This window comes from Myxocyprinus asiaticus, chromosome 6 (assembly GCF_019703515.2).
Source record: "Myxocyprinus asiaticus isolate MX2 ecotype Aquarium Trade chromosome 6, UBuf_Myxa_2, whole genome shotgun sequence".
NCBI lineage: Eukaryota > Metazoa > Chordata > Actinopteri > Cypriniformes > Catostomidae > Myxocyprinus > Myxocyprinus asiaticus.
The window spans coordinates 32292238-32408139 of record NC_059349.1 but is presented as its reverse complement, the minus strand read 5'-3'; the positions used below and the strand labels follow the sequence as shown (position 1 = coordinate 32408139).

Below are 115902 nucleotides of genomic sequence, written 5' to 3'. Positions count from 1 at the left end.
GGAATATGCTTACAAGTGGCTGGCAAAAATGATGCACCTTATTTACTTATTTTTAAGTAAATCCAGCCCATCATTTTTAAAGTGATACCGTTTTAATGACCTCATATTAATTAAGGGACTGCATGGTATATTTGTACTTTTAAGAAATTATTTGTCACACTGTAGAGCCATTTAAAATGAAGTACTTAAGGCAAAAAGGTGAAAAACTCTGTGCCCAGTTACAGGACTTGACATATGTGTTTCTACTCCAAACAAATAACGGTTTGGATTAGAAACATAATAATTATATCACTACAAAGCTGACACTTTACTTTTTGCTTTAGTGTATAAAACTCACAATGTGTTTCGGGTCAAAGTGACTCAAAATGAGCAGGTCACATATACACTTTCCCTTATACAATCACATAAAATTCAATCTAAAATCGAAAGGTCAATGGACACATTATGAATCCACTAGCCATAAACACCAGTTAATTATTAAGCAGAAGTGAGGACATGTTAATCATGTGTACTGTAATGAAGCCACTGTGGGTAGGAAAAACAAATACATTACAATGTAGCAAAGAACTGTCCATCACATGCTTAAACTATCAGGTCCCACATCAACAAATAATACAGTATATACTTGATGTCCATGAACATTTATTTTACCATTGTTTGTCTGAGTGCTCCCAAGCACCATTGCAGGGATCCCAGCAGCTGAAGACAGCACCCAGATGAGGATGTTGATGATCTTGGCTTTCATTGGTGTGCGGAAGTCCAGGGCCTTCACAGGGTGACAGACCGCCACATAGCGGTCCACACTCATCATGGTTAGGGTAAAGATACTAATGAACATATTATAATAGTCAATGGAGATGAAAACCTTGCACACCACCTCTCCAAATGGCCATGTGTTGAGTAGGTAATCTGTACTCTGAAAGGGCATGGTGGTGGTTACCAAGGCATCGGCAACAGCCAGGTTAAAGATGTAGATGTTGGTGGCAGTTTTCATTTTAGTGTATCTAAAGAAAAGTGGACTGAGTCAGAGCATGTTCAAATAAATGTTGTTAAAGGTATAGTTCAACCAAAAAGGAAAATTCTGTCATCATTTATTCACCCTCATGTTGTTCCAAACTTGTATGACTTTCTTTTTTTCTGTGGAATGCAAAAGTAGATGTAAGGCAGAATGGCAATCTCAGTCACCATTAGGGATGTCATTATTATGTGGTTTTACTATTAACCGTGATTAAAAATGTCACGGTTAATTTAACCATAAGAATTTAGAATCTACACTTAAAACTGTGATTTTTTATTTATTTACACGTGGCAAAAATATTATAATATATAATATAAAATAGTTTTTCGTTGTAAGCCTAAATGTGAAAATCTCTTGTGCTTGCACCTGGCTGGTTACTGGCTGTTACTATGGTTACTGGCCAGGTATCGCAGACTGAACGTGAACTTTTCATTCCATGTGAAACTGGGGCTACACACGAACTCAAACACGACAAGGGATGTGAAACATGCAGACAGTCATCATATATTCTGTAGGGCTTTACTGGTTGTTTAGATCAGTGTTACTATCAGAAATAATTAATAATTATTTCTGTAGTTATTAATCAATATTTAAATTAATTAATTGGATCTAACTCATTAAAACCTCATATGGGACTCCAGTAAATGTAGTGTGCTACGTTTAGGAGCAAGTTTGGTTATTAGCAATAATTAATAATTATCAAAGATAATTATTAATTATTAAAATCAATAGAACATTGATGAGAATCAATGTTAGCTTTTTTAATCCTTTAAATCAACAGTTATCAAAGATAATCGTTAATTGTTAAGGTCGATGAAACATTAATTAAAATTAACACTAGCTTATTGATCATTCAAATTCAATCAAAGATAATTACCAATTATCAAAAATCTATAGAATATTAATAAGGATTAACATTGACGGGGCACCACCCTGAAATCAGGGACTAATAACCGAATATTAAAACAGTCTCAATATTAGATTGTTTTCTTAGGAAAATCGACATCCGAAGAATATCGATTTTCGGGAAAAAAAAAACAATGAATGAAGGCTTGAATCCGAGCACTGACATCCCGTCAGCATGACACAGGCGTATGCAAAACAAACCAAAACACTTCTCTTTGTGATATAAACAAAGTTTATTTATGCAGTAATATCAATTAATAATTAATACAATGCAGTCAATAAACTTCCGACTTACAACTACAAACTAAACAGTGATATGATTAGATATGGAAATAAAATAATCCTATAACACAAGGTGTGTGTGTATCAGTGTGTGTGTGTGTGTCAGTGTGGTTAGTGAGAGAGAGAGAGAGAGAGAGAGAGAGAGAGATTATTAAGTGACAGCCCGAAAGCTGATTTCGCGATAGCTGGAGATAAAGCAGCCGTGTTCATCACTCAGAGATGCGGTTTTACGAGCGGGGCTCGTAAAAGTCCTGTGTTATTTGACTCTAATGGATGAACTCAGTTGCTGTCTCACCCGCGATGGTGAAAATGCACAACAATCCAATTTGGTTGGACCACAATACAGCAAAACAAATTTGTGATAATTAATACCCTGAGTATTAATAATGAGCGGACATGGCGGTCCGTAAACTGTACAAGCAAAAACCTTGAAACACAAGAATAACACGCTATAATATTCTATCTCTGCCCAGACATAAACCTCTCACTTGAATCGCATGAGGACACAGGTAGAATGTGTTTTCCTCCGTCCTTTAACCTTGACCCGGTTCCTTGAGGCTCGTGTGATGACGAGAGCCGTTTCCTCGCGCTGTCGGCGGCCGGTACGGCTGTTGGTTCTCGGCGGGCTGGCGGAGAACTCAGAAATGTCGACTTGATTGAAGATGGAAGATAAATCTTTAATCTCTTCACTTCTGTAGGCCAACGGATGAAGATGCGAATTGCTCGGCGGTCTCCTTCGGATCCGTTAGAGTGTTCGGTTGAACACAGAGTAATCTCAACTCGTCCAGCGAGATGGAGATTGTATGGCTACAGTTTCAAGTCGGACATTACTTCCTTAAGCCACGAGGTTGCACCGGAGAGCAGCAAAAAGCTACGTCCGTATTCGGTGAATGAAGTCGCGGGAAGCCACTTTGGAAGCATTTCAGAATTATTTGAAGTCCTGATGATGTCATGTTTGAGGGATGTTCTGTTGTGTGCCTCATCCAATAGGAGTTGAGTGCTCGATCCTTTAGTGGGCAAGGCTTCATGGATCTGTAGTCTGTTTTGGACTCCCTTTGTTTGATTTTGGCGCGATTTTTGTCAGTAAAATTTACGACTTAGAAGGAGGGGGCTTGAGGAATGTTTTTGACTGTTAGGCCTGCCTTTGTCTTCTATCTGAATACATGAGGCCCAACAATACAAATGGGACAGGATGTTCCACTATTCGTCCAACAACAAACTAGTAAGTTGAATATTTTTAAATGTGGTGCTTAAAGGAATTAATTGAGAGATGCAACTTTTCAGAATGTTTAAGTTCGCTTTGTGCTATTTTGTGTAGTTACTATCAGCGTGGTAAACTTTGAGAAATGGCATCTTAAGTCATCCTCATTATTTAAACAATTGCTTGTGTACAAATTCACAGCATTCAACAATAAATTTCAATGTAACTTTAAATTGCCTGCAATGTTCCCATTATTATGCATAGTCCACAGGTTTATTTGTGAGGTGTTGTGGACAGATTAAGAACAGTATTTTTATGGAGTCTGTTGCCAATTCTTTATGGTGGGGTGTCTGACAGACAACAGATTGCTTTATTAAAATGTTTGCAGAGGTAAAAACGTTTGGATGCCGTGAACTAAATGTTGCGCACCCACAATAATCTTACAGCTTTGCACGTTAAAAGCAACTCAAAACACTCCATATACATTTAATTAAGGCTGGGTAAAAATATTGATTTTATAATGCATCATGATCTTTATTTGATTTTTCGAATTTTCGATTTATTCTTCGAAAAATTCTTTATTTCATTATCTCGATATCGATTCTTAAATACCAAGATTGATCTTTTACTACATGCGCAACCCTCTAATACTATGAAAGGAAATCACTCGCATTTGCAACCAAATTCCGTGCTGTGTGACTAAAATGTATATATTTGGCATCTGGCAATTAAATGTTTGGATTTCACTCACCAGTGATTGTGTAGTATAGTGGTGAAATATACAGCAGCGAGATCCTTTCACTGCGTGTTGAGAGTAAAAGTTCCGTGTAATGTGCATCCAAAGACGAGATCCACGCAACCCATTTGTCATTGAATAATGTCTCTTTTAATACCCTTTCTGTTCTATACAGTCAGTTGTTGATCAAAAACAACAAAAAATAAACATTTAATTCTAATCATGCATGGCACAGATAAGATAAAGCCATTTGAGTCCTGTTTCGTTAACATTCAAGACACTCTTTTACAGAAATTCCGGTTTTGTTAAAGAGACAGTTCCAGATTTTGCTCTTATGGAAAGAAATGGGTACTTTTATTCACCAAAGTGGTATTCAGCTGATCACAATGTATAGTCAGGACATTAATAACCTGAAAAATAACTATTACAATTTGAAAAACAATTTCTCATCAGAAAATCCTCCACATGCAGCAAAGACAGCTTTGCAGATCCTTGACATTCTAGCTGTTAGTTTGTCCAGATATTCATGTGACATTTCACCCCACGCTTCCTGTAGCACTTGCCATAGATGTGGCTGTCTTGTCGGGCACTTCTCACGCACCTTACAGTCTAGCTGATACCACAAAATCTCAGTGGGGTTAAGATCCATAACACTCTTTTCCAATTATCTGTTGTCCAATGTCTGTGTTTCTTTGCCCACTTTAACCTTTTCTTTTTGTTTTTCTGTTTCAAAAGTGGCTTTTTCTTTGCAATTCTTCCCATAAGGTGTGCACCCGAGTCTTCTCTTTACTGTTGTACGTGAAACTGGTGTTGAGCGGGTAGAATTCAGTGAAGCTGTCAGCTGAGAACATGTGAGGCATCTATTTCTCAAACTAGAGACTCTGATGTACTTATCCTCTTGTTTAGTTGTACATCTGGCCTTCCACATCTCTTTCTGTCCTTGTTAGTGCCAGTTGTACTTTGTCTTTGAAGACTGTAGTGTACACCTTTGTATGAAATCTTCAGTTTTTTGGCAATTTCAAGCATTGTATAGCATGTATTCCTCAAAACAATGATAGACTGATGAGTTTCTAGGAAAAGCTGTTTCTTTTTTTGCCATTTTTGACCTAATATTGACCTTAAGACATGCCAGTCTATTGCATACTGTGGCAACTCAAAAACAAACACAAAGACAATGTTAAGCTTCATTTAATGAACCAAATAGCTTTCAGCTGTGTTTGATATAATGGCAAGTGATTTTCTAGTACCAAATTGGCAATTTAGCATGATTACTCAAGGATAAGGTGTTTGAGTGATGGCTCCTGGAAATGGGGCCTGTCTAGATTTGATCAAAAATCACTATTTGAAAAAAAGTAATGGTGCTGTTTTTTACATCAGTAATGTCCTGACTATACTTTGTGATCAGTTGAATGACACTTTGGTGAATTAAAGTACCAATTTCCTTCCGAAACAGCAAAATCTGTACATTATTCCAAACTTTTGGCCGCCAGTGTATACTTATATGAATCGATATCAAATTGAAATTGGAATCAAAAAGAATTTAGAGCTTGTGAACCAGAATCGAATTGAATCGGGAAATCTGTATTAATATACCCAGCCCTACACTGAAGTGCATCATTTTGCGCCTGGGATGCGCATAAGTGGTGTTATGCTCTATATTGGAGCGTATCTAATTATATACCTCCTATTTATTCGTTGTGTATTTATCAGTTTTCCTATTGTAGGGCTATGCTTAGCATCTAAATATCCCCTAAGAAACACATCCTCTAAAACCTTTAATTGTGATATGATATTACTTTTTTGCCTTAGTGCTTTTGCATGATAAGAAGATTTTTAAATAACCGTAAAACCGGTTGGGTTTTTTCTCAAAAACCCACACTGTAGCATCCCTAGTCAGCATTCACTTTCATTGCATGAAAAATAATATGCAATGAAAATGAATGCCGACTGAGGCTAACATTTTTTGTTCCACAGAAAAAAAGAAAGTCCAACAGGTTTGTAACAACATGAAGGTGATTAAATTAGATGAACTATCCCTTTAAACATAACACATCAATATGATGAATTTTTGTACATTCATTTTCGTTCAGGCAATCTGTATGATGTGCTGAACAACTAATTTCACTGACGTTTAAACAGAAATTTTTAAGTCGACTAGTCTAAAAAGAAAGCAACCTTCAGAAAACAGTCAAAAAAATGTGTTTATGCGACCCATTTAAAATACTTAATCTATTCCAAATCCTAAGCTAAATTCCACTGAAAAGGGGCATTTATCTGTGATGTGCTTGCCTTGCATTATGATCATTGTACATTAAATATAAACTCAGCAAAAAAGAAACATCCTCTCACTTTCAACTGCTTTTATTTTCAGCAAACTTAATATGTGTAAATATTTGTATGAACATAAAAAGATTCAACAACTAAGACACAAACTGAACAAGTTTCACAGACATGTGACTAACAGAAATGTAATAATGTGTCCCTGAACAAAGGGGGGTCAAAATCAAAAGTAACAGTCAGTATCTGGTGTGGCCACCAGCTGTATTACGTACTGCAGTGCATCTCTTCCTCATGGACTGCACCAGATTTGCCAGTTCTTGCTGTGAGATGTTACCCCACTCTTCCACCAAGACACTTGCAAGTTCCCAGACATTTCTGGGGGGAATGGCCCTAGCCCTCACCCTCCGATCCAACAGGTCCCAGATGTGCTCAATGGGATTGAGATCTGGGCTCTTCGCTGGCCATGGGAGAACATTGACATTCCTGTCTTTCAGGAAATCATGCACAGGATGAGCAATATGGCTGGTGGCATTGTCATGCTGGAGGGTCATATCAAGATTAGCCTGCAGGAAGGGTACCACATGAGGGAGGAGGATGTCTTCCCTGTAACGCACAGCATTGAGTTTGCCTGCAATGACAACAAGCTCAGTCCGATGATGCTGTGAGACACCGCCCCAGACCATGACGGTCCCTCCACCTCCAAAAAGATCCTGCTCCAGAGTACAGGCCTCGGTGAAATGCTCATTCCTTCGACAATAAACGCGAGTCCAACCATCACCCCTGGTGAGACAAAACTGCGACTCGTTAGTGAAGAGCACTTTTTGCCAGTCCTGTCTGGTCCAGCGAAGGTGGGTTTGTGCCCATAGGCGACATTGTTGCCGGTGATGTCTGGTAAGGACCTGCTTTTCAACAGGCCTACAAGCCCTCAGTCCAGCCTCTCTCAGCCTATTGCGGACAGTCTGAGCACTAATGGAGGGATTGTGCGTTCCTTGTGTAACTTGGGCAGTTGTTGTTGCCATCCTGTACCTGTCCAGCAGGTGTGATATTCGGATGTACCAATCCTGTGCAGGTGTTGTTACACGTGGTCTGCCACTGCGAGGATGATCAGCTGTCCTTTCTGTCTCCCTGTAGCGCTGTCTTAGGCGTCTCACAGCACAGACATTGCAATTTATTGCCCTGGCCTAAAGCATGTTCTCGCAGATGAGCATGGACCCTGGGCATCATTTTCAGAGTCAGAAGAAAGGTCTCTTTTGTGTCCTAAGTTTTTATAACTGTGACCTTAATTGCTGTCTGTAAGCTGTTAGTGTCTTAACGACCGTTCCAAAAGTGCATGTTCATTTATTGGTTCATTATGGTTCATTGAACAAGCATGGAAAACATTGTTTAAACCCTTTACAATAAAGATCTGTAAAGTTATTTGGATTTTTACAAATTATCTTTAAAATGCAGTGTCCTGAAAAAGGGACGTTTCTTTTTTTGCTGAGTTTAGAACATGACACACATTCCCTGAATCAACGTTAGCAAATATTTAACAGACATATTTATTGAGAACAATTGAATGAATAGTGCAGGACCAATAGAGCAAACCTAATAGCCTGTTCTAAATGGAATTCACCATGTAAAAGATACTTAACATATTAAAACAGTCAGGAAATTGCTGAAAATAATTAAAAAGGAGACTAAGCCAAATCTACGAGAGAAAACAAATGCGCTGAAAAGTTGCGTGTATTTCACGATGCGCAGTCGTGAATTAGCCATTGATCTAATATGACAGCTGTTCGGAAAGAGCATTAACCAATAAGTTATGATGTAAAAAAATTAATAAAATAGTAGCCATTTAGGATAAAAAAAATAGGCCTGTGATGTAGCCTACAATAAACCTAATGTACACAGAATAAAAGACACTCTCATGGCAAAATCGTCAGGATTCGTACGACTTTTCTAAATTTGCCTAATTCGTATGATATCGTGCGACAGCACTTGTTTGAATTCCTATGACTTTCACTACAGCCAGTGACGTCACTGGACATCGTTTCCATCTAATAAGTGACAATTACTTGCTTCTGTCACACACAACAGCTTCCTATCATGTTTACACACTCTACTGATTGGTTAAGTTTAGATAAGGGGTTTGGGTAAGGGCATAATATTAATAAGAACGTCCTTAACGCCTCATGCACGAAACTCGCGATGAAGTCGTACGAGTTTATGCGAACAACATCGTGTGAGACCATACGAAATAGCCAACTCGTAAATCACGTACGAATTTTCATGAGATCGGGTTGTTTAACCCATTAAGCAGTCGGCATCTCGTTGAAAATAAACAGTCATTTTCTAGGCTACTTACTCAAAAGCATACATTTTTTGATAAGCAAAATTAACACGTCGACATGGCCTGGTGAAAGACGGGTCTTGACTCGCCTGAGGCTGCTTGAAAAAGCCTTCACAGCGGAAAAATAACGTACAAGCATGCACAGATGTAAAGAAGTTTCAAATGTGAAAACATCCATAGGGACTTTCAAACGTTTAGAAATCCGATTCCCGCACCACCACCGAAGTGTTTTCATTACTACTTTGCTGAGTTTGCTTGTCTAGCGAGAGGACATTTTCCTGCGCACGCCGCGAGTGAGAAAGGGAAGAAATGCGCAGCCTGAGGTGAAATGAAACTTTGTATCTGCTCCAGATATCCTCTTTTTAAAATAATATTTGTATGATTAATTCTATTTAAAATATGTAACCTTAATATTACAGTAATTTAAGCACAGCCTCAGTGTTGACTAGCAACATCAGAACCATTTAGTCGACTAGTCTCGCACATCCCTAGTATGAACAGAATACTAAACAAACTGACTGTGGACTGTCAAATGTTATTGAATCTTTTCCCCTCAATAATTCAAAAATCCACGTTTTTTTGATGGTTGTAAAAAAGCTAATACATGTCACTCATGTCATCACATTTGTAGTGTGAGATTAAGCCATGACCTAACAGTCAAAAACAACATTTTATTTTGACAATATATCCCCAAAATATATATTATTCAACGAGCCTGAACGGTTCTGCAGTTTTGAGCCTCAATATTATAATTTTGACTGCAATATGCTTTCATATTTCAGTCCACCGGAGGGCGCCAAAGTGCTTGCTGATTTGCGCTCGGACCCCTCACCATATGAAATCCATTAAAACACAGCTATTTCAAACAAACCATCGAACTTTAAGTCTTGCAAAATGTCCGTAAGTAATAATCCATCATGCGTTATTAAAAAGTGAGTCAAATATTATTCATAATCATAACTTTAACACACCATTACTGTTGTAAATGGGTAAATGCACCCTGGAACATTGATGATTCTTACCTGATTATGACATACATTACAAGGCAGTTCCCCACTAATCCAACAACAAACACCACAGAGTACACAGCAGTGATGATCGGAATGATAGGGGACATAGTTTCCTGCTCGTTCGTCCAGCTTTCATTCAGCGAATAGTTATATACGTCCGAAGCAGCAGACTGCCATGTGAAGTTGGGTAAACACTTTTCGGGGTGAGCAGCGGGGCATTTGTCCTCCTTCAAAATTTGCACCACGTTGCTGTCCATTGCCTATTCAATTGTAAAATAAAAGCAGATATCTAATTGAGTCACTAGACAAGTTGCCTCCGAAAAAACATTAAATCAAAGTGTTAATAAAAATCGGTTATTACTTTAATAAATTACAGCTTTTTACAATCTAATGTTTTAGAATAAAGTTATAAGAAATTTGCTGATAAAACTGATTGTACTTTACCCAACAGATTTTCACAGTTGCCAAAGCAGCACATTTAGGCAAATAAGAGGCTTACCTTGTTGCAAGCTAACAATTTATTATGAAAATTCAGATGTTTAAAAACAGCAACAAATGATGTCTGTGCGCAATGCGTTGATTTCTCTGACCCGCTCCTATTCAATTGATGACTGCCACCCTACGAGAGCTGCTGCCTCTGCCGCGCGCTCGTCCCGTATGACATCAGACTTCATGTGACAATGTCCATCTGAAACAGTGCGGAGCAATCCGCTAATATACTGTAGGCCTATTATTTTAACATAAACTCTGCGCAAATTTGTCTCCAACATTCTTCTCAGAAGTGATAAATGTCATATTCTGAAAAGCTATGGGGCCACTGAAGTTCTTTTAAACCTTACATGGCGAAAAAGGCGAAACGTTGAGAATTAAAGAATGTCTAGCGCATGTTTACATAGGAAAACAATTAAAATAACGCAGACAGATGCAAAAAGGCGTTCGGTGTGAACGCACCCTTTTAAAGCAATGTTCCATGTTCAATTCAAGTTAAAGGAATACAACAGTTCACCCAAAAATGAAAATTCTCTCATTTACTCAACCTCATGCCATCCCAGATGTGTATGACTTTCTTCGCTCTACTGAACACAAAGATTTTTAGAAAAATATCTCAGCTCTGTTGGTCCTCACAACGCAAGGGAACTGTGACCAGACCTTTGAAAGTCCAAAAAGCACATAAAAGCAGTATAAAAGTAATCCATAAGACTCCAGTGGTTTAATCCATGTCTTCAGTAGCGATATGATAGGTGTGGATGAAAAAAAAATCAATATTTAAGTCCTTTTTTTTATTTTTTTTTACTATAAATCTCCACTTTCACATTATTTTTCTTTTGTTTTTGGCGATTCGCATACTTTGTGCATATCTCCACCTACTGGGCAGGGAGAAGATTTTATACGTAAAAAGGTACTTAAATATTGAACCTTTTCTCACCCACACCTATTATATAGCTTTTGAAGATATGGATTTAACCACTGGAGACATATGGATTACTTTTATACTGCTTTTATGTGCTTTTTGGAGTGTCAACATTTTGGTACCCATCCACTTGCATTGTGAGGACCAACAGAGGTGAGATATTTTTCTAAAAATCTTTGTTTGTGTTCAGCAGAAGAAAGAAAGTCACACATCTGGGATGGCATGAGGGTGAGTAAATGATGAGAAAATTGTCATTTGTGGGTGAACAATCCCTTTAAGCCCAATCAACAGCATTTGTGGTGTAATATTGATTACCACAAATCGTCCCTGGGTTACAGTGAGGCACTTACAATGGAAGTGAATGGAGCCAATCTATAAATGTTTAAATACTATTTCAAAAGTATAGCCACAAGACAAACGTTATGTGTGTTAACATTATTTCAGTGTGATAGCCAACAACGTAATGTCAACAAACCCTTAAATGAGTGTAAAAGAGACAATTTATACAACTTTACAGCTAAAATAATGAATGACTTTTAACAGAGGAATTAATTTGAGTGGTTTTATAATATTATAAGCTTCACATTTCTGCCTTTAAACCCTCCAGAAATTGGCTCCATTCACTGTAAGTGCCTCACTGTAACCCAGATTTTTGCTTTTTTTTTTTAAAGAAAAGGAGGGAAGAGTCGAAATTATTTTTTGTGGTAATCAACATTATGCCACAAATGCTGTTGATTGAGCTTAACTTGTATTGAACCTGGAATATTCTTTTAAAGTGTTTCATGAGATGGTAATCTAACTTCATATGGAGACTGTCTCACTGTGGCACACACATGTATCACAGTCGCAAGAGAACTCAACAGGCACTAGAGTGCCGTTTCAATGCAGAGAACAAAGCAAAAGCATTGAAGTTTTGAAAGGTGTGTGGAGATTTGCTTTCTTAAATGTGAACTATAAGATGGGAAAACCCAGATAGGTTTAGTCAAAAGGGATGTGCATAATTGTGTGGGCGCGACACGCAATTATATAATCATAGGATATATGTGTATGCAATATGGAGGGCTATATGATGATAATCAGTTTTACATTTTGCTATAATAGCTCACATTATGAACTACTCTAAAATTGCTTTTGAATTAAGGTTGAATGGTTGACAAGAAGAGACAATGTAAGCTTATGATGCAATATAATTTTATTATTCTGTTGCTAATAATTTCTCTTTTCTAGGCAAAAATGGAATGAAAAAAAAATGGCTCAGCAAAACCCAAATGGTGTCCTTTATGAACGTACAGATTTTTGCATTTCCACCCCTTCAAAAAATTCAGAACAAAGTTGTCAGGAGTACGGAGGACCCAGATACAGGAAGGCAATTTAATGAAAAAAAAAAAGCAAACAGAACACTCACGAGGGAGAAAATGGATATACAAGAACATGATCAACTTTGAACGAGAACTGAAACAAAACACTCAAGGGAGATAACTGACATAAAACAAAACAAACAGAATAACAGACTTGACTAAACAGGGCAACAGACTAGAATAATCCAACTAACTAGAACCATGGAGAACAACGAACTGACAACCACATGGAGAAGGAAGCACAATATAAAGGGAACAACCGCATGATGAAGAGGTGAGACTAATTAACCTAACAAGGACTAAACAATGAGGAGGGGTGAGGGAACAAGGAGGTGGAGAAGGAATGCACATGGATAACATGCACAAGGCCATGTGCATAAAATGTCAAAAAACAATCACAAGACATAACATGAGAATGCACATGGATACACACACACACACACACACACACACACACACACACACACACACACACACACAGGTGCAGCTATTATTATTATGAGGACTCTTCATAGAAATAATGATTTTATACTATACAAACTACTGATTCTAGCCCCTAACCCTACCCCTAAACCTAACCCACACAAAAAATGCTCTGCATTTTTACATTTTCAATAAAACATTGTTTAGTATGTTTAAGCGATTTGAATTATGGGGACACTAGAAATGTCCTCAAACCACATTTATAGCATAATACCCTTGTAACTACCAGTTTGTAACCTAAAAAAAAAAAAAAAAAGTCCTCGTAAACCACTTAAACCTGCCCACACACACAAACACACCAAAGGAGACTGTCAGAATCCTGCCAAATACTACAACAAACCAAGTCGAGATCAGCGGAACAGTCCAAGGTGGAGCGGGTGGGACAGACCAGGGAAGTGGCTCCAGGGAAGGAGAGGTGTCTGGTGGCCAGGAAGAAGAATCCATGAGAGGACCGGTGTCCGGCGGCCAGGGAGGAGGACCAAGATAGGGAGTGGGGTCCGGAGGCCAGGGAGAAGGCCTGAGGAAGGAGACAGGTTCAGACGGCTAGGGTGGAGGCCTCAGGAATGGGACAGGGTCTGGTGGCCAGGGCGGAGGACCGAGGTCAGGTAGCCTGAGGGCAGGGACGAGGTCAGTGTCTTCCACAGGGGGCAGAACAAGCTGGTCTTGGCAGCCGCAGGAAGCTGGGCAAAATGTATGGTGGCCGCTGCAGCTAGCTGGACAGACTGGTGGGTGGCCATGGCAGGCTGGGCAGACTGAGAGCCAGTGGCTGGGCAGACTGAGAGTCAGATGCTGGGAACTGTAGGAGATCAGGCAGGGTGGCAGCCACTTGGGACTGGATGGCGACCGCTGGGAACTGGACAGACTGGGCAACAGATTGGTAACTAGTGTCTGATGAGTGCTGATTACTGGGCTGAGCAACAGACTGTTGGCTGACAGGTGCTGACCATCGGACTGAACAAAAGACTGGTAGCTGGTGTCTGACAGGTGCTGGCCATTGGACTGAGCAAAGGGCTGGTTGACGGCCACTAGGGACTGGACAGGCTCGAAGGTCACCGGGGACTGGACAGGATCATCGACGAGCCTGTCCTATTCTCTGTGGTCGTCGACGGTTGCCGTGGTCAGGAGCACTGGCAGCAACTGAGGAATGGCCTCCGTGGCCATGAACACTGACAGGGGCAGGTGAATGGCCTCCATGGCTGTGAATCCCGGCAGCAGTATGGGAATGGCCTCCGTGGCCGTGGACGCTAACAGCGGCAAGGGAACAGCCTCTGTGGCCATGAATGCTGGCAGCGTCAGGGGAGCAGGGGCCCTTCTCTTCCTCCTCTTCCGGATGCTCAGAAGCACTGCTGCAGGAAGTGCCTCCTGGCGGTCAGCAGCAGTAACGGCCGCCACCTCTTGGCGGTCAGCAGAAGACTCAGTGGATGTCACTTGGAGAGCAGCTGGGCAAACAGTGGAAGAGCCTTTCTTCCTCCTCTGCGTCAGGGGACGGCTGGGGACTCGGCAGTCTAAGGGTGGGATGGTGGGATGCCCAGTGTGGGAGAGTTGCTTGTATTGAGGTGTTATCCACTCCTTCCGATTACGGATGTATCCCACAAATTCCCAGAAGGAGAGGATCCTCAGCCCTTCCATCTTCCATGCACCAAGAGGATCTTTAAGGCATTTGTTGAACAGGTCCTTAAGTTCAGCTTCGGTGTAACCCAACTCGTCCAGCATAAGCAAGAACTCGCCCTCTCCTTCCCGGAGAGACTCGAGATTGGCGGTTTGGACTGACCGTCGGCTGCAGGTGTCTTCGTAAGAGGAAAGAAGGAAAAAGATAAATGCCTATAATTGCCTCTGCTGGGTCCTAAAATTGTCAGTTCGTACTGTGTTTGTAGTAGGACCCAGATGCAGGAAGGCAATTTAATGAGCTTTAATCAAAATAACCAAAAATGCAAACAGAAAACTCACGAGGGAGAAAAACAGATACAAGAGCATGCCCAACTTAGAACGAGAACTGAAACAAAACACTCTCACTAGGGAGATAACTGACATAAAACAAAATAAACAGAATAACAGACTTGACTAAATAGGGCAACAGACTAGAATAAACCAACTAACTAGAACCATGAACAATGACGAACTGACAACCACATGAGGGGAAGGAAGCACAGTATAAAGGGAACAACCACATGAGGAACAGGTGAGACTAATTAACCTAACGAGGACTAAACAAGGAGGAGGGGTGAGGGAACAAGGAGGTGCAGAAAGAACGCACATGGATAATACACACAAGGCCATATGCAGAAAATGTCAAAACCAAAATTATCACAAGACATAACATGACAATGCACATGGCCATGAACTAAAACACAAAGTACAGAAACACAATAAACAAAGGAGACTGTCAGAATCCTGCCAAAAACTACAACAAACCAGATCCAAAAATGACAGGATCCTGACACAAAGTACATGACCATGAGGGTCGACCAGACCAAGATCTCTAATGGGCCCATTAATGTTCCTGTTTACTCTTCAGTATTGATTTTACACAATCTAAACATAGTCCCATCACATTAATGGAGGCAATAAACATCTAGTTCATCAGCATGATATTCTATGAACTCAGATATTATTTCTCTCTGTACATTGGCAGAAGTAGGACTACTTTGCATGTTGCTAGGAGACATACATACTGTATGTGCAAAAGTTTAGGCGCTTGTGAAAAACTTTAAACGTGAGGATTTCTTAAAAAAATAATGACATAAATAGTTTTCATTAATCAATTAACATCATACAAAGTCCAGTAAACAGAAAAAGAGCTAAATCAATATTTGGTGTGAACACTTTTGCCTTCAAAACAGCACCAATTCTCCTACTTAACCTGGACACAGTTTTTCTTGGTTGTTGGCAGTTAGGATGTTCCAAGCTTCTTGGAGAATTCACCACAGTTCTTCTATCTATTTAGGCTGTCTCAATTGCTTCTGTCTCTTTATGTAATCAGATTGACACGATGTTCAGTGGGGGGCTCTTTGAGGGCCATGCCATCTGTTGCAGGGCTCCCTGTTCTTCTATTCTGTTCTATTCTATTTGCAAAAGGAATGTTTGGGAGTATAAAATGTATATTTCCTATTGACACACTAAAGTAGCAGATATAAATAACCATCTTAAAACAAATGTTTTTGTGAAACATCTTATGTGCCTAAGACTTTTGCACAGTAATGTAGATTATGCATAGCTTATCAGGTAAGGTCTTATAGGGGTCAACAACTGCAGCTTCATCAGACAACGCAAAATTCAACTGAAGGAAGCAGCTGTGTGGAGGAAAAAAGTTATTTAATGTCTTTTCTTTCAACCTATACACACAGATCATGCATAAAACAGACTGTCGAGTGGAAGTCGATTGGAAATATTTTGCATAGGAGTGTCAAATTCTGCATATATTAGTTGTAATATTATTTTTGCAAGTATAACTTTAATAAATAATCACTTAATAGCAACAGAAGTTCCATTTAGACACATTTCGAACAATAAAGAAACACATTTTTGAACAGAATTTAAAAGGATAGGGATTTATAAACATACCAAGTTCCTTTGATATGAATGTCTATTTAAATTTGTGATTTATCTAATTAAAAACAGTGTCACTAAATTATTTTGAAATTAGTACATCTTGTCAAGTAGTTGCAAACTGATGAATTCAGTGGAAATAAAGAGATAGCTAGTATGTAATTAGGCAGGGAGAGATAAAAGGTAAAGTCTAACTAGATGTCAAGGAACTGTCAAAACCTCCATCATATGAGTCGCTTTCTGATATAGTCTTTTAAACTCAAGCTCTGTGTTCAACAGTTAAACATACAATGTTGAAAAAGATGTCTCTGCTCTAATTGTGACTTTGTGTGTGTGTGGAATATAGCAATTTGTATGATTTTGCTTTTAGCTCTATGAGCAATAAAAAAGAAATATTCTGATGTTTTATTCCTAAATTTTTTTTTACATTTGTTGTAAACAATATGCTAACAAATGTGTTGTGAATTGCTCTTATTAATTATTATTAGTCAAATGTAAAGCTTAACTTAAAGAAAAATCATGCAGAGGGCACTTGGCATGTTTTTGCATTTGTAAAAGAGAGAGAGAGAAAGAGAGAGAGCGATGGTGGGATTGTTCTTGGTATTTTACAGTGACCTTGAAGAATGAAAGGAGTGTACTGTGTAAAGGCATCAGTTTGTTTAGAAACAGTTTCCATGGCAACCAAGCTTCTTTTTATATATGTAATCACAAAGCTGCTTCAGTTCAGGGTATATGTGATTTCATGCCAACCTTCAGACCTCTGATCCATGAAATACATTATTTGTTGCTTGACAAATACAAATTAAATGTAATGACAGCTTAAGAATGTTGCCTGTAAAGGAATCAGGGCCACAATCCTAGCCCATTCTCCATACTGTCATATAACGGAGTAAAATATTAAGCAATAAAACCTAACATTGAGGATTCCAATAGCTGTAGTATAGAAAGCTTCTGAGAATAAAGGGGAGGTTATAAACACATTCTCTGTCATTGGGGGCTGTTTCTACAAAGAACAATAGATTTACTGGAGGAATAGGCTACTAATAGCGTCTGTCAGGTACCATAAATCAAACGACAGGTTAAAATATTTGAGAAAAAAATTGCCAGACATGCAGCCTGTACTGCACTACAAAGCCAAAACACAGTAACTACGTCAACATTGCAATAGAAAAACATCTTCAAAGCTTTTGATTGCCCAGCCAAATCTGAAATATAAAAATTTCAACATCCATTTGAACATAGTTGAGCCAACCTCATCTGTCACAGGACAGATCATATTGTAAGAGACCTAATTCTGATCAAAACTCAATTTTGATAAATGTGTAGTTAGTGTATTTAGCCTTTGTAGGGCAGTGTCCATTCATGAACTTTAAAAACACAATTGGCAGGAGTATAGCAAATTTAAAGGGATAGTTTACCCAAAAGTGAAAATTCTGTCATCATGTACTTGACCTAATGTTGTTTGCAAACCCATGAGACATTCTTCTGTGAAACACAAAAGGAGATGTTAGGCAAAATGTTAAATATTTACAGCCTCAGTCACCATTCATTTTCTTTATATGGAAACAAGATGCAATGTCTTTCTGCCTTAAATCTCATTTTGTTTTCAACTGAAGATATAAAATTACATGGATTTGGAACAAAATGAGGGTGAGTCAATGATGGCAAAATTAAAGGATAGTTTACCCAAAAAGGAATAATTTTCATAATTTTCTTAACCCTCATGCCATCCCAGATGTATATGAATTTCTTTCTTATGCAGAACACAAACTAAGAATTATATCGCAGCTCTGTAGGTCCTCACAATGCAAGTGAATGGGTACCAACATTTTTGAAGCTCCACAAAGCACATAAAGGCAGCAGAAAGGTAATCCATATGACTCCAGTGGTAAGGTTTTATTTTCAAAAGCAGTATGATAGATGTGGGTGAAGAAACAGATCAATATTTAAGTCCATTTTGCTATAAATTCTCCTCTCTGCCCAGTAGGTGGCGATATGCGCAAAAAAATGTGAATGACCAAAAACAAAAGAAGAAGAATGTGAAAGTGGAGATTTATAGTAAAAAAGGACTTAAATATTGATCTGTTTCTCACCCACACCTATCATATCACTTCTGAAGATATGGATTTAACCACTGGAGTCTCATGGATTACTTTTATGCTGCCTTTATGTGTTTTCGGAGCTTTAACATTTTGGTATCCATTTACTTTGAATTGTATGGACCAACAGAGCTGAAATATTCTTCTAAAAATCTTCGTGTGTGTTCAGCTGAAGAAAGTAAGTCATACTCATCTGGTATGAGGGTGTGTAAATGATTAGAGGATTTTCATTTTTGGTTGAACTAACACTATTAAAATTTTATATATGTCATTTACCAGATGTTAATAAGTTGATATCATAAGATAAGAATGCCAAAAATGAAGATATCCGAGTTAAATACTATTTTTCCTTTCTGTATCTCTCCAGGGGAAGATTCATTGTTGACACATAGTATACGCTAATATTATATCTGTTGACATTAACGCCTAGAAGTAATGTATTTCTACGTTTTGACTGAACACTAGGGATGAAAACACCTCTGGAATTATTTCCACCTTATTTGCACTCTTATGTCTTCCTTCTGAATTACTGTTGTTACTCACAAATACAGTGAACACTACTCTTTGCTAATATTGGCACACATTTGTCATGTGCACAAGGCTAAAAAGGAACACAAACTTCAAACTTTCCATTCAAGCCCACCTGTACACAGCAAAGAGCCTCTCCAAACGATGGGTAGCCACAGATGTCTCAACTCATGGTGCCTAAGCTTGATCAAAGTCCCCCTTGACATGTTCTAGCACAAGGCAGAAGACTGAGCACTCTTAAACAGCCATTAGCGCTGATGGTGCAATATTGGAGGACAAATTTATGGTCCTAGAGATGAGCTCTATTCTGAGTGGCTCTGCATTTTACGATATCACCCAGTAATAAATGGCTACATGCCTAAACTGGGAAAGTAAAAATAAGTTTCAAAAGATTGCTGGCTTTATTCATGAATTAACAATTAACCACATAATTTAAAACATGATGTCCATTTTAAAGGTGCACTCAATCATTTTTTCCTCATTAAAAAAAGTGCAAATATCCCTGGGGCATATAAATAAGACAGATGCTATTTACACATAGTGCAAAGTCCCAAAGAGTCCCTAAGACACACTTCACCAACCCCTACCCGTAAATCTAACTCTTACCTTATCTTACAAAAATTAACCATGGTTTTACTACAGTAACCATTGTATCACCATGGTATTTTGTAGTAAAGTCATCATAACCACAAAATTAAACCTGATTATTATATAAACAACACCATATTACTGTAGTAACACCATGGTTAATTGCATCAAATCTATGGTTTCTGACAAAAAAAACAAAAACAAAAAAAACATGGTTACTACAATATTACTACAGTAAACCTACCTTTATATTTATTTTTATGTATTATTATAAATAGTATTAAAGAAAACAGAAAACAGAATGGGAAAAAGAGTGCGACAAAAACACGGAATCAAACCCGGGCAGTGGCGTATCCAGGACATTTTTACTGGGGTGGCCAAGATGGGGCACAGACATAGTGTGGGGCGGCGATACCGGGAGAACCTTTATGAATGGCACATGATCAAAATGTGTAAATATCGCATTGCTTTGCTTCAACATCTACACATGTAGAATAAATGAATTCTTAAACTCATGTTAGCATTCACTGAATTGTTTGTATTCAATATCAGACTGTTGTTTTGACATTTGACAGTTTTCTATTCCTGTTCTATTTCAACCTATTACAGTTTCTGGGAATCTCTGGTTATTTTACCATAACATCCATTTTTAAATCAGTAATTGTTTAGGAAAAGTCAGTTCCACATTTTTAAGAGCTATTCTCATTGTAGAGAATTAATCTGCGTATAACATCAGGTATAGTGTATAATCATAAAAGATACAAGTACAGGTGATTGAGGCGCAATTCAATCAATCATTCAATCAATTATTCATTCATTTATTAGCTATAACTGCACTGTCCAGCAGAAATATTGTTAAACTGGGTACAAACCAGTGTGTGAAATTGGCTACAAGGGCTTATAGGTGTCTGTCTGGAAACCCCAAAATTGCAGATTGAGCTCTGAATACAGTAAAAAACAAAACTCTATTTACAGTGTCTACTCAGGTTTATTTTCCACATGTTCTGATAGCTTCAATTACTTTGAATATTACCAAATAAAATAGTTAGTCAAATCATTTGCAGCATTTAAGTGCAATTTGTCCTGCCTCTGCATATTTAAAATGTAAAATAAAGTATAAAAACTTTGAAGATTTATTGGTCTGACTGACCATTAATACACATAAAGAGCTCATAAATAACTCATGTAAAGATTTAAAGTACAGTTACAGCACAAACTCTTCCATTTCACACACAGGTTAGCCATATATATAACTTTAGCTATTGAACATATACATCTGTAAAACGCTTTACACACCTCCGTCATTAAATCAGAAAACATGGCATTTCATATTTCATGTCAATATAAAGATAAAATGCTGAATGTGGTGTAGGGTCTAGCTTACTCTTTAACCTAGCTACTGTAACAATGAAAAAATGTTTTCACATTCACATGGAAATTCGGGATAAATTAAACGTTAGATTAGATGAACATACCTCTCAAATAACAGCTTTCTTTTTGACCACAAATCGACGTCGTCAACTCATTGGAAGTTGGAGGTAGACGCTAGCTCGTGTCAGCTTCGTGCTTCTGACCGACCATTATACTCCAGACCTGGCTCCCGCTGCTGTGACCTGCGGCACCTGCCTGGCCACCCGCGGCCTGCCCCTCCCCCCACTGATCAAAGATCAGCTCACACAGCTTCAGTCCCACCACTACTATAATGGTCAGAAATATAAAACTGACCCTGGGTCAGTGTGGCTCTAAATCAACAAATGACCTGAGATGTCATCTTTGATTGACAGGTGTTTCTATTGGTTCTTCGTTCTTGTGTTGATGAACATGATGAACTACCAGTCAGTTCTGGGGTGGCCACAGGGTGGCCAATGAGATTTCAGGGGTGGCCCAGGCCACCACAGGCCACCCCCTAAAATCGCCACTGAACCCGGGTCGAAAAAGCCACAGCCTCACCGGCGTTAAACCCCACGTCACTGATCCGACGCTCATAGTGCAGTTTGTCGTAAATTTCTATGGTCCAATTGACTATTGGGATGCAAATAGCAGCACTGTGTGGCAGGTGTTATTTACACCTGGATGCAAATAGTCACTCCGTTAAAGTTATCATGGCTGACTGTGAATGTCTACGATGGCACAATGCTGCATATATGCCCCCAGGTGTCAGCGTCAGTCCAGGACGACTGACATAATGACCAGAACAACATAAACAAAAATCCTGTGTGCGCCTTTTTTGATTTTAGAAGCTCCTACAAAAAGTAAATTCTAGAGACTGTTGTGTGTGGAAAATCACAGGAGAACAGCAGTTATCGCCATCAGGCAGGCAGTATCGCAGCATGAGGACCCGCACCAGCCGACTTCATGACATCTTCATCCCCCAAGCAATCAGACTTTTGAACTCTTGATCTCTCACAATCAATATACATCAGCACTGCACTTTATTAATCTTATTATCTCACACTGGACTGTCATAAATTATATTCTCTCTTAACAACACACTGGCAACTGGCTCTAAACCGACAGCCTGAATGTCAATACAGCACATACAACCTACTTTATATTTTATATATACTATTTTTTATTGCATACTGTGTATTCTATTTGTGTGTATTGTATACTGTACATTGTATACTATTATTGTATATTGTGTTCCATGTGATTATCTAATCAGCCAATTGTGTGGCAGCAGTGCATAAAATCATGCAGATACGGGTCAGGAGCTTCAGTTAATGTTCACATCAACCATCAGAATGGGGAAAAAATGTGATCTCAGTGATTTGGACCATGGCATGGTTGTTGGTGCCAGATGGGCTGGTTTGAGTGCTGATCTCCTGGGATTTTCACACACAGCAGTCTCTAGAATTTACTCAGAATGGTGCCAAAAACAAAAACATCCAGTGAGCGGCAGTTCTGTGGACAGAAATGCCTAGTTAATTAGAGGTCAACAGAGAATGGCCAGACTGGTTCGAACTGACAAAGTCTACAGTAACTCAGATAACCTTTCTGTACAATTGTGGTGAGTTCTGAGATGTGGGTTGACACTGTTTTGGCGGCACGAGGTGGACCTACACAATATTAGGCAGGTGGTTTTTTAGGCAAGTGCTGTCGAAGTTAACGCAAAATTAGTTTAATGCCACTAATTCTTTTTAACACCGTTAATGCGTAATATGACCCTTTGAATAAACCATAGTTCAGGAGAAGCGAGTTAATTCGCACAAACGCTTCTAATGTCACATGCATTGCAGTCGGGAAAACAGATGGTGGGAGACATTATGCTGAGACCTGCGCCAAGCATTTTGTCAGTGTAGCATAGCAGTAGAACATGCCCGCAAAGCACAGAGCTCCTAACATTGTAACATCATTGCAGTGGCAAGACAGCTGCCATCTGAACACCAGCCTTGCACTGCGAGGCGTGGGGCGAGCGCGAGTCTAAAGTTGTGTGACACAGTGCGAGCACGAAGAGAAAGTGCGAGGCGATCGTCTGTGTTCCGCGACTGCTACCGGGTTCTTGAATAATATATAATGTGAGAGTAAGGGCAGCCAGTGGAGTTCTGGTGCCCCCCTAGGGAGTTGGTGCCTGTCTGCGTATATGCGTATAGGGAGTGGCGGTACTGATTACTGGCTAATGAAAACCCTGCTTCTGTCTCCAAGGTTCTGTCACAGCATCTCTGTTTGATAGTGCACTAGCCGATGCAGAAATTAGAGACATTGCTGGAACCCTGCAGATAATCTACCCATTTAACAATTGTAAATGACAGTGCAGACTTTTTTTGCATGTGCGTCAAAACTCCATAAAAAGAAGCAAATAAATCCTGTCATAATACACTTACAACTTATTTTGTACATAATTTGATTTGTGCGGTGTTCATTTTCTGTTTTTCAACTCTGTTGGTGGAGTAGTTTTTGTGTGGATGACTGAAAAATACATTTGGATGAAGCATATTTTGTCCACACGTTTATTAAGATATTGCGATTTATCACGATGAAATATTTTAATGGTTTGACAGCCCTATATATATATACATACACACACACACACAGTATGTATATACACTAATGAACCAAAACATTATGACCACCTGACTAATTTCATGTTGGTCCACCGCATGCCACCAAAACAGCGCTGACTCGCCGAGGCATGGACTCTACAAGACATCTGAAAGTGTCCTGTGGTATCTGGCACCAAGACATTAGCAGCAGATCCTTCAAGTCCTGTAAGTTGTGAGGTGAAGCCACTGTGGATCGGACTTGTTGGCCCAGCACATCTCACAGATGGTCAATCAGATTGAGATCTGGGGAATTTGGAGGCCAGGGCAACACCTTGAACTCTTCATCATGTTCCTCAAACCATTCCCGAACAATGTGTGCAGTGTGGCAGGGCGCATTATCCTGCTGAAAGAGGCCACTGCCATCAGGGAATACCATTGCCATGAATGGGTGTACCTGGTCTGCAATGATGTTTAGGTAGGTGGCACATGTCTAATTGATGTGCACATGTATGGCTGGACCCAGGTTTCCCAGAAGAACATTGCCCAGAGCATTACACTCCCTCAACCTGCTTGTCGTCTTCCCACAGTGCATCCTGGTGCCATCACTTCCCCAGGTAATCGGCGCACATGTACACAGCTGTCCACATGATGTAAAAGAAAACAGGACTGTGGTAGTGGGGGCGTGGTCAAGCGCCGGCTTGTGAATGGAGAGTGAGATCAGGAGATGAGAATGGTAAGAATCATCACCTGTCAATGATTGTCTCTAACAGCTGTTTGTAATTGCAGTGAGAGTGGTGACGGAGTTAAGAGCAAGCCAGACGCCAGTGGAGGGGAGAGAGATCTGCACACACACCCGCTGAGCCTGTGTGGCATAAGAGTGTTGCGAAGAGAGTGTTTTTTTGTTTGAATAGAAAATAAATACCTTATTGAGTTGAAGTTCACCTTTCCTGATTCCTCCTTTCTCACCCAAAGAACCTGACCCTGTTAAAGGGACTCATCGGACAAGGCAACCTTCTTCACTGCTCCAAGGTCTAGTTCTGACGGCACTTTCGATGGTGGATGGGGTCATCATGGACACTCTGACCGGTCTGCAGCTATGCAGTCCAATAAGCATTGCACTGTGTGTTGTGACACATTCCTCCCATAACCATCATTAAAATTTTCTGTGACTTGTGTCATGGTAGACCTTCCATCGGATCGGACCAGACGGAATAGCCTACGTTGCCCTCGTGCATCGATGAGCCTTGGCCGCACAACACCCTGCCACCGGTTTGTGGTTTGTCCCTCCTTGGAACACTGTCGGTAGGTACTGACCACATATGTATATACAGGTGCATCTCAATAAATTAGAATGTTGTGGAAAAGTTCATTTATTTCAGTAATTCAACTCAAATTGTGAAACTCGTGAATTAAATAAATTCAATGCGCACAGACTGAAGTAGTTTAAGTCTTTGGTTCTTTTAATTGTGATGATTTTGGCTCACATTTAACAAAAACCCACCAATTCACTATCTCAACAAATTAGAATATGGTGACATGCCAATCAGCTAATCAACTCAAAACACCTGCAAAGGTTTCCTGAGCCTTCAAAATGGTCTCTCAGTTTGGTTCACTAGGCTACACAATTATGGGGAAGACTGCTGATCTGACAGTTGTCCAGAAGACAATCATTGACACCCTTCACAAGGAGGGTAAGCCACAAACATTCATTGCCAAAGAAGCTGGCTGTTCACAGAGTGCTGTATCCAAGCATGTTAACAGAAAGTTGAGTGGAAGGAAAAAGTGTGGAAGAAAAAGATGCACAACCAACCGAGAGAACCGCAGCCTTATGAGGATTGTCAAGCAAAATCGATTCAAGAATTTGGCTGAACTTCACAAGGAATGGACTGAGGCTGGGGTCAAGGCATCAAGAGCCACCACACACAGACGTGTCAAGGAATTTGGCTACAGTTGTCGTATTCCTCTTGTTAAGCCACTCCTGAACCACAGACAACGTCAGAGGCGTCTTACCTGGGCTAAGAAGAAGAAGAACTAGACTGTTGCCCAGTGGTCCAAAGTCCTCTTTTCAGATGAGAGCAAGTTTTGTATTTCATTTGGAAACCAAGGTCCTAGAGTCTGGAGGAAGGGTGGAGAAGCTCATAGCCCAAGTTGCTTGAAGTCCAGTGTTAAGTTTCCACAGTCTGTGATGATTTGGGGTGCAATGTCATCTGCTGGTGTTGGTCCATTGTGTTTTTTGAAAACCAAAGTCACTGCACCCGTTTACCAAGACATTTTGGAGCACTTCATGCTTCCTTCTGCTGACCAGCTTTTTAAAGATGCTGATTTCATTTTCCAGCAGGATTTGGCACCTGCCCACACTGCCAAAAGCACCAAAAGTTGGTTAAATGACCATGGTGTTGGTGTGCTTGACTGGCCAGCAAACTCACCAGACCTGAACCCCATAGAGAATCTATGGGGTATTGTCAAGAGGAAAATGAGAAACAAGAGACCAAAAAATGCAGATGAGCTGAAGGCCACTGTCAAAGAAACCTGGGCTTCCATACCACCTCAGCAGTGCCACAAACTGATCACCTCCATGCCACGCCGAATTGAGGCAGTAATTAAAGCAAAAGGAGCCCCTACCAAGTATTGAGTACATATACAGTAAATGAACATACTTTCCAGAAGGCCAACAATTCACTAAAAATGTTTTTTTTTATTGGTCTTATGATGTATTCTAATTTGTTGAGATAGTGAATTGGTGGGTTTTTGTTAAATGTGAGCCAAAATCATCAAAATTAAAAGAACCAAAGACTTAAACTACTTCAGTCTGTGTGCATTGAATTTATTTAATACATGAGTTTCACAATTTGAGTTGAATTACTGAAATAAATGAACTTTTCCACGACATTCTAATTTATTGAGATGCACCTGTATATATGTAAACGTCCAATAAAAAGACATCATGAAGAAAAACAAAGATATATGATTAATCCAGTTATAGTTTATTATCCATCAATGAATGTATAGGCATATCAATTCTATGTCAAGTGAGGTACAGTATACTGAATAAGCAAGCACCCAAACCTGCAGATAAACCTCCTGGTAATCTTTGTGACATGTAAATCAGGCTAAATCTTTTGGCTCTTTTGTAAAGCCCATGATTATGATCCTGATTTTGGATGTTTCTAAGATATTCAAGGCTTATTAATTCCCTAATGTCTACATTTAATAAACTAGAGAAATTGGTCCTGTAAGTCTGATGTCCATAATGCTGTGATGCAATAAATGAAGTTATTGACTGATGCTGCAGAGTTAGAGGCAGTTTCAGTACCTGGATGCAATGAAATGACCCTGATCTCAGCAATCAAGAGCTGAATAGGAACTCCTGTTGTTAGTGAAAGGTTCACTGGAGAAGGAGAGGTTGGATAATGTCAAATGGATTCAATCGCAGACTGATTGTAATAAAGCAGTACAAATGTGATCCAATATTCAGAGACAGTGCGGTCTAACTGATTGCGTAAATTTGGATCATCTAGACATTATTCACATAAAGTCCTTTGTTACATTTATGATATTACTTTATCTCTATTCAGTAAATGCAACCATTCAGATTAATAATGACATTACAGAGATCTGAAAAGATCAGGGCTTGTTAGCTCTACTCATATTTACTGTATTGTGCTCTTGCTTAGTGTTGTTGATCTAGAATACTATGCATACTTGATTTTTGGAAGAATTTGATGAGAAATGCTAGAATGCATTCATATTCAAATATCTGACTTTCAGTTGAAGATTTTGAAACCTTGGCAAATCTGAGCACAGTCTGAGACACTGTTTGAGATCTCTTCTGAAACTCTAGAGGAGATACATGTAGGATTACTAGGTCCTTTTTCTCAGGAGAAAAATCGGAGAAACTGGAGACTAAGGATGCACCGATACCGATACTGGTATCAGAATCAGGTCCGATACCGCACTCATGTACTTGTATTCGTACTCGTAAAAATGCTCTGATACCAAACACCGATACATCTGATGTACGAATGTTATAACGTAAAAATTCAGCGCACAGATTAAAATCATGTCATGTCCCAGTGAGAATATTTAACAGCAAAAGCTGCGTTTCAATGAGATAAATAATTTGCATGTGCATGTGAGTGCTTGTGAATGTGTGTAGCTGGTGTTGTGCTGACATAGAGACACAAACTCATACCTTTAAGAGATCCTTGACTCATACACAGAAAACACTATTATGAGCATTGCATGCTCTGTTTGTAGCAGATGACAGCAGGCAGAGCGCAAATTCACTTTTTAGCACGAGTCATATACAGACTACATATTTATTTATTTATATAGTAGCCTTTTGTGGTTTAATAATTACTGTGATTCATGTAGTGACCTGCTTTTCCGGATTAGGAATCTGCCATCATTATGTCAGAGCTCCTTGGTCTAACAACACAGAAACACTTCAAAATAAAAGCTCCGCCAAAATAAAAGCTCAATTTAAATGAAAAAGTTATGACAGAAATAGATCACTACTACATAGTTATGTAATATTCACTCTTATACTACTACTACTACTAATAATAATAATAATAATAAATCAATAGTAGCTGTATTATATTTAAGCAATATCTCACATACTCCAATGTTGTATTTAGGATTGTGCTGTGAGATTCTGTATATAAGCACTTCATTTGATAAAAAATGATACAATATTATGTTGAAAATTAATTGTTATACTTTCATTTGATTCAATTTTGATGATAAAATGTAAATAAACTGCTGATTTTGAGAAAAAAAAAATAAAATAATAAAAGATTTTTTTATTGGAACATCCCTACTGGAAGCTTGAGCAAATATCTCCATTTTATCTTATTGATGTCTAGGAGACACAATCTTACCTATGGATTCTTCAGTGCTACATTTTCGAGAAAGCTCTTGTGATCACACTAGAAAGCATTCATCTGGAAAAAGACAATAGCAGCTTGTGGAACAATAAATCTTGTTGAGAGCTACAGTGTCTTCAGTCAGTGGCCATCTTCTGTTAGAATGACAGGGGGACTCACTCTTAAATTTTGTCTGAGTTGCTCCTGTTTTAATTGTAACCATGGGAACAACCATTCCGTGACCTATGTCAACAGGAGCGGAGGGGTTCGGTCAATATGGCTAGTCGATAATATTCCACCAATATTACAAAGCCATGTCTCAGACTGACAGCATCAGAAAATGGCTTGCTTAGCCACTGTTGCCTCTACACAGATAAGAAACACAGAGCAAAGCGGCTGTAAGCATTCCAGATGATCATCGACAAATGCTGAAACCATTTTATACAGTTGCTGTCAATTATAAGTTTAATTTTATCCTTGCTAGAAAGTTTTGGACAAATATTTCTATTCTCTATATGAATGATGGGAAAAAGTGTCAAAGGAAACAAGCCCTTGAAAACAGCACATGTAGCCATGTCTAGCAAAGACAAGTTCAATATGGCTCCAGGAAAGACTTTACTTAAAACCTTTTATGAACAGTTCAAAGGCAACATGACTCCGAGAGCCCTTATACAAATTCATCATTGATTTTGGCAAAAGGATGTCTGAGTAGCACTCAGTTATAGCAGCCACTCACAGTGGCAATTGTCATATAAGTGCTGGCACGCCGTACATCTTCATTCCAGTTTAGCTGAAATATAGGACCACAGACATCAGTCAATTCATCAACAACCTAAAAGGAAAAAGCTGAATGACAAGCTTTCCGATAAGGTTGAATGAGACATCTGATAATGCAACTAACAACCTTGTTCTATGAGGCCTTTGGTACCCAGATTACAATTCAAGATGACCCTCAGCACATCACACAAGGGTTGACAACATCTAGTCTGTATCTGTCAGATAGTGTAATGGTAATAGGCTTTGAAGGTTATCTCTATCTGGACATCCAAATCTCACAAGAGTACCTATCTATTTGCTAACTGATAGTGCCACAGCTACAGCTTGTTTCCCATTTAGAGAGAGAGATAGAGAGAGACAGGGCGGCTTACACAAATTACTCAGTGGCTGTATCTGCTCTCCACTGATGCTCTGCAGTCATCCATTGAAAAAGGTTTTGGAGGTTATTTAAAAATGGGATGCGACCTGATATGCTGCAATTGCCAAATGGGTTTCTGTTTACACATCACAGCTGTGTGATAACCTGACCAAAAAAGGTGTAAATGGTCTGCTGTGAAAAAAATAAAAAATAAATTCAATCTGATTTTAAATATCTGATAGGTTGATGAGACAGTAGTCTTTACCGATACCAATGAGTGAGAAATGCCAATGTCTAAAGAGCAGTGTTGGGTAAGTTACTCAAAAAAGTAATCCACTATTACTCCTTTACTATTTACTTCTTAAAAATTTTAATCAGATTACTTTACTGATAACTTAATAAGCACATAATGAATTACTTGAAATTATTCAAAAAAAAAATTGTTTTGTTTTTCCCACTCCACAAATAATGCCTGTTGTTTTCTCCTTGTCCATTGTCATACACTCAGCATCATGTATCTCTCCCTTACAATGACTTGTCAAAGCTAATTTATACTTACTGGGTGAAAAGCCTTCTTTAAGTTTGCCTTAAAATGATCTGCTAAGGTGTTCATTTGTCATTTCTCGTTCGCACACTTATCTGAAATTCTTTACCTAGTAGAACATAGGGTTGCACAGTTTACCGGTACTAACGAAGTTCCGTGATACCAAAAAAATTTAAACAGTACGATATCATCTTGTTGCTAATTTCCACATTTGCCATATTACAGAATTCTGTATTTAGCTAAATGATATGTGACAAATCTGAGACGAAATCAATGACAATCTGAAAATAAAAAAACCTCTGGATATGGCGTTTGATATTTAAACAGCAGAAGGATGTAATTTAATAAAATATTATACATGCACAAGAGGTGCTTCTCTGCTCTGTCATCTGCTTCACACACACACATGTGTGCACACACTCACAAACTCAACACACACTGCTGGTGCTTAATTTTCATGCAGTGTGTTTAGAGAATAAGCGGCTGTTAACACTTAAATTAACTTCTCCGGTGCAGCTCGGAGATTTGCAGCTTGAGAGTTGTGACGGAAGTATCCAAGCAATAATGGGAAGCTGATATAACTAACCCGTAAAAACAGGAAGAACTCAAAAGTCTGTCAAAATAAAAGTCCCACTAAAATGAAAGCTCTATTCAAATGGATGCGTGAAATTGAAGACAGAAAAATATAACTACTGTATAAAAATTTTATATTCAAAAAGTAGCAATAATACTCATAATAACAATTATGTAATATTAAATAGTTATATAATAATAATAATAATATCACAAATGCAAGCAGCCTTGTGCCACAGGTAATCTGATTTTTGTAATTAATATTTTCATTTATACTGTGAAGCTCTGTTGTGCAGTATTTTATTTTACCAAAAATAAAATTGCAATGTTTTGTGTATATATATATATATAATTATAATTATGATATTTTTATTTGATTAAAACTGTATCAATTTGATTAAACACCATTTGATCATAACATTTAATTAAAACATTTAACATGGAATCCAGAAAAATTTAAACAGAAAACGCATAATTTGAATCTGTAAGACTTTAAGCAGTTCTTTTAATCAAGTAATTTTCTGTGTAATTTCATAAAAAATCTGAAGCTTTTTTTGTTGTTGATTATAGTATCGATTTAGTATTGATACCGAGGTACCAGGGCTGGTATCGTACCGAAGCCAAAATGTTGGTATCGGAGCAACCCTAGTAGAAAACGTAAAAAAATAAATAAAAATAAAATAATATATTTTGTGGTGAAGTAAATATAGCAGAAAAGATACTTTCTACATCGAATAATTTAATTTAAGCGTGAACTTGACATTTACATTCAAACATGTAAAAATGAATAATTGTTTGTTATTTTTACACTGTCATCATTTATTAATCATTTATTAATCCTAAAGTAGAAAACCTTTTCATATTTATTTGCTAATTTGAGTAAATTTCACAATAAATAAAATAAGTCAATTTGACTTGAATAATTAACCCTGTAAAGCCTGACATATGAAAGAATTGTCAGACAATTCTAATTTTCTGACATTAAATTGTTTTTAGTACCATTAGACAAACTATAAAAAGCTTTTTGCAAGTTTTTATTTTTTATTTTTATGTATCATACATGTATTTGAATCATTAGGCTTTTAAGGTCATTAAGGTCAAGGTCATTATCCTCCTGAGGCCCAGCAATTAATTTCTGTGTAGGACATTTTTTATTTAAGTTTTTCTTATCCTGCACATGCTACAGAGGTAAATCTTGGAGTATTATCAGAGGACTCCCCGGGCTTTTCAGAGATACCAAATGTTGGAGAGTTTGGCCAAGACAACTTCCTCTCCTTGGTCTATAAATATGGATCAAAATTTATCATAGTTCAATTCAGCACATCAAATACAATATGAATAAAATATTATTCAATAAACAATTTTTATCATATGTATTGTATGCACCAAACACTATATTTACATTTTAAAAGGGAAATTGTAAAACTTTTTCTGGGTCTCAGGAACTTATGGTAGATGATATCATAATAACTTGTAATGTAAAATAATGAGATCTTTAGAAAATACACAGAAATATTAGTTCACACTTTAAATATTTCTTATAAAATGTATATGTCAGAATTTTCAAAGCTCTGATTTGAAAAGATATGTCTCAAAAACCTGTTGTATCTTATCTGACACATGGATAAGGTGGTTTTCAATAAAATAATATTAACAATTTTAACCAAACACAAGTTGCTTATATTCAGCAAATACTCATTTTAAAGGATCAGTAACAATATAATCATTACTGTCACTTTTACATCATTAAAATAAGCTGTCCCAACATAAGTCACTTTTCGCACAAGTCCGCTGCCATTTTAAATAGATCGATATAAACACTGAAACCACTTTTTATTTTTTACAAATAACCACTAGATGGTGCCATAAACATGTGAAACTTACATACCATAGGTTGTTTGGCTCGTCAGCTTGAACAGAGAGTGAAACAGGAGCTGTCATACGTTGTGTATCATATTTGATAAAAACGGCTTTATTGGGTCAATGAGCATGCATGGTTTCACAGTTTTCACATTTATTTACATCGTTTTTATTGTTAATTTTATTGTTACATTTGGTAACTTCTTGTTTTGTGCAGTCTTAAGTTCTTTTTCTACAAAACATTACTGTTAATTGTTACCATCATCGTGTTTTGTGCATCTAGTGTTGAAGTCTGCGTCCACAGCTTTATATATTGTTTCTATCACCAGTAGCAGGGTGATGTTGTCTCAGAGACTACATAGCAAGCATTTAGTTTACCTGTGCGAGGCTTACATATGTCACGTGGTTCATGATTAAACATGTTTAAGGTAAATTTGAAATGTGACATGTTCTACTAAGATGTTAATTAAAATTTTATTAAGAGTTTATTCAAGCAACATGTATATCATATTTGTAAGGAAAGGTAACTGAATTTACTAAAATGTTTAAGTTAAATTTACTCACTCACTTTCATCAATAATATGTCATAAAGTTAAGTAGATTTTACTTAGTTTTATGCCATTAAGATTTACTTAGAAAAACAGTTGCAAAAATTGTGAAATAAAAATTGAGAAAATCTTACTTGTCATTTTAGTGAAAACGACTATTAGAAGAGTTTTGATTATTGGTTAAAACAAATTGTGGGTGTAGTTTGGATGTGATGTTCTTTATTTATTTTCCTGAACTAATTTTAAAATAATGTTATTAAAAAATGGCATTGCTCACCTACACTGAAAAAAAACAAAACAACAACAATTTGTTGGCTTTACAACCATAATGTAAGAAAATAAGTAGCTTCTACACAGAAACGTACATATTTATACAATTTTTAGCTTTACTTAATTTGCATTAATGTGTACAACAAGAATGTGTGTAGCTGAAGTGCAGATTAATCTGCACTTCTTTGTGGAATCAATTGTTTTATGACTGACCTCCGTCATTATTTTCTTTTGAGCCAATTCAATTAAGTAGAAACAATAATATAAAAGTTAATTTTAAACAACATGCTATTATTTGTTAAATCTTATTCATGTGACATACCTTTTTAAGTAAATAAAGAACTGATACATTTGTGCATATCTAACAAAGGTTTTCTAGTTATGCTGACATAAAATGTCCATAAGTTGAATTTACTTGAAAAGCGTGATTCAAAAATGCTACATATCTATTTTAAGTAAATCCAACACATCATTTTTCTCAGTGTAGGGTGTGTCAATTAATTCAGGAGAAAACATTTTGGCTCCTTCTATTATATAAATTAGGCTTTATAGGCAGCCCATGCCCTTCAGCTGTCACAGAAAAACAAATAGACATACATATGAATATAATTCATGTTGTAAATGTATTCCATGTAAATAATTTTATTTTAGAAAGATGTGTAACCCATGTAATGTACTTGTGATATAATTGATAACTGCAATCTGATTACAAGAATTTAAAATGTAATCCATTACTTTTTTAGTCAAAGTTTTTTCTAATTAGACTACAATAGGCTAACTAATTAGTTTGTGACTGTGTTACACCCAAAACTGGTAAATAAGTAGTTTTAGTACCAGGGTAGGAAATTAACCTTTCCATTAAGGGGCAATATTTTCCCCTTGGATTTGATTTTCAGGGGCATTTTGTGCCTTTTATTGGGCATATTTTCCAAACAAAATAAAAAATATAAGGCGTTATACTTTTATGTCAAATACTTAAATGTAATCATGAATGAACACAAATATAAATAAATAGATTGAGAATTTATTACCCCTTACCCATAACATTCAATCAACATCAACCAATACTGTATACAATAATGTGTATAATTAGGCCTAAATACAGGGTTACATTTCTTGCCCCTGTATTTTGAATTTCAGGGGCATTTTTTGTTGTTATTTTCTGATGACTGTATGACCCAATATCTACAGTCAGTTTGGAGGTCTTCAAAGTATCAAAGCAGACTTCAAGACCTGAGGTTCAGTGTCATTACATTACAGAGACTTTCCTTTAGTTTCAGTGTATGAGGGCAGATAAGTAATTTCAAGAGAACAAAGCTGTCCAAAAGGTTAATAAAGTTATCCCTTAGAGCAACAGTTGAAAAATTACTACTACGTTTGAAACCAGTGGTATGTGGCAAACTTAATAGTATTCGGTCCTTTCACAAGCAAAACATAGCGAAACATAGAAATCAAATTACAACCTGAAGGTGGTTTTATTGCACTAAGAGTAATAATGTGATTCAGAGACTTCAGACATTGAAGGATTACCATACGAATCTGATATTTGAGCGAGACTGCAACATCACAGAGAATCAGTCTGTTTCTATAAGCTCCTGGGATGAAGTGCAAATAACTTAATTTTCCCCTCTATTCTAACAAAAGCATCTGAAAGCAAACTGAAATTATAGGAGCACATTTTTGCAGCCATGTAACATCTGCAATTGTTATCATACTAACTTTTTATATATGTGCATATTTGAATGTTAACATGAAATAAAAATGGACCCTATTTATTTTCTCTTCAGTGCACATAATTTAAAATGTATTTAAAAGTGTTGTTGCAAACTTTATATATGTAATACCTTTGTTTTAGCAAAATTGTATTCAGGTCTCGCTTCATTCTGGAATGGAATGCCTACCTTTTACCACCCAATTGATTCCCAAAGTCCTGCACTACATTTTTTCCCTCAGTGAATATCCTGTCACTCAGAAATATGTCACAATACAAAATTAACATGGGTTGTGAATGGGGATTCGCATTGATTTTAAAAGAACATTTATTAACATTATGTTGTAGTGGTTTCTTTTGCAGTAAAAAAAAAAAAAAAATGCAGCCTTAAAACTCAAAATTGCTTTTTTTTTTCTATTTAATTAAAATTGGAATTAAAGCAAGAGATATCCTGTTGCATCAGACTCTTTATTGGAATGCATACTCATTGCTTTGCACTTAAGACATAAATAACATTTCTTGTTACTCTGATTTAGATTACATAATGTGAATTTGCTACATCAACACACAACTTTACACAATGAGAAAAAGCACAACACAAATGGTCAATTATAATGTCACGGTACAATATATCAACTCACTCAATGTTCTTTGTTTGACATATTCATTATATAACACACATCTACAATCACACAAAAGACACTGGATCAAACACACAGACTCAAGCACACTTAAGCACAGGAGCAGTTCAGCTTCGGGCCGCCACAGCAGGAGTTGACTGTTCAGTGGACTGCAACTGCTTCCCCAGGTACTCCCTAAAAAAAAAACAAAAAAAAAAAACACACACACACACACACACCAAAGAACGATTATGCCTGTTTATCCATTTCCCCACACCTCCATCCAAGCTTTTTTCAGCTCAGATTCATTCTAACTAGGTATATTAAATTCAAGTTGACAACCTGAGTAATCTTCGCAAGGTTTGATTCCATCCTCTTTGAATACTGAAAATGACATTTCACAGAGAAGTTAAATCTGACGTCTACAATTTCTCAACTGTCAGCAGATGTTGTTGCTGTCATTGAAATCATTTCCAAAGAGTAAGCCATCATCTTGAAGCCAAGCCAAAGCAGACAGTGTTTCCTGTCTTTGTGTCAAACCTTGTTAACAGTTTCTTCGTAACTGTGACCTTTTTTTAATTTTATTTTTTTATAAGTGTTGTGCTTTATTTGCAGCTTTGACAGCTTCAGACAGCTTTTGAATGAGAGCACAATTTAGAGAGGACGCACAATGGATCATCTCTTCCTCTTATTGCCAAATTACTGAATTAGCACACACCTGCCACTCATTAATTGTCATATTTGGCAGATAAAATGGCTCATCAAATAACAACTGGGCTAGACTCTCCAGGCTTCAATATATTAACTGACATTTACATGGAAACAAAGCAGATAAATAGCACACTGTGAGAAAGGGAGACAGAGAATCACCCAGATACTGCATCAAAATAGTTGCAGGAAAAGAGATATAACATCATAAAATAAAAGGATCAGTAGCAGTTTGACTTCCACTTTGTGAATTAGACTGTATGTTTACAACTAGCCTGAACAAAAAAGGATATGCATGTCATTTAGTGTTTTCTATGTAGATAGAGTATTAAGTTATTGTAGAGGAAAGTGCCCAAAATCTAATTTCCCCAATGATGATTCTGTCCTCGGTTTATGCACCATAAACTCATTGTATAAAGACTTTATCTTTCAACATAAACAGACTTGTTTAGGTGTTGCGATGGATTCAAGATACCTGCAAACTGCTTACAGTTGAAGTCAGAAGTTTACATACACCTTAGCCAAATACATTTAAACTCAGTTTTTCACAAGTCCTGGCATTTAATCGTAGAAAACATTGTCTTAGGTCAGTTAGGATCACTACTTTACTTTAAGAATGTGAAATGTCAGGATAATAGTAGAGAAAATTAATTATTTCAACTTTTATTTCTTTCATCACATTCCCAGTGGGCCAGAAGTTTACATACACTTTGTTAGTACAGGTGCATCGCAATAAATTAGAATGTTGTGGAAAAGTTCATTTATTTCAGTAATTCAACTCGTGTATTAAATAAATTCAATGCACACAGACTGAAGTAGTTTAAGTCTTTGGTTCTTTTAATTGTGATGATTTTGGCTCACATTTAACAAAAACCCACCAATTCACTATCTCAAAAAAGTAGAATATGGTGACATGCCAATCAGCTAATCAACTCAAAACACCTGCAAAGGTTTCCTGAGCCTTCAAAATGGTCTCTCAGTTTGGTTCACTAGGCTACACAATCATGGGGAAGACTGCTGATCTGACAGTTGTCCAGAAGACAATCATTGACACCCTTCACAAGGAGGGTAAGCCACAAACATTCATTGCCAAAGAAGCTGGCTGTTCACAGAGTGCTGTATCCAAGCATGTTAACAGAAAGTTGAGTGGAAGGAAAAAGTGTGGAAGACAAATATGCACAACCAACCGAGAGAACCGCAGCCTTATGAGGATTGTCAAGCAAAATCGATTCAAGAATTTGGGTGAACTTCACAAGGAATGGACTGAGACACACAGACGTGTCAAGAAATTTGGCTACAGTTGTCGTATTCCTCTTGTTATGCCACTCCTGAACCACAGACAACGTCAGAGGCGTCTTACCTGGGCTAAGGAGAAGAAGAACTGGACTGTTGCCCAGTGGTCCAAAGTCCTCTTTTCAGATGAGAGCAAGTTTTGTATTTCATTTGGAAACCAAGGTCCTAGAGTCTGGAGGAAGGGTGGAGAAGCTCATAGCCCAAGTTGCTTGAAGTCCAGTGTTAAATTTCCACAGTCTGTGATGATTTGGGGTGCAATGTCATCTGCTGGTGTTGGTCCATTGTGTTTTTTGAAAACCAAATCACTGCACCCGTTTACAAAGAAATTTTGGAGCACTTCATGCTTCCTTCTGCTGACCAGCTTTTTAAAGATGCTGATTTCATTTTCCAGCAGGATTTGGCACCTGCCCACACTGCCAAAAGCACCAAAAGTTGGTTAAATGACCATGGTGTTGGTGTGCTTGACTGGCCAGCAAACTCACCAGACCTGAACCCCATAGAGAATCTGTGGGGTATTGTCAAGAGGAAAATGAGAAACAAGAGACCAAAAAATGCAGATGAGCTGAAGGCCACTGTCAAAGAAACCTGGGCTTCCATACCACCTCAGCCGTGTCACAAACTGATCGCCTCCATGCCACGCCGAATTGAGGCAGTAATTAAAACAAAAGGAGCCCCTACCAAGTATTGAGTACATATACAGTAAATGAACATACTTTCCAGAAGGCCAACAATTCACTAAAAATGTTTTTTTTATTGGTCTTATGATGTATTCTAATTTTTTGAGATAGTGAATTGGTGGGTTTTTGTTAAATGTGAGCCAAAATCATCACAATTAAAAGAACCAAAGACTTAAACTACTTCAGTCTGTGTGCACTGAATTTATTTAATACACGAGTTTCACAATTTGAGTTGAATTACTGAAATAAATGGACTTTTCCACAACATTCTAATTTATTGAGATGCACCTGTATTTGGTAGCATTGCCTTTAAATTGTTTAACTTGGGTCAAAAGTTTTGAGTAGCCTTCCACAAGCTTCTCACAATAAGTTGCTGGTATTTTGGCCCATTCCTCCAGACCGAACTGGTGTAACTGAGTCACGTTTGTAGGCCTCCTTGCTCGCACACGCTTTTTCAGTTCTGCCCACAAATTTTCTGTTGGATTGAGATCAGGGCTTTGTGATGGCCACTCCAATATCTTGACTTTGTTGTCCTTAAGCCATTTTGCCACAAGGGTCATTGTCCATTTGGAAGACCCATTTACTCCCGAGCTTTAACTTACTGGCTGATGTCTTGAAATGTTGCTTCAATATATCCACATAATTTTCCTTCCTCATGATGCCATCTATTTTGTGAAGTGCACCAGTCCCTCCTGCAGCAATGCACCCCCACAACATGATGCTGCTACCCCCATGCTTCATGGTTGGGACGGTGTTCTTCAGCTTGCAAGCCTCAACCTTTTTCCTCCAAACACAACGATGGTCATTATGGCCAAACAGTTACATTTTTGTTTCATTAGACCAGAGGAAATTTCTCAAAAATGTAAGATCTTTGTCCTCATGTGCACTTGCAAACTGTAGTCTGGCTTTTTTTATGGCAGTTTTGGAGCAATGTCTATATAGGACTCATTTTACTGTGGATATAGATACTTGTCTACCTGTTTCCTCCAGCATCTTCACAAGTTCCTTTGCTGTTGTTCTGGGATTGATTTGCACTTTTCGCACCAAACTACGTTCATCTCTAGGAGACAGAATGTGTCTCCTTACTGAGTGGTATGATGGCTGCGTGGTCCCATGGTGTTTATACTTGCGTACTATGGTTTGTACAGATGAACGTGGTGCCTTCAGGCATTTGGAAATTGGTCCCAAGGATGAACCAGAATTGTGGAGGTCCACAATTTTTTTTCTGAGGTCTTGGCTGACTTCTTTTGATTTTTCCATGATGTCAAGCAAAGAGGCACTCAGTTTGAAGGTAGGCCTTAAAATACATCCACAGGTACACCTCCAAATCAGTACACCTCCTAGCAGAAGCTAATTGGCTAATTGCCTAAAGGCTTGACATCATTTTCTGGAATTTTCCAAGCTGCTTAAACGCACAATTAACTTAGTGTATGTAAACTTCTGACCCACTGGAATTGTGATTTAGTCAATAAAAAGTGAAACAATCTGTCTGTAAACAATTGTTGGAAAAATTACTCATGTCATGCACAAAGTAGATGCCCTAAACGACTCGCCAAAACTATAGTTTGCTAATATTAAATCTGTGGAGTGGTTAAAAAATGAGTTTTAATGACTTCAACCTATATGTATGTAAACTTCTGACTTCAACTGTATATACAGTATAGCATTGCCAGCCACAGGGTCTATCTGTGAAGCACGGTTAATTGAGATTAATTGCACTGCTGTGTGATAATTTCAGTAAAGTCTCAACAAACAGAAATATTAATGGTATATGTGATTATCTGATCCTGAAAGTTCAGAAATATTACTAAAAGGCCTATAAATGTAATCTTGCATAAAGGCCATTCTTTAAGCCAAAATGGACCCTCATCTTACCAATGAATGTAAAAAAAAAAAAAAAAAACATTTAAAAACGTACAAATGGCAGTCTAAAATCAATATGCAGAAAAGCACATTACCCGACCTCCCAAATGTATCTGACAAGGGATTTTCATTATACTGAGATGCATTTTCATTTCTGCTTCTAAAAGCACTTCTTTAAAACTATCTATGAGGATCATTAAAATTTTTGCTTTTACTAACATATATACAGCATCTTTTGTATAAAATGGCATTGAACAGGATAAATTCAAATGTAGTCAAAAAATAAAAAACAAATGCACAAAATTATCACACAATACATTAGAAGCAAAGGCTAGAAACATACTTTATGCAATTATGCAATGCAGATGCGAGCGGTGTGGTTGTACATTGCTTGTGTTACTATGGTGGTAAAAAACCTCAGTATTCAAGGGGGCGATAGAGATACCATCAAAAGTTTGTGTCATAAAAATTAATGTGTTAAAATTCCAGGTAAGTAGCTGTAAATATATTGACTTTCTTGCTCCGCCATGACAGTAGTAGACTTAAAAGCTAAAACTCACCATAGAAGTGGACAGTTCACACTAATGTTCGCTATAGCAACCCTTGTAGCAGGGGCGGATCTACCGGGGTGGCAAATGGTGGCAAATGCCACCCTAAGAAAAGGCATTGCCACCCCAGTATAAGTATACAAGTGTATAAAATATAAAATGTAAGATGTTGACATTGTGTAGGGGTGTATTCATGTCGAACAGCCTCAACTCTCACCGGACGCACAAATAACTACACAGCCTGATCATGTGAAAGTATATCAGTGGTCAATTGTGTGATAGGTTTAAGAAGCGACCAATAGCGTGATGGGTTACAGCAGCAGCCAATCACGTACTTGCTGCTGCAGCGCATGTGCAGTGTTTGGGTACTTGCGGGCTCAGGTTTTTCAAATATGGCTGTTCGATTCCAAAACTTTTAAAGTTGATTCCTATTCCTGGTTTTCGGAATTGATGGACTTGATTCCAAGAGTCGATTCCAGACTCATTTTTTCTATTCTTTTTCGATTCCATTAAAAAAGGGAGGTAAAGTTAAATCTCAACAAACAGCTCATTTTAAAATGTTCTTTGCACTATTTGTGATAGAATGAATGGCATTTACTATTTATAGGTCTATTCTAGTATTCAATTTGGTCCTAGATGCGCATCCCAAAGTGCAACGCTTCAATCGGGATACATTTGTGGGAACTTTTATCTACACTGAAATCGCCTGAAACCACCCATCAGTTGATCTTGTTATAATGAGATTTATATTAGTATGCAGTTGTCCACTACCTTTTGTACACTAAATAAAAATGTCCAAACATGCACTTTAGTTTTATTTAAAAATCCAGGTTTTTGTACTGGTTTATTTCATATAATATTACAATATTTTTCATAATGTGTATTTAAAATGTTGGTTTTGAATTTGATTTCATAGAATAATTTTTATGTAAAAATTGTGTAAAAAGAATGAAAAACAAATATGAAAAAATTTAAAAACATGGGCCTACTGTAAAAATATTGAGAATGAATAGAGAAGTATTAGACTCTTGCTTTTATGAGTGCAGTCCATTCATCATTTAAACTTTAACCTACTGATTTATTGATGTGAACTGGGAAGCTAACTCGCTGTTACTTGATCCTCCTCTGCCATCTCCTGGTTGCAGACAGGTGTTGTAACATCGAAGTTGTTACTATACAAAAAATTTCCATAACAAATTTGGCATTTTATTGGATTATTAGTTTGATCCAAAGTAAAATACTGGCAGACTACAATATAGGTCTGGAAAGCAGCTGTCAGATGTGTTGAAGGGCTTGTGCTTTTGCGTCATACAGATTTAAACAAATGGAGCACATTTGGATGATGAACTGCAAAAGATTCAGAATCAGGTTGATGATCGTTTAGCTGAAGTAATTTTATAATCCTTTTATGAATTGAATTAGTGCTGTTAAGGCTTGTGTAGTAGTTCAGTGGTCATGAAAATTAACATATCAGTGCATTTCCCGAGCGGAATCGATTCCATCTTCTGAATCAATTCCAAGCTTTAGAGTCGATTCTCGATTCCCAATGCCTCAGAATCGATTTTTTTTGGAATCGATTCCCAGCCCTATTTTTGAGCTTATTTCCTCAATCACAACATCAATATGGACAAATACATGGGAACAAGTCTTCACTGAATGATTATTCGATATATTGCCATCAGTTGAGATATTTCCTCAGCACTTTCTGAAATCGCTTTCGTCAGGTATGTGTATAATCCAGATGAAACATCTCCAGTTCTTGAGTAGGAGTTTCTATTTCATCTGATCTGTGTATGTTTTGATTGGCAATCTGGCGCTGGATTGTGTTATTTTGAATTTTATGATAAATGTTCATTGTGGCTGTTATCAGTGTCATTTAGTGTCAGCAGTTTTTCTGCAGCTCGTGCTCTTTTCCGGGAAATAGAAAAGCAAAGTATGTCCCCCACTGTGATGGCCTTCTTGACCGTATTGTTTGTGTGTATGTAGAGTGTGTGTTTTGTCTTTATCTCTCTCTATCTCTCTTAATCGCTCTCAAGTGTGGGGTTACCAGGTGAGCTGATTGTTAATGGGGAGCACCAGCACACAGTGTGTTTCCTTCCTATATAAACTGAGTGTTTCATGGCTGGGTTGTGCGATGGGAGACGGGTGTTCGTAAGCTGTGCCATCTTGGTCACCGATGCTCTCGCGCAGATTCCCGCTGCTGGAGCGGAGAGTTTGTGGTTGTCGCTGTCTGATCTTCGGAGTTTGCTGTTTTTGCAAATACAGAATGGTCAATAAATGTGTTTGTGTTTCCGCTACTCTCGTCTCCCTGCATCTTTTATTGCATTTTATTTTTAAAGTGTAACACCCATCCACTAACATACAGATGCAATCTTGGTTTATTACAATAAAAATGTATATTTGGGTGAATTAGAAATCAGAACCTCAAAAAACTAGATGCAAAAAGTAACCACTAGACCAATCAGTCATGTTCTTGATTAAATTGCTAATCTATGTGTTCATCTACTGACTAACAAAAGGCTGATAGTGGCAGATGTAAAGATGAAATTACCATATTATTTGAAATATCTATTTGAGTGCTTGAATCGGTCATTAAGAATGACTGTTTATCAAAATAGGTGATTTAAAAGAATCTTTTATTGTGCATAAAATAATTAATATTCATGAGTTTTGCAACACTGCCACCCAAAGTACAGTTTTCCTAGAGTTTATTTTTATTTAGAACTAACTTTGTTTTAATGTTCCCTTTCAAATATCTTATTCCATTTGTTACAAAGTTGATAGGCCTACAGGATTTTTTTAGCAGAATAACATTGGGTATGCATGCACTCTCCATCCATGGGTACACTTAACAAAATAAAACTGTTTGGCCTGCATAATGCAGTGAAGTTTATTCCAGATTTCCAGTCAAGCTAAGGAACATTTAGAATTTGTTGTTGTGTTTAATAGACAATGTCTTGGTACTCTGGAGATTTTTTTTTTTTTTATGCTGTCAAATCAGTAGCAAAATGGTTACTATGTGTGGTTCCTGTGGAAATGTAGTTGTATAGCAAATTCATGGATATTTATAACTTGATAGTGACTCCAATTAATGAACTAGTACGTGTTGCAATGAAGCTTTGTACCTTGATCCATAAGAACTATGCATGGGTGCTTGCTTTGGTGTTGCCACCCCTCATAGTCTGCATGCCACCCCATGAAAAAATGTCTAGATCAGCCCCTGCCTTGTAGCGATGCTGATAATGCAAAGTGTACTTGCATTGTCTTATGAACTGCAGTCTGACACATTTCAGAACGCAATAATGCATAACATCGAGCTTGCGTTGCTAAAAGCATCTGCGTTCACACGCTTGAGTAGACTATGTTTTGGGCTTAAGTCTCTAGTAAGCTGCACTTTACACTCATTTCCAGCCAACTTGCAATCAACCCAAATCAGACAAACATGTATGTGAAGGGACACAGTCTGAACCTGCTGACTTTAAGAGGCTCTTGATGTTCTGCTGACTTTAAGAGGCTCTTGATATTCTTTTCACTGACACCTCCAAAAAAATGTTGTTTTCAATGTCAAGGTCTTATAAGTTACAGTAAGAAAAGCTATCAAATCTATCAATGCCATTTTATTGTCCTTGTTCATCCCCTATTGCTGAAATAATGCCAGCAAAAACAGAGTCATCTTATTGGCCTTATTCATTCAACCCGTGGTAAATACATCTATGGCCCACAGTGACCTTGAATTTTTTGAGGGGCTATGGATTATTTTGAAAGCAGAAAAGAAAGAAAAAGACTTCCATGGCTATCAGGCAACACCAATGCCATTAATTTTCATAAGTGGAAATAAGAATAGCTGATTAAAAATCTATCTGCATCTTCAGGTGAAGGAGACTGATTAAAAGGATTCAAATTAATTCTCTATAACTCTATGGACTTTATCTAAAATACTATACTTAATTTTAAAACAGAAAATGTCCAAGTTCAGTTTTGCAAAATGGATAGTTCTGAATGTAAATTCAGATTCTATTAAACGCACACCTGTGACCGGCACATTCTATCCACCCTGTCTTACCAAATAATAATGGATGCTTTTTTTCATTTTCTGGTCTCCAGTGTTTTTACTTGCATTTGCGTATGTTCTTAGTAGATTATGTGATGTTTTACATATTAAATTTGTAAAACTGGCAATTGTAAAAATTGGCAATTGTGAAAATCACGATGACCGTTTTTTGACAGTCCCTCAATTGTCAAAGTTTAAGGATTTGGTGCATGACATGAAGCTTTGAACCAAGGTTAGTTTCATGGATATCATTAACCCCTTACACCCTGAAGGCATTCTTAAGGATTTCATGCTTAAATGGCATACCCGAAATTAAGTTTATATATATAAAAAAAAAAAAAAAAAAAATAGCAAAAAGGCTCAATTGCATGGTAACAATTCATAGAAAACCTTTCAAAATTTGAGGAAAATATATTAGGATCAAGCTTAGAGAATCTCTTGCTACAACACTGCTGAAAACACACACACACGCACACACACTTTGTTTGTGCACACCTCTTGTGTGCAGTCTGTGTATATGTGCTTTGGCTCGGCTCACACACGTGGGACACATGCCTGTTTCCAAATATGGATTCTAACACACTAGACAGCCAATGACCACAATCTAACACATCTATGAAAGATCATGTTTCAGTGAATTCATCCCAGAGAAACCGTCGCTATAGAGATACCTTTAGCAATAGCCACCATAGCTGTCATGATGACACTCTTTCAGTAATATTTCAGGATTTACACATCGTATTACGTTGAGTGTGGGCTTGTTTGATTCAGGATCACCTGCAGTTAGTTGTGATATGCCATTTTCTATATCATGTTTATTTTTAATGAAGTTATAAACCAAAATGTGACGAAAAGTCTGTTTATCATACATGATGTAAACACAGAGACAGTGCGTAACAGCGAAACCTGTCCATCTACTGCATGGTCATAGAGTGAAAAAGCTCTGCCTCCACCCATGTTTCTATGTTGCTTGGCAAGTGCAAACAGCCCCGTTAGGATAATGAAATCTGTAGTAATCATTTGTTCCGATAATTATCAATAATAAATGTAACTCTTAATTGAACTTTGGTGTCTTTTATTATAGTGTTCTTGTCGCCATATTACAAAAGCAATAAACCACAGGTAAAATCAATGTAATGCTTGGCCTACTGTCCTACTTTTAAAGTTACTGCCCAAAAGAAGATGATTAAGTCTTTAGATGACAAGAAAAATCTCTGTTCAGTCCTACAAGTGCTCTTAAGTTTGCAGCTTGAAATATCTACTGTATGTGTGTCACAATACTTGTGGTAAAAGAATTCATGCTTCCATTTTGATTACTTTTTCACTTTCAATTTTTCCAAATGTATTAATCATGTCTAAATGATATGACGCCCATTCCACAGCAAAACTGTAATCATCTTTGGTCTTCTTTTGCAATGGACTGTCTGCTTAATAATTCCTCTGTTATTTGGATAAAGACTGCATTTCCCATCAAATTAGCATTCATAACAGCAAAGCACACCTAAGAGATGTCACGCTAAGCTGCATCTAACAACATATGAGTGACGTCCTTAAGTGCACAAAGAATTTGACAAAAAAAAAAAAATGATTAGGCGCTCTGTACCAACATCTCAAGGCTGGCAAGGCTGTCTTAAGTTTCAACAAGCACTCAGCGGCCACCTCCAGGGTTTAACCCAGATGGTACCAAAACAATAAGCTAACAGTGTGCAAAGTTGGCCATCTAGAACTGTGCCAACTCAAACATCTCCTCCTGCTGTTGCTATGAAACCAAACAGCCTCAATGGAGTGAGAATGAAAAAAAAAGAAAAAAAAATGACAGCAATAGTGTGGTGACAGCTCCACCTCTCATGAGAGGAAATAAACTCTACACACAAGGCACCTGCTTATTTTTGGTATTTATTTTTTATATTTTCTGTATCTAGCTGGGAGTAAACAAAAAGATGAAGAAAAAAAAACTATATGCGTGATGCACAGCAATAAATGCCATCGTAACAGAAATGTCTCTCCTGTGAGGACATACTGTATCTGAAAATCACGACAGAAGACTTACCTCACACGTAAAAAAAAAGAATAAAAGCTCTTGAGCAAAGTAAAGCCAAAGGAAATGGCATTTGAGGATGCAAATGGATAGCAAAGACGCCGTTTGAGAACATCCAGTGAATGGCCATTCTTGTATGTCTCTTCTTAAGAACACCCTGGAAACCACATTCACTGAATCTCAACTCAATCATCTTGCTATTACATGCCCTGTAATTTCCTCCGAAGTGCCTCCAATTAAAAAAACAATTAAGAGTTGGCCTTCACCTCTCTTTCAAGTTCAGATCTTCAAATAATACAAGCAATATCTACCTCTTAAGTCCAGATGCATCTTTGTTATAGTTCCCTTTTAAACTCTGAGCTCATATTTGGGAGACTTGAGAGAAATAAAATTATTAAATTATTCCTGAGAACAAATCATAACTTATTGTTCCCTTTCTTTTATCTTCTTCCTTTTGGTTTTAACATGTTAGGCTTTGCGTCACAACCCACTACAAAGTTATGCACAATTAATCCTGAAAATGACACATGGGCCATTTAGCTAATGGCTAATAATTGCCACCATATACTCTGAGTCAGAGTTTGCAGAAGAGACTTGTCTCCTAGAACAGTTATGGAACAGAGTGTATCGAATCTCACCGGTTTATATCATTAAAAGTGTTAAAACTAGCAAAGTTTACACGTACGATCCCCGCATGGCATCATGTGCATTCATCCAGAAGGGACTTTTCTAAGCAAGAAAATTAAAGAGCTTTTGAGATTGTTAGATGTACATTGCTCAGTCTGGGTTAACAGTATAAATACTATCGTATTCATTTTTCTATGAGCATCTGCCTACTTAATATATATATATTTTTGCTTCAGTGAGCCTGATTATTGAGTTACACTTTATTGAGCGTGTTACTTTTTATTACTGCATGCTCTCAATGCAGGAATAATCTATAGCACTCAGGCAGCATTTAAAATGACTTGTATTCTACCCAACTGAACACTAAACTTTCCATTTGAACAAGGTAGATTTAAAGCCTTTGTAATGACAGCAAACAATTTATCTTGATGACACCAGTGGATGATTTTCATAAACCCACCACACGAGTGTAAGTACCTGTCTACTGCATTTTAAACACACTTGCTATGTTCTGGTGTCTTTGATGTTTATCTCAATATATAATATGAAGCTTAAGGATGCATGCAGATGAGCCACATAACGCCATGCGAAGGGTAGACGTGTGAGAGACAGCTCTGCGCACTTTACAAATTTGTTACATTATTTTCGTGATATAAGCCGGTGAAATTCGATACACCCAATTACACATTTGCTGTTTGAGGTAAACATGGCAAAGAAGTCAAAATCCTCGGGCTCTGGAGACATTAGAAGACACTTACGGGTTCAAGATGAAAGCCCAGACAGGCCTGTGGACCGGGGACTCGATTTGCGGACTTGGATGATCTCGCTGTAATACGTCGATCGATTATGGCGATGGAAAAAAATTCTCTGAGTTAGTCACAAGAGTAACAGATGTTGAGAAACAAATCGATTATTTGGAGTCATCAGAGAGAGAATTAGCCACTAACCCACCCGCGACCAAAGTTGATTTGGAACGTGTTCTTGAAAAGCTTGAAGATCTTGAGAACAGAAGCCGCAGGAATAACATTCGAGTTGTTGTAATTCCTGAGCATGAGGAGGGCAGAGATATGGTGAAATTCCTAGACGAGCTTTTCCTGAGTCTGCTCGATATAACAGGCCACAAGCTGGAAATCGAGCGAGCTCACAGAGTCCCAGCTCACAGATCTGCTGAGGGAGAAAGGCCCCGATCGATTCTGGCCAAATTTTTGAGATCATCCGATAAAGATCTCGTGTTGCGCCAGGCGAGGAGCAAAGGAAAGCTTTCTTGAAAGAATTACAATATTTTCTTGTTCCCGGACTTTGCAAACTCGACAAGAGAGAAACGCGATCGGTTTAAGGAATGCAAGAAACTCTTACATCAGCAGAAGATCACTTTTGCTCTGATGTTTCCGGCCAGACTGAGAATAAACACCAAGGACGGCAGCAAAGTATTTACATGTCCCAATCAGGCAATGTCTTTTATTGAAACAATGGGTGAGTAACCATTGGGTGTTTTTCTTGTGAGTGGATTGACTCACTGTACATACTCTGGTTTCGGAGGAAGCTGGGCCCCATTTTTGTTTCTTTTTGTGTTGGCTCCGCTGAGCGGCTGGAGTTTGTTTTGTTTTCTGGATTAATACTTTTCCTTAAAGAAACTTTTGCATTGACGGAAGATCACTTTTACAATGAAGTTCCCGGGCAGATTGAGAATAGACACTACGGATGACCGCAAAATATCTACATGTCCACCCAAAGGATGTCTTTTATAAAATTGGCAGACTGTGTAAATCATGGGATATACTTTTATGCGGCCTCCGAGTGAATTGACTCTTGACCATCCGAGGAACCGGGATGCGTGTTTCGTTTCCTTTTGTGCTGGTTCCGCCTAGTGGTTGGAGCTTGTTTTGTTAAATAACACTACTTCGGGACAGTTATGGATGAATCTGTCACTTCCTTGTGCTTATGCCTCCTTACAAATTTGTGAGGCAAAATTGAGAAATCCGATGGCAAAGTTGTCGCGGGGGCTCTCGTAGGCATACATGGACTCTTTGAGTTTAAAGGGATTGACGCCAGTTGGCGCTGTCATGCGCAGGGTTAATGCGCACGTGTTTTCTTTTTTCTGTTTGTTTTGTTCAGGGGGAAGTTCGGGGTTTTATTGTTGCATTAATGTTGAATTGTGGTCTTCATCATTTTGTTTTTGACACACAATTTATTTTTTCTAATATATCAAAATGTCAAATGTTAATATGAGTGTACTATCTCTCTCCACATGGAATGTGAATGGGTTGGGGAACCCCATAAAAAGAAGGAAGGTTATTTCTTTTCTTAAACGTAAGAAATATGATATAGTGTTTCTTCAAAAAACGCATCTTTCCCCGCAGGAAGCTGAAAAATTTGGGAAGATATGGGGTGGACATGTTTTCTTTAGTGTTGGCTCAAGTAAGAGCAAGGGAGTCATTATATTGGAAATAAACATTTACAATTCAAATGTCTCAAACAGTTTAATAATAAATTAGGAAAAGTCATTATTGTTTTAGCAGAAATTCAGAGGCAATGTCTGATTTTGGCTAATATTTATGCACCTAACGCTGATGATCAGGGCTTTTTATAGATCTTGAAGGGAGATCGCAAGTCGCTGGCACCCCCCATGATATAATTTTGGGAGGAGACTTTAATCTTTTGATGGACTCAGTCCTTGATCATAGTGAAGCAAAAGTGTGTAAGCCCGCTAAAGCAACATTGACGCTTCACAGAATGTGTAAAAATCTTGGTCTTACAGATATCTGGAGATTTTTAAACCCATCTGGTAGGGACTATACATTTTTTTCATCAGTCCATAAGATTTATTCTAAAATAGATTTTTTTTATTTTTATATCCAAATCCCTCATTTCATCTGTTGTTGATTGCTCATTTGGAAACATTTTAGTCTTGGATCACGCCCTGGTGAGTTTGGAGGTGTTAACACATATAGAGAAAAAGAAATAATATAGTTGGTGCCTTAATGTATCCCTTTTGCAAAATCCTGATTTCCAACAAATGTTAAAGACTGAAATCAGTGTTTATATGGAGACCAACTGGTCCTAGGTATCCTCTGTGGGCGTGGCTTGGGAGGCACTTAAGGCGGTTCTTAGGGGTCGGATCATACAGTATGCCTCATTCATCAAAAAATCCAAAGCACAAGAACTCATGGAGTTGAAAGGAAATATTAAAAGTGCAGAGGCAGAGCTGAAGCACCGTATGTCATCTGATGGCCTCAGAGAATTGACCCGATTGAAATATAGATATAATACTATTTTGTCGCAGAAAGTGGAGTTTTGGACTCCATACAGTCATACACAAGACAATCATACTTTGAGTCGGGGCACAAAGCAGGGAAGCTTTTGGCTAGATATATAAAGCAGAGAGAGTCTCTTTCTATCATTCCCTCAGTGAAATCTGCTGGTGGTGAAATTTTTACCTCAGCCATTGACAGAGTTCTATCTGGATCTTTATAGTTCCAAGTCTTCGTCTACTGATGAAGATATTAGAAACTTTGTGGAACCATTAGATCTTCCTAAACTGAAGACTGAGCAAAAAAAACTCTCTTGATTCTGAGATAACCTTGGAGGAGCTTGACGAGGTAATTAAGTCCCGACCTACTGGCAAGGCCAGATGGTTTTGCCGCAGAATTTTTTAGATCCTATGCTACAGAACGGGCTCCACTTTTGTTAGAAGTTTATACTGAATCATTAAAGAATGGAAATCTTCCTCCAACCATGACACAAGCCCGGATCAGTCTGATTCTTAAAAAGGACAAAGATCCAAGTGAGTGTAAAAGTTACCGTCCAATCTCTCTGATCCAACTAGATAAAATTTGGTCTAACCGATTAAGTAAGGTTATGACATCTCTTATACATATAGATCAGGTGGGGTTTATTTGGGGCCGCAGCTCTTCTGATAACATCAGGCATCTCATCAATATCATGTGGTCAGTAGCGAGTGATCAGTCTCAGGTCACTGCCATCTCACTTGATGCCAAAAAGGCATTTGATATGGTAGAATGGGATTATCTTTTTAAGATTTTGGAAATGCATGGGTTCGGGAGTACATTTGTTGCTTGGATTAAGTTACTTTATAGACACCCTGTAGCAGCGGTACAAACAATTTGATTAATTTCAGATTATTTTACTCTGGATAAGGGCACTCGGCAGGGTTGCCCTCTTTCCCCATTATTGTTCTGTCTTGCCCTGGAATGATTAGCAGCCGCGTTAAGAAAGGAGGATGATTTTCCAGGGGTGGTTGCGGGAGGTGTGGCGCATAAGCTTCTGCTTTACGCAGACGATATTTTATTATTTGTCTCTGAACCTACTAGATCTATGCCTTGCCTCCACAGAATTATTCATTCCTTTTCCAAGTTCTCAGGATTCAAAGTCAATTGGTCTAAATCCGAAGCTTTGGCTCTGACAGCGTACTGTCCAGTGAAGGCTTTGCAGCCTGGCGCCTTCCAATGGCCCAAACAGGGCATTAAGTATTTGGGGATTTTATTACCAGCAAATTTGTCTGATTTAGTTAGTGTTAATTTTGACCCTTTAATAAAAAGTTTTTCGAGCGATGTGGGCAGGTGGGCTTCATTACATTTATTGATGATTGGGAAGGTTAATGTTATTAAAATGAATTGTACAATAATGGCACAATAATGAGGTACTTGTGTTCTGTCATATTTTATTCTACCTGAACATGAGCTGGTGTCTTGGCAGCCTTGATTCAACAGTTTGCTACTCTCATCCGTATAAAGTTTGACAAACACATTGAACATGCAGGCATAAGTTTATCATGTTTTGTTTTTTGTTTTTTTATTCTCAGTTATTTTGTGCCCTGTGTTTTAATCAAATATCAACTAACACTGAAAAGACAACAACAGGCCACTGAATAATTCATATAATATGTAGTACTGAGGTGAGAAAATTGCTATGCACAGCAAAGGGAGATTAGAAAAATCTCTATTCCAGATTTCTATTGGAGGTAATGTTGCTTCAGGCACAAACAAGAGGGCTGTTTTGCTTTTGGAATAAATAAGCAACCAGAATCACTGCGAATAGGAGAACCATACAAAATGTTTTGGGGATATTAGGTAAAGACAGAAGAGAATCAACTTCTTATGATAATTTGACAATGTGTGAATATTTGTATACACACTGTCTATATAAAGAATCATAATAAAAATTCATAATAAAAGATCATGAAATCAAGTTGTTAAAGGGATAGTTCACCCTAAAATTACAATTCACATATTCAAGTTGTAATAAACCCATATGATTTTAACTCTTCCATAGATCACAAACGCAGAAGGCAAAATATCATCCCATTTCCATACAATCAAAGTTAATGGGGACTAAAGCTTCCGTAGAACTCTTTTTGTGTTCCATGGAAGAAAGTAAGTCATACAGATTTTGAACAACATTAGAATGAGTAAATGATTAAAAACAAGATTTTTCATTATTGGGAGAACTATTACTTTAAGATGTTTTTTCTTTTTCTTTTTAGAGAGAAGTATCCTAACACCAAAATGGAAGTTTATTAAGAAAACTGGGCAAGCTTAAGATAATTTGAAGATAAAATTTGCATTCATACACTCATGTTTATGTAGGTGAACATACCAGTTATGGACCATGAGCTTCTGGACAGCCAGCAGAGCATTATAACGGACAAGCTGATCTTCATGATGCATGTGGTTCATCACCAGCTGTTTACCACCCAGCTGCTCGATCACCCTGAAAGACAGGAAGATGGAGAGAGATTTAGTTCCAGATTATGATGTTCTGCAAGATGGGTAGTGACACAGTGGTCTGGACCTCTTTGTCTTTCAGTTTAGCTCAGGGAATAACAGAGAACAACAGTTGATTTTTTCTGGCAATGCTAATCAGTAAAATACAAAGGCCTTTCAATAAAAGACCAAAGAACTGACAACATTAAAATTCTGATTTGATGTTGCAACTGGAAAACATTATGAGCGAAAGTGAACAAATGTTTTTAACAAAAACAAAAAAGTTAGTTTGAAGGGGTAATACCATGAGAAATCACATTTTCCTTGATCTTTTGAGATTAAAAAAAAGTTTATTATACCTAAAACTTCCTCTACTGACCATTTATTGAAACTAAGGTTAAAAAACGAGACATTTGAAAACATAACTTATCGCCCACATTAGCATGTCAACAAAACCCATTTGCTATTCAAAACTTGGCCTGTCCAGTATGGGATCAAAATCCCGTCAAAAGTATTGCGGTCACGGATCCAAAAATAATAAGCATGAATCAAAATAATAAGCGTGAATCAAAAAATAATAAGCGCAAATAAAAAAATAATAAGTGCAAAAATAGAAAGTGTAGATCAAAATAATAAGTGCAGATCAAAATAATTAGTACAGATCAAAAAATAACAAGCATGAATCAAAAATATATAAACACATTTAAAATATGTTATGAACGCAAAGTCATCAGAATTGCAAACAAAATCACGTTTTCCTTGGTTATATTACGGTTTTATGTGCTGTCTGACAATTTTGCTCATATTTTCATTTTTTTTTTGTACGCTTACGCTGTATTTTTCTTTGCTTTTGTTTCCAAGTTCTGCGCTTGATTTTCCAAAACCTTTGAGTAGAGATTCATGTTAATCAGGGGGCGTTTTGCATCCCTATTGGTCCACTAGTTCTTGATCGACAGCTCCTCCTCAAGCAAATCATTCGAAGAGGGAAGGTGACGTCACTCCAATGCAACTCCGACAGCTGCTGCTCAGTATTATATTATTTGTGGTTGATAGATATGCTACTTGTGTCTGTTTTGAATATTTTCTGCCAGCTCTAGGAAACAATGTGTTGTCTGAGTAGGCCATTATTATAGTCCGTTAACACATGTATCGAGCCAGCTGAATTTAGTTTTTTAGTTGAGGCATTATTTAAGACTTCCTTGTTTGTAGGTTATTAGAAGGTAATTTAGACCTTCCAAAGAGGCTGTTATTGAAGGATGGGGCAGTTAAAAACTAAATTGGAGCTGTTAGCAAATGCAGCAAAGCACTGTTTAAAGCAAAGGGTGTTTACATAGTGGTCTAATCTCTTCCACTCTGCAGACACATCAACGGGTCCAAAAGGGGGCACTATGTTGTGAAAAAAGTTTCCGAATACACAAGTCAGGCATATGGAGTATTGTTTGAAAGCTTAGAATCTGAACTTTTCATAGATAACCATCCCTTCTGCATTTATTTTACATAAAATAACAAAATAAGGCTTGAAAACATTCGCGTTGAAAATTAGCGCCACCTGGAGTTCAAATGGTAGAAATATTAATATGAATATAAAAGTCTTTCAAATTGCACTTAAATAGACAAATCATATATCAGATTATATATAAAATCTCATTCTCAGGAATACTTATTTTGCAGCCCTAATACCACAGTTTGAAATATTTTTTAAAGAATCACAAAGTGAAATAAGATAAATGATCACTGCTGCTAAAAGCCCCAAATAGCTAAACATTTTTATATCTGCTTTTATCTTAGGCAGTTTTCTAAAATAAATTGGCAATTTTTCTTGTCTGTGAGCTTGCTTGTGTGAATAATCCAATGTTATATCTAGGGATGCACCGATCCGATACCTGGTTTTTAAAATGGATCGCGTATCGGTCCGACGAGCCCGATCCAAATCCGATACTGTGTGTTAGTCATGTTCGTTACTGTCAAGCTAAAAAAAATGACATAAAAGAACCATTAAAACACAAAGTAGTTCATATGACTCGTGCATTTTATTCAAAGCCACTTGAATGTGCAATAGCTCTGTGAATCACAAAAGGCTGTGTTTAATAAGTAAATATATAAAATGCAAGCGCAGCTCCAGCGCATTATTGAATGGCGCTGCTCTGTTTACACACACTTGCGGCTATTTTTAGCTTTCACGCAGTGCCCAATATTTGCATTTGGAATGGCACAGGAGGTGTTTTTTTTTTTTTTTTCAGAATTTGAATAAGAAGCAAATTAAACTACTGTGAACTTCCCTACAAACAGACACACACAGGACTTCCTGGAGAGTTCAGAATGTCAAAATAAAAGCGTTAGGGTTTTAAAAGTTAAAGGTGTCACGGAGAGAGTCACGGAGGGAGAGATATGAACTCAGTAGCAGGGTTTATTGATTGAAACAGTGATGTAAACATTGTGAGTAAATCCAGTTGAGCAGAGTGGCAAACAGCAGATGAGTAATATCCAGACAGGGTATAGACACGATGAACAGACAGCTCACAACAGTCTTATGACACTTGCAGGTAATAATGAAGACACAGTTTGACATACAGTGGCATGCAAAAGTTTGGGCACCCGTGATCAAAATTTCTGTTGCTGTGAATAGCTAAGCGAGCAAAAGATGGCCTGATTTCCAAAAGGCTTAAAGTTAAAGATGACACATTTCTTTAATATTTTAAGCAATTTTACTTTTGTATATTCATCTTTTACAGTTTCAAAATAACAAAAAAAGGGCCCGAAGCAAAAGTTTGGGCACCCTGCATGATCAGTACTTAGTAACACCCCCTGGCAAGTATTACAGCTTGTAAAAGCTTTTTGTAGCAGGCTAAATGTCTCTCAATTTTTGTTTGGGGGATTTTCGCCCATTCTTCCTGGCAAAAGGTTTCTACTTCTGTGATATTCTTGGTCCGTCTTGCATGCACTGCTCTTTTGAGGTCTATCCACAGATTTTCGATGATGTTTAGGTCGGGGGACTGTGAGGGCCATGGCAAAACCTTCAGCATGCGCCTCTTGAGGTAGTCCATTGTGGATTTTGAGGTGTGTTTAGGATCATTATCCTGTTGTAGAAGCAATCCTCTTTTCATCTTCAACTTTTTTACAGATGGTGTGATGTTTGCTTCCAGAATTTGCTGGTATTTAATTTAATCCATTCTTTCCTCTACCAGTGAAATGTTCCCCTGTGCCACTGGCATCAACACAAGCCCAAAGCATGATCGATCCACCCCCGTGCTTAACAGTTGGAGAGGTGTTCTTTTCACGAAATTTTGCACCCTTTTTTCTCCAAACATACCTTTGCTCATTGCGGCCAAAAAGTTATATTTTAACTTCATCAGCCCACAGGAAATGCATCAGTTTTGTTTAGATGTTCATTTGCAAACTTCTAACCCTGAAATTTGTGGTGAGGATGCAGGAAAGGTTTTCTTCTCATGACTCTTCCATGAAGGTCATATTTGTGCAGGTGTCGCTGCACAGTAGAACAGTGCACCACTACTCCAGAGTCTGCTAAATCTTCCTTAAGGTCTTTTGCAGTCAAACAGGGGTTTTTATTTGCCTTTTTAGCAATCCTACGAGGAGTACTCTATAAGTTTTCTTTGTCTTCCAGACCCCAACTTGAACTCCACCGTTCCTGTTAACTGCCATTTCTTAATTACATTATGAACTGAGGAAACGGCTATCTGAAAATGCTTTGCTATCTTCTTATAGCCTTCTCCTGCTTTTTGGGCATCAATTATTTTAATTTTCAGAGTGCTAAGCAGCTGCTTAGAGGAGCCCATGGCTGCTGATTGTTGGGACATGATTTGAGGAGTCAGAGTATGTATAAAGCTTTGAAATTTGCATCAACTGGCCTTTCCAAATGATGATTGTGAACAAGCCATAGCCCTAACAAGCTAATTAAGGTCTGAGACCTTGGTAAAAGTTATCCAAGTGCTCAAATCTCTTGGGGTGCCCAAACTTTTGCATGGTGTTCTTTTCCCTTTTTTCACTCAAATTGTACAAAATAAAAATTATACACTAATATTGCTTAAAATGTTGAAAAGAATGTATCATCTTTAACTTTATGCCTTTTGGAGATCAGTTCATCTTCTACTCACTTAACTATTCACAGCAACAGAAAGTTTGACCAGGGGTGCCCAAACTTTTGCATGCCACTGTAGTAGAAAGGTCAGGAGTCTCAGAGATACTATTGATGAGAACAGACAAAGGGTATGTGTGAAAGCGGGGTATATATGCAGTCCTTGATTAGCAACTAATGATATGCAGGTGCGTGTAATCAGAACTCAGGGGAGAGAGAGCAGTGAGGAAGAAAGAGAGAGAGAGACCGGTGGATCCATGACAAAAGGTGCACGATTGAGATATATTACTATATATTACTATTATAATATGTTATTATTATTATCATTTTACAAATTATAATCATATTTAAGTTGAATGGGTTCCAAAAAATAACTGTGTGTAGTTTCTTACAACTAAATTAAACAAAAAAGAGATCTGAATCCTTTAAAGTCCAGATACAAGTTTAAAAAAAAAAAAAGGCTTCTTTTCTACTGATGACTTATACTGGAATTACTGTTAATTTTGCTGCTACATTATTCAGTATACTAGTTAACAATAAAGTTTTTCTTAATAAGCTATACATTTATATTGAAATAATGTGTAGTTAGAGGTTTGTTTTTCTTTACATATTAAAGAGTACACCCAATTAGTTCCACACAGTAATGTAAATATATTCTAAACTGATTATGCAAAAAACAACAACACTGGTATTGGATCGGGTTCGTATAGGCCGATACTGAGATTTCAGATATCGGAATCGGAAGAGAAAAAGTGGTATCGGTGCATCCCTAGTTATATCTTAGATGTCCAGAACAAAATATGCAGTCCAGCAGGAAAAGAATACTAAATAAATAATCAGAAATAAATGTTATTGACTAAATATTGAGATAAAATGTTATACATCACAGCACATGGAGAGGATCTAAGCTTTCTAATGACACATAGTGTGAGTTTCTAGTCCACTCAGAGGCCGAGATATTTGATGAAACACTTGGGGTGGTGCATGAACTGAAAACTAGACTGAATGTCTATGGACGAGCACATCTGTGAGGGCTAAAATTAGTTAGAGGCCACCTACATTTAAGATCGGCATTTTGTGATGGAGGGTGATAGAGGAAACATAATTTTTTCTAGGGCTTTCTGCCATCTAGTGGAATTAAATAAGACTTTGTGGAGGGAGTTGGAGTGAACAGAACCAGAATTACATGCTTACAAATTTGGGACAACAACAAAAAAACTTTTATTTATTATAATTTTTTTTATAAATGAGACCAATTTTATGGTAATTAGTCCACAGTATGAGTTAATGGTGAGCTTTTAAATTTGAGTGTGAAAAATTGCAGGCAGCAGCCAAAAGTTGAAGAGGATAAAGGCACAGCAGCAAAAACATTTTAATTCCAAGGGTCAAAAGGAAAATATATGACTGATTGTGGCACAGAAAGCTTTATTAATATTATAAGTGGACCTTGAGGGGAAAATATTAATCAAAAATATATATGATCTCTTTAAAGTTCTGTTAAAAGAGCATCCAAAAAGTACACAGAGACACATTTTCCTCAGGTTTCATAATCATAATCTTGTAAGACGCTTTGTGAGTGATTCAAAATCACACACTTACACGACACCCCACTTGCTGAGAACTGCTAAATGAGACCTGCAATTTTCCATTTAAAGTAATTTTGAACTGACCTGAAATGTTCATGGTAAAACATTGTTTCTATCAGAGTAAAATATTATTGACAGTACCATTAGTCTCCCACTTTAGTGCTGCATGTAGGGTTCTGTGCTATAAATATTGTTGGCCATGGTTATTTTTAAATTATGTATCAAAATATATAAAGCTTTTAGCCATAATTCTACATGGATAGATAACATTCACTGAATATCACAATATTCAGTGATATTTTATGCATTTTTTATTTTAAACATAAGCTGCATCAAGAACAAAAGAGAGAAGGGTAACATCTCGGCACTTATCGCAAATGGGTGTAATTTATTTTTTGGACAAATGTTCATCTGCAAGTGGAGATCTGCAGAAGCTAATTTGTTTTTGGAGTGGTCTACTTATAGGGTTCATACCCGGGGTGACTGAGTCAAACGTGTCCCTGTAGATGCCGTTTGGTGTCTTCTAGGGATGGGGGCATTCTGAAGAGTATAGTGAGAGAGTGCGTTCTAAGTGGAGACCCTCAGGGAGACAAGAGTCTGGATTAGAGAAGGTATAAGCCACTCATAGTGAAGTTTGAAAGGAGTGAGGGATCACTCTACTTTTACACACTCTTACTGAGGGAACCTATATATACAGTGGCCCCAAAAAGTGTTGGGACACTTAAGCCCCACTTAATAATCTATGTCTATCTTTGCATTTCATAACAAAATATCAAATGAAGTGACAGTTATTTTAAAGAAATACAACACAAGCACACTGTTTAAGCAAAACATTTCACAAAAAGATGTTTGATCCATTTCAAATCATAAAATAATTGTTCAAAATTTAGACACACAGTATCAGTAGACTTTTTTGGTTGTCAAATTTAGTTAAACATCTCTATAGATAATGAAATTAACTACACCTGTGGTTATTCTGCTAGAACCCACATGTGAGCTCAAGTGGAAGTGACTTTATACATCCACTGAAAATCACCTTGACACCAGTTGTTAATTTAAAAAATGGCTAAGAAAAGTATAGTTAGTTCTGAGAAAAGCTCTAGCATCATTTGCAGTTTGCAGATGATGCTTGTTTTTATATTTTGTATCTAATGCAGACATTCAGACATTTTTAAGTGTGACTTCACTGTCCAAAAGAGACCATAACCCTTTTTGGGAGGCCACTGTATATCCAGAAAGAGAGGCAAGATGTGTATTCTTGCATGCATCTAAAATTCATTAGTTGATCATGAATGTTACGTGCCAAAAAGTTTAATTGCAAAGCTTTGGCAGAATCTTGCAATATGTCAGCCTGGATGAGTTGGTTTGCTGCTCCCTTTGAAGTGATGTAAATGTAAATTGACACTGATAACATAGTTAGCATGAAGACACCACAGACAGTAATAACTCTAACCTGGGTGATTCTCTGCCCTATAAACAAACAGAGCTACAGGATATTTGAGTTTTGAAAAACTATCACAAAATTACACAGCCGAAGAAGCTTGAGCCAGAGAAATGGGCGTTTACAGCTAAAGGATGAAGGATGCTGTCTCACCTCTTGCCCCGAGGGTAATGTCTCACGTATTCTCCCACATCATGAGCTGCAACAGCAATAACCTGAGGGTCATCCGACACTTCCAACAACCTGGTCAGTATCCTGGCAGGAAGCACAAACACACAATCATTTCAGGTCCCCCAAAAGCAATCATAAACACCTCTAGGGCAATACTAAGCCCACACTGAGCAAATATATCTCAGGCTACTGTACAGCTGGAGATGTGCTGTTTACTTCTGTCAGTGAAAGGTTCTATTAGCTCAATAAGAAACAAATATGGGGAAACACATAGCAAGAGGCTTGTTGTTCTGAGGATATGAGTTCAGAAGTTTTGCCAAAGCCTTTGGCTTATTTGTTTCTGCTCACAAACAATAGCTCAAGTATCAGAAAGGTCTACATCGTATAAAAGCATTAAATTATAACAGCCGTGCATAATACACTGAGATCAAGAGATAGAGAGGAAAAGGAGAGAGGAACAGAAGTAAAATACAAATTGCTAAGTGCTAAAATTGAGCCTTTGTGCTGAGATGAGTAGATTAGGATTTAAACAGAGCTGTCAAAAGGGTTGAGCAGACACATGATTAAACTACTGAGAGACAATGATGAAAATGTGCATTTGAACTGTGGCAACTCGGCTCTGGCTTCAACTTGTGTGACCTTCACCAGAGAGGGAGGAGAAGAGTACAAAAACACAAACGCACACACACACACACACACACACACACACATGTTGGTGCAGCTATCACTATGAGGACTCTCCATAGACATAATGATTTTTATACTGTGCGAACTATAGATTCTGTCCCCTAACCCTAACCCTCACAAAAAACTTTCTGCATTTTTACATTTTCAATAAAACAGCGTTTAGTATGATTTTTAAGCAATTTAAATTATGGGGACACTAGTAATGTCCTCATAAACCACATTTATAGCATAATACCCTTGTAATTACCAGTTTGTAACCTAAAAAAAAGTCCTCATAAACCACTTAAACCTGCCCACACACGCACACGCACGCACACACAATGTAGGCTAATTCAGAAAGAACAGCTTGTATAAAAGTGTACATTGTTTTTCAAAAACAGTAATTTAACCATCCCCCCAATAATATAAAAATCATTCCAATCCATCTCCAAACACTTGACCTCTGCTAACACATTTTAGTGTAAAAGAAGAGAGAACTAAAAACACTAATTACCATAATTCATACTGTGCATACGGTATCACTGCACACAGGACGCATGTTTTAAAGCAACCACATCCACATGGTAATATTCTTAAAGGGATAGTTGCTTTAAAAACTCATAAAATGCACACAAAAGGAATAAAAGGAGCTATTAAATGGAAATAATAAAGTGATGGAGAGAGACAGAGAGTGGGAACACGATTGGGAAATGTCACAAGCTGGATTCAAACTTGAGTTGTTTGCATGAGCACCACAACCTAATGTGTCAGAGCACTAACCACAAGGACATATCTCAGACAATTTCACAGTTTTAATAATGAAAGACCAGTTTTTTTTTATTTTTAACTTACTTCAGCAGCTCATAGTTCTTCTCATTTAGGCGAACAGCATTTTCCCTCCAGAACTTCTCGGATTTGTGCACTGGACTCCACTCCAGACGGCCAGACTTCAGCTCAGAGCTGTACTCATCGAAAGAGCTGCATGAAGAACAGGGGAAAACACTATCAATTAATGAAATAGAACATTCTGAAAACTTGCATGTTTATTAGGTGCTACTTGTTTCAAATCAAAAAGGGAAATGGAAAATGCACACAGCAGTCACACTCAGGTCTCAGGAGGCTATATATATATATATATATATATATATATATATATATATATATATATATATATATATATATATATATATATATAAAGGCTTTTACCTGAGATCCTGAACGCTCTCTCCCAGTCTCTCAAGCAGAAACTTGATGTCATCAGTAATGTCTTCATCATCGTATTTCTGCTGGTCCAGGTTCTCCAGCTGTTTAAGCACTTTGCACTGGATCATGGCAAGAGCGTATTCTTGACGAGTCTCTCTTTCAGCAGACTTCTCCAGCAGGTTCTACAACAACAACCCCACCAAACTCATGACCATCATAAACTGTAGCATATACTCAAGATAATGTTCAGCAGTACCACAAATTAGGATTTCTGCAACAAATACACACTATGGTGAGTGTTTTTAAATTGCACAAACAGATATTTACATTAACTTCTCAATTAAGGCAAGCATTTCCTTTCATTAGGTTTTCAAAGGGGATACCATGTTCCCATGGTGTTTAGTATTAGTGCCCGACCAATTTATCTGGCACTACAGATATATCGGTATCAGCATATATGTTTACCGATATGCGCAGATATGAAAACCTTTTTTCAGAACATATAATGCAGAAAACAATGCTTTAGAATTGGTGTCATAACGTAGTTGTCCAGCAGAGCGTGCTACGACTCTTCACTGATAACAGAGCTGAGCTGACGGTGGTTCTACAGACAGTGCGGAGTTAAGCAGTGCAGTGATAAGTGGCGCGGAGTTAAGCGGTGTCTTCACGGTAAGTTGCTAACTAGTTTGTGAAAAACATACTGGAAAGTTAATAAACAAGGACCCAATAATTTTCCCTTTTCAATATAACGAATATAAGGTTAACCCTGTCCCTGACAACCATGTCACTCATGTTTATCACATCTCTTTGCCATGTTAGCCAGCTATAGTTTGTCAGAGAATATTTTTGAAGCTCAGCAGACAACAGTGTGGTGGTGGATTGTGTCTGTTGAGTGTTGATTTCACGCTATGTTGTTACCTAGTTGGTGAGACGCAATGTTGGAAAGTAAATAAAGTCCATCTTTTGCTCTCCATGACGAGCTTATAGCTAACTAGCTAACCACATAGCTACTTTCATTGCTTGTCAGCTGAGTGGAAGCTAATGTGTACACATGCATTCACAAAACTGTTTTGTTCAGGATTTGCAGTTTGGTACACCCTTCAACCGAACAATTCCAGTCATTGCATTTACAAACTGTAATATTTAAAAGTCTGGTTTTCCACCATTGAAAGTTTCCGCTGAACTTGTATAGCAGAATATGGTGTAACACCGCTGCTGCTGTTTATCTCTTGACTCAGCAGGTGTAAATGCTTCTTGTTTTACAACCTGCCCCTAATTGACTGGCAGTATTAAAATAGTAAGCATTTGACTGATACTAAACAGTACTACTGATGTTTATTTAGCTATTTATTTTATTTGTATTAATTCTTTGTTTAAATGGTGAGCAACTGACTGATACTGAACATACAGTACTGATGTTTATTTAGCTATAATTTTAATTTATTCTTTATTTAAATGGTCAGCCATTGACTGATACTAAACATACAGTACTGATTTTTATTTAGCTATTTATTGTATTTTTATTTATTCTATATTTAAAAATGGTCAGCAACCGACTGATACTAAACATACAGTACTGATTTTTAATTAGCTATTTATTGCAAAGCAGCCTTCTGAGTACATTTGCATAGCCATATCGGTGCAAAATCGGTGTACAATCCACATAGAAAATGTCTGCTTTCTTTCCAGCTCAAAAATTAGCTATATCGGCCACCATATCGGTAATCGTGAATTTTTCCCCTCTAAAATCGGTATCGGTCTAAAAAAAAAAAATCCCATATCGGTCGGGCTCTCTTTAGTATTAAAGAAGACATAAGACCTAAGTTCAATGTCTTTGGCTTTTGCAGTCAAATATTTCAGTTAATTAAATGCTACTTCCCTTTGAGAGAGAGAATGCAGAGCATGTAATTAACTCTTTAAATTACAATGTGAATTATTGAGATGCATGTTGTAAGGAAAATGTCAGGGTGTACAGACTTTAAATGTGCATTTGCTGAATTTTTTCCCTCTTCTTGAGGACAGAATTTTTTTTTGCAACCACATAGTGTTACAGTAGTGTTTTGCAGACACCTGTTTGACATGGACCCTTTGGAGTTCAATGGAGAACCAATAGTGAATCTCAGCACTGTGCAAAGCAATGTGACCTGATCAGGAAATTATGTCATATTAAAATAAGTGTTGTTTTGTCTCAGAGTTAAAAAATCGGTTCATTTGGAAATGCTAAAAGGAATTGACTTTCTTTTCAAACCCTTTGCTCTCAGCAGGACTAAGTGTTGCTCATTGAAAGCTCATTTAGAGACATGCCTTCGTTTGACATCACTGAAATATTCAATTCTTCTAGATGCTACCAGAATTCAGTCATCAACTCAAATTGCTTAGATCGCAATGGATAAAATATCAAATTAGCTCATGCCACCGATCTAAGTTAATATCAGTTAATGGAAAAGATGATGCTCAGATGTAAAAAAAAAAAAAAATAGCTGCAAATAACGATTAACGGGGTTCAAGCATTTAAGGTCCTTTAAGTACATATGCAACAGATATTAAGTATTAATTAGACAGCCTCTTAGCAACTAAAACAACGTTAATGTGCCTTCATTTTGAGAAACATCAGGTGAAGCAGCACACAGATATGGTATTTTTTTACATTACTGACTGTTATAGCGCCACTAAGGGGCATAGGTATGCAAATATTTTCATGTGTCCTCAGAATGATGCCATACATAAGTGTCTCAAATTTTGTGAAAAGATCTCATTCCGTTCAAGAGTTATAACTGTTTAAGTAAAAGTGGCCATGCCCTATGCATAAGTTTTGGTGTAGTTTTGCGACAATGAATCTAAAGTTAAAACTATTTTTGTTAATTATTATTAATGGGATTCCAGAGAATCTTTCTGCACTGGTTTGGTTCCGATCGGGTGAACGGCCTAGGACTAGTTCAAATAGCTGCTAAAAGTTTATTTTTTTGATGGCGGCCATGTTTTTCAAGGAATGCAACTGTTCTCATAGACCTTGATGGCACCTTGGTCACAGGCACTGCATGCATAATTTAAAGTCGATCGGCCAAGCAGTTCCATTGTTAGAGCCTTTTTGACATTTTTTACTATTATAGCGCCACCAAAAGGTAGACACCCACAATGACCTTAGAATAACCCTATACATATTTGTCCCAGATTTGGTGAGAATATCTGATTCCGTTCAGGAGTTTTAACCATTTTAGTAAAAGTGGCCACAGCCATTATGTGCATTTTGGCATACCGTTTGATGATGAATCAAAATTTCCAAAATCCTTTGATAACTTTTCATTTTGGGACTCCAGAGATTTTTCTGAACTGGTTTGGTTCTGATCGGGCGAACGGCCAAGGACTAGTTCGAAAAAGTAGTTTATCAAATAATGTCAAGTATTTATTGAATGTTTCAGACCAATGAGGCAAAGTTGTTCAGAATGAGGATATCTACAATATGGTATGAATAATGTGTTTCTTTGTGAAACACAGCAGTATATATATAAAGAGTTACACGCATGTAAAACGCGACAGAACCCTCCCGGTTGCCAATATTGCACAGACCTCTTAGGCCAAGAAACAAACAGGCCCACCAGTTTTTGTTCTGATCTGCCTTATTTAACCCTATATAAAAGCTGCTGAAATCTGATTGGTCGATAGTGGTCATGTTTTTCAAGATATGCGAATGTCCTCTGTTGATGGCACCTTGGACAAAGACACTTCATGCACAATTTCAAGTCGATCGGACCAACGGTTCCATAGTTAGAGCCATTTTTAGTTTTTTAATTATTATAGTGCCACCAAGAGGCAGTGGCATGCAACTTTTTTTGTATGTTGTCAGTATGACTCCATACATAAATGTTCCAAATTTGAAGATAATATCTCAATCCTTTCAAAAGTTATAACCATTTCTGTAAAGTCGCCACACCCAGTACGTACGTTTTGACGTAACGTTTGGTGATAAATCAAAATTCCAAAATTACTTGGATATATTTTCATATTAGGATTATGCTGAATCTTTCTGTACTGGTTTGGTTCCGTTCGGGCGAATGGCCTAGGACGAGTTTGTTTTGAATTTTTTTCAAACAATCAAAAATAGTGTGAAAACGAAGGGGCGGAGGCAAAAATGTCCGGATCTTAAAATAATTTTGTTTCTAACATTAACTGTTCAAGATTTATGGCCCAAAATGTGATTTTTTTTTTATTTATTTATTTTGTTTGGTTTTTTTTTTGTTTACTATAGCAACTTTATCATGGTGCACTTAGATTTATAACAAATTGTAACTTTACTACTCATCATTGTGAGTTGTATAATAGGGTCACTTGACACTCATTGTCCACACGTAGACTAAAGCATTGGTATCTGTTCATTTATAAATAACTTTTGGGCTTATTGCCATCATATCTCTGTTCTCTTACCCAACAGAAAATTACTGTGAAGTATTCCTTACATTCTCAGAATTTCTATACCCTTTCAGTTCCATTTGTTTGAACAGAATTAGGGAAACAAGCTGCCACCTGTGATTGGAACACTCTACAAAATGATTTAAAGATAAAAAGGCTCATGTCAATGTGTACTTTTAAATATCTTTTTTGAGAATTTGAGAAAGACATATCGATTTGCAAATGTTTTTAAATATTTTTTCTCTTTTAACTTTGAGAATGTATTTTTTCATTTGTATTTGTATCGTTATATGTTATTTAAGACTGTAAACATCTGCGGCTGCCTGTCTTGGCCAGGACACTTCTGTAGAAGAGATTCTTAATCTCAGTGAGTTTTATTTCCTGGTTAAATAAAGGACAAATAAAAATAAAAATAAATAAAATAGCGCCACCTATGGGCCGATCAGGCCTTGTCAATGCGCACGGCGAGCCAGCCGGGCTACTACCATCCCTGAAATTTTCATGTCTCTAGGCCTTATGGTTTGGTCAGCACAATCAGTTTTAGGGCAGAATAATAATAATAATAAATATAGCTGCAAGCAGCAATTATTGGGGTTAAGGCACCATAGGGCCTTTAAGCCCATGTTCTGCATTATATTAAGCATTTCTTAAACAATATGCAACACAGACAATGCACAAATTGAATACAAATTGCCAACTCAATGGGAATAGAGGTCCCGTTGTTAAAGTCATTTTACATTTTGTTATTTTTATAGTGCCACCAAGTGGCCAAGACCCATTTCTTTGTATGTTTGTCCTCAGAATAAGCCCTTACATAAGTGTCAAATTTTGTGACAAAATCTCATTCCGTTTAAGAGTTATAGCTATTTAAGTAAAATGGCCCAATCCACTACTTATATTTTGGCATGCAATCGACACATAAAATCAAAAGTTCAATATTTTTATAATAATTATTGATAAATAGACTCCAAAGTATCTTATGGCACTGGTTTCGTTTGAACTGAGCAAAAAACCTAGGACTAGTTCGCAAAAGTATGTTTTTAACTTAATCTCAAAATGAATGGTTTGACTGACACCAATGGTTCTTGAGGCAAAGTTGTTCAGAATGAGAAGAGCTATCATATGACATGAATTACTTGTGTTTTTTGAAAACACTGCATTATATAAAACCGTTAAAGTCACACAAAAATCGTGATAGCACCTCCCAGTGGCTGATTTAAAAAAAATAAATGTGCACACACCTCTTAGGCCAAGAGTCAAATAGGTCCACCGAGTTTCGTTCCGATCGACCTTTGTTAACCTTGTCTAATAGCTACTGAAATCTGATTGGCCGATAGCGGCCATGTTTCTCAACATACGCAAATGTCCTCATAAACAATGATGGCAGCTAAGACACACACACTGCATGCAAAGTTTGAAGCCAATTGGACCAACGGTTCTGTAGTTATAGCGAATTTCATGTTTTTCCTGTTATAATGCCACCAAGTGGCAAAACCGCGCAGATTTTTTTATGCGTCCTCAGATTGAGCCCATACATAAGTATGTCAAGTTTGGTGAAAATATTTCAATTTGTTCAAGAGTTATAGCCATTTATGTAAAAGTGGCAACGCCCACTTCTTTTATTTTGGCGTGCCGTAGCTACCGTGAATCGAAAGTCCAAACGTTTTTTGACAGCTATTGATATTTAGACTCCATAGAATCTTTTGGCACTGGTTTTGTCCCTCTGGGCTAGAACCCCTAAAAAAAAAAAAAAACGGACAGGATATTGATAATCAAGTGAATCCAATTTTTTCCCCATTTCTGCTGGGTTGATAGAGCCTCAGAGTTTGGCTGCAAGTTTTATGACAGACTCAAGGAAGCATACAAATTCATTTCTTTTCAAGCACCCACAGAAGACTCTAAAACGAGTTAAGCATTGATTACTTTGATGAAACAGAACCGGATCTCATTTCGATGGTCCTGAATTATTGTTTCTGAGACGCTTCAATTTGCAGCTTGCAGAGAAGAAACTAAGTAATTATTAGGCATCTCATTGCTTCTCAGCAGCTTTAAATCAGCAGAACAATGATATTATAATACCGTAAAGCCCCTGACAAAATTGAACAATTAGAGTCGAAAGCTCTGCCATCCTGTATTACGTCAGGATGTCATGCTGTTGCATGTATGAAGGGCAGCAAAGATTTTTAACAGAGGGAGTGATGGTGGTGGGGGTTATAGGTGTACAAAGGAAGAGTTCATATCAAGCAACAGTGGCAGACTCCTAATAGAGCGAGCGCTGCAGCGTTGAATTACGTGAGTAATGCATTTTAAAGAGGTGATGAACAGCGCTGGCATTTTAATTTGCAGCCTGTTTCAATGCAGACTGCTGTAAGGCAATTTGACAGGATATTGACAGGTTTGCTGTAAACAAATTCTATGCAGTCTGGAAACATTTATCTCAGACAAAGTTTTCATACCTATAATCATTTTGAGATTGGGAAAGTCAAACATTAACAAGAACAACAAAAAATGCTGATGTACTTTATGAATTATGTATTATAGTGAGTCATCTCCTTTATCAAACCCTATTCCAGATGCACAGCATGTATTACTTCTCATCTAACATGCCATTTCAAAAGTTGAGAGGAAGTCTTCATACATTTATACAAACAACATTTCTGGACATTATGCTGGTGTTGCAGCATACTTAATAAATCATTCTCACTGTGAACAGGTCAGAAATCTGACCAGCCCAATGTACAGTGGCCGATAACAAGATGATGGATTGTTGGCACAGTGCTGCCCTACACCTTCCTCTATGACATTTTACATCTATGCATACTAAAACACTGCCTTCTCGTTCAGTGGAAATAAGGCATTGATGGATGACTAGTCAGTGTTGCTTGCTTTCCTAAACGTACCGGTAAATGAATATTTTAAAAAGAGACATTCAACTGGAGAATAACTAGATAATCCACTACGATGGATGGATGGATGGTGGGAGTTATGATAGAACGCTAGAATGCAAGATAGAAAGCTAGATAGCTAGATAGATAGATAGCTAGACAGATAGATCAATATAATGACTGAACGATAGACAGATCGATAAATTGACAGATTGATTGAAAGAAAGTCAAGGAAAATACTGTAGCTATAGGTGTTGGGAATGACTATAATAATTTTCTTTTTTTTTTTTTCAGTTTGTGGTCTTGAACAGTCATTTAATTTCATTTTATCTGTTCCCTTGGAGAACTGACTCAGACCAAATGATGTACCAAATCATCATATATACATAATGGCATCTCCTATGCTGAGAACAGAGCTATGCAGTTGACTACATAACATCAATAAAAAAGATGTCTTTATAAAGACATATTGTTTACTTACTTCAAATAAAAGTTATAATGTAAAAAGGCCCATAATCAGGTTCAATAATTGGTTGATCAACATGCATAGCAGTTCGAAACTAGGCTAGACTACAAACCAATATCCTAATTCCTGGATAATATCCTTAATCTTCAGTGTTTTAAGCATTGCTTTGGTCTCTATGTATAACTACGGTGAAGAGTGCACAGATGTGGAACATAAATAATGGCAAATGTGCAGAGGCAGATCCATTGATAGCTGCAAAATGGAAGCCATGTAACAGGAACAGAGAGAGAATACCTGGTCAGGACAACTTAATAAGCTCTTCAGCAGGTGAGATGAATGAAGCGCTGCACTTTAATTCAATACCGTCAGCAACGTGGACAGTGAATTCATTACCTAACTCTAATGCCAACAACAGAGCCAGCTTTCAGGGCTAATTTGAACATTAAATACAGCAGCACCCAGACCACCATGAGCAGGAAAATGAAATACAGAATGAAAATAACAAGGAGCCTGTTTTCTGTGCCTCTTTCATGTATTAAACAAATATGTGCCTGCACTGCAGAGTTAAAGTAATAAGCCCAACGAAAGATAAAATGCCTTAGGACTACATTTAGTCTTGCACTATATCCTAATTCAAATGATCAACATGTGCAGGAAGGGCAATATGGAGTTTTTTTAGTTTCTAGTCTGAAATGGCAAAGCACTGAAAGGTTGATTACGCGACAGAGTGTGGAAAAGATTTAAATGAGCGCTTTTGTCAGTCTTCAACCTTAATAAGGTAATAATGGGGCTCTTGGTGCATTCATCATGAAAGCTCTGGGAAAATTAAATCCTTTCAGAAAGAAAGTATAAGTGATCTGCTAATGGACTTTGAAGAGGACACATTTTCCAAGGAGAGATGCCCTGATCTGAAATAAGTGAGAAATAGACCACACCCATGAATATGAAAAGGAATGGGAAAATGCACTTTTTATCCATCTAAAAAAAAAAAAAAAAGAAAATGGTAGAGCATTATGAATTGAATAGCCTGGCATCAGACTTGATATCTCATTAACTATATTTGAGTAGATGTTTATATGACACCTTTACTTATTTTCATTTAGCAGATGCTTTCAACCAACATACTAAAAGTACTGTAATTGCAGCGACAGTCTCTCTGGAAATGACTGGGGTTAAGTGTCTAACTCAAAGACTCAATGTTAACAGTGCAGGGTTGTTATGACAGTAATTCTTTCGATCTCACTGGCTATGTCAACAGAGACAATGCTGGGATTTCAGCCTTAGGGAGGAATATTTCTTGCTTTTAGTGTGACAGGTTCAAATCTTGATAGACTGGAAATTGTTTTAATACAACAGTTAAAATAGCATCTGTGTGTCAGTAGATGTAATATATCAGTAATTGTGGCATATTTAGTTAAGTGATTTTGTTGACAGATTTGTAGAGGGACTGAGATGAAAGACGAGGAGGGGAGGGATGAATTTGACTTTGGTTACCCACAATCCTTGTATCAGCAGCAAAGTTCCTTAAGCCTATTCAAGATAGCGGCAGACAGGGCAGGCTCGTCAGGTGTGCTGGCTGCACTTTTAACCTACAGTTTTATTTTAACCTTCTTACACAGGTCCGTCTTTTCAAAGTAATTTATATTTCTATGACAAGCTACCTGCATTTACAACCTTACATTATAATCAGGGCATTAAGCATTATGGAAAAAATGCCCTGATTAATACATCTTACCAAGCTAAATATCAAACAAGCCGCTATTTGATCATTACACTGTATTTGCTCCTCTCCGGAGATGTCCATCAGTGTCCCGGTCCAAACTCAAACAACATAACGCGGACTAACACAAGTCAGCATGGGCAGACAACTGCATTCACTAGTCAAGTTCAACAGGTAGGCTTAGTAGAGTTTAGAGACATCACTAGTATGGATCTGATACACCACGTCCCTGCCTACCTCTGCTGTCTGAACGCTGAGGAGAAATCATTGAATGTCCTATCGACACCCAGCCAAGTGGATGTCTCGGGCCCTCTGGTGCAGGTTGCGGCAGGCAGGGGGAGTCGGGAGTAGCTGGTGGCTGTGAAGGGGAGCGAGATCGGAGAACGGATGGTGGAGAGGGAGAGCCGGAAGCGGATGGCGACTGCTGCTGTGGACAAGGGAGGACAATGGTGGTTGGCGGCTACAGTGAACGGGAAGGGCCATGGGTGTCTGCTGTGGAGCTCAGCATGCATGCCGGTGCCTGAGGATTTGGATATCTGTCCTGGAAGTGCTGTTTTACCTATGACGCCAGGTGCACAGAGGATCGTCATGCATACAGCTTTGCCCCGGCTAAGTAAATCTCTGCCATCAACTGTGTTAAACCCGGCGAAGAGTGAGTACTCTTTAATAAACACAAAACATGAAACTATTAACTGTTCATAAAATCTAGATCACAGAGCTCACACCTGTAATCAAAAAATCTATTCAGCAAACATACCAAGGGACAGTGGAGACACTCCTGACCGTGTGGTTGTACCTGTAAACCCGGTCTTCAAAAAACATCACAGACTGAAGTTTTTAAAAACTGTAATCATTCTAGAGTTATTTGGGTTCCCCAAGCAAAACCCAGGGGACTCTTAGGGGGGCATTTGAATATTCAAAGTATAATTTCTAAAACTGAACAAGTTAACCATCTCTTATGTGACTCCAATTTAGATTTTTTGTGTCTTTCAGAATTATGGTAACATAAAAACTCACCATCTACGTCATTAGATGTACCTGGATATAACTTATTTAGACGGGATAGATCTGAGAGAAGAGGTGGTGGAGTAATGGTGCACATACAAGATCTTATTCAATGCAGCCAGATTGTTTTGGACTACGCATAACACTCTCATCTCACATGTCGTTTGTTCTTGCTGTGCTATATCGCCTGCCGCCTTCTAACAGTAGTTTTTAATGATGAATTTAAAAGCTACTTAAAGAATGTGATTTTACAAAAGAAATTATACTTTTGGGTGATCTCAACATAAATTGGGAAGACGACAAATAGGAACTCTTTGAAAAAAATTACAGATAATGTGGATCTAACACAACTAATTAAAGGACCTACAAGAATAACAGCATCCTCTCAAACACAGATTGATTTAATTTTTAGCAATAGGCCAGAAAGAGTAGAGAAAACATACAACCTTATCACTGGATTATCTGACCATAATTTGATATTATTAACCAGAAAGCTCTCAAATAAAGATTTAAGATAATTAATAAACCCTCTGAGTACTTTAAAATTCCTAAAAGTGAACTTGGGAATTTTCAAACAACAATAAACCAAACAAATTGGAATGAATTCATATTTGCAATGGATGTAGAGGAAGACAGCAGTACATTTATGAGCAAATTTCAGAGTATAGCCCAAATTTTTATAAAGAAGTTCCCAGGAAAGAAATGTCAAAGGAACTCTCTACCCTGGCTGAACACAAATGTACTGATGAAGGAGAGGGATCATGTGCTAAAAAAAATTGCATATCAGAATTTAGAATATTACGCAATGTTACTAAAGGATTGATAAAGGCAGAAGCAAAACATTTTATTAGTATTATTTGTGAGGCTAGAGGTAACACTAAACAAATTTGGGAGCATATTAAGGAGCTAATTGGTGTCAATTATAATGGCTTATCAAAACAGTTAGTTAAAACTGAATGGTAGCACATTGCAAGATCCAGTAGAAATTGCTGAAGCTTGTAACGTATACTTTATTGACTCTGTTGCTGAGATTGGACAGAGTTTTACGGCTATAAATGACAAAGTACTAGCGGATGCCTCCAAACCCCTGTTCAGTCTAAGTAACATTTCTGAGCATGATGTAATAAGGATAATTAACTCACTTAATACCTCCAAAGCCAAAGATTGCTATGGTATGGACTCTATAATGCTTAAGTCTTTGAAAGAGACCTTGGCTTCACCCATCACAAATATCATTAATCTCTCAATCTCTCAGGGATTTTTTCCAGATACATGGAAAACTGCTATTGTATCACCAATCTTTAAGGCAGGTGACCCCAAGCTTATCAGTAACTATTGGCCTATTAGCATTCTGCCTGTTGTATTCAAGGTGGTGGAGAAGTAAGTGTCAGAGCGGATAGTTTCTTATTTAAATAACAGTTATTTTACCTTGCATCTCATGCAATTTGGATTTAGAGCTCACCACTCCACAGAGACTGCTACCTGTTTTTTGTGTGAAAAAGATTAAATCAATGATGGATAAGGGTGGTACTGTAGGGGTTGTTTTTCTTGACCTCAGAAAGGCATTTGACATGGTAAACCATAGAATACTTATTAATAAACTATCTTCCTTTAATTTTCAGCCGATTCACTTAAATGGATAGAATCATATTTAAATGGAAGAACACAATATATGAAGGTTCATAATCATAAATCCACTATTCTTAACACCCCTACAGGTCCTACAAGGACCTATACTCAGACCACTTTTATTTAGTTTTTATATTAATGATCTGCCTTCTGTTTGTCCTGATGTAGACATCCAGTTATATGCAGATGATACAGTAATTTATGCACACGGTTGCACAAAGGAGCAAGTTGCTTCTAAACTTATTAGTGCAATGAGCCATGTTACAACATAGCTAAATCGATCATGTCTCAAGCTAAATGTAACCAAAACTGTTGGTATTTTTTTTTCTTCAAAACGGCCATGCACTACTCCAAAGCCAGATATAATGATATCTGGGAAAAAGTTGCAAGTTGTGACTGAGATTAAGTATCTGGGTGTCTGGACTGATCTTTCCTTTAAAACTCATGTAAATAAATATGCCAAAGTTTTCAATGAGAAAATCACTGAGCTATGAATCAGCTATGATATATATGAACACCATGATCATTCCACATATTGTCTGACAAGCTGGGCACAGGCCAACAAATCGACAATGAAGCCACTTGAAATTTATATAAACATACCCTCAAAGTTCTAGATCAGAAACCTAACAGCTTTCACAGCTGTCAAATTTTAAATGAACAGATTTCTGAGCTAGGAAAATTTTGTTAAATATGCTAATCTTTTTCTTGTTTTTTTGAGACATTTATCATGCAAAGAACAAGCACACAGTTTACTAGAGGTACCACAAGAGGAGACTGCATCATTCCTATTCGAAGTTGTACTTTCAGTCAGTCAGCATTCTCTGTAACAGCATCTAAAGAATGGAATTTAATACCAATGCATTTTAGAGAAAACAATTCTTACCACTCTTTCACTGAACAGCTGAAGCTGTGGCTTGTTTACAATCAAATATGTGAACATTAGAATGCTAGCTGCCTACTGAACTTTTCTGTTACTTTCCTGTTATTTGTTTTGTCTGCTCATCATTGATCTTTGTCGTTTGTTGTATTTTAAATTTTTTTTTTATATATGTAGTGTTGCTACTTATTCAAGTCTGTGTTGTATTGTTTGTTTGGTGGGTGTGCATTGTACTGGATTAGGTATTAGTTAGTATATATTATCTGTATGTGATATGTGTGATAAGTTATTTTATTTTAATTTTAGGTTGCCTTTTTAAGAACTGGCCAAGGACAACAGATGAAAATTAGCCAAAACGGCTAACTCTGGCTCATTTACAGTAATTTTTCTGTTGATTAATGAGCACTGTTTTTGTTAAATAAATAAAAAAATTAAATTAATCTACCAAACCTACCATCTAGATTGTGTGAGTAGTTGAGAGTGGAAGCGGAGAGGGGAGTGTAGTTGTGTGATTTTGCCATGGAGAAAGAAGCAGTTTTTTAAAATTCTGTGCTCTCTCTCTCCCTCCAAATTTATTTTATAAAGATTATAGAGATGCACTTATAAAGAGCAATTTCTGCCCAATTAATTTTTTCCAGCTAAACTACAAAAAAACGTACATTTATCATTTATTATTTTTCATGACTTTTTAAGATTTTCATGATTTTCATGACTTTTAAATGCCTGGAAATCCCAATTTTAAAATTCCCTGATATTTCCAGGTTTTCCATGACCATGGGAACCCTGATTCACAAAGTCAGGAAGTCAGAATGTGCCGCTAATGAGCTGAGTTTGAAGCAGCCATGTTTCATGACACATACCCTGAATGCAGCCAGGATTATGCGAGTGACCTTCTCTTTGACGGACTCCTGGAGGATGTCAGAGAGCGCTGGTACCACGTTGTAGCGCCGCAGCTGTTCGCAGAGTTGAGGGCTGAAGGCCAGAAGCCACACGCAGAAGATCATCTGGTACTGCAGCTGGAAGCCACACTTATTGCTCAGCACTGCTGTGATGCTGAAATTTGTATTGGAAAAAATCAGTCAGAGTTACCAAACAGCAGGATATCTCACTCCTAATGTTCTGCTGAGAGGATGCTCTTTACTAAGTTAGTCGTGATGGTTTGATGGTTGAGACGGGGGATAAAAATTAGAGCCCACATTTTTGTGATGTATTATGAGACCATTACATTAAAGATTATTTTCTTTTTCTCAAGTAAAATTTCTTTCGAGAAGCCTCGTTATCTTTTTTAAACCGTCTGTACATTACCAAACAAAAGAAACATTATGATTACAGGACTAAAAACATGCTAGGACAATGAGAGATACTTGTTCTCCAAGATTTATCCTTCAATACTACTAGGGACTGGGGGGAGGAAGGGGAAATAAAAGGGGCTTTAGCAAAGTACATAGTCTACTGTGCAATACTGTAAATACACAACATGGCCAAAAGAATGCGGACAACACCTTTTAATCAATGGGTCCCTTAGGCCCCTTAATTCAAGTGAAAACTAATTTTGCTATTGCTACGATATACAATGACATTTTAGAGAATTGTGTGCTTCCAACTTTGTTTGGGCAGGGCCCTTTTTGCCCCGTGCCCAAAACAAGGTCCATAAATAACTGATTTACTGAGTATGGTGTGGAAGAACTTTACCGGCCCAGACCTGAACCCCACTGAACACCTTTGGGATGAACTGAAATGCAGACTGCAAGCTAGGCCTCATCGCCAAACACCAGTGTCTGACCTCACTGCAGCTTGTGTCTGAACGGGAGCAAAACCGTGACATATTCCATCATCTATTGAAAAGCCTTACAGAGAAAAGGCTGTTCAGGTGGACTAACTACCAACTATCTATTAAAGGCATAGTTCTATCTATACAATTCTCTCATTTTTTACTCACCCTCATGCCATCCCAGATGTACACTACTGGTCAAAAGTTTTGAAACACTTATTCTTTATTCTAATTTTTTATTTTCACATTTTAGAATAATAGTAAAGTCATCAAAACTATGGAATAACATAAATGGAACTATGGGAATTATGTTGTGACTAAACAAAATCCAAAATAAATCAAAACTGTGTTATATTTTAGCATCTTCAAAGTAGTCACCCTTCGCCTAGAATTTGCAGAAATGTACTCTTGACATTGTCTCAACCAACATCTTGAGGTATCTCCCTGGGATGCTTTTTAAACAGTATTGAAGGAGTTGCCATCTATGTTGGGCACTTTTGGCTGCTTTTCTTTATTATTTGGTCCAAGTCATCAATTTCAAAAACTTTTTTTTTTTTTAGTTAAATTTTAGTTTTATAATGAAATAAATTAATATGGTGGCACAATTATATTTTTGTCTACAAAACTAATTTCAAACATTTAAGCATACGCCTTCGGATCAAACAATTTTTAAGATCATGAGAAACATTTCAGTCAAGTGTTTCAAAACTTTTGACCGGTAGTGTATAACTTTCTTTATTCTGCTCAACAAAAACAAAGATTTTTAGAATAAATATCTCAGCTCTGCTGGTCCTCACAACGCAAGTGAATAGTGATCAGAACTCAGAAGGTCCAAAAAGGACATAAAGGCAGCATAAAAGTAATTCATAAGAAGCCAGTCATTAAATCCATACCTTCAGAAGCGATATGATAGGTTTGGGTGACTAACAGATAAATATTTTAGTTATATTTTTTTATGTCCTTTTTGGATCTGAGATATTCTTCATAAAATCTTTGTTCAGCAGGAGAAAGAAAGTCATACTCATCTTGGACGGCATGAGGGTGAATAAATAATGAGAGAATTTTCTTTTTTGGGTGAACTTTAATGTCATTGGTTTTAAATTAAATGCACATATAGTACAAGCACATATAGGCATCCTCATTTGGGTGTCACATACTTTTGGCCATACAGTGTAACTAAAAAAAATAAATGTCAAATGTTTAGGGGGGCCTGAGTAGCTCAGCGAGTATTGACGCTGAATACCACCCCTGGAGTCATGAGTTCGAATCCAGGGTGTGCTGAGTGACTCCAGCCAGGTCTCCTAAGCAATCAAATTGGCCCGGTTGCTAGGGAGGGTAGAGTCACATGGGGTAACCTCCTCGTGGTTGTGATTAAGTGGTTCTCGCACTCAATGGGGCGCGTGGTAAGTTGTGTGTGGATGGCGGAGGGTAGCATGAGCCTCCACATGCTGGGAGTCTCCGCGGTGTCATGCACAACGAATCACGTGATAAGATGCGCGGACTGACTGTCTCAGAAGCGGAGGCAACTGAGACTTGTCCTCCGCCACCCGCATTGAGGTGAGTAACCGCGCCACCACGAGGACCTACTATGTAGTGGGAATTGGGCATTCCAAATTGGGAAAAAGAAATTTAAAAAAATTAAAAATAAAAAAAAAATCAAATATTGGCACATACAACTTCACTGCTGGGAATAATCAAATGCACTTGCCTAAAAAGTCCTAATACGTAACGTGGGAATTTCTGAAGCATTCTAGTGAATCGGTTGATTCTAAATAGTCCTTTCTCTTGTAGCTTTAGAAAGTATGATTCGTTCAAGTAAATGGTTTGTACCAAATCAGTCCTTTCACTCATATGTAGCATTTGAAATCCAGTAATCAGTTCGTACGGACGGTTCATGTACAGTACTGTGCAAAAGTTTTAGGCACTTGTGAAAAATGTTGCATAGTGAGGATGACTTCAAAAATACTGCCATAAAAAGTTTTCATTTATCAATTAACATCATACAAAGTCCAGTAAACATAAAAAAAGCTACATCAATATTTGGTGTGACCACCTTTGCCTTCAAAACAGCACCAATTCTCCTAGGTACAGATAGGATGTTCCAAGCTTCTTGGAGAATTTGCCACAGTTCTTCTATCTATATAGTCTCAACTGCTTCTGTCTCTTCATGCAATCCCAGACTGACTCTATGTTCAGTGGGGGGCTTTGTGGGGGCCATGACATCTGTTGCAGAGCTCCCTGTTCTTCTATTCTATTCTATTTGCAAAAGGAATTTTCTGGAGTTTAAAATGTATATTTTCTATTGACACACTAAAGCTGAAGATATATATAACCATCTTAAGACAAATGTTTTTATGAAACATCTTATGTGCCTAAGACTTTTGCACAGTACTGTAAATTAACAGATTCAAAAAACAATCAGTTTTCAAATAATTTTTAATAGCAAAAACATTTGTTCAATGCTGCTGTTCTTTACTGTTTTTGTTATATTAATTAGCTTCTATACTTCAAAATTCTAGTTTTTTAGATGGAAGCTAGTCAGTATAAATGTATCTGTTCAAATTTAATGCTGTCACTCTCTGTGCGATTGTTCATTCAAAAACCTTTATTGTTTTTGACTACAGTTTGTTTTGATTGTAGTTTAACTACCCTAAATAAAGAATAGCTTGCAGCTTGGCAAACTACAGTTTCCGAAACCTAAAATACTCATTAGTGGGATACTGTGAAAATGTGACAGAAACTGAATATTACCAGTTCACTCCGTCAGCTTCCACCCAGGCGAATCTGTATTCATTCACTCTGAGCATTAGTTGCAGGCAACCGGCGACACACTGAACGTACTGCGAGCTCTGTGCAGGTCCAGGAAAAAAAAATACACATACATGACACACACAATCACACAAAATTAGCATGCACATAAACATAGAGGACGACACAATCAGAACACAATGAACAGAACAGTTCAGAGAAGCAGGGAAATGGATGGATGAAGCAACAAGCCTGTCCTTTTTCGGTAAGTAGCAAAGGAACAGGGTGAAACTAGGCTGCTCAAGCAGCATGTACACTCTCATTACTTCTGCATTCACTACTGCACGTGCAGTCAGATTCTGACTTTGAGAATGCCTTTGGGTAACATGCCAGATCAAAGAGACAATCCCACAATGCAGCAGAGAGAAAGCAGCAGCCTTGAAACCTGGACAGAGTGAGTGAATCAGAGAGATGTTAGAAAAGAGGTGGCTGAGAGGAGAGAGCAGACTTGCTCCTTTACCGGGGGAGATGATGCTGTGGATCAGCACCATTTGCATAAAAGCAGAGTGGTCCAGATAACAGAAGAGACATGGAGACAGGTCATGAGGAATTAGCAAAGTGGAGACTTCTTAAGAGCCACGTGAGGAAACTGAATTAAAATTTGTGGGCCGCTTGCATCGCACGAGCAGATTTTGACTTGGCGACACAAGGGAGATAGATTAATGAAAGAGGAAGATTGCTACATAGCAAAACAAAGGACTTCTGGTGGTCTTTTTAATCTATCTAGTCAAGTGGTGTGTCTTCAGAAAGGAAAAAAATCTTAATAAAAATGCATCTAGATGGGCCAAGAGAAATAAGGTGCTGTAGTATTAGACAAGTGCAGAAGTGCAAGTGAAAAGATTTACAGTGGATATGAATGGAAAAAAGCAGCGGAAAAATCTTAAAAAGAGGAGGCTCTTAAAAGGAGGCTCATTTACAGAGCTGCACATCCGCCACCTTTGTGATATACTCACTTCACTGGGAGAGATGGTTCCTGTTCCGGGTTCTGCACCTGTACCATGTAGTTTCTAACAACAACAACAAAAAAAAGATAGAAAGAAAAAAAATCTGTGATTTTGGGCCTCTTGTTGGAGCAGACTTGAGCGGTGCGCTTGGACAATGATAGCAGGAATATAAATGACTCCTGTACAAGTGGAGTCAGTGAGACAGCTTGTTCATGACATTCAATCGTCTCAAATTTTGTGGGAGTGTAGCCCTGAATTCATTGCGGTCACAGCTGCACTGCAAAATCAAATGCTTGAAACAAAAGGTTGAAATGTGACTTAAAAGTAAACAATTGGCAGCATCTAAAAACAAAGCTGAAACATAATTCAATTACTGTTTATAGTAATTTGGCTTAGTGAGGACAACTATTCTAATTCATTTTAAGACTCCATGAAATCACTTGACATGCACAGTTTTCTTTCTTGTGTTAACGTATTTCCTATTTTATTTAATTTTTTTAATAGATTTATACGACGTCAAAAAACTTTCTTATATTTGTTTACTATGGCAGGCAAAGACAAAGAGTCCAAACTGAATAAAATCCCAGATGCAGTTTTTTGTTCAACCAAAAATAACCAGAAAACTTAAGATTTGGTGTATAACGCGAGACTTTTAAGTATAAACAAGCCCGAAACACAGCAGGGACTCTTATTTTGAAAAAACAAAATTGTGAAACCACTATTGGCAACTGTCGGCACAGATTTTTGTCAATAGTTCCAAAAAGCAACTATCGGCACCGATTAATCGGTAAAACCAACATCTGTCTACCTCTACAAAAGTCGTCAGTATTTTTAGTCTGTGTTCCAGACAGACTATACATTTTAAATGTGTATATCTGCTAAAAGTTAATTTAGCAGATATACAGTTAATTTAGAAGACCACTAGCATACAGAAGGCCTCCAAGCTAATAAACATGGACTAAAAGCCACAAAACTACAACTCTGATTTCATGGGATCTTTAAAATGTTTATTTTAACATAGCCACCTCTGCTTAGATATAATGAAACAAATTTATGGAGTGCACTCTGAATGGTCTAATAAACATGAAACGATCTGAGAGTGGTCATCTATTTTCAAAACATTAATTTTTGCAGAGAGCCCTCAGGCTAAAATATGATACAGCATGAAAAAGGCAACATCCTACATGATTTGTAGTGGAACTGATAATGAACCAAGACATTTTTTTTGTCACATGATCTATAAATAGATAAATCCACTGCAAGCCAGAGTCCATTGTATGAATAAATGAAAAACCTCCATCAATATTTATCACTAAGAAGCAGCCTCCTATATTTGCTATTCCACACTAACATAGTGTATTGAGAATTTTCAAAATTCAGTTTTGAAATGTAGACATTAAAAGGTGAGTTAATAACTGTTTTAATTACGAAAAAAAAAACTTAGTTAATAGTAAAAAAAACAAACAAAAAAACAAAACAAAAAAAACTTTTAAATAGATAAATACTTTCTTGCATTCCCAGTTAAAGAGATGAAGTAAGCCACTTGTTGGCTTTGATTTCCCAAAAAGTATAAACACTGTGGCTCTGGCACTTTGGTGCTATCAAAACCTTCTATTCATCAAAATGTCCTTGATTTCTTACTCCCACGCACCCAGAAATTCATGTGGAACATTAAAAATAAACGCTTTCGTTTGAGCAGCCCGTCCAGCCCGACGCAGCAACATTGGCTTAATGAGAGAGACTACCTGTTTGTCAGACTAATGACAAATGTTCATGAAACCTGTTTAAAAACTGTTGTTATTTTTGCAATTTACACTTCAACTTTAATATGTTATTTCATCATTTAATCTACTGCATATCATCTAATCTAAAGTGAATCTAAAGCCACGTCAACACTAATCCGTTTAAGTGTGAAACCTCCGTATTGAGTTTCTTAATGTTATCGTATTCCAAAGTATGCAGTTATGGAGAGTATTTTCGACATAGCGGAATTAATGTGTTTTCAAACGAAAACGTAGTATATACGTGGCCTAAAGCATTTAATCTATCATTAAATAAATGATAAATGGATCATTTATAAATGCTTTATAAATCATTGGTAGTTATAACGAATATCTTTTCTGCCACACAGCCAAAAATCATCCTGTTTTTGTTCAATCTCATTTTTTCAGTCAAGCCAACCAATGTAGTACTCTCTCTCTCAGCCTCTCTCCTGCTGGTTTCTAACCCCAAATGAAAGAAATATTTTGAATTATTGACACAAACATCAAATCTTCTATATAATCAAAACCTATGTCCTGTTATTGCTACTGAATTAAAATTGAATTTCATTAATCTTAAATGTGGATTCTGTGAAATTCAAGTTCTAAACCAGGACATGTTTGAAGATTAGATAAAATTGTTAAAACAATTAAGTTTTTCCAAATTCAAAAGTGCACTGTTTACAGCATGTGTTCAATAAAAATACTGAAAAATAAAGACAATACAATGTATCATTGTTTGTGTGTTATTTAAGCAGACTCTATTAAATCCAAAGGTTCACATACTTTTTCCTGGAACTGTTTACATCCACAGGCTAAGCTTTTGCACTGATATACAATGCATATCAACACTGAAAGGATATAGCCGGACAAAGAGAAAAAGATTATAACTCAAAACCACAATACAAGATGCTTCACCAATTTTCTCAAGAAAGTAACAACACCTACTCTATAGCAAACTGTGTTGAAGTGGTGCATCAGAGTCTTTGGTTGGTTTCATCACAAGGAAGGTCAACCCCTGGCTCCCCTGTGCTGGTGGTAAATGATTCAAGCAACTTCACTTATCACCACTGTGCCCTAGAGCAAATCCTTTAATTTGTCTCTGTGGCCAGGCTGCTGTAGCAGAGCTACCTGGGCAGTGAGGCAAGAACCTCTTTCACCAATCAAGAGGGTCCAGGTACAGTCGTGCTCTAGGCACTTCTCCACTCATTCCTGTTGTTGTGTGCTTTAGCTAAAGCACTCTACTGCTGTGGAGCCCCCCCCACAATTAGCCACGTTTCCACTATGGGGCCAAATGAGGGCATGCTAGTGCGTACCAATTGCATTCCCACTGTCACTTCCGGGGCTTCATCGTGCCTCCTCGGGGCTTTCTCGGGGCCAACAGTCAATGGCCTTTGGCCTGCCGATTACCCTTGGGCCAAACAAGGCCAATCGGGGATTGGGGCGGGTTCAATGTCAAAGGTGGAGTTTCGCTGAACTTCCCAGTTTGTGTATCCAGCGCAAAACAGTACAGGTTCGTGAAAAAAAAAATACGGCACAGTACAAATCCATTAAAATGCCCAATGGACAAAGTGGTGCCCAAAGAAATTACTTTCCATGGTTCGTTGAACTTTCATAGACGGTGTGCTGGGACATCGTCCCGCTGTTAGTGAAGACACCACTCAGGACACTATGGCAGATACAGTGGGTGAGTTGTCAATGCTAACTTATCTTGCTGTTTACTTTCGATATAAACTCGATATTCTAGATAACAGAATAATATGATACCTCAGCTTGAGCTTCCCTCTTGCTTGTGAAATGGGCGTGGTGTGGTACAATGGCACCGCAGCGGCACATTAAGGGCGGGTTTTTGCAAGTAGGTATAGCTGCAGGCCGGAGACCTCCAAATGGGAGAGGAATCTCCAAAAGAGGGCGGAGTTAATCCAAAAGGGGTTTGTGCCCCTTTTTGGAGCTATGCCTTCAGCTATACCCTTCTCGGTTTTTGGGCAATGCTGCAGAGATATTGGCCTAATGTTGGGGGTAACGCAGATCGATTTTGGTCTTGCAGCTCGAGGTCTGACGTTACTGGCGCCGGCTGGCCAGTTGATAGCCCTGGCTCGCACTGGGCCGACAGTGGAAAAGTGCAGTTTCACAGAGAAACGGAGATGGGCCTATATCGTATAACATGCTGTAAGTGATATAATGAGCTGCATTATTTGCCACAAATATGCAAGGAAAAAAACAACTAAATGATTACATTGCCAAAAGGACAACATATGCAGTACTGTGCAAAAGTTTTAGGCACTTGTAAAAAATGTTGCATAGTGAGAATGTCTTCAAAAATATGTCACAAATGTCATAATGCTATAAATAGTTTTCATTTATCAATTAACATCATACAAAGTTCAGTAAACATAAAAAAAGCTAAATCAATATTTGGTGCGACTACCTTTGCTTTCAAAACAGCACCATTTCTCCAAGGTACACCTCAACAAAGTTTCTCTTGGTTGTTGGCAAATAGGATGCTCCAAGCTTCAATGCCATCTGTTGCAGGGCTCCCTGTTCTTCTATTCTATTCTATTTGCAAAAGGACTGTTTGGGAGTCTTAAATGTATATTTCCTATTGACACAATAAAGCTGAAGATATAAATAACCATCTTAATACAAATGTTTTTGTGAAACATCTGAAATGCCTAAGACTTTTGCACAGTACTGTATTTTTGATAACAATAAAGCAAAATATAATTTTATGGCAAGTAATACTTGTGGCCAGTGAGGTCTCTCATTTTAATTGTCACTGGCAAATAATGGTAAAAAGTTAATTTTGCATCTTGCTTTTACTATAAAAGGGCTTTTATTTAAAAACTGCCTCCAGAGCTAGAGAGATTTTGAAAAGAAACATAGCATATGGTCAGTGTTTTGATACATCACAAATTCTTTTATGTCCTTTCTTGCCTTTCACACTCCAGTGAATGCAGGAGGAATGAAAACAAGAAGAAAGCGATGGCATCATTTGAAGTTTCTTTTTGTGATGAAAATTTACATCAAAAGGCACAAACACAACATTATAATGCACAAAGAGCAAGATACAGTATGTTCTGTGAGTGAGAGTGGAAGTAGATGTGTTTTTGATAAGGTGAAGTAAAGGAGGATGAGACCATTTTTTTGGATCAATCTAACAAATAATAGCCTGCTGAGAAATAGGCAGAGCTATTTTGTGCATACAAGAACATGCTTAAAAACTTAATTTAAAACAAGGTGCTATCAATTTATTTTACAATGCCGTGTTAAACATATTTACTATTATTATTATTTATTATTATAGTAATAACAATAATAATAGGCCAGTACATCTCTACAAAATAAAATGTAGTATGTAAATACACAGTAACAATCAACATTGTAAAATAAAGTGACCAACAATTTTAAATCATAATTAAACATTTTAATTAGGATAGAGAAGCTCTGATGAATTTATAATGGAATCTCATTGTGCTTTCTACCTGAGAGCTGAGCTGGGTTTTAATCCAGTTGAAGTAGTAGTTCAGGTCACTGCCCTCCATTAGGTCACGACCCCAGGCAGCCAGCTTGGCTATGATCCTCGCAGCCTGAAGGGGAAAACAGAAATTTTGTGTCAATGCCTGTAAACAGGTATTTCTGTTATCTGTGGCTTACATACAGCTCCTTCCTGCAATTCATAAGGACTGGCAACAGTCCTTACTTTCCCTTTATTGTAAACGATACTGTGGAAAAATAGACATTTTTAACCAAAGCAACAGATGAGAAATACTACAACAGAAGCAATTCAACCTAAGGAGATGGTAATATTAGAAGTTCTGCAAAGTTTACAATTTGGACAGAAAAATACAATGAGATGAAAGGGCTGTTAACACTGACAGTGAACTTATTACTGGAGATAAAATACAGCATATTGTATTGGCTGTATTGTTGGTCATATAGTAGGCATTCCAATTTCTGGTTGCCCTAACGTTATTGTTGAGCTTCACAACTGGCATTCTATTTTGATAACAAACCAGTATTCTTGTCACAAAAAAACAAAAATTATAATTCAACCGTGTCATGATTGTTGGAGCCAGTCAGGCTGGTTTGAGTAGTTCTGTAACTGCTGATCTCCTAGGATTTTTACGCACAGCAGTCTCTAGAGTTTACTCAGAATGGTGCCAAAAAACAAAAAACATCCAGTGAGGGGCAGTTCTGTGGAAGGAAACACCTTGTTGATGAGAGAGGTCAACAGACAATGGTCAGACTGGTTCGAGCTGACAGAAAGGCTACGGTATCTCAGATAACCACTCTGTACAATTGTAGTAAGCAGAATAGCATCTCAGAATGCACAACACGTCGAACCTTGAGGTGGATGGGCTACAACTGCAGAAGACCACATTGGGCACTTTATTAGGACCATAGTGTTCCTAATAAAGTGCTCAGTGAGGGTATAAATTGCAGCAAAGCATAATGCATCTTATGAACAACATGAACAATTACACATACATGAATGAAACTACTTTAGAATGGCAACAATTTATGACACGCTTAAATTCTATCCCTGTATGTGGACAGAAAAAATCATATGGAACAGGAAAATTGCTTACAGCCACTATTAAAGAGGCCCTATTATGCTTTTGGGGATTTTACCTTTCCTTTAGTGAGTAATATAGCTGTTTGTGCATGTAAAAGGTCTGCAAAGTTACAAAGCACAAAGTCCACGCAAAAGGGAGTTTTTCTCTCCCACAGGCAACACTGCTCAAGAACTACAAGAAACGGCTGGATTGCAGCCCAGCCATTTCTTCCGTAAAGTATCTACGTCACTATGTAACACATTTGCATAATGACCGCCTAAGGGCTACTTTGGCCTGCCCTAAAACAAACGTAGTTATAGCAGAGGCCAGGATCAGTTGGGTTAGTGTTGTCACTATGTCGAGAAGACACTGTGAAAGCAAAACCTCTTTGTTTGGACTTCCAAAGGCAGACGAACTGAAGAATCAATGGTTAAAATTTATTTTTACCACTATTCCTCAGCAGTACCCAGTTCCTAATTATTTCCTATCCTATCTCTATATTCCCCTCTAATTATAAGTGGCAAAAGGCCAAATGTCAAATAAGGCGAATTATGTGCCATAATTGTGATAAGTGGAGGTGACTTTGCTTTAGACAGAAACATTCAACCGGAAATTAAGAATCGTAAATTAACACATTAGCCGTAATAATGTGCAAATGGTAAAGAATATGCTCAAATTATTGTCAAGATGAAGCAATTCACTGAGGGCTCTTTCCCTCCCTACATCTCTGTGTGTGATATGATAATGACTGAATTCAGAGCCATTCTGATGTTTCCACATGACATGACATTTACTCTGCTCGCAATGCAAAGGGAGAACTTTAAACAGTTTCATTAAGAGCGGAGGTGAGCATGGCACGGGGAATCAATACATCCTCACGCAGTTCATCGCCCTGTGACCACCATCTGCCTGAAGGGTAATTAAAGTGTGACAACTGACTCCATGGTGCTCTGCGTGTGAAGTAGGTGTCCTTAGAATGAAAGTATCCAGGAAAATCATTTAGCTTTTGAGTGACTGTTCAAAACTAAGCATGGAGATCCTTTTGATTCATTATTGATGAACTCCACATCAATTAAGGTTCTCAAACAGGTTTAAGGGTAATGGCCCTGAATAATAGCCCAATCATCTGCACAATAATAAAGCATATAGAGGTTGTTGTTAAAATTAAAAGAACTAAATATTTACTTTTAAGAACAAAACACTATGCGGCACTAAGCAAGTTACAGTCTGGCAGCTGTTGGACAATACCTGTAACTGCTGTCTAGGCTATGACGTCATTACAGAATAATTACACCAAGATGAGAGTATAAACTAACTTTGTTCCAAAATTATTTAGCAGTATTACCTTCAAGAGAAAATGGGCAGTGTGTTGTCTCATTAGCCCCTTTCACACATGCAACCAGTTAAATTACAGGAAAATCATTGGGTTGCCTTTACTGGTAAATGTTCCACATGTACTGTTCACACATACCATCAAAATGGACATTTATAGGTACTAATGATACATCTTTTCATTAATGGACATTGCCAAAGCAAAATTAACCAGTATTTTCAAAAGGGCCGTGTTTACACATGACCTCTAACCTGAAAATGTCAGTACATTTTCTGGAAAACGCTGTATGTGTGAAAGGGGCTATTGACTGTGTGATATTGTTTCATATTCCATGTTGAATTTTGTCTGTAATTAAACAAACACCATCTGCACAGTCCTGAAATTAATTAAATATAATTTGATAAAATATATCATTTAAATATAAGTTCTTTTGCTGGTAGCTGGTTCTTTTACAGTAGAACGTAGGAGGCCAAAGCAGGTGAAATTAGCTAATTAAAATGCGCTAAATTAATGAATTCACATCTATGTCAAATACTTAACTATGTTAAGAGGACATATACAGTAAGTAGACTAAATATTCTACTGAAGATATTTAAACTAGGTGGACTATGTGGAGGAATATACTTACTGTCTCTTCAATGGCATGCACAGTTTAAAGCTAATTAATAATCTAACTCATGTTGTCGAGTTTTTTGTCAAATTCAATTTCTTGGAAAGATATTTTTTCAATGTTTTGTCAGCCGAACGATCCAAAAACACTTTAAACAACTGTACAGCCCATTGAAGAGACTGTACGTCTATCCCTCACAGCCTTGTTGTGATTCCTATTAAGAATCAAAGATGGCGCTGCTGTGAATAAAGTCTATAGCAACTTACCATGTGAACAGTAAAGAGGTCTTGACGGTTCAGCATTGGGAGGAAATACGACCAGGCTGTGTTCTTAGTCTTCTTGGCATAATCAAAGAAAATATTCACTCTCTGATGATTTTCCTGCATGGTGGAGCAAAAGACCCATTATGGTAACATAAAACAAATTGATAAGAAAAGGTGATTATAGAAAAATTATGGTCCAAGGCCACCTTCTGATAAAAATGTTAAAGGTTTAATTTCGTTTTAGCTTTCCATCGGAATTTTATTTTTTTTAAACTATTAACTTTTTACAAGTGACTATTAGTCACTGCACACTGATCTATTTCAGCAGCTGAACCTTTCTTCGGAAGCTTTTAAACTTTTATTTAGAAGATGTTCCTTGGATAATTTTTCCAAGTAATGTTCAAAAGAAACCCAGCCAAAGAGCACCTGCTTTGTTTCAGTAAGACGATGCCCTGCCAAAATCTTTTCACATTATAAGAAAAGGTCTACATACTGAAGACATACCATTATATAAATGTACATTAAATATGTAGAAAATACTATAACTTTCATTGTGTTTATAGTTATTACTATTCTGTTGAGTGTCTGATGGAGGTTAACCAGCAATGTAAGAAACAGATTTCTCTTTTGGAAGCCAACGATGCAAACAACAGCTACAATACACCATTTGTAACGGTGAAGTGCCTCTGTTTCACTTCATGTGCTATAATTGGTAACACTGCTGCATCCTTAATGCTTTATATACCCTACATGTACAACATACTTGAATAGTTCAGCAAATGCAAAGCAAAACAGACCCTCCATTTCCCAAGAGACAGATGGGTAAAATAAAAATCATTCTAAAATGGAAAGATGAGCCTGTTTGTTTTGGTTTTAAAATTATGATCACTTTGAATATTAATAAAGACCTCATCATAGAGGCACAGGCTAAATGAACTGTGAGATGACGAGTCATTGTATGAACACAGAAATGCTCAGTATAGACACTGCAGTCCCACAGACTCCATAAAAGCAATTGAAAGTTAAGGTCATTTGTCTGCACAGTCTTGACAGATAATATTGATGCAATATACAGAGGAAAAAGCTATACCAGAGCATCAATCTGTGTCTGGGCAATAATGCACTATTTATCTGTGCACCAACAGAGAGTAAGCTCGAGGACCTGCTGTTTCTGCTTTTTGAATATTTGCAGACCAAGGCTGTGACTGTGTATTTGTGAAAGAAAAAAAGCAAATGCCATAGAAATATTCACATAACTGTCTGAATTTTTCATTTTCAATACATAACTGAAATTCTTCACATAGTCAAGTTATTGTTATTAATTTATACTCTGAAGCATTTCAGTCTGACAGGCTATGAGGAAATGGACATTATAGTTGTACTTATTACACATTTGAAATTGTGCATGAGTGCGTGTTTTTACCTGCAGCGTGTCGTCAATCAGGGTCAAGATGTACTGAACTGTTTGCTCCTTGGAAATATGAGCCATCAGGTTGAGGAAGGTCTTTGCACACTACAATCAAACATTATAGAAGAATTAGATGAATGTATATACTGTAAATCTTTTAAAGCAATACAACCACATACAATTTGAGTCTATACATTCAGTCTTATTCACAAAGACTACAATGTACTTACCAAACATCATAAAAATGTCTGATCAGTTATATTAATGAAAAATTAATGTAGTAAATTTCCACTCTCCTATGATTAAACAGGGTGGAAAGGGAAAAAACTAGTGTCAACCTGATGTCCTTCTTTGGTCAGAATTGTTTGCTTATCCTCAGAGTTGGCAACTTCAAACTTCTTAATGAAATCACAGTCCTCAGCTGAGATCATTTGGCCCCTGAAAAACACAGGAAACAAGTTTTAGGCTTAGTTCCCTAATGACTAATAGGAGACAGGCATAGGAAATGAAAGGCCAAAACATGCATCAACCATTTAGGCACTTTATATTAAACATATTGGCTCTAAAATTCTTAGTTTTTTTGTTGATTTTTATCTGAGAATTTAAATATGCTTTGCAACTCAAGACCCCACACAAAAGTATTTGTTTCTCATCTTAGAATGTTTTCTTCTATCAATCTTGTGTTACAATGTTGTGAGAAAATTATGAAGCTCACAGTGGTTTTGTTTTCTTTCTTGCACTTTTTCATTCAAAACCTTACTTTCAAATCTTACTTTCAAAAATTATGAAGGAAAAAAAATTGTCTAACAACACAGTGCAATTACACAATTGTCATTATTGCAATGTAGACCTGTTATCATACAGTACATCTGTCGTTTTCTGAAAATAATTTCTATGCCATATTAAATTACATTGTTCAGAGCATAACCAATAAGAACGACAAAATAAAAGAATAAGAACAACTGTAATAAATACATTATTACACAGACTGCTGGAATACTTAGTTTTGATTGGTCAATCGTGGCATTCTACAGTCCAATATTTTTGTATAATGACCAATAAACTTGCATAATTGTCTCTTGCATCACTCCACAGGTCTCCACCTTCTCACATAATTAAATAATTTAAACTCAAATCAACGTGTCATGTCCATTTGTTTATTTGGAAAGTAGCCATGTTATAAGCAGGATGACAATTTTGCGCTTTGTGCCGAGGTCCTGATAACCCCATCGGGGGTTTAAATTGCAATAATGACCAGCTGACCATGCATTAACCCTAACTTAACAACAATAGAATAAATATTATAATATAAAGATGATAATAAAGATGTGGCTAACCCATTTGACAAGCAAAAATGATTAGCAGAAAAATCGAATTATATTTATTTCTTACACTATACTACCACGTAAGGCTGAGGTCACCAAGTAACAAAGCTGCGGTCTAGATCTGGAACGGAATGGTTCCATCTGGACTGCACATCACTTCTTATAAATTAATATAATTATAAACATAGCATAGCATTTTTTTTCTCAGCACAGAACACCTGTATGCCTTTACACTGCAATGACGACACAAAAACTGCATCTTACACTCATCTCCCACACCAGTTCTCTATTACTCATCCATGGACCGTTCTCTATTTTAGTGTAATCACAAAATAAAATGCAACCAAATGTTTCCCCTTTCTTTTAAGACTGAACTGCATTTCTCAAGTCCACAGCATCCAATAATCGGAAAGGGGGGTGAGCTCCACTAAGGATGAAATTTCCTATAATCAATGAATAAAGTGCTCAATTAATAAATCAATGAATTATTGCTCATGTAATGAATCTTACTGAAATGCACATTGGCCATTTCATTTCACAGGCATACAACATACTGGCTCCAGAAACAGGTTTAAGTTCAGTATAAATGTTCTGATCTTTGCTAGGAAGGAAATTTAAAGGCTGGACCTCTTGGAACTTTAATTGAGTACCACTGACCTACATATGGGTTAGAAGTTCCAACTATGATCAGATTTTGCTCACACCTGAATTACTAGTAATGTTATACATTTCTTTATGGCTATAAAAAATACTGCCTGCTTAGCTGGTCACGGACATTCAGTGAGAAACATATAAATGAGAAATTACACGCTGTAAAACATTAAAGTCTGCATAAAATCAAAATCGACCCTATTTATTTTATTAATGCATGTTACTGGTCTTATTATGAATGATTCATTCGTGCATATTTGCTATTTTATAGATTTTTATCTTTAATCAGGGTTAGAGTTAGTCAGTTTTAACCCCGCCCCTTCAAGAGTCATGTAAACAAACCTGGCGTCAAATCAGCTAACGCACATATACAGTTGAAGTCAGAAGTTTACATACACCTTAGCCAAATACATTTAACCTCAGTTTTTCACTGAGATTCCTGACATTTAATCGTAGAAAACATTCCCTGTCTTAGGTCAATTAGGATCACTACTTTATTTTAAGAATGTAAAATGTCAGAATAATAGTAGAGAGAATGATTTATTTCAGCTTTTATTTCTTTCATCACATTCCCAGCGGGCCAGAAGTTGACATACACTTTGTAAGTATTTGGTAGCATTGCCTTTAAATTGTTTGTACTTGGGTCAGATTGTTTTGGGTAGCCTTCCACAAGCTTCTCACGATAAGTTGCTGGAATTTTGGCCCATTCCTCCAGACAGAACTGGTGTAACTGAGTCAGGTTTGTAGGCCTTCTTGCTCGCACACGCTTTTTCCATTCTGCCCACAAATTTTCTATCGGATTGAGGTCAGGGCTTTGTGATGGCCACTCCAATACCATGACTTTGTTGTCCTTAAGCCATTTTGCCACAACTTTGGAGGTATGCTTGTGGTCACTGTCCATTTGGAAGACCCATTTGTGACCAAGCTTTAACTTCCTGGCTGATGTCTTGAGATGTTGCTTCAATATATCCACATAATTTTCCTTCCTCATGATGCCATCTATTTTGTGAAGTGCACCAGTCCCTCCTGCAGCAAAGCTCACAACATGATGCTGCCAACCCCATGCTGCATGGTTGGGATGGTGTTCTTCGCCTTTTTCCTCCAAACATAACGATGGTCATTATGGCCAAAGAGTAGGGATGCACCGATCCGATACCTGGATCGGTATCAGCTCCGATACTCAAGCTTTTAGACGGATCGGGTATCGGTCCGATGAGCCCGATCCAAATCCGATACTGTGTGTTAGTCAAGTTCGTTATTGTCAAGCTCCAAAAATGACATAAAAGAACCATAAAAACACAATTAAAGCAGTTCATATGACTCGTGCATTTTATTCAAAGCCACCTGAAGATGTGCGATAGCTCTGTGAATCACAAAAGGCTGTGTTTAATAAGTAAATATATAGTATGTGCAGCACCAGCGCGTTAGTGAATGATGCTGCTCTGTTGACACAAACTCACGCACAGGCTGGTGATGCACTCGCGGCTATTTTTAGCCTTCACAGCGGTGCGCAATATTTGAGCGCTATTCAAGAACAACATCTAGGATGTATGCTCAATAGTTCGGTTCACTTATAATATGCATTTAGAATGGGACCAGAGGTGCATTTTACCAGAATTTTAATAAGAAGCGAATTAAACTAATGTGAACTTGCCTATAAACAGACACATAAAGGACTTCCTGGAGAGTTTAGAATGTCAAAATAAAAGCGTGAGGGTTTACAAAATGCATGATTTAAATGTATTACTGTTGTATTTAAAATTAAAATTAAAAGTCCATAATAATAATATTAATAACAATTTATTATTATTATTATTATTATTATTATTATTATTATTGTTGTCATCATTAGTATTTGTTTACAATATATAACAATATTTAAGTTGAACGGGTTCCAAAAAATAACTGTGTGAATGAAAAGTGGACTGATGTCTTACAACTAAATTGAACAAAAAAAGAGATCTGAATCCTTTAAAGTCCAGATGCAAGTTGAAACATTTTTGGGGGGAAAAAAGGCAAACATTAAACACTGGTTTCTTTTCTACTGAAGACTTGAAGACTGGAATTACTGTTTATTTTATCTGCTACATTATCCAGTATACTAGTTAATAATAAAGTGTTTCTTAATAAGCTATACATTTATATTGAAATAATGTGTAGTTAGAGGTATGTGTTTCTTTACATATTAAAGAGTACTCCCAATTAGTTCCACACAATAATGTTAAGATATGCTTAACTGATTATGCAAAAAAACAACACTGGAATCGGCTTGGGATCTGTATCGGCCGATACTGAGATTTGTGATATTGGAATCGGATCGGAAGAAAGAAAGTGGTATCAGTGCATCCTTACCAGAGTTTGATTTTTGTTTCATTAGACCAGAGGACATTTCTCCAAAAAGTAAGATCTTTGTCCCCATGTGCACTTGCAAACTGTAGTCTGGCTTTTTTATGGCGGTTTTGGAGCAGTGGCTTCTTCCTTGCTGAGCAGCCTTTCAGGTTATGTCGATATAGAACTTTTTTTTACTGTGGATATAGATACTTGTCTACCTGTTTCCTCCAGCATCTTCACAAGGTCCCTTGCTGTTGTTCTGGGATTGATTTACACTTTTTGTACCAAACTACGTTCATCTCTAGGTGACAGAATGCGTCTCCTTCCTGAGCGGTATGATGACTGCGTGGTCCCATGGTGTTTATACTTGCGTACTATTGCTTGTACAGATGAAAGTAGTAACTTCAGGCATTTGGAAATTGCTCCCAAGGATGAAACAGACTTGTGGAGGTCCACAGTTTTTTTTCTGAGGTCTTGGCTGATTTCTTTTGATTTTCCCATGATGTCAAGCAAAGAGGCACTGAGTTTGAAGGTAGGCCTTAAAATAAATCCACAGGTACAGGTATCAGAATCTAATTGGCTAATTGTCTAAAGGCTTGACATAATTTTCTGGAATTTTCCAGGCTGCTTAAAGGCACATTTAACTTGTATGTAAAGTGTATGTAAACTTCTTACCCACTGGAATTGTGATATAGTCAATTAAAAGTGAAACAATCTGTCTGTAAACAATTGTTGGAAAAATTACTCGTGTCATGCACAAAGTAGATGTCATAAACGACTTGCCAAAACTATAGTTTGCTAATATTAAATCTGTGGATTGGTTAAAAAATTAGTTTTAATTACTTCAACCTAAGTGTATGTAAACTTCAACTGTAAAGAAGGTTTATTTTCAGTGGTTTTCCTCAAATTTCCCATTCCTTACCCCAAACTTCCTTGGTAATGGGCCAGCTGGCTTGAATTTACATTTTGGAGGAGGAGGAATAATGGTGAATTTGCAGTTGTGTTTGAGACATTTCACGCATGAATTGCTGAGGTGATCACAACTGAATAAAACTCAACTCGGATGACTCAGGAGTTTATTAATATTTTTAAATGCAGATATATTGGAATGTACAGCATGAGCAATTGTTTTTATCCCTTTATATTTAGTGTATTGTGATTCAAAACATTGAAATATTGTGATCTTTTACTCGCTCATTTCTCAATGACTTCAGCCTCATCATAAGCAAAGACTGCGATATGCTCGTGCATTTATGTTGTCGGTTTGATCATCAGTGTGTTGAGATCGATGTTCAATTTCCCCAGTAACTAGCTCTGGCTCAAGAAGCACGGTGGAAGTGGTGTGTGTTTGTGTCTGTGTGTTGACTGCAAACTCGCATTCAGATTTTCCTCCATTCCGATATGCAACGCCCACTTTTCACAATCCAACAACTGATGGATAAAAAACCAAGTCCTCACCCTACAATTTTTTCTTGTTCAATAAGCCGTTTCACTCGGAAATACGTCATAATATGGAGGTAAAGTCAGTCGCAACTTCCGTTTCATGATGACTTTAAAGGGATAGTTCATTTAAAAATAAAAATGATCTCATAATTTACTCACCCTCATGCCATCCCAAATGTATATGACTTTCTTTCTTCAGCAGAACACAAACGAAGATTTTTAGAAGATTATCACAGCTCTATAGGTCCATACAATGCAAGTGAATGGTGATCAGACCTTTGAAGCTCCAAAAACCACAGACAATCGTAGTTTTGTCTAACAGATAACAGATAATGGAAAGTACAACACCCTGGCACCCAAACACAGACCACTGTGAGAGCCTTGTAACAGTCACAAGTCAGAAAGAGTTTCCTTAAAGGATGTAGACTTTGTTCCTGTTTCAGATTAGAATTACTCAAATAAATATGCAAAGCATATTTTACGTTTTAAAATGCGATGCAATAAAAATTCTGAACATACATACATAACTTGCTTCATTCTTATTTAATTGGCAGTGTCTCAAAACCTAGTGTGCTGCATAAATAAACAGCATTTTTGGGCATCATAAAGTCTCTAAACGGTCAGTATCTTGTTACAGTATACTATGATGCAAATAGGTTTTGAGACAGCCATTATGTTCTCAAACAAACAGAATTACAAATCAGTATTTAGATTGCACACTCCTGAGTTCTAGCTGTTCCCTGTGATCTAGAAGAGATATATTAAAAGCAGAAGTAATATGTACTCACTGGAGATAGGACTGCCAGTTGACCTTGTTTGCTCGGACCTCTGCGGCCTTGGCTGCGATGATGTTGGTCGGGACGGCAGCATCCACGGCCCCTCGGATATCCATCTTGACCTCTCTGTTATTCTATATCAGGACCTTAAAAACTTAAAATAGCATCAAATCGTAATGTGCTAACTCTGGAAACGCCACCACAACACTGCAGTCTATACTACAGCAACTTCACTCATGCGCAGGCAACTAGCTCATTAACTCAGTTCGAATAAAGGTTTGCAAGGTAGATAACACGGTAAAAAAAAATACAGAATAAAGCCAATATGAGACAAAACACACGCTAAAACTGTATGAAAGCGATGTTGTTGTTAATACATACTGTCAAATTATTTTAGCATCGCAGTGACTACATTATCTTGCTAATAGTGAAGGGGTAACAAATAACAACGAATTAGCCTTCATAAATGACTTTAGTAGTGCACTGAAGACAACATTTCAACATAACATGACAACATTTTTTCCAAACTATATCGTACAAACAAAACTGCTGAATGGAAAGAGCCACTGGACATCTGCAAATGTAAGCAAATAGCTATTTAGAAAGCTAGCGCGAGTGTCAATGTTAAATATGAAGTTCAGACATGCTAGCACCGTTATCTGACAATTATCTGCGAGCCCAATAAGCTATATTTCTACAAGAAATATTAGAAATACATTTGACTTTGCTTACCTGATGCCTCTGAGCTGTCAAATCGCAACAAAACGTCACGGGTTCAATATCACGTGATGCTGTCATGTGAGTGTGGGTTCACGTTAACCCTTTAAAGAGCTAAATCTTTTTCAGATGTTGTTAAATATCGTTGAATGTCTATAAGGTGATTCATCCACTTATATGCAGTGTTGCTCATGAATCTATTTTCTTGGATAGTGCAAACTGATTGCAGGGGCACCTATTTATAGATCTTTACAGGCCTAGATTAAAATATAGAGTCAACCACATTTAAAGGGTGAAGTTCAGGGCCAAGTTGCAAGTAACCCCTAAAGTTAAGAAAACCCTTATTGACCATACACTTACATTTACAACCAAGGACTGTCTAAACTTAATGCATGTATTTTAACAAAATATTGCACACTTATGGTTGTGCACAAAGACAGGAGCACACACATCCTGACTTTAATCTGCACTAAGCCTTTGAAGTGCCCTAAAGCATTGGGGGATCAGACTCGATGGGACATGCACATGTGTAATCCCTTCACTGCCCTCTACACCAAGTGCTGCTCTTATTTGTTGTCTTCTGTTGAAGTACCTGCTGGTCAGTGATGTGAAACTGCTTTGTATCATGAGAAACACAATGACTTTGAATCTTTGTGAACTTGTTTGCTCTTTGACAGCATGGAAAGGCTTCAGATGAGGAATGCTATGTAACAGAATTGTTTTAAGGTGGGAGGTCTGGCCCTCTTCTGTGGTACAGAGTTTTCGGCTTTCTCCCTACTTGATGTGGGGGCAGCTACGGCATCTTCTCTTGGCCTGTCGGCATGACGAGGGTTACTTCGCAACAGGAGGTTATGAAAATGAGGACGAGAATGACAATACAGAGGACAGATCAAAGGATCCCATTTCCTTTCAGGTAAGTCAGGGTATGGACCAATCTTTCTGATGTCAAAACTAGAGAGGTGCTTAATTATTTAAAGTTAACCATGAGAGCCATAGTAGCATTTCAAAAGAGCTTTTTGTTTTTCCTGACAACTATGTTTGTTGACTATATGAGATATTACAGATTTTGACAGTAACAAAGGCTTCCTCTATCCACACTTCCAAAACGGTTCCTGGATGCTATTTATTGTCCATGGAGGCAGCGCTCTTTGATGTGATCAGGTTATTTCTGGACATCTTCCTGTCTGAAAAGGGATTAAGAGTACTTGAGTAAATGGTTGCATAATCAAGAAGGTGGAGCACAATATATTCAATGTATTATGTTTGACAAAATAGTCTCAAACTTACATGATCATATCATATATGCTGACAGGTGAATAGAATCTGGAACAAATTTGGCCCATTGATATTAAACACTTTATGGCAAACATCAGACTTTTGGCAGTTGTAACTTTAGAATTAAGGGAGTGATTATCCATGCTAAATGGAAAAAAAAACCCTGAGACTTCTGAGAACTTGTTTGTATCTGTAACTTGTTTGTATACATAGGAACTGGGGCTGGATTCACAAAATGAAAGAAGAAAATTCAGTAACACTTTACAACAAGGTTCCATTTGTTAACATCAGTTAACAGCATTAGTTAACATGAACTAGCAATGAACTATACTTTTACAGCATTTAACAATCTTAGTTAATGTTAATTTTACAATATAGTAATATATTTTTAAAATCAAAAGTTGTAAAATTAGTTAATGCACTGTGAACTAACATGAACTAACCATGAACAACTGTATTTTTATTAACTATCATTTACAAAGATTAATAAAGGCTGAAAAAAAAAATATATTGTTCATTGTTTGTTCATGATACCTAATGCACTAACTAATGTTAATGAATGGAACCTTATTGTAAAGTGTTACCAGAAATTCTTCTTAACTACCATTTTCTTCTTAATTTCTATCTTAAGAAAAAAAAATTAAGATGTTCTTAAGAAGATATTTGAGAACTTAAGAATTTTTCAAGAATTGCTCTTAGGAGCATTCAGGGGTGAATCTACCGGGGTCTACCACCCTGGCATTTGGTATCCCAATGTATAAAATATACATTATACAAATGTAAGTATATTATTGTAACAATGCTGGCAAATGACAGGCAGACGATGATGATGAAGTGTAGAACGCAATTGCAGTTTAATACAAACGTGAAATTCAAAAACAGTAAACACAAACGTGAACAAAACATAAACATGAACTTGACTAGACTTGACGAAACTTTACTTGACTTAACTTGACATGACTTAACATAACATAACTTGACATAACTTGACCTGACTTGACTTGACTTGACTTGACATGACTACCAAACAGTGTTACAACACACAATACCTGACAAAGGACCAAGGCAAACATGAGGATATAAATACATGGACAAGGGTAAAAAGACAACCAATGAACAGACAGAACTATAGACAAGATAACATGACAATAAACCAATGAAAACAAGACACATGAACATGGAGGGAAACAGGATGATCACATGACTTGACATGGAAACAGGGAATCACATGACATGGCAGGGAAACAGGAAATAACATGACATCGAACACATGACTATAAACAGTAACTAAACTTCCAAAATAAAAGTCATGAACACAAAACATGAACAAAAACACATAAAAGCATGACAATTATTGATGCTGACGTTATGTAAAAGCTATTTATTTATGTCAAACTGTCTCAGCTCTAACCGAATGTCCTCATGCCACCCAATATATAATTTTCTAGATCCGCTACTGGGAACATTCTTACGAAGTTCTTATAATTTATCCTAAGAATTTTCTTACATTTTTTCTTTAGAACATTTTTGTGAATCTGGCCCTTGGCTCTGCAGTCTAACTGCATCTATTATTTACATCATGCATTTATTTTTTTAACTACATTCAGTCACAATAAACAGGTGAACCACAGATATATTAAAATCAGTTTGTTTTATAAAAATGTGTATTGTGTTTAAGCTTTTGGCGGTAGACAAAAGAATATCTAATAAAAAAGAAAGATCAGAAAATGCTTTTTTTCTGAATTGGCTGTTCTGATGGTGTCCCCTATTGCACTCATCATTTTTAAATATCTGTGTAAACGTGACAGGATTTTCTGCACTGAGACCTGCATAGTTGGCCTCTGACATCCTCAGCATGTTGGATGGAAATTGGAGAGTGTCTTTTAGTTATTTAATGAATTCCGAGAAAAATGTCTTGAAATTCTTTAGATTTGCTCTCTTGTTCATGCCTCAATTTTTGGACAGTATTAGCACATTCAGTGAATGGTACACCTTTAATCCTTGAATCTCAGTTTGGCCCATGTCCACCAAGACAAAAAGCATTATCAAAATATTAATAACTACAGTCTTGACCGACACAAAATATCGTTTTAAAGCTTAGAAGCTGTACTTTACAATGCATGTAGGCATTATGACCAAAACTGAACAAGTTCTTTGAAATTTGCAGACAAATCAGAAGTGTTCTGTTCATTTATTTATAATTTTGCACTGCACATTTTATTGTAATCGGTAAAAACATCAGACTGATCAAATAGCTATGTGCCATATGTCATTGGAAAGCTTTCAAAGAGTAGAATACAACCAGCCTATTTGTTTTACTCACAGGCAAAATATAGTGAGTAATAGCTAAGTACATTTCAAGTTGCTAATAAGTTGCGTTTTCGCTTATAACTTCACGAAAAATAAAAAGAACATAAAATATCACATACCATTACTTAGAGTAGGGAACATGATTGAAGAAAAAAAAAAAAAAAAGGCAGTTTTTGGGAGCTACCTTATAATGTCAAATCAGAAAAATAAGAAAAGTATTTTTTATTTTTATTTTTCAGCAGTTTCTTATGCTGAGAGTCTCATAAAGTATCATAATATATATCATATATATTTTAATACGTTTTCTTTAAAATTATACCAAACAATTGACCCTCTTTGTTTTTGTTTTTGTAGAGTTATAAGCCTTTAAAACACCTTCAGAGCTTACAGGGGACAAATTTAAAAAAGCTTTTTGTTTTACGACATCAGAGACAGTTAGATGTAAAGACCTGACTGGGCATGAAACTTAAAGGGCTGGACATCTGGTTTATTTTTTAATTAAATTCTTAAATTCACATATGAGTTAATTTAATGACCTTCATGGAAATCAATTTGAAAATGGCATGAACCTTGAGACCAGCCTTTGTTCTCCTAGAGAGTTCTTGGTTTCTGTTTTTCCTGACCTTTCTACTAAAAGGTTAGGAAGAACAGTTCTGCAACATTATTGACATTAAGGTATTGTTTTTTTTTAATGAGAAATTATTTCTGAACAGACCTTTATTCCAAGACAATCCTACTTGGAGTTTAATAAGTCCCTCACTTTGTCAATCAAGAATGGTCCAACAAATATGGAATGAAACATGAAACATAGATACATGGACTCTCTGGAAGAAAATACATATCTCAGTAGAAACCCAGTGGTCAAATTTAGATATTATAGACTATATTTCTTTTGATTTATATATTTGATTTTCAAATGGATAAGGATTACAAAGATTTTGCTAATATCTATGATGTTGTCTCATGCTATTGTTTGTGTTTAAAGACTAAAAATGTTTAAACTCACTGAGAGCAGTATCCAGTTGATTGCAGATTATCTAATGTTTCTTAAAGCATTAAAATTTAACAATCATGATACAGCACCCTGACCCAATGCACAGTGTTTCTATTTCTGTGGTTCTGGGACACACAGTTATGTTCTTGATGCCTGTTGAGGCTGCCATTCTCATGCATCTAGAAGGTTAGACAGTTAGTTTTATTATTTAATCCAAGACTGCCGCTTTGTACAGTACAAGTTGCCTTGGAATACCATTGAATGTTCTCCAATTAAACAACAATATCAACCAAAAAAATGTAGGCAAAGACTAACTTAAATTGTTTTAATTGTACTCAGAGATTTACATTAGAAACATATCTGATGTTAACATATACAGACATAGCTAATGCAATACTCTTTAAAATGTTATTTGAAATCTTTTCACATCAATAGAATTGGGAAAGGTATATATTTATACAAGCTGGCAAACAGTACCACCTAGCGTTTGCAGTGAGCTGGGTCTCTCTCACTCTATTTTCCACATAGTGACCGCATACCATGACAGTTATTTATACCACTGTTTCTAGATCTATGGATTCACAATTAAAGTTTAACAAATGAAAAATAATAATAATCATTACGCTTTACCTGCTTTAAATTCCACATTTCCAATATGCACACCAGGCCTGTCTTGATGTCTCACTCAAATTTGGATTGTCACGCAGATCTCCAGCAGATGTCAGTAATGCCTTTTGAAAACCATGTGAGGTGCCATAGACTAGAGTAGCATAGACTGTCAGCAATGGAAAACGTCATGTGGTTGGTTGGTTGGTTGGGTTCAAGTCATTAACGTCTTCACATAATGAGGAAGACTTAGTCCGTTTATTTTATAACTGTGATGTATCCTCAAAATTTTGATTTGATGTTAGCTCCTACTTATATGACCAACGAAAAATTGTCTACAGTTTATCACTTAAAGATGTCATATGTACTTATTCAAACAAGAACAAGATTGTGGAGTAGGTAAACTTTTACATTCTGCATTGAAAATATTACATCTTTAAACAAAATGTGCAAATTGCCAAGCAAATTTTCATTTATTTTTGTTAGAAATTGAGCTTTTGAAAAAAATCTTTAAAATGTATTGTCAATAAGAAGAATGACATTTTACTCAATTTTACTGAGAACTTCTTTCTTACTGAAAGCCCCTCACTTTATACCTTACTGCATCTTATATTTGACCCCTTAATTGTACACATAAGGTGAAACTGTAATTTCTCTCTATATATTACTTTTTATATTTATAACTATTATTTTATAATTATAATTATTTTATTTTTTCTACTTTTTTCTCCTCTGTTTAACTTGAAGAAGGTTGTAATTTTGTAATTTCTATACTGATTTGTTTTCTGAAATTTTGTGAACATGAAATTTGTCACAATAAAACAAACAATTAACGTCTTCACATCCACAATATCGACCGTGAACGGTCCACATAAGCAGCAACTGCCATCACACGTCGTATAATATTGCACAATGAGTAAACTAGGGGTTCCGAGTACACTCACTGACGCACACTCCAATTTGATGGCGAATTCAGGACCATGGACAGAGTCAGTTGTGCTGTGAACCTTCTTTATGTGATTTGGCTAGCGTCCCAATTTGTGCACTATTGCATTTCAAAACTGACTGCATTTGCTCTAAAACACGGTTCAATAACTGTCGAATCTTGGTTGAGAGCTTGTAACCACACCATTGACAAGATTTGTGTTCTGTATCTCTCTAAGGATAAAGTCGTGATTTCTGATGAGAAAGGGAACCTCCGTATGATGTTGTTGTTCTTAGATCGGGGGTCTTCCTCACATTTTCAACCCCATGGTCTACCATAAAGGGCCGTTCTGAACGCGTTCCTGCAGCCCAACAATACAACTGAACGCAGATGTCTCTAGACGCGTTTTTGAAAGTTGAAGTTCTTAAAAGCGTTTTTAAAAGTCCTTAGAACGCGGAGCTCCTGCACTGTCACATTCCATGACACTTTACTGACACCTTATTTTGAGGCGTACAGATAGGCTACAAAATGCCAACGTTAAACCTACCCATCCTCCCACGTTAAGGCCAATTCACACTAACCCATCAAACACGTTTGTTGGGTCAGTGTGTTCACACTTTTGGCATTTGTTAGGCTGGTTTAATAATGTGTGTTGCTTCTCACCATTGTAAATCCAATTGTCAACTTTAGCATGTTATTAAACATTCTCTGAGTCTATGTTTTTATTGTTGCGCTGACATACTGTATGACATGGCATCTCGTTGTCCCTTTTCGTGATAAACCGCATTTGAATGCGTCACGTTGCGTGGGTAATCTTTAGAATCGCATTTAGTGTTCCTGACGCGTGCAGAAGTGTAGGAAAATATTCAGTTATTTCGTGTTTTACTGTTAATGTTGCGGCCATTGATTTAAGTGCATACCAGTGACATCCTTTACGCTTCCACCACCACCACCACCACTACAGCTCTCGAGCGAGACGCATGCGCACTGACAAAAAATAGCCGGTCCTTAAAAAATTCTTATGCCAACGGATGTAATCAAGGCAAAGAATATCTCTTATCTCTGGGCATACATGGTGAAATTGTAAGTATGGGGATCCTAAGTTTATTATAAATAAACGAGTTATCTATGGAGAAAACGACCGTTGAGTTTGATTGTTGAAGATGGCATGTCATGTTTGACAGAAATGTCTTTTCGATGGTTGTCCTTGGCGATAAAGAGATATTGTAGCTGTGCTTCATGGATGTGCGATGGCAATACGATTCGTCCATTACGTTTTTATTTCAAAAAGAATAGGCTCTGAATTGAAAGATTGTGTCTTTATTTTCGTTACGAATGTGATCGACAATAAAAGCTATAATATTCCTTTTTCGTCTGTTGTGCTTCGTTTAAAATCAAGCAGACTGTATCGGGCTTTTTCTGTCAGTACCAACGTATGCCAGCCTTATGGCGCGTGAAATCAAGGGCACAAAATATTCAGTCGTAAATTGCCGAATATTGTTTTCTAAATCGTGTTTATTATTATCAGTCACGGATTGAGTATTTCTTATGCACCGTTGCTGTGATCACTGATGAAGGGATCCTACTGCAGCTAGACGCGTGTTGCGCCTCCTCCTACCTTCACCAAATATTCAAACATCTTTGCCAAGCATCGTCCATCAAGCGAGGAATTTGCCGTGATTCCTCGGATTTAACACAGCAAAATTTAATATGATCAGACCCATTGATCCTAAGTCACTTAATTATTATACAGTATCTCTCTGTAAATTCAAAATTCTCATATGTATTAATACACAAGGAGAAAAATGCAGTTTATTGTATATCCATGTCATGGTTTGTTTGAGCTCCAAAGCCATGTTGGTTGAATCAGTACAGACACTAAAGCTTGTGGAAATACTGTATAGAAAGCCAACCCACTTGGCAACAAATCTAAATGGATTGTGCTGGAGGCCTATTGTGATAATTATGTTATGAAAATAATTTATTTCATCAACATGCGAGACAGATATTGAAGAAATTGGAATTATGAATTCAGTTTGAATCTATCAGTTATTATTTATTGTTTAGGAACTTGATAAATATGTTGAACTTTATGAATTCTAACTACTTTTTACAAAAAATCCAGAAATCTAGTGGGACTGAAGTCTAAGTTATGGCAAGTAGGTTGATTATTTAAAGTAATATTCCGGGTTCAATACAAGTTAAGCTCAATCGACAGCATTTGTGGCATAATGTTGATTACCACAAAAAAAAAAAAAAAAAATATATATATATATATATATATATATATATATATATATATATATATATATATATATATATATATATATTTGACTCATCCCTCCTTTCCTTAAAAAACAGTAAAAATTTAGGTTACAGTGAGGCACTTTTCCTCAAATATTTGGAGGATTTAAAGGCAATAATGTGATGCCTATAATTTCTTAAAAAACTTACATCAATTCTTCTGTTAAAACTTTTGTATTATTTAAACTGTAAAGTTGTTTAAATTTTATTTTTTTACGGTCATTTTAGGGTTTACAGTGTTACGTCTTCATGGCAACGAAGTTGTAAAATTGGATATAACTTTACACAGAAAAGGTGAGTAAGCAATTTTATCACACTAAAATCATGTTAACACACTTATTGTTTATGTCTTGTGTCTATACTTTTGAAACAGTGAGCATTTTAATGTTTACGGATGGGACCCCATTCACTTACATTGTAAGTGCCTTCCTGTCACCCAGAGTTTTGCGCTTTTTTTTTTTTTTAAGAAAAAAGAGGGACAAGTCTAAATAAATTTTGTGATTATCAATATTATGCCACAAATGCTGTTGATTAACTTGTATTGAACCCAGAATATTCCTTTGGGTAGTATCCATGTTTTCAAAATCAACTGAAGAGAGGTTATTGCTCAAGAATGAGCTAACATTTTAGGTCATGTTAGTCTTTGTGACATGTCAGAACATTTTGGTTTATTTGGTCAAGTGAAAACATGCCCACGTTCATTAATCTATGTGCACATTTACCATTACTTTGGGATTGGGGTTTTATCCTTTCATTTTCCAGCATGATCAGATAATGGAAACCACTTTCAATCATATTGGTTTAACCAGCCTCCACTTTTCTTCTGTGCTTTATGTTTTTTTTTAAGCATTCTTTTCTCCATTGTAAACCACAAAATGTTTAAGTGGACTTGAGGAAAATAATTTCCTCCAATATTTTCACCCCCACAATTGCTCATTGAGCCATTTATTATCAGACGTTGGTCTCTGTGGCTGCATTTGTATTGGCTCCGTCTCAGTTGCATCCTGTTTTCTGCAGCCCATGGGATCAGAGCGGATGGAGATGCGAAAGAGGCAGATGTCGGTGCAGCAGGAGTTGGTGGCGGGGACTACAGCACCGACACAGAATGAGCAGCCCAGCCAGGGGAACCGCGGCTCCAATGCCTGCTGCTTCTGCTGGTGCTGTTGCTGTAGCTGCTCTTGGTAGGAGTATTTTCATTTACTACACTGGTAATATGGGATCTTATCTAACATGTTTAGCTTTAGGCCCAATTGGTGGCCAAGAAACCACCTTATTTTAAGAAAATTATTGCATGGGACAAGACTTAAATTAAATATTACTTTGTGGTTTGAAAATGAAAATATTGTCATCGTTGACTCACCCTCATGTTGTTCCAAACCCATATTACTTTCTATCTTCCGTGGAGCACAAAATGAGATGTTAGGCAGAATCTTAGCTTCTGTCACGATTCACATTAATTGCACCTGTTTGCAATACAGTTATCTCCTTTTGTGTTCTATGGAAGAAAGAAAAATCAAATGGGTTTGGAACAACCTGAGAGTGAGCAAATGGCTTAATTTTCATTTCTGGGTGAGTCATCCCATTAAAGCTGAAGTGTGTAACTATTTTGGTGTTAACATATTTTCTCCTGTCTCAGCTTGAAATGCAAAGACAACTGTAAGTATGCCATTTGTTGGTTAATTTTCTCGAAAACTGTAAACACTGTCTCTCTGTGGGCTATAAAAATTCCTCTGCTTGTTTTGAGTGACCCGTCCAGCCCGACACAACAACACTGACTCAACCAGTTGCGAGATTTGGGGGTGGGACTATCAGTTTGTTTGTTAAAATAAAGGGGAGTATTCGGAAGGTTGTTTGAAAACAATGTTTATTTTTGTAATTTCATTCTGTGGCACTAGTGGAATAGGAAGTACACACTTCAGCTTTAAGTATCATTGCAAGATAAATATGCCTGGAATATTGACCAGAAATGCTTTAACTCTATGCAATATTGTACACTATACTGTTTTTTAATTCATTTTCCATGTTTACAGAAAAAAAAAAAGTAATTTTTACTGAGGTGTCAGGTATCCCAAGACATCTTTGAAAATTCCTCTTGAGATCAGTCAGTCAAGAACATTGGACAATGTGCTCTGATCACCTGAGCTCATGGTTTTCTGTTTGTGGGCTCATAATGAGCACCTGTTACAGTGCTAAATTGAACATTGGGAAGACTTAAAGGAATATTCCGGGTTCAATTCAAGTTAAGCTCAATCAAAAGCATTTGCAACATAATGTTGATTGCCAAAAATAAATACGTTCGACTCATCCCTTTTCTTTAAAAAAAGTTACTGTGAGGCACTTACAATGGAAGTAAATGGGGCCAATTTTTGGAGGGTTTAAAGGCAGAAATGTGAAGCTTATAATTTTATAAAAGCACTTACATGAATCCTTCTGTTAAAACTCGTGTATAATTTGAGCTGTAAAGTTGTTTAAATCATAATTTTTACAGCCATTTTAGGGTTTGTTTACATTGCATCGTCATGGCAATGAAGTTGTAAAATTGGCTATAACTTTACACAGAAAAGGTTAGTAAGTGATTTAATCACTCTAAAATCATGTTAATATGCATATTGTTTATGTCTTGTGGCAATAATTTTGAAATAGTATTTTAACGTTTACGGATTGGCATCATTCATTTCCATTGTAAGTGCCTCATTGTAACCCAGATTTTTGGTTTTTAAAAACAAAAAAAACAAAAGGAGGGGCAAGTCAGAATTATTTTTTGTGGTAATCAACATCATGCCACAAATGCTGTCGACTGAGCTTAACTTGTATTGAACCCGGAATATTCCTTTAAATAGCTCCAAGAGAGAAGGTACTCCGAGGCTTCCTAATGACTACTGTTACTCTAGGTGTCTTGGGATCATGATGCGTTTACTACCCTGCAGTCTCACTGTTAGGAATGAAGACAGAGACGAGAGGAACCGAAGAGCCTCATATGATTTTAAAGCAGAGGGAAATGCAGACTTTGAGGAGAGGTCAGTCGTTCCAGCTTTTTATAGGAATAGGTGTTCTAAAACTACTTAAAAGTCCACAAAGCTTCATAAAAAAGTAAAACAGCTACACTGCTGCTAAATGGGGGTTTACTATAAAATATTAAAAAGTGAAGCCAAAAGGACATTCATAGTTGTTTGGCAAATTATAAGAATAATTGATTCACAAAAATATACTCCGAAAGTGAAGTGTTGTAAAACAAACCCTTAATTGCAAGTAACTTAAATGAACAATGTTGCTGTTCCTCAAGATGTTTTGATATTTAGTCAAAATTGGCTTGGATTTTGTTTGGTTTGTAAAACATTCAGAGCTAGCTTCAAAACTTTCTTTCGTTTCTCATCTTATCTTAAAATTTATGATGTTTAGAAAAATGCACACAGTACACAATACAGTGCCATTTTCTTCAAGATGCTGGCATATATATTAGATGGATGAGCATGAGATGAGCATAAAAACTTCCTCCTCTGGAATAGGGGGGCCCAGCAAAACGATAAGCTCCAGGGCCCAGGACCACCCTGCATGTGATATGAATGTGTATATTTTTAGAAAATATTTACTGTCAAGGGGCAGTTCTGCACGGTGCAACTTTGCGACAAACACTCTCCTGTTACTCTTGAAATTATCCTACTATGTGAATAATTGGTAGTAAGAAGTGTCATTGCAGTGTTTGTTGGGTAAATTGATCAAGACCTCTGTAATTCTTGACAGTCCAAAACCCACTGCGGAGGAGGTGTGCTCATGGGGGCAATCCTTCGACAAGCTAATGCTCTGCCCCGCTGGAAGAAGTGCCTTCCGGCAGTTTCTTCGCACTGAGTTCAGTGAGGAAAACATGCTCTTTTGGTTGGCTTGTGATGAATTTACTAAGGAAACCAATAAGAGCATCATCGAGGAGAAGGCGCGGGTTATATATGAAGACTACATCTCTATTCTCTCTCCCAAAGAGGTCAGTGGGAGCAATATAGTAAATATTTCCTGTATAATCACAGTGTATAAATTAAAAGAAACTTGAGACTTCATTTGAAGTTCCTCAGATTGCCACACTGGCAGCACCCTGGAGAACCTCTAGGAACCCTCTCAAAAAGGGCAGTTCTCTGAGGCCACATCCACACCAAGAATTTTGGTTGAAAATTTTGTTTTCCATTTCCTACCATCATAATTTTTTAAAAGTATGATGCAGCACTACAGAGCATTTTTAAATCTCCATTTTCAGTTGAGGAAAACACTGTTTCAGTGTGAATGAGAGGCAAAATCAAAACGTGTTTGTGTGGAAGTGGCCTAAAAGAACCCATAAGACCCTGCAAGAACTCAAAAGACTGTCAACTGTTCCTTCAGTAACCCCATTATAAAGGAAAGACACTTAAGGCACTTGAAATACATATTGTAGTTCCTTTAGTACAAATTAGGATACCTGAGGCACCCTGAAACGTGTGCCTAGAGGTTCTCCAGAACATGAGTTTTCAAAATTTTAGATGCCAAGAACCCCCAAATATGATAATTCCCTTGCGAGGGACCCCCAGCTATTTACGTATTTTAATGAATAAAGTAATCTTTATACTGTGTGAAAAAAAAAATAGTAAGTGAAATATTATAAAGACATGTTGTTTGCAAAATGGAATAACTGACTATTTTATCGTTATTGCACTGAAGACAAAAGAAATGAAAAAATAGTACACACAAGTATAGTATACATAAGTACAAAAGTACACACATTTTTTGCAAGGAAGAAGAGAAAAACATTCAGAAATATTTTTTTGTACAAAACTATATGTAGTTAATAGAATGGCTGTCAATGGACCCTTTTCACACATCCGCGTTCATGAAAGCGGAAGTCATCATAGTTGGCTAAACTTGAATGGTGGTGAATGGGGGACCAAAAATCAATGATTACGCTTTTACAGCTTTGCAAAGGAAGATAAAAATATAGAGAGCTGGATAACAGCAATAAAAAGAGAGAAAAAGACCAAGTTTTCTGTCACTTTCTCAGCAGCTGTTTTAGAAGCCTCATTGCAGCTATGGTAAATTATTTTTTAAAACTTATTCCAGGGTAATATAATACAAAGTACAATGTTATAAATTTACACTAAAATTGGAAATATAAAAAAAGTTTGCTACATTTACGTTGTTAAAGGCAGAAACGCATCAAAACAGGTCTGTGAAAAGGGTCCATAGTGTAAAATAAAATAATCAATAATCCCATATGTATATGACTTTGTCTTCTGCAGAACAAAAACGATTTTTAGAAGAATATTTCAGCTCTATAGGTCCATAAAATGCAAGTAAATGGTGACCAGACCTTTCAAAATCCAAAAATCACATTAAGGCAGCATAAAAGTAATCCATCTGACTCCAGTGGTTAAATACAAATCTTCAGAAGCAATATGATAGGTGTGGGTGAGAAACAGATCAATATTTAGGTCCTTGTTTACTATAAATTAAAGTGAAAGTGTAGATTTATAGTAAAAAAGGATTGAAAAATAATTCTGTTTCTCACCCAAAGTGATTGCATCGCTTCAGAAGATATATATTAAACCACTGGAGTCATATGTATTACTTTTTTGCCGCCTTTAAGTGATTTTTGGAGCTTCAAAAGTCTGGTAACCATTCAACTGGATTGTATGGACCTACAGAGCTAAAATATTCTTCTAAAAATCTTTGATTTGTTCTGCAGAAGAGGGTAAGTCATACACATTGGGATGGCATGAAAGTGAGTAAATGATGAGAGAATTTACATTTTTGGTGAACTATCCCTTTAACCTCATGATTTTCATCCAGTCTTTAGAAAGTATAATGAAAAAGTAATAATGCCAAATGTTAACCTTTTTACTTTTTGCATCCCCTTGGGGCCTTCTGGGAGTCCCCGGACTCCAGTTTGAAAACCCCTGCTCCAGAAGGTTCGACCAGTGTGAAATCTGAGAAAACCCAAATGGTTTCTCAAGTATCTCTTCATTTTAAAAGTGACATGACAAATATTGTGGTTTTTTTGTGCTTTTCTCAGGTGAGCCTTGACTCTAGAGTTCGGGAGGTTATAAACAGGAACATGCTGGAGCCAACATCCCACACATTTGATGACGCCCAGCTCCAGATATACACGCTAATGCAAAGAGACTCATATCCGCGATTCATGAACTCCCAAGTCTACAAAACCCTGCTTAAGACAGTCTCCGAGCAGTCGGTGGAATCTTAGATCTCTGTGATCCTGGTTGAATTTCCCCTCCCTATCTTTTATTTGTTACCTTTCCTTGTGTAGAGTATGTTTAAAAGGACCTCAGTATAGGTCCTCCCAGGGATTTTACTGCTATAGGGATCTGTACCTGACAAAAAGACACTCAGGTCTCCAGGTCACTGGATAAAAAAAAAAGTCTCAAATCTCCTGAGGGCTCCACAACACAAGTACTGCTACAGATCAGCATAGCAAGATGCTCCAAAGGATTATCAGTGCATTTTGATGTTTTTAAGAAAATAATATATTTTATTTGTGTTGAAGTTTTTATTGTTTCTAACAATTATTATTATTATTATTATTTTTATTGTTTGAATGAAGATGTGATACCAATTGTGGGCTATATACAGTATATACAGTAGATATATTTATGAATTTGTATTACATTTCTTCAACCATTTTCTTGTGTTACAATGTTTAAAGAAAAGGGAATTATGGGTAACCAGTATTGCCGATTTCTGAATAGTGCGTATGAGAATCAAAGCTCAAATCAAGGCAACAATTCAGCTCTACCCAGGGTACACAGTATTTTTATTCAGTACACTCCCTGTTATAATGACTTGGCATCTCCAATGGAAGGATTACAATTATCTGCCATTCCACTTTGAAGTCAGTATTAAAGGCAGAGACTGAAGTAGGGGAAAAATATTAAAATAACAAAGGACAAAACATAAAGACAAAATGGATAAAAAAGTAATGTCACAAATGGATGATTTTGTCACCAAATCTTTGTCATTAATGGATGGAAATGGAATTGAAACCAGTTTTTAATATCAGATAACATATCTCAAAAGGCATAGTGAAATTAATTTTCCCTGCTTTTTGTATTCCACAAGAAAATATTAAGAATATATTTAAAGAAATATCATCCATTTTTTTCTTCTTCTTCTTCTTCTGTATCATAGCATTAAATTATTCCTATGCTGCACACAGAATGAGCAGCTAAGAGATGGTTGGACATGACTATTCCTTGCATGTACTCAACTCAAAGATACTATAAAGCCTAATCTCTTTTGTGTACAGTATGTTGAGGTAGTAATATTTTCACGAATTACCTCTAATGTCTTTGAGAGGAATACAACAGATTTAGCATGCAGTATTTTTACTACAGTATCAAATGTATTTTAGATTTAAACATCTCCCATTTCTACAGTATATTTAGATCTGAATGGAAAAGGACAGGCTTTATTGACAGCACCCTCATAGGTAGATGACACCAAAGTAGCCAAGTCAAGTAAAACTGTGTAATTAGCTTTTTCCTCCAATATAACTGACAGAATTGGAGCTGCCAAGTTCTTCTATATGTTTAGTTCTGTGAATTACTTTGCTGCCTGACTTTCATGTCATTCAAAGACAAGATCCTCACGTGGGGAAGTGCCTTGACATTAAATTTTGTGACATCTCTTTTTTGGCAATAGTTGATTTAAACTCTTGCCACATATGTAGACTCTGGGCCTTTGATCAATTCATGAGATGACTTGTCCTGCACAGTAACTTCTGAATTGAACTATTGCACTTCATTTGCCTCTAGTTCTGAAGCGGAAACAAACACCATCAGTTTTTTCAAGTACTAAAGTCACCATATTTAAGGAATTAGGTTTGTTTGTCAGGTAGAGATGAGGACAATTAATTAAGATTGTTGATCAAAGTCCAAACACATATCTACCAACATGTATTTCATGGTGGTGCTTCTACCTGACTTAGACTAAATTAATATGTGCAACTGACATGTGCAATTTGAGCTGATGGATTCACCACATAGATCAACCTCATATACAATCTAAGCCAATGGTTTGGAGTTATACTGCCTATAATATTTTTTTTTCTTTCACTCTTTTTTGTTGTTGTTCTGTAAAATATACAAAAAGTGTTATTTTCCAATCATTTTACACACAAATTATAAAAATGTTTTGATTAATAATACGTGAATGTTTACAGTAATCAAATTAGTTTTTTTTTTTTTTCTGTTTTATTGAATTGAGAAAAAAAATGATTTGTGGGCATTTTGGAATCTTTAAGATACAATAAAGCACAATAATTTTAAAATGTGTGATTGTTTTAAGAGATTAAACAAACATTCTGTGAGCACCCCCTGCCTATGTATCACTTCCTATATAGTTTTAGTAATTCTGAAAAGCAAGGATGGATTAAGGCCCCAGGGAGCAAGCATCTTTAAAGGCCCCCTTTTGATTAAATTTTAAGTAATGTCCAAATAATGTGAATTTGATTGCAAGATTAAAATTATGAGTAATGAATAGGAGTGGGTAAACACTGATTTCAAGATGCATCGTGATCATCATTTGAACGATCTCGATATCGATTCTTAAATCACAAGATCGATCTTGTTCTCTGTGTGCAACCCTCCACTACAATGATAGGAAATCACTCGCATTTGTGACCAAATTTCATGCAATGCGACTAAAAATGTATACACAGTAGACTAATTGGCATCTGGCTGGTAAATGTAAAATTTCACTCACCAGTGATTGTGTAGTATAGTGGTGAATATTAAGCAGCATGTTGAGAGTAAAAGTTGTTCCGTGTAATGTGTGTCCAAAGACGAGATCCACGCAACCAAACTGTCAATGAAAAAAGTCTCTTTTAATTCCCTTTTCTGTTCTTTACAGTCAGTTGTTGGTCAAAATCATCAAAAAAATTAAATTTAATTCTAATCAGGCAGAGCACAGATGAGATAAAGCCATTCAAGTCTCTCTGGTTAACATGCGCAGCTTTAAACAGAAATGACGGGTTTCCTTAGCACATGTTCGACAATTATGCAATTAAACAATAAAAATGCAACAAAATATAATATATGCAATATAATATAATATTTATTGATAAACACATTGATTTGTTCATTTGTAAAAAGCTCAAATGTGACCAAAATGATAAAAAGCTAATAAAATAGAATTAGTTTTTTTATTTGTAAGCAAAAGGGATATTTTAACTAAAATATACCCATATGAACT

At 37.0% G+C, this 115902-nt stretch overlaps 3 protein-coding genes across 8 annotated transcripts in view; 1 reads left to right on the top strand and 2 right to left on the bottom strand.

The window, feature by feature from the left end:
- The window catches only part of LOC127443097 (delta-type opioid receptor-like), a 12049-nt gene extending 1684 nt beyond the window's left edge, over window positions 1–10365 (bottom strand). The window contains exons 1-3 of one of the 2 annotated variants that reach the window (XM_051701604.1): window positions 10265–10365; window positions 9778–10025; window positions 652–1004 (exon numbers count right to left, since the gene is read on the bottom strand). In XM_051701604.1, coding sequence (XP_051557564.1) covers window positions 652–1004; window positions 9778–10022 — 598 coding nt within the window. In that variant the 5' untranslated portion in view covers window positions 10023–10025; window positions 10265–10365. Of the gene's footprint in view, window positions 1–651; window positions 1005–9777; window positions 10038–10264 lie in introns of those variants that run through there. The other variant, XM_051701605.1, reaches the window with a different exon arrangement.
- A 25354-nt stretch (window positions 10366–35719) lies between these two features.
- On the bottom strand, window positions 35720–98339 carry atp6v1h (ATPase H+ transporting V1 subunit H). 2 transcript variants are annotated; one of them, XM_051701602.1, is made up of 14 exons: window positions 98282–98339; window positions 97562–97703; window positions 91362–91461; window positions 91039–91128; window positions 89619–89732; window positions 86336–86440; window positions 81103–81156; window positions 80093–80190; window positions 76431–76623; window positions 62582–62760; window positions 62228–62353; window positions 60692–60793; window positions 53312–53425; window positions 35720–36085 (listed from the first exon to the last, which is right to left on the bottom strand). In XM_051701602.1, exons 2-14 carry the CDS (start codon window positions 97663–97665, stop codon window positions 36019–36021), a joined length of 1446 nt encoding a protein of 481 aa, XP_051557562.1. In that variant the 5' UTR covers window positions 97666–97703; window positions 98282–98339; the 3' UTR covers window positions 35720–36018. The 2 variants fall into 2 exon arrangements, with proteins under 2 accessions (XP_051557562.1, XP_051557563.1); XM_051701603.1 differs by lacking the exons at window positions 81103–81156; window positions 98282–98339.
- A 543-nt stretch (window positions 98340–98882) lies between these two features.
- On the top strand, window positions 98883–115003 carry LOC127443099 (regulator of G-protein signaling 20-like). 4 transcript variants are annotated; one of them, XM_051701611.1, is made up of 6 exons: window positions 105369–105459; window positions 106909–106974; window positions 107698–107861; window positions 109572–109697; window positions 110422–110656; window positions 112709–115003. In XM_051701611.1, exons 3-6 carry the CDS (start codon window positions 107701–107703, stop codon window positions 112895–112897), a joined length of 711 nt encoding a protein of 236 aa, XP_051557571.1. In that variant the 5' UTR covers window positions 105369–105459; window positions 106909–106974; window positions 107698–107700; the 3' UTR covers window positions 112898–115003. The 4 variants fall into 4 exon arrangements, with proteins under 4 accessions (XP_051557570.1, XP_051557569.1, XP_051557571.1 ...); XM_051701610.1 differs by lacking the exons at window positions 105369–105459; window positions 106909–106974 and adding an exon at window positions 98883–99179 and having other exon boundaries at window positions 109620–109697; XM_051701609.1 differs by lacking the exons at window positions 105369–105459; window positions 106909–106974 and adding an exon at window positions 98883–99179.
- The last annotated feature ends 899 nt before the right edge of the window (window positions 115004–115902 follow it).

What these genes read in the sequence shown, in the direction of transcription:
- LOC127443099 (XM_051701609.1), top strand. Translation starts at nt 98,967, where the DNA reads ATGCTATGTAACAGAATTGTTTTAAGGTGGGAGGTCTGGCCCTCTTCT. An exon ending in AGGATCCCATTTCCTTTCAG is followed by an intron (nt 99,180 to 107,697) that starts GTAAGTCAGGGT and finishes TGTTTTCTGCAG; the next exon opens with CCCATGGGATCAGAGCGGAT. An exon ending in AATGCAGACTTTGAGGAGAG is followed by an intron (nt 109,698 to 110,421) that starts GTCAGTCGTTCC and finishes AATTCTTGACAG; the next exon opens with TCCAAAACCCACTGCGGAGG.
- atp6v1h (XM_051701602.1), bottom strand. Translation starts at nt 97,665, where the DNA reads ATGGATATCCGAGGGGCCGTGGATGCTGCCGTCCCGACCAACATCATC. An exon ending in CATTACCCTCGGGGCAAGAG is followed by an intron (nt 53,426 to 60,691) that starts GTGAGACAGCAT and finishes CCTGTCTTTCAG; the next exon opens with GGTGATCGAGCAGCTGGGTG. An exon ending in AAGCTCATGGTCCATAACTG is followed by an intron (nt 36,086 to 53,311) that starts GTATGTTCACCT and finishes TTTTTTTTTTAG; the next exon opens with GGAGTACCTGGGGAAGCAGT.